This window comes from Salvia splendens, chromosome 11 (assembly GCF_004379255.2).
Source record: "Salvia splendens isolate huo1 chromosome 11, SspV2, whole genome shotgun sequence".
Classification (NCBI taxonomy): domain Eukaryota; kingdom Viridiplantae; phylum Streptophyta; class Magnoliopsida; order Lamiales; family Lamiaceae; genus Salvia; species Salvia splendens.
This window is the reverse complement of record NC_056042.1, coordinates 29,995,915-30,135,400: the sequence shown is the minus strand read 5'-3', so window position 1 is coordinate 30,135,400 and position 139,486 is coordinate 29,995,915. Positions and strand designations below refer to the sequence as shown.

The 139,486-nt window shown below is 38.1% G+C and overlaps 18 protein-coding genes, 2 long non-coding RNA genes and 1 pseudogene across 23 annotated transcripts; 13 read left to right on the top strand and 8 right to left on the bottom strand.

Moving 5' to 3' along the window:
* Positions 1 to 14,207: 14,207 nt before the first annotated feature.
* On the bottom strand, positions 14,208 to 16,182 carry LOC121753568 (floral homeotic protein DEFICIENS-like). Its single transcript, XM_042148779.1, has 7 exons — positions 15,927 to 16,182; positions 15,779 to 15,845; positions 15,639 to 15,700; positions 15,456 to 15,555; positions 14,893 to 14,934; positions 14,748 to 14,792; positions 14,208 to 14,664 (listed from the first exon to the last, which is right to left on the bottom strand). The coding sequence occupies exons 1-7, from the start codon at positions 16,112 to 16,114 to the stop codon at positions 14,440 to 14,442; spliced, it is 729 nt and encodes a 242-aa protein (XP_042004713.1). The 5' UTR covers positions 16,115 to 16,182; the 3' UTR covers positions 14,208 to 14,439.
* Positions 16,183 to 20,558: 4,376 nt separating this feature from the next.
* On the top strand, positions 20,559 to 26,005 carry LOC121755146 (coatomer subunit alpha-1-like). Its single transcript, XM_042150425.1, has 3 exons — positions 20,559 to 20,956; positions 21,547 to 22,041; positions 22,633 to 26,005. Exons 1-3 carry the CDS (start codon positions 20,749 to 20,751, stop codon positions 25,584 to 25,586), a joined length of 3,657 nt encoding a protein of 1,218 aa, XP_042006359.1. The 5' UTR covers positions 20,559 to 20,748; the 3' UTR covers positions 25,587 to 26,005.
* Positions 26,006 to 27,402: 1,397 nt separating this feature from the next.
* Positions 27,403 to 28,242, bottom strand: LOC121754976. The gene is made up of 3 exons (XR_006040594.1): positions 28,110 to 28,242; positions 27,892 to 28,003; positions 27,403 to 27,425 (listed from the first exon to the last, which is right to left on the bottom strand). It is a non-coding gene; the product is annotated as an uncharacterized LOC121754976 (long non-coding RNA).
* Positions 28,243 to 37,354: 9,112 nt separating this feature from the next.
* LOC121756278 (transcription initiation factor IIF subunit beta-like) lies at positions 37,355 to 40,495 on the top strand. Its single transcript, XM_042151778.1, has 6 exons — positions 37,355 to 37,791; positions 37,923 to 38,034; positions 38,941 to 39,071; positions 39,164 to 39,238; positions 39,869 to 40,018; positions 40,108 to 40,495. The coding sequence occupies exons 1-6, from the start codon at positions 37,591 to 37,593 to the stop codon at positions 40,228 to 40,230; spliced, it is 792 nt and encodes a 263-aa protein (XP_042007712.1). The 5' UTR covers positions 37,355 to 37,590; the 3' UTR covers positions 40,231 to 40,495.
* A 14,239-nt stretch (positions 40,496 to 54,734) lies between these two features.
* On the top strand, positions 54,735 to 57,850 carry LOC121753740 (protein WALLS ARE THIN 1-like). The gene is made up of 5 exons (XM_042148988.1): positions 54,735 to 55,063; positions 55,145 to 55,324; positions 55,550 to 55,964; positions 56,741 to 56,892; positions 57,341 to 57,850. Exons 1-5 carry the CDS (start codon positions 54,840 to 54,842, stop codon positions 57,516 to 57,518), a joined length of 1,149 nt encoding a protein of 382 aa, XP_042004922.1. The 5' UTR covers positions 54,735 to 54,839; the 3' UTR covers positions 57,519 to 57,850.
* Positions 57,851 to 62,564: 4,714 nt separating this feature from the next.
* LOC121756068 (zingipain-2-like) lies at positions 62,565 to 64,899 on the top strand. Its single transcript, XM_042151526.1, has 5 exons — positions 62,565 to 63,217; positions 63,538 to 63,773; positions 63,871 to 64,011; positions 64,084 to 64,515; positions 64,659 to 64,899. The coding sequence occupies exons 1-5, from the start codon at positions 62,770 to 62,772 to the stop codon at positions 64,698 to 64,700; spliced, it is 1,299 nt and encodes a 432-aa protein (XP_042007460.1). The 5' UTR covers positions 62,565 to 62,769; the 3' UTR covers positions 64,701 to 64,899.
* Positions 64,900 to 67,454: 2,555 nt separating this feature from the next.
* On the bottom strand, positions 67,455 to 68,393 carry LOC121753827 (lon protease 2-like). The gene has a single exon (XM_042149087.1). The coding sequence runs from the start codon at positions 68,313 to 68,315 to the stop codon at positions 67,533 to 67,535; it is 783 nt and encodes a 260-aa protein (XP_042005021.1). The 5' UTR covers positions 68,316 to 68,393; the 3' UTR covers positions 67,455 to 67,532.
* Positions 68,394 to 73,154: 4,761 nt separating this feature from the next.
* Positions 73,155 to 74,114, top strand: LOC121755673 (protein ALP1-like; the record flags this gene model as incomplete). Its single annotated transcript, XM_042151010.1, has 1 exon — positions 73,155 to 74,114. A coding segment is annotated over one exon (960 nt), but the record flags the coding sequence as incomplete, so codon positions are not given.
* Positions 74,115 to 74,881: 767 nt separating this feature from the next.
* Positions 74,882 to 76,080, top strand: LOC121753730 (thioredoxin H-type 1-like). Its single transcript, XM_042148982.1, has 3 exons — positions 74,882 to 75,038; positions 75,553 to 75,675; positions 75,760 to 76,080. The coding sequence occupies exons 1-3, from the start codon at positions 74,946 to 74,948 to the stop codon at positions 75,910 to 75,912; spliced, it is 369 nt and encodes a 122-aa protein (XP_042004916.1). The 5' UTR covers positions 74,882 to 74,945; the 3' UTR covers positions 75,913 to 76,080.
* A 497-nt stretch (positions 76,081 to 76,577) lies between these two features.
* LOC121755043 (protein ALP1-like) lies at positions 76,578 to 78,237 on the bottom strand. Its single transcript, XM_042150330.1, has one exon. It carries the CDS (start codon positions 78,036 to 78,038, stop codon positions 76,704 to 76,706), a length of 1,335 nt encoding a protein of 444 aa, XP_042006264.1. The 5' UTR covers positions 78,039 to 78,237; the 3' UTR covers positions 76,578 to 76,703.
* Positions 78,238 to 78,773: 536 nt separating this feature from the next.
* LOC121753584 lies at positions 78,774 to 80,811 on the top strand (annotated as a pseudogene).
* An 8,507-nt stretch (positions 80,812 to 89,318) lies between these two features.
* On the top strand, positions 89,319 to 91,595 carry LOC121756294 (probable ubiquitin-conjugating enzyme E2 18). Its single transcript, XM_042151800.1, has 6 exons — positions 89,319 to 89,458; positions 89,623 to 89,726; positions 89,827 to 89,929; positions 90,105 to 90,168; positions 91,126 to 91,214; positions 91,299 to 91,595. Exons 1-6 carry the CDS (start codon positions 89,429 to 89,431, stop codon positions 91,392 to 91,394), a joined length of 486 nt encoding a protein of 161 aa, XP_042007734.1. The 5' UTR covers positions 89,319 to 89,428; the 3' UTR covers positions 91,395 to 91,595.
* A 652-nt stretch (positions 91,596 to 92,247) lies between these two features.
* Positions 92,248 to 92,809, bottom strand: LOC121756295. Its single transcript, XR_006040912.1, has 2 exons — positions 92,617 to 92,809; positions 92,248 to 92,523 (listed from the first exon to the last, which is right to left on the bottom strand). It is a non-coding gene; the product is annotated as an uncharacterized LOC121756295 (long non-coding RNA).
* An 8,771-nt stretch (positions 92,810 to 101,580) lies between these two features.
* LOC121754902 (BEL1-like homeodomain protein 11) lies at positions 101,581 to 103,891 on the top strand. The gene is made up of 4 exons (XM_042150191.1): positions 101,581 to 102,600; positions 103,001 to 103,353; positions 103,448 to 103,508; positions 103,577 to 103,891. Exons 1-4 carry the CDS (start codon positions 101,977 to 101,979, stop codon positions 103,703 to 103,705), a joined length of 1,167 nt encoding a protein of 388 aa, XP_042006125.1. The 5' UTR covers positions 101,581 to 101,976; the 3' UTR covers positions 103,706 to 103,891.
* A 273-nt stretch (positions 103,892 to 104,164) lies between these two features.
* LOC121754132 (peroxidase 9-like) lies at positions 104,165 to 105,664 on the top strand. The gene is made up of 4 exons (XM_042149478.1): positions 104,165 to 104,455; positions 104,533 to 104,715; positions 104,798 to 104,963; positions 105,126 to 105,664. The coding sequence occupies exons 1-4, from the start codon at positions 104,210 to 104,212 to the stop codon at positions 105,518 to 105,520; spliced, it is 990 nt and encodes a 329-aa protein (XP_042005412.1). The 5' UTR covers positions 104,165 to 104,209; the 3' UTR covers positions 105,521 to 105,664.
* Positions 105,665 to 108,494: 2,830 nt separating this feature from the next.
* Positions 108,495 to 114,886, top strand: LOC121753874 (GTPase HflX-like). The gene is made up of 13 exons (XM_042149143.1): positions 108,495 to 109,050; positions 109,522 to 109,664; positions 109,779 to 109,895; positions 110,457 to 110,571; positions 110,645 to 110,782; positions 111,344 to 111,439; positions 111,741 to 111,854; positions 112,345 to 112,413; positions 112,937 to 113,007; positions 113,090 to 113,183; positions 113,607 to 113,735; positions 113,838 to 113,927; positions 114,367 to 114,886. Exons 1-13 carry the CDS (start codon positions 108,655 to 108,657, stop codon positions 114,457 to 114,459), a joined length of 1,665 nt encoding a protein of 554 aa, XP_042005077.1. The 5' UTR covers positions 108,495 to 108,654; the 3' UTR covers positions 114,460 to 114,886.
* Positions 114,887 to 114,960: 74 nt separating this feature from the next.
* LOC121754755 (bZIP transcription factor 11-like) lies at positions 114,961 to 115,329 on the bottom strand. The gene has a single exon (XM_042150064.1). It carries the CDS (start codon positions 115,327 to 115,329, stop codon positions 114,961 to 114,963), a length of 369 nt encoding a protein of 122 aa, XP_042005998.1.
* Positions 115,330 to 121,030: 5,701 nt separating this feature from the next.
* Positions 121,031 to 124,341, bottom strand: LOC121756401 (mitogen-activated protein kinase homolog NTF3-like). The gene is made up of 3 exons (XM_042151948.1): positions 124,034 to 124,341; positions 122,820 to 123,243; positions 121,031 to 122,115 (listed from the first exon to the last, which is right to left on the bottom strand). Exons 2-3 carry the CDS (start codon positions 123,240 to 123,242, stop codon positions 121,420 to 121,422), a joined length of 1,119 nt encoding a protein of 372 aa, XP_042007882.1. The 5' UTR covers position 123,243; positions 124,034 to 124,341; the 3' UTR covers positions 121,031 to 121,419.
* A 1,666-nt stretch (positions 124,342 to 126,007) lies between these two features.
* On the top strand, positions 126,008 to 129,628 carry LOC121753816 (bifunctional nuclease 1-like). 3 transcript variants are annotated; one of them, XM_042149075.1, is made up of 11 exons: positions 126,008 to 126,409; positions 126,895 to 127,191; positions 127,448 to 127,618; positions 127,717 to 127,766; positions 127,849 to 127,905; positions 127,980 to 128,045; positions 128,167 to 128,241; positions 128,551 to 128,669; positions 128,865 to 128,956; positions 129,207 to 129,293; positions 129,343 to 129,628. In XM_042149075.1, exons 1-10 carry the CDS (start codon positions 126,394 to 126,396, stop codon positions 129,257 to 129,259), a joined length of 996 nt encoding a protein of 331 aa, XP_042005009.1. In that variant the 5' UTR covers positions 126,008 to 126,393; the 3' UTR covers positions 129,260 to 129,293; positions 129,343 to 129,628. The 3 variants fall into 3 exon arrangements, with proteins under 3 accessions (XP_042005009.1, XP_042005008.1, XP_042005010.1); XM_042149074.1 differs by having other exon boundaries at positions 126,009 to 126,409; positions 129,361 to 129,628; XM_042149076.1 differs by having other exon boundaries at positions 126,011 to 126,333; positions 129,361 to 129,628.
* Positions 129,629 to 129,937: 309 nt separating this feature from the next.
* Positions 129,938 to 132,105, bottom strand: LOC121756490 (GDP-mannose transporter GONST3-like). The gene is made up of 2 exons (XM_042152047.1): positions 131,896 to 132,105; positions 129,938 to 131,422 (listed from the first exon to the last, which is right to left on the bottom strand). The coding sequence occupies exon 2, from the start codon at positions 131,403 to 131,405 to the stop codon at positions 130,293 to 130,295; it is 1,113 nt and encodes a 370-aa protein (XP_042007981.1). The 5' UTR covers positions 131,406 to 131,422; positions 131,896 to 132,105; the 3' UTR covers positions 129,938 to 130,292.
* A 1,046-nt stretch (positions 132,106 to 133,151) lies between these two features.
* LOC121753989 (bifunctional dihydrofolate reductase-thymidylate synthase 1-like) lies at positions 133,152 to 137,348 on the top strand. Of its 2 annotated transcripts, XM_042149307.1 has the most exons (12): positions 133,152 to 133,248; positions 133,687 to 133,740; positions 133,999 to 134,558; positions 134,656 to 135,061; positions 135,172 to 135,216; positions 135,344 to 135,409; positions 135,728 to 135,789; positions 136,138 to 136,212; positions 136,302 to 136,467; positions 136,648 to 136,771; positions 136,884 to 136,990; positions 137,120 to 137,348. In XM_042149307.1, the coding sequence occupies exons 1-12, from the start codon at positions 133,246 to 133,248 to the stop codon at positions 137,228 to 137,230; spliced, it is 1,779 nt and encodes a 592-aa protein (XP_042005241.1). In that variant the 5' UTR covers positions 133,152 to 133,245; the 3' UTR covers positions 137,231 to 137,348. The 2 variants fall into 2 exon arrangements, with proteins under 2 accessions (XP_042005241.1, XP_042005240.1); XM_042149306.1 differs by lacking the exon at positions 133,152 to 133,248 and having other exon boundaries at positions 133,608 to 133,745.
* Positions 137,349 to 139,486: the final 2,138 nt, after the last annotated feature.

Sequence of the window (139,486 nt, the reverse complement as noted above, 5' to 3'; positions counted from 1 at the left end):
GATTGAGTGAGGACATGGCTATTCTTTTCGTTGTTCGGGGTGACGCCGGAGGCAAACGGAGGGGGCGGACATGGTAATTTTACGTCCCGATAAGGGGAAAATAGTCGCACGGAGGGGGCGACCGCCCCCTCCTGCCCCCCCTAGATCCGCCACTGAATATGGGCTTTGTCAATTTAAATTATCGATTCAGTTCGTCATAAATATGACGATGTCTCGATCTTCACGTAAACTGAAAATTCATTTTCACCTTTAAATGTCCCAATATTTGTTGAGTTTAGTGCTAAGGTTTAGTTTCTCCTTTAATGATCTTAGTATATGTCGCATTTAATTTCTTGAAAACTGTTGACTAATGTAGATTTGAATTTTTGTTTACTTGTATCTTTCATAGATTTGTGTTTCTATTGTGGTTATATGTTCTTGCTTCTTTAAGTTTGCTCTTTCTTAGTTTTTGCTTTGTTGCTGCCCTAAATCAGTGACTCAGTTCACCTCAAATATGATGATGTCTCAATCTTAGTATCACTCTTTTAAATTGGCTGGTCAGTTCGCCTCAATTTGCTTTGAGTTTCTTAGGCCATCCACAACGCTGTTTCTATACCGTTCCTAAACCGTTACTTAAACTACTATTTGCTGGCCCCACTGTACTTTTTTACTCCATTCCTTAACTAAGGAACGGAACCTGCAACCCTCCGTTCCTTAACCGTTCCTTAAATTACTATTCATTCAATTTCATTTTTTATTTTTATTTTCAACTCAATTCAATTTAAAAAACACACTTTAATAAAAAACAAACACACTTTATTAAAAAACACACAACATTAAAACAAAGTTACAACTTAAACTTAAAAAAATAAAAAGCACACAATTAAAATCCTAAAAAAATAAAATTACACAATTTTAATAATTTCATCAGCCAAAGTTTGCCCAAATGTGCTCAATTAGATCCTGTTGGAGTTGGGTGTTGCCCAAACCGGGTTATCGCAGAAGTAGTCGCGTACTAACCTTGCGGCGGCTTCCTCCCGGTTACGATGGATGTACGTACGGGAGCGTCGTTGGGGCGGCGCGGCTTCTTCCGCCTCCCGTCGTCGATCTTCTTCAAGTGATTGTTCCAATATTTGACGCATTTGTTCAAAAGGATCCATTAATTTGATTAAATTTGGGAGAAGAAAAACAGAGTTGATTTGAGATGAAAATTGGGATGGAAATAGAGAGGATTTGAGAGGAATAGATGTGTGTTTGTGAGTGAAATGAATATGAAATAGGAGTATTTATAGAGTAAATAAATTATAAAAAATTTAAAAAAATTACAAAACGGCTAAAAAAACGGTAACAATACCGTTGCAATTTTTTTTTTAATTAAATTCGATTTTTTTTAAAAAAAATGAATTATTGCGTCACGTGACGAAACCCACTCGCGGAACAGCGAGTGGGCGTCACGCGTCGAATGGGAGGCCGCCACGTCGCCTCGGCGCGTGGCGGAACGTGTCGTGCCGCGGGCCGCGGCAACGACACCCGGCACGGCATGGGCACGGTTTGGCGACGACACGGCGGCTGCAACGCGTGCCGCCGCGGAACCGTTCCTCCGGAACGGCCTAGGCACCGCAACGACACAGCGTTGCGGGTGCTCTTAGTAGCTTGCCGATTGATGCAACACATGACTTATTCAAATTCTCGAAAACTATCGACTGATGCTTGTCAAGGTTATGGTTTAATTATTACTATCCTTAGTTTAGCAAGTGAAAATGAGACCATTAAACCAGCTGCACTACATGGATTTTATTGAAATATTATGTGATACTTAAATATTTATAGTTACAAATTTCCAGAAATTAAACAAAATTTAAAGAATCATCTAATTAAATACCCAAACAAAATTAATCAAAGTCCAACATTCAAAATAGAAATAATCACATATTAAGATCAAAACATTTCACCAAATTTTCATCCAATATTTTAAACTTAAACATAATATGCAAATCAATGCATGATGTTCATACTAAGAGCTAGATGGGCATAATCAAGTGCTTAAAAGTTTTAAAAAACAACAAATAATCAAGTGTTTGATTTTCATCCAACAAAACATAATTTTTCAAAAACAAAAAAAAAGGTTATCCAAGAGATGGGTATTCAACTGTGATCACTAGATGTTGCTGCCATACTTAAAAATGTTATGCATGTATGTTATTGAAAATTACATTTAAAATTAAAATCAAGTCTAATTGCGACGGATAACCGACTTCACTCAAAACACAAAAGCGTTACTATCCCGAACATTGCGAATCTCGATTATCGATTAATCGATAATTGATCGATTCCAAGCCTACTCTGTATCATGAATTATTTATTGACGTTTATAAGCCCAAGCAATCAAATCATTTTTTAATGAAAAAGTTAAACGAATGTGAAAGAAAAAAGTAAAACAGCTAAAGTATATAAAATACATGCTAATTGCAAACTAAGGAAAAAGGATTCACATTTATCTGCTTCTATTAACTTAGCATCGACACGTTCATACATTAATACCGTCCTACTTATGTTAGATTAATGATTTAACTGGACTACTTATTTTACTTTTTTACTGTTTATTTGCACTTCGAGCTAAAATGATTCATTTTCGTAGGGCAATTTGAGGAACATTCAGGTTGATTTGTTTTTAAAATACTATCTTTTTCAAAGACCTACATAATTAAATACTACATTCTTGGTTAGTTGTAAAGTTTATAGAAGTCCCCAGAAAAAAAACACCTCATATCCCTACTAAAACGAGCTTAAAATATTTAAGCTGTTTCCCCACTTTCTTTAGTTTATAGTATTAAATTATTATAATTATTCAATTCTGTCCAAAAAGGAAAGGGCCAATAAAATAATATCACATCATGGGATGTGGTTGGCCTTTGCTATACTTGATATATCTTCACGTCCCCCTCAGGTATCTGATTATTAGGATTATAGAATACTACAAATTTATTAATATTTCATTTTTGTCTTTTCATGAACATTCAAAATATTAGATTATTTTATACAGAAAGATCTGCTTTGGGCTCAATCCCACTATGTCTCTTCTTCGGACCAAAAATAATTATATACTGTATTTATAGATTATTAAACCCACATACAACGAATATGATATTTACTGAAATACAAATCTACTATAGTCCCTTTCAAACACTTTTAGACAAATAACTAAAATTGTTTTAGTATCATCACGAAATAAGACTTATAATTCCAATTTTAACTTTTTTATTCAATAAATGACAGATTATAGTAATTATATTGTGCTCAAAGTTGCCCAATTGTTACCTTGGTTTCAACATTTCCTAAATAAGGTGCAAGAAGATCAAAATTTGAAAATAAGTACTAGTATAAAAGAAAAACGAAAAAAAGTCCGTAGTACTATAAGGAATAAAACAATTTCTTGTGACCTGATTTTTATTTAAGCTTATATTTCAGAAACCAAATCTGATTTACTGACATTGGTGAACTCAATGAACTAATCAAATATAATTGATGATAGATTGTATTCATGAGTAAGAAAAATAATTGTCACGATGCATGTTCTCTCTCTGTCTCTTCCTCTCTCTCAACAAACTGATTGAGGCACTAGTTTACTGAAACATATATGCATATACAATAATACAATACAAGAGTACTTAAATAGGGAAAAATATAAATGAAATAAAATGGGGAAGAAACAAGGAATTTGTGGAGTGGGGTTTGATTTAAGGATGGGTCTAAAATTTTATTTGTTCGCTTATGGGTAACCATGTCACGTCTGCTAAGTTTTTATTGGATTACATTACATCTCATTTTCATCTTCTCCATAATTGGACCATCAATTTGAGGTACTTATCCTCAGAAAAATATATTGCAGTACTAAAATCACTTGTCACATGCCTATACGAAGGTACACGGTACACCTCATTCTCAATTTCATACAACTCAATTCTAGAAACGTCCCATGATTATTTTATCTAACAAATCGAACAACCATTAACATTACGAATTAATAGTAGCAGCACAATTTTATTCTAGAGTGTTAACAAATTTAGTTTTTTATTAGCATGAATTAAAGAACCATATGACAAATAACACCCTGAGTTTTGTATATATGGAGAGTAGGATTAGTGAGTCAAACGTTGTTATCGATTATGATGCCATGTGAGGTATATCGTACTACTAAAACATTAGTACTAATTATTTTACTAATCGCATCGTTAATGGACCGGATTAGTATAAAATTTGTTGTATTGCGTCACCCATGACATTATCTTGCCAAAGGACAACCTAGTATTAATTATTATGTTAATCTGGTTAAGAAATTTAAGGTATCTATGTTTATTATATATAACGTTGTTAGGGCAGGTCATAAATTGGGATCAAGCTTATACTAATACTTACCTCCATTCAATTCAACGTTACTGGCACTTTTCTGTTTCATCTCGTCTCAAACTATTTATACTATTTATATTTTAAATAAGAATTAGGATATTCAATTCAAATATTAGAGTTGATTAAATGTTCTCTTATTACACTTTAATAATAATCTAATGATACTAATTACCCGATCCTAAATTTACGACCTAAAATGAAAAATGTGAATAGCATGTAACGGAGAGAGTATTATATGTATAACTATCTGTTGTGACAGAATAGGGCAATTGTGTAATCGAGACAAATAGAAACGTAAAGAGACACCGAATTTACATGGTTCACCAACGTTGTGTTGGTACGTCCACGGACAGGAAACGGAAAACGGATTGTTTTCAGATTACAGAGTTGTGTGCCGTACTTTTATATAAATAGGCACACAGACGACGGGCTATACCCAAACGCCTGTTTGATTTGCGGCAAACTATACAGATTCAAGGTATACTAACATACTCCCTCCATCCCACTCGAGATGGCCACATTCTTGAGTGGCACGATATTTTATGAAGTGTTGTTAGGTGGGATAAAGTAGGGAGGAAAAAAGGTAGTTGAATATTTTAATGAGGAAAGAAGAGAGAGGAGGTCATTTCCAAAATTGGAAAGTGGTCATCTTGAATGAGACAAACAAAAATAGAAAGATGACCATCTTAAATGAGACGAAGGGAGTATTCATTATAAGAAATTAGGTTCATTAAAGCTCCTATCAATATTTTTTTCTACTTTGCACCTTAATCTCATACGACTACTTTTATGAAATATAGTGAGGATAGAATCGGACCTTATAAGAATTAATATGTAAATTTGGTAGGTGACGAACTATTTAAGATTTTCCTGAAATACTGCTGTTATTGTTAGCGAGAGGTGGTTAATGGTGTCAAATTCAAGCACTCAATATCTTGATAATAACAATACAATCAAAACCGACTAAACGATAATATAATTAATATACTACACCATAATTCATAAATATTTTGAATGAATTTTAAGACGTTGATCATACGCATTCTTGTTTAACTGGAGGCATCAATATTAAATAATCTCGACAGATTATTAATTACTAGATAATTAAACTTTGAAAGAATTTATAGGATTCAATAAGTCCAATAATCTTCACCCATAAAAAAGGACAATAATCTTTACCCACCAAATATTGATTTTTTGTGTGAAAAATATTTGAACTTTAAATTTGGAATTCGGCATCAGATCAATTTTGTTGACTAAAAACCCAAGAGTCAAAATCAAAAGTATCACTGAAAAGTTCTCGATAGTAAATTTTCTACCACATGGAGTACATGGATTTTGGAAACTGAGACTCAAGAGTGACAAAAAGAAAATAGCTCGAAAATTATGGTCATGAAACTTAACTTTTTTTCCCTTAGTTTGGTGTCTTCTTGCACATACATTATTTGTTTGAAATGTATAGTTGGAAACTTTTTAACGCTATCATCTCATTTTTAACTAATGCAAAATTTCAAAGAATTCGAAGTTGGTGAATATTTTGACGAAAGAAAATAGAATTGCTTAAAAAATAGTACTCCACCCGTCCCACATTAGGAGTCACTTTGACTTTTCTGCACGTTTTATAAAACGAGTGCAAACAAATCAAAGTGACTTCTAATGTGGGACAGAGAGAGTACTATATTTTGTATATCCAGACGTAATAAACAAAATTCATAGGATTCATATTATATTAGAATCTTGAACTTTGGGGTGGAGAGAGTACTATATTTTGTATTAAAATTCCTAGGATTCATATTATATTAGAATCTTGAACTTTGGGACGGAGAGAGTACTATATTTTGTATATCTATACGTCAGCAATGCGGTTGTTGTGTGCAATTTCCGGTGTTTGGTTGTGCCAATTTTGATAAATTTATTTGGGCTATGTAGTGTAATTATTTTTCTTGGGCAGGTGTTTTAATTTTAATTGGGCCCTTTTTAAATACTTTTTACATTTTTATTCTAATATGATTTTATTTAATTTTTATCTTAATTTTGATATTTTAATTTTATTATATGTTTCAATTTTTTTATTAGTATTTTGAAATTTATTATTAATATTTTATTTAATTCGGTTGTATTAATAATTCTTAAATTTTTGTAGTCGGTATTGGTGAATCTGTTGAAAATCTTGTTATTGCAAGTGATGTTGTTCGTGATCAACGTTATTCATCTAATGAGAGTGATTTCGGTTCATCAACTTTAAATCGATATAAAGGTATTTTTTATGACTCTTTCTGTGTAATTGAGAATGCATATAAAACTTGCTACCAATGCTCTAAATATGTTACTTTGTTGTTATAATGAACTATTTATTTTTTCAAATAATTTTATTTATTTACTTTGGTATTCAGTATTTCTCAATCTTTTGTTTGTATATCCTATTCTATTTTTATTTCTTTCCCTCATGTTCTTTCGTTATAGTGGATTGATAGATTGATAAATGCAGAAGTAGAAGTATGTTTTTTAAATCTTTATAATCTTATAAATACAACATTTAAATAGTTTCTATTCTTGATATGCAATAATTTTTACATTTTTTCTATATATTTTTATTTTGATTTAATTCATTTTAAATATATTTTCTTATTTTTTAAAAATTATCTGGCACGTGCATAGCACGGGTGTTAACACTAGTTATATTAGAATCTTGAACTTTGGATTTATTTTGTATGAAATCCCTTGTGATTAGCTAAAAATAGAAACTATCTATTTAAGAAACTTATTTATCACCATGAGGTGGGATATATATTTTACTAACACACTTTTTCTTTCTATTTCATTCTTATTTTACAAATTTTGTATTAAAATCCACACGGTTTAAAAAATTTATGTTTTTAAGAAATAGGGAGAGTATTCTTTTAAGTTTTAATTTAATATATATAGTTGGAATAAAGTTACTATTTAATGTGATATTTATATTAAAATAAAATTTAGTATAAATGGTTGGACTTGGGTGATGCTCTAATGCATTCATCAGATTCATATGCTTTATGGTGGTTATTAAAGAATTCGTATTTAAATGCGGACGGGACAATCATAAAGACTTTGTGAGAAATATTACTTCAACAATATTTTAGTCCAAAAGTGATTTTAAATATTATACATTTAGTTTTATTACTATATTTAGAGTAGACATCTTTTTTAGGGAGAACGGTAACACACCATCTATATCAGGCATAATAGCTAAGTGCTGTTAAGATTAGCACCGTTTATGTTTGTCGATGGTAAACTGGGCCTATATGCTTGTTGGGCTTTTCTAAAAAATAAAAGTACTATCACCACAATAAATAAAATTTTAGGCTTTCATAAATTTAAACATTGGATATATTAATATGTGTTAGGATTCGCACACACAAGGCTTTCACACACTCAATAAGATCACACACACACTCACTGTTGTATGAGATCACACAATGCAGAAAAACACACACACTCACACTTTGAGTATTGAAGATGATAATCTTGGAGAGAAAACTGGAAAACTCTTTATTGAATAAACTCTACTCTAAACTACATACACGGTGAGCTATTTAAAGCTCTACAATCAAGTAGCAACTGCTACTAACTAACTACAAGAAGAATCAAGAAAGCAAGAAGAATAACCGCTACATCTCAGCTAACTAACTGCTGCTCCAACGGCTAGTTCGGCTAGGTTGCTTCTTCCTTCTCGGTTTAAGACCGAACTCCTTCCTCGGTTCAAGACCGAACTCCTTCTCGGCTTACAACCGAACTCTTCCTTCTCGGCTCATTCCAGCTCAACGCCGAGCTTCCTTACCGAGCTTTCCTACCGCTGAGCTTACCGACTTCTGCCTTCTTCTTCTCGGCTAGTTCCAGGCTAGTTCCAGCTCGGTAAGCCGAGCTTACCGAACTCCTTTCTAGCCGAGCTTCTTCCAACTGAAATGAGCACTCCATTATTACAATTCTCCACCTGAGGGCTCATCTCAGTTCTTGCACAAACATTGATCAATTTCTTGCAATGATCAAACTTGTCTCTACCTAGAGACTTTGTTAGCATGTCAGCCGGATTGTGCAAGGTGTTAATCTTAATCATCTTCATTCTCCCCTTTTCAATCACATCTCTAATGAAATGCAACTTTATGTCTATGTGCTTGCTCCTTTCATGAAAACCCGGATGTTTAGCCAAGCACATAGCTGAGCTGCTGTCACAATGAATCACCATTGTCTTTTGGTCAAAACCAAAGTCAGAAATCACTCCCTGAATCCAAAAACTCTCCTGTACAGCTGCAGTGAGAGCTATATACTCTGATTCTGTTGTTGAGAGAGCAACAACACTTTGCAACCCTGACTTCCAGCTGATTACAGTTCCAAACATGGTGAAAAGATAACCTGTTTGGGACTTTCTGTTGTCCAGGTTTGCAGCATAGTCTGCATCACAATAGCCCTGCACAACCTCCTCAGATTCACCTTCCCAGCCATTGAACACAATCCCCCAGTCCTTAGTTGACTTCATGTACCTCAATATCCACTTAAGAGCATTCCAATGCTCCTTCCCCGGGTCTGCCATGTATCTGCTAGTCACTGAGATAGCATGAGCCAAATCTGGTCTTGTACAAATCATAGTGTACATAACACTTCCAACCACACTAGCATAAGGGATAGCCTTCATCTCATCAGCCTCTTGCTTAGTTTTAGGGGCCTGCTCCTTTGAAAGCTTAAAACTCTGGGACAGAGGAGTTGATGCAGCTTTTGCATTTTCCATTTTGAATCTCTGCAAAACTTTCTCAATATAGTCAGTTTGCAGCATCCACAGCTTCTTGCAGCCTCTATCTCTCTGAATATGTATGCCTAGGATCTTCCTTGACTCTCCTAGATCCTTCATTTCAAAGCTTGACTTCAGATCTTGTTTAACTTTCTGAATTTCTGTCATAGAAGGCCCTGCAAGTAGCATATCATCCACATAGAGTAATAGGTAGGCAATGGGAGTCCTGCCTGCCTTCTTGATGTAAATACAATCATCATATTCTGACTTGGAGAAGCCAATCTTCTTCATCTGTGCATCAAACTTCGTATTCCACTGTCTAGGACTTTGCTTAAGTCCATAAAGACTTTTCTGTAACAGGCACACCTTGCCTTCTTCTCCAATCTTCACATAGCCCTCTGGCTGTTCCATGAAGATAGTTTCCTCTAGATCTCCATTGAGGAAGGCTGTCTTCACATCAAGCTGTTGTAGCTCTCAGTCAAGCTGATTCACCACAGCCAATAGAATCCTAATCGAAGTGTGCTTCACAACAGGTGCAAACACTTCATTGAAATCGATTCCCTCCTGCTGTGTAAAGCCTCTAGCCACCAGCCTTGCCTTGAACCTGATTCTGTCTTTATCAGTGGTTTCTACCTTCTTTTTAAACAACCACTTGCAACTGATCAGCTTCCTCTCCTTTCCATCTGTATTCAGCTTGGATTTGTCCACCAAAATCTATGTTTTGTTCTTGAGTAAAGACTCTATTTCCTCATTCATGGCTTCAATCCATCTTTCTCTATCTTTACTCTGCATAGCTTCTTTATATGTGAGTGGATCTGCACCATCAATACCTTCAGCTGCACACAGAGCATAATACACAACATCAGAGAACTTTGTTGGTGGCCTTGTTTCTCTTCTAACTCTGTCCCTTGCAAGCTGATAGTCTCTGATAGAGTCTGATATAGACTCACCAGCCTGGTTGCCCTGAGTTGGAGCCTCTTCTTTATCTGAATCAGACTCACTCCCTGAGTCAATAACTCCACCTGCTCCTAGGCCAACCCCCACAGGCTCCACCTTGAAGAAATCACCCTCATCTTCATTGGAGTCCAGCTTATCTTTCAGGTATGGCATCTGATCCTCCAAGAACACCACATCCCTACTCACCAAGACCTTCTGCTTACCGGGCTCAATACACCAGAGCCTATACCCCTTAACACCCCTCTGATACCCCAGCAAGATACATTTCAGAGCCCTAGCTTCAAGCTTACTTTGCCTAGCATGAGCATAGGCTGCACACCCAAACACCTTGTATTTTGAGTAGTCACTATGAGCTCCATACCACATGTAATCAGGAGTTTCAGATTTCAGGGCAGTAGATGGGCATTTATTGATGAGATAGGCTGCTGTATACACAGCCTCACCCCAGAATCTGCTGCTCAAACCAGAACCAAGAAGTAGGCACCTCACCCTCTCTAGGATTGTCCTATTCATCCTCTCCACAACACCATTTTGCTGAGGATTACCAGGAACAGTCCGGTGCCTCTTCATACCCTTCTCTTTACAAAACAGATCAAACTCAGCAGACAAGAACTCTAGGCCATTGTCTGTCCTTAAGCATTTAACACTTCTACCCTTCTCTAGCTCAACCTCCTTACACCATATCTTGAACTTTGTGAGTGTTTCAGATTTTTCTTTAAGTATATATACCCACAACTTCCTTGTATAGTCATCAATGATAGCTAGATAATACTTTCCTCCACCAATTGAACACACCGGTGAAGGCCCCCAAAGATCACTATGTATGTAGTCTAAAGGGGCTGTAGAAGAGTGAATACCTGTAGGATAGGGTGCCTTCTTAGCCTTTCCAAGTATACACTGCTCACAGGGGTCCATCTTGTTGAAAACTCCAGAGATCAGACCCTTCTTGATGAGTTCTTTCAAGCTTCCTTCAGCTGGGTGGCCCAATCTCTTGTGCCATAGCATTATGGAATCATCTGACACTGCATTGCTTTCTCCATCAACAGCCTTAGCCTTCAGATAATAGAGAATATGCTCTCTGTCAGCCTCCATCATCACTGCATCTCCAGATTTCACAAACAATTTTCCTTGACTCATCAATATGGTGAACCCTTTCTGCTCCAGCATTCCCAATGAGATGAGGTTCCTCTTCACTTCTGGAATATACCTCACCCCAGTTAGGATCTTTATAGAGCCATCTTGTAGGCTTAGCTTTACCTTCCCTATTCCTTTGATCTGACAAATGTGATTATTACCAAGAACAACCGTACCCGATGCTTCTTGAAGATCATGAAACCAGCTTCTATTGGGGCACATATGGAAGCTGCACCCCGAGTCCATTATCCACCTATGACTGACCCCACTATCACTGATATTCATGAGTTGAGCCGGGGGATCAGCACTCTCCACACAATCAGATTGATTGTGTCCCTCAGAGGCCATCTTTCTCTTCCATGCATGACAATCTTTCTTCAAATGTCCAGGTTTCTTGCACCAATAGCAAGCTCTGGTTTCCTTCTGAGCATCAGAACTTGAGGGTTTAGAGCCCTCAAACTTCTTCTTGAAGTTCTGCTTCTTGAACTTCTTCACATTCAAGGCCTCTGCAGCTTGAACATTGGAGCTTGCAGAGCCTCTGTTGGCTGTCTTCTGGAGTTCTTTGGCCATCAAGGCTGAATAGACTTCTGCATAGGTGATAGGTTTATCTCTTCCATAGATAATTGCATCACTTAGCTGGTCATACGAGCTAGGCAAGGCATTCAATGTGAGAATGGCCTTATCCTCATCTGAGATCTTGACATCAACAGATCCCAGGTCATCAATGATCTTGTTGAACTCCTCTAGCTGCTCAATGATGGACCTATCTCCAGAAAAACTATAGGCATACAGCCTCTTCTTGAGATACAGCCGGTTAGCCAAGGATTTGGCCAAGTAAACTTCATCTAACTTGTCCAAGATCTCCACCGCAGTCTTGGCTTCTTGAACTTCCCTCAAGACCTTATCTCCAAGGCACAGAATCACTGCAGAATGTGCCTTGAGCTGCATCTCCTCCAACTTTGCCTGAGCTTTTTCATCAAGCACTGGAGCCTTTCCTTTCTCCTCTGGTTTTGCAAGAACTGCCGCCAAGCCTTGTTGAATTAAAACCGCCTTCATCTTCATCTTCCACAGGCCATAATCATTCTTGCCTGTGAACTTTTCTGCATCAAGCCTTGCTGCCATCTCTGAAACCGTTTGATCCTCTGCAAATCAGCTTCAATATCCCTTTTCCCACAGACGGCGCCACTTGTTAGGATTCGCACACACAAGGCTTTCACACACTCAATAAGATCACACACACACTCACTGTTGTATGAGATCACACAATGCAGAAAAACACACACACTCACACTTTGAGTATTGAAGATGATAATCTTGGATAGAAAACTGGAAAACTCTTTATTGAATAAACTCTACTCTAAACTACATACACGGTGAGCTATTTAAAGCTCTACAATCAAGTAGCAACTGCTACTAACTAACTACAAGAAGAATCAAGAAAGCAAGAAGAATAACCGCTACATCTCAGCTAACTAACTGCTGCTCCAACGGCTAGTTCGGCTAGGTTGCTTCTTCCTTCTCGGTTTAAGACCGAACTCCTTCCTCGGTTCAAGACCGAACTCCTTCTCGGCTTACAACCGAACTCTTCCTTCTCGGCTCATTCCAGCTCAACGCCGAGCTTCCTTACCGAGCTTCCCTACCGCTGAGCTTACCGACTTCTGCCTTCTTCTTCTCGGCTAGTTCCAGGCTAGTTCCAGCTCGGTAAGCCGAGCTTACCGAACTCCTTTCTAGCCGAGCTTCTTCCAACTGAAATGAGCACTCCATTATTACAATATGCATGGATCTTTCCCCACTACAATCCGAATTGAATATTTAACTTAAAAAAACTATTTAACTTATGTTAATAAAACAATTCATTTTTATTTATTAACACCATCGTTTTTTTTCAGAACACCGATTATTTTTGGTAGAAGTGCGCCACATATATCTGTGGCGGCCAAGATTCAAATATTGGGTACGGTTAGGATCCGGACCGCGGACGCACGGTAAGCCGGTACAGGCGAGTGTACACAATTTTTTGTCATGTTCAAAAACAAAAAAAAAACTATAGCACAAAGTTGATTTTTCTAGTTATCAATTATTTATATGTAATAATAAGCTTTATTAGTAGATCATTTATTTCCTTATTTTCATTTATCTAGAAGGATATAAAAATTGTTTCTATTTTATACTCAAACATGAAGAAATACTCTGTAGGTCTCAACTTAATTCAAACATTTGTTTTAGATATATAATAAAATAAGAGAAATAATAAAGTAGGTAAGTGAAAAAAATAAAATAGATAATTGAATATAGAATAAAGAGAGAAAGATTAAGTTATAGAATAAAGAGATAAAGAAAGATTAAGTTGAGTTGTATTCTTTTTCGAACCCAACTAAGTTGAGTTATTTTTTTTTTTGCAGAAAATAAAAATTTAATCACACTTGCCTTACTCTCTCTCCTACTTTACTCTTTTTTAACTCTTGCTTTATTTTTGCTCCTATTTTATTTTATCTTAACCTATTGAACATAATCTTTTAATCATGTGTCCAAAAGAAACATATCAATATAGTTGGGACAAAAGTAATTTGGGAGTACAACTCAAGTAAATTGGAACAAAACATACTCCCTCCGTCCCGCACTACTCGCACTTATTTCCTTTTTGGGCGTCCCAAGTTACTTGCACTCTTTCCATTTTTAGTAAAAAATTTCACCTACAGCCGTCATTTTTTACTTTCCTATACACTCATTCCTTAATCTCCGAGCCGAAAAGGAAATGAGCGAGTAGCCCGGGACGAAGGGAGTATAATCTATTGGGACGGAGGGAATATATATAAGTTGGGACGGAGGGAGTATGTGGTGTGCGTACACACATATGAATACCTATCTCACCAAGTTTGAAAGCCGTCCTCCACGTATAGTGATAAATAGCCTCTATGTATACTGCCTATGTCCTTTGTTAGTTAGACTCGAACAAAAAACATCAAAATCCATAAAGACGATTACCAAATAGCCATAATAAAATCGGATACAATATACTTCCACACACATAACCCTAGTAAACATAGATCCACAATAGTCAATAGTCATACACAATATAAAGACAACATAACAAACAAATGTAGATCTTCCCATCTTTTTTTTTTTCTCAAGACCTACGACGTTCATACACAATCAAACACATTATATATATATATATAGATAGACATATGAGAAAACATTCACTCAAGTAGAGCAAATGTAGTGAGGTCCGAGGCTCCGGTCCCACTGTGAAGGCTAGGATGGTGGTGGTGGTGGTGGTGATGATGGTGCGGGTGAGGGTGGTGGTTGTTAGGAGGAAGGCGAACCGCGATGATCCTTGGCCCGCCGTGTGGAAACCCCAACATAGAATTGTAATCGCCTTCGTTTTCAACTAGACCGTAGTGCGGATCCTCCTGCCGTGCATCCTACCATAACAATACTCCCACATAAATAAGACTATAGAAGTTTATTTGCAATGTAAATGAAATAATTGAAAAAAAAAACTTACAAACTGAAGCACAAGGCCTCTGTGTATCTCTTCAACATTCCTTAGCTGCAAAAGAAAAAACAAATAGGGAAAATGAAGTAATTTATGAACTAATACGTTGAAAGATGAACAAAGGAAATTAAAAGATTTTAGTAATTTATTTTACCTTTTTCCTGCTGGTGTCAATCCGGCTGCTGATGACTTTGTACTGTCATGGTTAAGATTATTGCAATAATTAGCAAAGCTTAATTGCTTAGGTAAAGTTTAAACAACTAAGATTAAGCTCATTATTCTAAGGATTATAACACTTTCCATTTATATATCAATATTATAAATGGAAAATGAAGATATGAAAATCACTATATATAATCCCTAATTTCTATAATTATTGATCATTATTTATAATATCTATCTCTATGAATTACTTCATGATTTTTAATTTTTATTTATATTTCCCCCAATCAACTTTATCGTGACATGTTTTGTTGCAGGCTTTCCTGCAAAAATTGTTGACAAGAATCCCAATTTCATCCATCAGTCTATCAAGAACTGAGCTTTTTTTCTTCAATTTATTCCCTCAATTTGGATATCCATTTTAGTAGATCTACAATACTGAAGATTTTGATAGGCTTTCTCCATCAAATAAATGACACCACCTTAATTTTAATCGCAATTGAAAAAGGAAACCCTAGAAATTTATTGAGGGAGCTAGAGAGAGAAATTTCAGACCTTTTTCTCTCGAATCACCTTCATAGAGTTGTCCATATCTTCGATGAGATTCACCATCTGCTCATACCCCAGATCGTTCAAGCTCTCTCCCCTCCTTTGTCTGAAAATTTCAATCGAAATAGATATTAATTAAATTAAAGGAAAAACTGAAAAAAGAGAGGGCTAAAATCAAATAGTTCATACCGAATCTCCATCATCAGATTCCTATTGATCTCCTTCAGCTTCTTCAAGTGCTCTTGCATTTTCTTCAAAATAAAAAGTTTGCATTTTTAATATATAAAAATAAATAAAATCAAGAAATAGATAAAGTGAAGTGGAAGAACCTCGTAGTGGGAGCTCCAAATATCTGTCCTAACAGTCTTCTGGTATTCATCAACAATCTGCTTTGTCCTAAAACACACACGCAAATTAACACAAAAACAAATCTGACAAATGAGAGAGAGAGAGAGAGGGAGAGATTTATTTAATTACGTGATAGTGGGGCTGATGTATTCATGAAGCTTCTGAGTGCTGGAAATCATGATAATGGAAATCTTGGCATCACAAAGCACAGTGAGCTCATGAGCTTTCTTGAAAAGCCCATTTCTCCTCTTGGAGTAAGTCACCTGCCTGTTTGTTTGGTTCTCTATTTTCTTGATCTGGATCTTCCCACGAGCCATCTCTCTCTCTAAACTCCGCAGATCTTGTGAAGAAATGGAGATAAGATTCTGAAGAGATGAAAGATAAAGAGGGAGAGAGGGGGGGTTGTATCATTAAAGAGGTTTGAGGGACCATGAGCTAACCAAAAATGGAAAGATTTACCAAATGGGTGAAAAAGGGTTTCAGAAGTTGATAAAGTAATTTAAGAAAGAGTCATTTCTTGTTATCAGTCACCACCACTCTACAGAGAAATTTATTTCTTTTTGTTATTTTTATTTCTCCACCTTCAAATTAAAGGTGGCCAAGGCCAACTACTACTATTGATGATGATGGGTGGATATGATTTGTGTTGCACAGTTTTTGTACTTCAAATTTCAGTCTTGATTGATGGATGGTGTTGGGTCCGGTTTGACCCTCCCTAGTGATGAAAATTGATTATGATTTGTACAAAATTATGTGACATGCGTTTTCTGAGGCTAAAGATTAGGTTTTGAGGTTAGGGTTTTAGGCTTTAAATTAGGCATTGATTCCCTGGAGCCACAGATAGAATTTTTAAAGAATCTAAGTAGGCATAAGTTTGAGTGATTTGTGAAGTTTTGGTTTAGCTTTAAGGAAAAGATTTTGGTTGTACAAGGATCGTTCTTGGTTGTAAGCACTAGGATGTAGACACGGACAAAAGGTGGAATGGAGTTGATTAGGACATCCACTACGCTGTTTTCCCACCGTTCCTTAAACTACTATTTGCGGGCCCACTGTACTTTTTAACTCCATTCCTTAACTAAGGAACGGAACCTGCAACCCTCCGTTCCTTATCTGTTTCTTAATCGTTCATTAAATTACTATTTATTCAATTTCATTTTTTATTTTTATTTCCAACTCAATTCAATTAAAACAAACACACTTCATTAAAAAACACACAACATAAAAAAAATTACAACTTAAAATTCTAAAAAATAAAAAACACATACTTAAAATCCTAAAAAATTAAGCGTTGCATAATTTAAAATACAAATTTAAAGAAAATAAAAAAACTACTCCGACGGCGCATCATCCCCCGAAGGCGGTCGAGGTGGAGGGGGAGTCGGAAGGCCAAGTTGTGCTACCATATGCACAATTCCGTTCCACCAGGCCGCGTATTGGGAGGGCGAGAAGCGGGAAGTGTCCGCCATTGTGGCGGTCATGTACACCGCCATAAGGGTGTTCGAGCCTCCCCCGAGCCCGCCTGGCTTGATTCACCTCGGCTCTTCCTCGCTCTAGCCGCCTTCGTCCCTTGCGGCCGACGGCGCCCATGGCTGGATCCCCCGTCATCGCCGACCGTACCCGCAAACTCATAAGGTGCATCCTCTTGTCCGCCGCTGCCCTCACCGGTGTCACCAGATGAGTATTGGTCACTCGCCGTGTACTTCGTGCGCTTCGAGGTTGAGCCCGAGCTGGAGCGGACACCGCCAACCCACCGTTCCTCGTCCTTGACAGCCTGCCAAACATCAACAAATCTGAATTGTTTGTCGGTGTCCTGGTTGTAGACGCGCAAAGCCGCCCTCAAAATGTCGGCTCCCAAAGCTCCGCTTGGGTAGTGCGCCGCTTCGATCGAGTAGATACCCAAGAATTTTTTGACCTGTTTGTCGACTCGGCCAAAGTGAGAGCGGAGCATTGTATATGTGCGCTTCCGGGAGCCTTTCGGCTTAATCTGGTGGTAGACCTCGGTGACCTTTTCCCAGAAGCGCTTGTGGGCTTGTTGATTCCCGACGATGGGATCATACGAGACGGTGATCTAGGCGTTGTACACCGCCATCGTCTCGTTGTTGCTGTACGGATGCCGGCCTAGATCCTCCTCTTCTTTCTCCTCCTCCTCCTCCTCGCCCGCCTCCGACTCCGCCCTGGAGCTTCCACCGCCTCGGCCTCCTCCCCCTCCTCCTCCTCGCCTGCCTCGGCCTCCTCCCAGACTGGGTTCAACCGGGAAATCCTCCCGAATCTGGGATAATCCATGCGAATACCGCGGGGCGGAGGGTCGAGCGTATGCATCCACGTCGAAAGTGGGTGGTTGGTACCCACCCGGCGTCGCCGAACCCGTCGTGCCCGGCGTCGACGTACTGGAACCACCAAGTGTTTTGTACATGGTCCCCCAATCGGTAAACGTGTTGAGATCCCACCCGCCGGAGCCGCCACTGCGGGAGTTGCCGTCGCCGGACATTTTTTGATGAGATGTTAGATGAAAATTGGAGAGGAAATGAAGGTGATTTAGGAAGAATAGATGTGTAGTTGTGTGTGAAATGAGGATGAATTAAGAGTATTTATAGAGTAAAAAAATAATAAAAATTTTTTTTTAAAAAAAAAGAAAAAATGGTAAAAATTAAACGGTCATATTACCGTTTTTTTTTATTTTATAAAATCAAATTTTTTTTAAAAAAAAAAATTATTGCGTCAGCACGTGACGACGCCCACTCGCGGGTTTTTTCTTAATTTGTGGTTTTGAGAGAACCGAATTCATCATCAACCAACAAATAGAGATAGTTTGATTTTGAATATTCTGATGCCGTGTGAAAATGAATGAAATAGAAACAAAGAAGTCAGTGGTTATTTTCCTATCCCGTTTTTCTGCCTAGTGTGAAGTGTTAATGTCATGGCCTAACCTTTATATTTATCAATAAAAAAGGAAGTTAATGGTTAATGTTCGAGCTTGAGGCCAAAATCTCAAATTCTTCAATGTAATATGACCTTTAAATTTTTATTCACTTACTTAAAAAAACTCGAAGGAATCATCATTAAATTTAAGAGCATCGGAAAATATAATAATCAATTTAAACATAAAGAAAATAGTCATCATTCGTGAATCGTGACTATATAATTATAACCCAGAAATTGGGCCTAAGAAATGGACCATTGAATTATTTTGGGCTCAAACTGAGTTAAAAGAACTCTTAAAATAGAGGGCCTGATGGATAAATCAATAAGGACTAATCTAACATGTCTTAAATAAATTAAATTATAAACTATAAGCAAAAATTGATATTTGTCATCTCTATAAAGAGAATTTAACTTCACCATATCTTATAAGGCGTTGATGCCATAATTCTACTTCCTAGTCTGAAGGTAGTCTCGAACACCATAATGATACGGTTCAACATCTATTCAGTCTATTACTAGATTTGAGTGAAGAGAATATGTATGAGATTTTTTCATAACGCATATAAACTAGGTGTGATGCTTTGGGTAAAGTAAGAGTATGATTGGTAATCATCTAATCGCAAGTACATGAGTTTTTGTATGTGGTCATTTCTTGAGGTTTGGTATCACCGTCAATGATTCTTCTGAGTCTAGTTTGAAAAATAACTGAGTAAGCTTGATTTGTGAGCCTGATATTACGGTGTAGTTATGAATAAAAATATATTTTGATTTTCCGTGGATGGATCTGTTGCTTTTACATCACATTTTTTTAATGACAAGGTGTGTTGGTGTTGTTGAAAACAATCATCACGCCAAACCAAAGTGTTAGTGATGCACGGGAGCACCGATCTAGACAAGCGTAACAGAAGTCTAACACATATGGACCTCATTGCTCGTTGGGAAATATAGGCATTGACGAGATGTGCAACTACTTGTTCATAGACTTGTGACACGTACGTCCTAGGTCATTGAGGTATTGGAACAACAACGCTCTAATGCATGCACCTTTCCATCATACGGTTGACTGTCAATATCAACTAAATAATGCTAATAGCTTAATCGCATTGGAAGTGTACTTTTTTTCTACTTTATTCTCTCTCTTACTTTACCCTCTTTTCATTGAGTATCATTTTTTTTATAAAACGAGTGCTTAAAAGAAGTGCCACATCACTTACATGGGACAAAGGGAGCATAAAATATAAAAAAAATTGAATTATAAAAGAGTTGTACCCGCGATTCCGCACGCCAACAATGCAACCATTTTCTAGCCCGACTGCACAACAATCTCAGTCTCTCACTATCATAGTGATCCCAAACATCGCCCAACCCTTTCTCCAGGCCCCATAATGCATCGGACCGGATCACAATACACATTCTCGCGATCCGGTTCCTGTCATTCTCTATTATCAATTCCCTAAAAAGATGCATGCTACGGCTTTAGGAATTGAGAGGAATGGTCATTGCTGCCCTACTATGTTCAACCCCCAATTGGCCAATTTTGTCCTGAAATAGTTTTTAACTTGTAAACGTAATTCATTAGTCAACTAATTTTGATTCGATCATTTTTCACTAATTTATATAGTACTAAAATGTCAATAATCCAATAAGCAGAAAGATTCCTGAAATCAGATTTAGCCCAAAACTTAGTTGTAGAACCGGTATTTTGACATTAATGTTTTATTGGTTATGACATTATTTACGTGCTTAATCATTTAATGCAGTATATTAATAGGCATAATAGTAAGCTGGAAGCATTGGTAAAACCGTTTTAAGATTCGAGATTTGGATCCAAACCCGATTACCGGTTGTTAGCAATAACTCAATTTCTCTAACCTACACCCCCTTTCTTATCCCACACCCATGTCGTTAACATTCCCCATTTTTTCACAGATCTAAATCTCGATCAGGGTTTCCGAATTCTGGCACCAACCTCAGATCTCTCCATTCCTTCACCGTCCCCGATCATCGGTGGACAGACGATTGGCTGAAAATGCTGACGAAATTCGAGACCAAGAGCAATCGAGTGAAAGGCTTGAGCTTTCACACCAAGCGCCCATGGATCCTCGCCAGTCTTCACAGCGGCGTCATCCAGCTCTGGGATTACCGCATGGGCACCCTCATCGATCGATTCGATGAGCACGACGGCCCCGTTCGCGGCGTCCATTTCCACAAATCGCAGCCGCTTTTCGTCTCCGGAGGTCCGAATTTTGTCGTCTGTTCAATTTTTTTTCCTTTGCTTGGACGTTGTTGTGGATTGTGTTATTGCAATGTGATCCATGCTTGCTCTGGTGTTTATTTGCGCTTTTCGGAGTTGCTTGAGTGTTTTTTGCGGATCTGTTGATTTACGTTATGTAAATCCAAAAGTTATGGTTTTTTTATCATTCTAACATAGGTCTGTTAAGGGAGTGAACCTATATATAGGTCTTAATGTCCTTTGCTGTTTCTCTCTGGTTTTCATTTATCTTGGTTGATTGTTAGTGGAATATTGTGTCTTTGGAGCTGAATTTGATTCTGGAAGATTTTTCTCATCATGTTAATTTCACCTTACCGGATCCTTTATATGATCTTTTGCGTAGTATAGACAAAAACTAGTGAGTTCAATCTGGTACATCCAGCAATCTAGTTAAGTAATCATGTTTGTGCATGCTAGTCAAGCTGACTCCTATAGGAAAGTTTGTGAATAAATTTGATGAAACTTAAGGTCCCATTAGATTATTTTGCAGAGTATGATTCTTGGATAGATACTAGAGCATATTTTAATTCATCCACCAATATTTTCTTTCTGCAGGTGATGATTACAAAATTAAGGTGTGGAATTATAAATTGCATAGATGCCTATTTACTCTTCTTGGCCATCTTGACTATATCCGGACTGTCCAATTCCATCATGAGTATCCTTGGATAGTAAGTGCAAGTGATGATCAGACAATCAGAATATGGAACTGGCAATCACGTACTTGCATTTCTGTGTTAACGGGGCACAACCACTATGTCATGTGTGCTTCATTTCACCCCAAAGAAGACTTGGTTGTTTCAGCCTCTTTGGATCAGACTGTTCGTGTTTGGGATATTGGTGCCTTGAGGAAGAAAACAGTATCTCCTGCTGATGACATTCTGCGATTATCTCAAATGAATGCAGACTTCTTTGGTGGTGTTGATGCTGTTGTGAAGTATGTCCTGGAAGGTCATGATCGAGGGGTCAACTGGGCTTCTTTTCATCCAACTCTCCCTCTGATTGTTTCTGGAGCTGATGACCGCCAAGTAAAGATCTGGCGCATGAATGGTATGTCAGCTTGATCACTGGTGTTTGAAGTGCTATTTGTTATATTCTGATATTTTATAAGAGTAATAGAATGAATATGCATTTATTTTCTGAATGTTTTTGACTTTGAGATTGAGAAAAGGTACTTCCCTATCAGTAAAAGGGAGATCTAAACATCTCAATCTTCAATGTTTATGTTGACATGGTTGTCCGGATTTGCTGTAAACCACACTTGATGTTTCTTAATATAGCAGAGACAACATGTTTCTTAAATATAACTTTTAGAAATTGTTTGCTTTAGTTTGCAAAGTAGCTGTAAATTGTTAAAGGTAAAATCAGATTTAGGCTTTCAATATTGAAGTGGTGAGTTTTTTTTGTGTGTGTGTGTGTTTTATTTTGGGGGTGGGGGTTTGCTATGGCGTTAGTTTAAGATTACAAGATGGTGTTTGCCGCCAGTTACGGCACTTCCAATCAGCTAATTTGTGAGTGTAGGAATTGAGTGATAGATCCTTGCTTTGTTATTCAGACATTTTAGGTTAAGTCCTACTTTGCTCTAGCCATGTATACATATATATTTCTCCAATAATATAAATATATGATATATTTTTTCAGATACAAAAGCATGGGAGGTGGACACATTGAGAGGTCACATGAATAATGTTTCCTGTGTCCTGTTCCATGCAAGGCAGGACATCATTGTATCAAATTCAGAAGATAAGAGCATCAGAGTTTGGGATGCTACTAAAAGAACTGGCTTGCAGACATTTCGCAGGGAGCATGACAGATTCTGGATCCTCTCTGCCCACCCCGATATGAATCTACTTGCTGCTGGTCATGATAGCGGCATGATTGTTTTTAAGCTAGAGAGAGAACGCCCAGCCTTTTCTGTGAGTGGTGACTCTGTGTTTTATGTCAAGGATCGGTTTCTGCGCACTTTTGAGTATTCCACTCAGAAAGATACACAACTGATTCCTATCCGTCGTCCTGGTTCTAATGGTTTGAATCAAGCGCCACGAACTCTCTCTTACAGTCCTACTGAGAATGCGGTTTTGGTTTGCTCAGATGTGGATGGTGGTTCATATGAGCTGTATGTTATACCCAAAGATAGCTACAGCAGAGGCGACACAGCTCAAGAAGCAAAAAGAGGTGCTGGGGGTTCGGCTGTTTTTGTGGCTCGAAATAGGTTTGCTGTGCTTGAGAAGAGCAGCAACCAAGTCCTGGTCAAGAACCTAAAAAACGAAGTAGTGAAAAAGAGTGTTCTGCCTATTGCTACTGATGCTATATATTATGCTGGTACTGGGAATCTACTCTGCCGGGCCGAGGACAAGGTTGTCATTTTTGATCTCCAACAAAGAATTGTTCTTGGAGATCTTCAAGCCTCTTTTGTTAGGTATGTGGTTTGGTCTCAGGATATGGAGAGTGTTGCTTTACTGAGCAAGCATTCAATTGTTATTGCTGATAAAAAGCTTGTGCACCGCTGCACTCTTCATGAGACCATTCGTGTCAAGAGTGGATCATGGGATGATAATGGTGTTTTCATCTACACTACACTGACGCACATTAAGTACTGCCTGCCTAATGGGGATAGTGGAATTATAAAGACCTTGGATGTTCCAGTGTATGTAACAAAAATATATGGGAATACAATCTTTTGCCTGGACCGAGATGGGAAAAACCGTCCTATCATTATTGATTCCACAGAATATATTTTTAAGCTGTCCCTGCTGAAGAAGAGATATGATCATGTAATGAGCATGATAAAGAATTCAGAACTATGTGGACAAGCCATGATTGCATATTTGCAACAGAAGGGCTTCCCACAAGTTGCTCTCTATTTTGTAAAGGATGAGAGAACTCGCTTCAACTTAGCCCTTGAAAGCGGTAACATTGAGAAAGCCCTTGAATCTGCTAAAAAAATTGACGAGAAGGATTACTGGTACAGGCTAGGAGTAGAGGCTCTTCGGCAGGGAAATGCAGGAATTGTTGAATATGCATACCAGAAGACAAAGAACTTTGAGAGGCTTTCTTTTCATTATCTCATAACTGGCAATCTGGACAAGCTGTCGAAAATGATGAAAATTGCTGAGGTAAAAAATGAAGTTATGGGCCAATTTCATAATGCGTTATATCTTGGTGATGTGCGAGAGCGTGTGAAAATTCTGGAGAATGCGGGTCACTTGCCCCTGGCTTGCATAACAGCTTCTATTCATGGGCTTCATGACGTAGTGGAGCGTCTATCTGCACAACTGGAAGATAATGTTCCTTCTCTTCCTGAAGGGAGAAAAGCTTCTCTGTTGATCCCCCCAAGTCCAGTGCTATGCGCTGGAGATTGGCCTTTATTAATGGTGAGTAAAGGGATATTTGAGGGTTCACTTGACGATGCAGGCAAAGGTGCAGAAGAAGAGTATGAAGAGGCTGCAGATGCTGATTGGGGTGAGTCTTTGGATATTGGTGATGTGGATAATCTGCAGAATGGAGACATTAATATGGGGCTGGATGTGGAAGATGTGCACAATGAGAATGATGAGGAGGGAGGATGGGATCTTGAGGATCTAGATCTGCCTCATGATGTCGATACACCAAAGGCAGCTTCCAATGCCCGTTCTTCTGTTTTTGTTTGCCCCACACCTGGTATGCCCGTAAGCCAAATTTGGGTCCAGAAGTCATCTCTTGCTGCTGAACATGCAGCTGCTGGAAACTTTGATACAGCACTGCGTTTATTGAGCCGTCAGTTAGGGATATGCAATTTCGCCCCTCTAAAGTCACAATTTATTGATCTCCAGTTGGGCAGTCACAGTTACCTGCGTGCCTGTACGTCAGCACCAGTAATATCTATTGCAGTAGAGAGAGGCTGGAGTGAATCAGCGAGCCCCAATGTGCGAGGCCCCCCTGCTCTTATCTTCAATTTCTCTCAACTAGACGAGAAGCTGAAGGCTGGTTACAAAGCAACGACCACTGGAAAGTTTTCCGAAGCTCTTCGACATTTCCTGTCAATTCTCCACACAATTCCACTGGTTGTGGTTGAAACAAGAAGAGAGGTGGATGAAGTGAAGGAATTGGTTATTGTAGTAAAGGAATATATCCTTGGCTTGCAAATGGAGCTTAGGAGGAGGGAATTGAGGGACGATCCAGTTCGTCAGCAGGAACTTGCAGCATATTTTACCCATTGCAAGCTCCAGCCCCCGCACTTGAGACTTGCGCTGACCAGTGCAATGACTGTTTGCTTCAAGGCAAGAAATCTGAGTACCGCAGCCAACTTTGCTAGGCGGCTTCTAGAGAGTAATCCAAGTAATGAGAATCAAGCAAGACAGGCTCGCCAGGTTCTCCAGGCTGCCGAAAGAAATATGACAGATGCCACACAGATCAACTATGACTTCAGAAATCCTTTTGTTGTATGTGGAGCGACTTATGTTCCAATCTATAGGGGTCAAAGAGATGTAACCTGCCCCTACTGCACCTCACATTTTGTTCCATCTCAGCAAGGCCAGCTGTGCACTGTTTGTGATCTTGCGGCAGTAGGAGCTGATGCATCTGGATTGTTTTGCTCTCCTTTGCAGATAAGATGATTTTATTGTACAACTGCTTGTTTCTGTTCTGACCATTTCACGGTTTCAGAAAGTGGCTATGCTTGTGATGACCCTGACGGGCACCTGGAGAGAGTAAGGTAGGAGCTTCAGATTGAGAGCACCTGGAGAGACTTAAGGGGTAGGAGCTTCAGCTTGATTGAGACGCTTCTCTCGGATTTACATATCTGCTTAATATTTTTTTTTCTTCTGCAATCCGTCTGCCTTCTTTTTATGGTAACAGTTTACATTTCCCTTGTAATAAACTTGTGTAAGATTTTTGACTTTGACCATTTTTATGCAGTGTGGATATTTAGTGTGCGTTACACGACGTGCATTTACCTAGTACCGATGGACTAAATGTTATTTTTGCAGATGTAATAGACATATACTTTCTTGGATTCAAATTGCTTGTTCACTTATTCTGGTTGCTCTTCGAGGCTGTTCTTTTTTTGTTTCAATTATTTTGAACATATAAAGTTAATGTTTTTAGATGACAGATGAATTTGTATAAGGATCAAATGCCCCGGTAGGCTTTCTTCCCCTCCGAACTAGCATCACTGCCTATTCTTCTTAAAGGGATCTATGTATGATCTCAGTTCGCCTCCGCTCAACATATATAGTAGTATTGCTTACATTTTCATGCTTGGGAGCCTTAATAGCTCAATGTCATCCCTTTTTAGCTACTATTAAGAGTATCAGACTGTCGAGGTTGGTGGAAGGTGTATAGAGGAGGGCGCTTGGCTTGGCTTCCCTTCCCATTTGAAAATTATGATTAGTAATCGTACAGTTTTGGCTTAAGTAAATGGTTAATTTGGTGATAGTATGATGGAAATGGCAGATGGGTTTGAATCAGTTGATGATTATTATTATCATTATTGTGAAAATGTGCAGAATAGTCTATAACTAAGAAATAAATTTCAAAATGAACTTGTTTAGCCTCCAAAACTTTGTATGCATCAATTCACATTCTCGTGACATGAACGATCTAAGTCATGGCCTTGGAACAACCCTCTAAGCAGTAAGGATTAGGTGATCCAAAATGCCCTCCTAAGAGCATCCACAGTAGCGGACGAGCCGACAGATGAGCGACCGGCGAGCCGCTCGTCCGTCGTGCTCGTCCACCATTGCGACCGGCGAGCGGGTCGCGGACGAGCTGGACGTACGACCCCTCGTCTGTGTGCTTGTCCGTCGTCTCGTCTGCTATTGTGGGTCCTCCACGGACGAGCGCACGGACGGGAGCAATTTTCATTTTTAAAAAAATTCTATATACGGCTCGTTTCGGTTCATTTTCATTTGCATCACTTGTATTAACGAGTTTATCTCTCTCTACTCTCATTTCTATTCAAGATAAATGGAGCACCACGACAGCGACTCCCCAGCCACTAGCGAATCGCATACTACCACGCGGTTGGAAGTGGAACGAGTGGGATGCCTAGATGGCGGGGATGATGCCACAGTACTATAACATGTACTCTTGGCCCCAGATGGCAAGGATGATGCCCACTGTCACGCCCGCATTTTCTAAGGATAGAAAACACGGTTGATCGCGACTAGGGGAGGATTAAAGAAGCGGGAAAGAAAGGGGAAAACAACGCAACTCGACCATAGCTCGAAACAAATGGGAATAACTCGAATAAAATCAGAGTATCTCAACAATCAACTTTCAACAACTCAAAAATGAATATTACCTCAACGATACGAGAACTCAAAAGAAAGACAACTACTTAGCGGAAGCATTTCGAGAGAAGGAATATGCCACGTGTGAAGACATGACACATTCTAAACACTTAATTTCTTCAACGGTCTTGCTCAACACCCACCGCACCCGTCACGCTCAACCTGCAATTTTTTAAAAGAAAAGCAGGGCTGAGTACTTGATGCACTCAGTGGACTCATGCCGAAATCATTTTATAAAAAGTATTTATCATGCCACCATTGAGTGACCTCGGGTTTAACTTTGAAAATGCCCGAGACACTAAAATCATTTCCATTGTAAAATTCGGTTGATCAACCATTTTCCCATAGCTATCTCCCATATCTGATCCATTGATGACAAGGAACGTGGCCACATTCCAAGTCACTAGACCGGCCGACCAAAAAGACGGCTCACGATCTCCATAGGTGTACACTAGCCTGAATAGGGACTCACTCCCTAGACAGACCCGAATTGGATTATCCATTGATGGCCAAAGCCACATCAGATAGGTTCCATAGAATAAAACAAAACTCGGCATGACAAATATTCATATCATTTTCACATAAAAATATACTTAGGGCATAGCCATTATTTAAAAAGAAAGCCCACCTCGTTTGTTTAAAGTTTTAACTTGCGCTTCATCCCATCCTCGAAAAATGTGCGTGGAAAGCCTTCGTCATCATGAGTGTTCCCCTTAGCCTATCTCTTTTTAATTTGTAATCTGGCCCAAATCAGTTAAATGGAGTATAAACCAAATAAATCATCCTACTTGCTTTATAAGGCCCGATTCCTTTTATAAAAAAACAAAAAAACAAAAGGCCCAATACCTTTCTAACTCTTGTCTCCAAATTGAGGCCTAAAACTTTCACCCATCTCCCAACGTCTCTCTCTCTCTGACCAAATCGACGCCAATTCCTCCAAATTTCCGTCGGCTTCTCCAATTCATCCCACGACGCCGGCCGCTGCTCGCCGGGAAGACGGAGTGTTGCCGCCACGGCGCTGTCGGCGCAGTCGCAGGGTCAGGCTTCCCCATCTCCGTCGCACGAAGCCACCGCTGCAGTCGGAGTGGAGGAAATCCTGCCGCCGATCCGCCGGGAGGGGCTGCTGCTGTCACGTCCACGCCGTCGCTGCCGAAGTCCAGCCGCCGCTGCTCCAGAGTCGCCGCTGCTGCTGCTGTCCGTTGATTGCGAGGCTGCTGATCGGTTTAGGAGTTGTCGCCGGCCAGATCTGAATCACGGTGAGTCTCCGTCAATGTCTTTCTCGCGCCGCTGCTGTCACTGCCTCGCTGTTCGGTCGTGCCACCACATCGATGTCGCGGTTCTAAAATCGCCGTTACCCTCCATCTCTTCCGTCTCAATTTCTGTCATAGCGCCTTCACGCTTGCTCTTCTCTAATTCAGTTATTCCATACTTCTCTTCGCAGGAGTCAGTTTTGAAAAGTAGAAAGGCATGTGATGATGAAAACTGATTTGCGAGGTAGAATGCATATATGTATGTAGGTAGTTGCCGATTCATTGCTATTTTTCAGATTTCATGGCTCATGGCAGATCATGTGGCCTGATTTATTGGTAACCGATTATTGAGAAGATTCTACAGCGGTTTTCATCTCCAATTGGGCTTCAAAATGTAATTTCAATAAAAAGAATTGGGCTTGGAAAATTAAAGAGAATTGGGTTAGGAAAGAATAATGGTTTAAGCCCAAAATGTAAAATTCTTCTCTCGACAAAAGAAATAGGATCGAAAAATTTTCAAGTGTACAAACAACGGTCCTTTAAAAAACACAATAAAAGGGTAGAAAAAGTCGGGGTGTTACACCCACGATGGCGGGCATGAGTGCCGGCATGACCTAGATGAGCGGGATGATGCCCCAAATGGCGGGCATGAGTGCAGGCACGACCCAAATGAGCGGGATGATGCCCCAGATGATGTCGGGGATGATAACCCTGATGAGCGGGATGAGTGCCGCTGCCGGGGGGAGTAGGGGAGGTCCCCGGGTCGCCCGGGGACAATGTCTATCGCCCCACTATTGATTTTTTTTACAGGGGCTTCCCAGACCTGTACTCCACTGGAGTCTCAATACACTTCTGCTGAGATTTTCTCACTGGAGGAGTTGGGTCTATCTCCGGTTAGGGTGCCTCCCACTCAGAGTCAACCGGTTGTAGGACGTTGGGGTGGTTCGAAGAAGAAGGGCAGGGGCAGGGGTAGGGGCCGCGGGAAGGGGGTGGCGGGTAAGTCTTCGCAGGCGGGGGCTGGGGCGGAGGACGATGAGGAGGAGGGACGGCGGACCGTCTGGAGTGAGGAGGAGTGTGTGGCTTTGTCGAAAGCTTGGATCAATGTTTGCGATGTTCCCATTTTTCTGGTTACAGGTTACATTTCCCTTGTAATAATCTAGTGTAAGATTTTTTAGTTTGACCATTTTTATGTAGTGTGGATATTTAGTGTGCGTATTCGACGTGCATTTACCTAGTACCGATGGGACCCTAAATGTACTGTTTTTGCAGATGTAAAGACATATATTTCCCTTCGATCTGGCAAGGCATCACTGACCCTTCTTCTTAAAGGGATCTATGTTTGCTCTCAAAACGAAATTAACCTGATTGATACTGATTTTCATCCAACAGCTTACCTCTTGGGGTCTAAGCTTTCGAAAAACCTTCCTTCTACTATTGATCTTGTCAGTCAGTGTATACCGTATTCCTGTTCAGAATTTATCAAAGTTCGATCTGATTTTGTTGTGTATTTGTTTATAGTATGATGGGAAAGGCGGATGTTTGAATCAATTGATGATTATTACTAGTATCATTTTTGTGAAAATGTGCAGAATAGTCTAAAAAGGTGATGATGGATCAAGCACCTGTCTTTTTGTTCTTCGAAGCTCAGCTTCAAATCAGATCCAGAATTAATTGCCTCTCAACCACATTTTGACATGTTTGGTTGCTTCTTGTATAAATAATGTTCTTTAAGTTTTACTCTAATCTGATTAAAAAATATTGAAAATTGAAATCCATGTGACTGAGCCGCCCCATCTTACGTGATTTATTTTTCTTGTTGGTTTATTGTTAAAGGAAGGGTAGGTGGGTGTGATTTTGATTCGTCGAGCCAACTTTTTCACACAAGAAATTGAAATTCTCTATTTCATTTTTATTTAAGCAAATGAAAATGTTTGCTAGGAGTATTTTATTTCTTAATCATTACTGAAAAATATTAAATATACAAATGAAATTCTACAAGAATAGCTATTTCACTCCTTCATCAAGAAAAAACTGATTCCTTTTTCAGCACAAAGATTATGAAAGCACTTTTAACTGTTTAGGAGCATACTATAATAATGGCCCATACTATAATAAACTGATTCTACGAAGTGATTCAAATTCATTTTGTTCACATGTTAGGAGTTGACAGTTGTAACTCCTAATTATTACTAAGATGTCTCGCGCTCTCTCGCTTAGTCTCAAACATCTTTGGTTATTGTTGATTTGATGTTGATAATCTACTCCCTTCGTCCCAAGGAAGATGACACATTCCTTGGGCGGCACGAAAATTTATGCAACTTTATTTTGTGTGTGAAGTTGAGAGAGTAAAATAAGAGAGAGAATAAAGTAAAGAGAAATGTGTTTCCGTTTTAGTAATGAGTCATCTTGATCGAGACAAACCAAAAGGAAAGTGGGTCATTTTTAATGGAACGGAGGGAGTATATGTTAATACACCAATACTCATATCTTTCATTTTAACCTACCATATATATGTGTTGGCCATAATATTTCGGTTGAACTTGTGGTTCCATTGATCGGATTGACTGAATCATGAACAAGCAGCTATGTCAATTTTCTTACTGGTTTGATTTTGAAAACATTGGTGGAGACAACCTTGAGGAGCTTTGAAGAGATAGATGAATTTAAAAGGGCGAAACTAGAAATCTCAAAAATACAATGTTCTATCGGACCAATTTGGTCAAATAGTTTGCCACATCCGACGTTATAAAACAATAAAAATTGGACATTGTTTGGTGCAAGCCTATATAGACTTTTCATGGCCACACTATCTTTGAGAGTGGTTAACATGGATCTAATCACAAGCAAAATATCAAATAAAAATCGATATTATGTCGTAGGAACCTAACAAGCAATGATTTGTTATTACAAGTTTTGAAATAATCCCAATATCATATTTATAAAAAATGCAGAACATCATTTGAACTACTTGTTCTAACTGATTAACATGTCACTTTCTAATATTAATCACGTATGTATGGATATAGAAAAAACAAACTTGGTAAAAAAAACCTCATTCTTCAATATCAGGGTAGAAGAACTTACTTATTGTGGATTGTTATTAAAATATCAATTAATTCTCTTGTTTGAGGTTTCCATACCAATAATTAAATAATCTAATAATTAAATAATCTAGGCCAATTCTTTTATTTGACTTTCTGGAAAATCGCAGGTCATATCATTGGCGTGCTACATCTTCCAACTATACGCTCAGAAGGATATTTCAGTAGTATTTTAGGTGCATAAACAGGAAAATTACCCCATGCAAAATGTTTCATCAATATTTCAAATTAACACAAAAAATTTTAAGTTTACGTAATTCAAAAAAATTTCATTAGTGTTTTAAATTAATACATTTTATTAAGTTTCTTTAACACCTTTAAAAACTGCTATTAGGGTTAGTTTTTTTCTTTAAAAACTAAGTTTGATGCCCTATTTTAAAAATAAAAAGTTTAAAAACACCGTTTAGATTTTTGCTATAGCAAAGAAACTGTTTAAAAGTTTGTTACGGACGTCCTCCGTAACGTGACCGGATGGCGATCTTCTCGGACGGATAGGATGATCAATCCTTCGACAAGCTCGAAGGAAGGCTCACGATTTGCCGGTTCTCGGACGTTCTCCGATGAGCAGCAAATAAGGAACGAAAATTATACTTGATACTCAAGCCAAGTTGGACGAAATACTGATTTCATTAATTGATTGAATGAATAAAGTGATAACAATAACTCATATTTATAATGCTACTAACTTAATGAACAAGAAACAAATATCTAAACAAATATGGAAAAGATATGGTAAATCAAATATGCAACTAAATAATTGGGATATGGATATGATCGTATCAACTCCCCCACGGTTGAAATCCACCTTGTCCTCAAGGTGAGAACCATGAACCATTGACGAGAGTTGAAAGCGAAAGCTTTGGCGAGGCGTCTCCTCCTGGATCAAACACATATCGAACAACTGAATATCTCCCTTTATCACCTTTGTCAAAAATCAACAAAGGAGACCCGATTTTTCCGGAAAAATTCCTTGCCAAATCGTAAAGCTTGTTCACGCCTCCAAGAACGTTCGAATCCAACACGTCATTGCGCGGAGGGATCAACCTTGCATCGGTATCGAGCGATGTTGATCGATGATTCATACTTGTAACATCACTGATACTCAAATCCACATAGACACCAACAATTATGCACAAACCGGTGTAAGCATTATCTCCTTTCTTGCCCCAACAATTCTCAACAATAGATTTGGATTGCACTTGAACAACAGGGAATGAAGCGATGACCTTCGGCACAATCAATTCTTCACTTCGGTCATTCACGCATTGCGTCGTGCTGCTCGGCTGCGTCGTGCTGCTCGGCTCCGGAAGCGCTGCGTCGTGCTGCTCGGCTGTTGTCGTGCTGCTCGGCTCCGGAAGCGCTGCGTCGTGCTGCTCGGCTGTTGTCGCCTCCAGCTCGGCATGCTCCAGCTCGGCATGCTCCAGCTCGGCATGCTCCAGCTCGGCATGATCCAGCTCGACATGCTGCTCTGCTGTTGTCGCCTCCAGCTCGGCATGCTCCAGCTCGGCATGATCCAGCTCGGCATGCTGCTCTGCTGTTGCGTCTGGTGTCGGGGGTCTCGTATCAACCCCCCCTCCGTTAAAAATCGCCTTGTCCACAAGGCGAACCTCCGGGAACTGCCTACCAATCGCCTCCATCGGCTCCCACGTTGGCGTGGGGCCATACAACAGTTCTGGTTCTGGTACTGGCTGTGGCGGTGGTTCCGGCAGCGGAGGAGCGCGAATCTCTCCCACACGACAACCGGATGTACGGGAGGGCGGATCCCAGCAAGATCGGCGACGCCTCGATCCGGAATAGAAGTCCACATAGTGTTGTTGTTCGGACTCTTCCATCCCCAGGTATCGATCCCGCGGCCTGTCCCAGCACGTGCGGTGGCAAGGCTCGGGGCGATCGCGGTACGGCGCCCGATGAACGTTCTGCTGCTGAAGACAGTCGTCGCGCCAATGTAATGCGCGGGCAGCGCCTCGTCGACGACGGATATCCCCACCACGGTCTCGTCGTCCGTGGATGAAAAGCTGGTGGACATCGTCGTCTGCCGCCCAAGCGTCGCGCGGGGAGTGATACCCTTCGTCATCAGGTTCGTCCGAGAAATAGGGGGGATCAGGTTCGGGAACGCGTTGCGCTTCCAACTTCTCCAGCCTGAGTTCCATTCTGTCAAATCGCGCCAAGATCTTCTCCAACCCGGCGGAGAAAATCGCGGCTGTTCCTGCCACATCGTGTGGCGCCTCGGCGGCAGCCTGGAAATTGCGGCGCGGACATCGCGGCTGGTCGTCGCCGCTGGCGCTAGAAGGAGGGGGCTGATATTGGTGGTAAGTAGCCATAACTAATACGGGAAAAACTGATGTTGGAGTGGAGGGTTCGGTGGTATTTTTTTTTTTTTTTTTTTTTTTTTTTTTTTTATGGAGGATGAGTACGGGATGAAAGCACCAGTTGTTACGGACGTCCTCCGTAACGTGACCGGATGGCGATCTTCTCGGACGGATAGGATGATCAATCCTTCGACAAGCTCGAAGGAAGGCTCACGATTTGCCGGTTCTCGGACGTTCTCCGATGAGCAGCAAATAAGGAACGAAAATTATACTTGATACTCAAGCCAAGTTGGACGAAATACTGATTTCATTAATTGATTGAATGAATAAAGTGATAACAATAACTCATATTTATAATGCTACTAACTTAATGAACAAGAAACAAATATCTAAACAAATATGGAAAAGATATGGTAAATCAAATATGCAACTAAATAATTGGGATATGGATATGATCGTATCAAAGTTCCCCATTGTATATAGTGATATAGTATTAGAGAGAAGGTTTGCTGTTTAAAAATTCCCCACAAAGAGTAATTACTATAGGAAAACACCTTTAAAAATTAATACCCTGAAGCTCCTTTTTTAAAAACAAACAACAAAAAAAAAGTTAAAACTTTTAGTTATTTAAAAGGCGTGTAGAGGCTTCATCTTCCTAAATTTTCATCAAGAACTAAAAAAATCTTAAGTGGCCATTCATCTTTCTAAATTTCCATATAAATAAAATAATTTGATTGAAAATACATTCAAAAGACTTTAGCAGAAGTGTGAAATATGGGAATTTTAAACAAAAATCATAAGCTTACTGAGACTTGAGAGAGAGAGAGAGAGAGAGAGAGAGAGAGGTTCTCCAGATTTTTTTGGAGAGGTCAGCTGTTGGAAATGATTGATAAGTTCATCTTCTAGAGTGTAAAATTCTATTTTTTTCTAATATTTTACTGATATGTTGGATGAAAAAGGTTAAAAAACTAACGGTGTTAAAGAATTCTAACAGGATGTATTAGTTTAAAACAAAAATTAAACTTTTTGTAAGATTAAAGTTGTCTTAAAACTTTTTTAACATTAATGAAACATTTTGTATGCATAGAATTATTCCCCTGCATAAACTGCTTGATATTAGGGTTTGGATTAATATCCAGATTAAAACTATCAACAAAAATAAAATTATAAACAGACAATCGAATGCATTTTTGGATCCAAATATATGTTCTTAAGAGATATTTTAATTGGATCCTTTTAAAAAAAAATTACATTTGAGATCTTTATATGGTCAGAATTTGATACAGAAATAGTATAACTTACTTTGTAAAATATTTTAATTCTATTTAGGATGCGATTGGTAGCATTGCTGAGGTTTTAATAAGTTCCCAGATAATAGTTTTTTCCAGTATTTTAAATAGCTAATCATACTTATAATGGTGTTTGGTAGAAATGTTTTGTGACTTAATACATCATTTGGTAGACATTAGTCATTATACTGGAAAATTATACTAAAGATTGTGATGACAAATATGCCCTCACTTTTCTCTCTTGTTAAGACCAAGCACCTTACACCCTCAATACAACCTCAGCACGCTCCGTGCAACAGAGCTCGAGCCGTTGGCCTTGATTTTACCAAGACCACCCGCACCTCCGCCCCCTCGCCTCCTCATAGGGGTTAAGTAGAAACGCAAGAGGCCATTATCCACATGCTAGGAGGCGAACTCCTAACACTCCGGTTCCTCTCAAACGAAAACCCGTCCCTGCCACTCCTTCCCAAAGGCTTCCTCATACTCGCACCAAGCGATCCACCATTCCTCATACTCACACTGCTATTGCTCCTAAACATGTTTATATTCAAACGGCCCCCGACATCTCTGTTCTCCATGCCCCTCAAGTCCTGCCACGACACAGACAACGACCTCTCAACCCCGTTAACCCTGCTATACTTGTCCTCCTCGTCCCCATCCTTGCTTGCGGATCACCACCACGCCTATGTATGAACCCCCAAATCCTCCAACTCCACCTCCTAGATGACGACTTCTTCGCTACCTTCCTCTCACCCCCTATCAAAGAATTGCTACAATCCCTATAGCCACTACCCAATTCACTACTCTCTACGCCATCAAAATGCTGCAAACTCGAGTCTTTTAGCAAGTCTCTCTCCCTCTCCACCACAACTTTGGCAGGATGAGAGCAATCTGCAGTTGTGGGTGAGACCTTGGCATAGGACATCATCTTAAGCTCATCAATCTCACAACAAAGGCTGCAGCCTTCCTAATCGAGCTCCACCTATCAAGACTCTTCCTCCTCCGAAAGGAAGTAATACTCCCTAGTCTGCACTGTCCCACCAGGAATAACCTCAGTACTCTCATTCACAGAATGCACCGGTGGAGGATCCACCGGAATCTGCATATCTTGCCGTGAAACAGGCACGGCCGGAGCATCCTCAATTAACGATTGCATACATCAAATTGGTGTGCAGAGGACGACTAATCGAAGCAAATTACAGCATGAACAACAGGTCACACGAAGACTAATTCAAGTAGAGAGGAAGTGTAATTGAAGTACATGCGATTCCGATAAAGTAGAATATGAGGAAAATGAATCGATACATAATTTCCATATAAGTGCACGACGCCATCGGTCAGGGGGTAACCGAATTTCACCATACAAATTTCCCAAAATTGTCGATTATCCACATCAAGTGAACCATGAATACGAATAAAACGAGCTCACCTGAATCGACAACAATTGAATTGGGGCTTCCAAATGGTTGCGTATTTTGGAGTCAATTTGAAATGACGCACATATAATTGGTCCTCAGTAAAGAATTCAACGCCATCGACATACCCGGATCGGAATTCGTTTACAACGGCGGTAGCAACTCGTATTGAAGCCTGGCGAAGCTGCCGTTCTATGAAATCAATGAGAGAGTTGAGAGGGTAAAATGGGTGAAGAATTTGTTTTCAAGGTTTCAGAGAAAAGGGAAAAGCCAATTTTCCCCAATAGTGTTTTGCTAGAAACGCGGATTGTAATCCAAATTTCAGACAGATCCAGCTATTTTCTTCCGGGTTCTCCGATAAAATGGAGGGAGAAGGAGGTAAACGAAGGCCTTTTATGGCTTTTTATGGGCTTTTAATCATGCCCTTAATAGTTAGTACAGTAGATGAGAAGTTTGAATCATTTTAATTTTTATATGAAACCAGTATATGTAAATATAAAACAAATTTGGCGTGAATCTTGCCATTTTCTTGAATTCAAATTCTGAATATTTTATTCGATGAGATTTTTATAGATATCTTTCAATAATGACCTAACCCCAATTCCTATCCGAAAACCTAGTCGACAACGACGGCATAAAATATCTTTTCATACGTGAATAAAAGGTACCCCTACCAATTGTATAAATAAATTAAAATAAATAGTAAGTAATCATATTCGTCGAATTAAACTTAGGTAAAAAAAAATAGGGAAAAAATAGTGCGATTGTAGATTTATAGATAAGGATTGAAGGCTGAAACATAAACTTGATGAGTTGAATCAACGAAGAAAAAGACCCGGCCACCGATATCCAGTTACCCGTTTTGATCCGACCCGTCACCGCAAAGTCCAATTTCAGTCGTTGCATAAATCTTATTTTGACGAATTCCGTTAACACTCCGTCAGAAACTCGAGGATTCCGTCAATGGAGGACGACTACAGTAATGGCGATATCAACGTCGAAACCTCCAAAGCCGACAGATCGGTGTGGCTCATGAAGTGCCCTCCCATCGTCTCCAAGGCCTGGCAGTCCTCCGCTGCCTCCGCTTCTGTCGACTCGCCGCCCGTTGCCAAAGTAGTCGTTTCTCTCGATCTCCTCCAGCCGGACGATTCCTCCGCCCTCCAAGTAACCATTACCATACTCTGCTTGTTTGCGTCTTTTTGTTTCTTATGCTTTCTGTTAATTTCTGAGCTAGTTTGAATTGGGGAAATTTTCTAGGGTTTTCAATTCTGAATTGATCGTATCTGGCTTTTTAGTTTACCATGGAGATGGCAGGGAGTGAGGTCGTGAATATGCCGAAAAGTTACTCTCTTAACATGTCCAAGGACTTTGTTCCCATGGGTGTTTTCTCCGAGTCGTCGACTCAAGGTGATTTTTTCGCCTAATCTAACTTATCGATATTGTTTTCATTTCCCCTCACTCGTTGCTGGATTATGGATGTTGTTGAGTCTTGAATCTTTTCTTTGAAGTAGTTTTATGACTTATGTCCCAGTAACTATTTTAGCTCTACGAGATTCGCTAAAAAGTTCATAAGCAATGACCATAAGTGTTATCGGTCACTACTATAATTATTGATCGACGCTATATATGTGCTACTTGTAGCATATGTCAAATGATTGTAAAGAACAATTCGTTGTAGAGCACTAGCTGTTTATTCTCAATTCTTGCACACACCCACCCTCAATTTTGAACGTGCTGGTGTATAAAAGGAAACCACATAGAATTACTATGAGTAGTAGACTAGGTGCCTTTTTTAAAGAAACAACTTTGGGGAATGTCTTCTTCTGGTTCACTTTGAAATTTGAGCAAAATGACGATTAAGGAAAGAACAACCAACAAGAAGGTCTCCCTACATATTTTCTAGTTTCTCTTTTCGAAGGCAGCTTTCTTGAAGCTGTAATATCTCATCAGGATGGATAAAAGAACAAACTTGTTACCTTTTAGAGAGTTTTATTGTAGGGATCTGATCTCTTTTGTGTGCATAGCTCGCCCAGAGATCGATTCTGTTGTAATAATATTATAGTATTGATTAAACTTTACCTTTTGTTATCTCTATCTGTACAGCCTAATGTTTTCATTTATTTGTATGAACATTTCAGTGTCATGTAATGTGCCACCCTCTGAAGTTAAATTTCATGGACCTTCTTTGATGATACTATTTTTTATCCTCTTCAATAAAATGTCTATGTTCACCAGAAAGGCTTGGATGTGCTTATTAGTCATTATTTTGTCTGCATATTGTGTGTAATAATAATACGAAGTTTTCTTTTAAAGGAAGATCTGCTATGGAAGGAAAGGTGGAACATAAATTTGATATGAAACCCCACCATGCAAACATTGAAGAGTACAGAAAAATGTGCCGGGAAAGGACAAATAAGTCCATGGTCAAGAATAGACAAATCCAGGTCAAGCTGTTATTAACTTATAGTTTCACCTCTTTTAATTCCTGCGTCGATTCATACTGAAGATAGTATACATTTGTTTTCATGCTTATCAGGTTATCAACAATGATCGTGGTGTACACATGAGGCCCATGCCGGGAATGATGGGATTGATTACGTCGACTTCTAAAGTACTTAGTTTGTTTATATACTTGTTAGATCTAATTCTGCATCTTGGATATGTGCTTCCGTATAGAGTATACTTTAAGTTGGTTCAAGGCCCTATAAAGTAGATATTGGTTTGTTAAGAGCTGGCCAACAACAGATTATGTCAACCCTTCATGAATGAACATAATGACATTAACATGTGCATTTTCTTCTTCCTTTGAAATGCTGGTATCAAAATGAGGCCCCAAATTTGCTAGATGTTCATAGTCATCTTTGATGTTTGTTATTAGTGTCAGGACATGGTTAGAGTTCATTTAAAATGCTTTTATATTGAGTTGTTATAGCACCATATAAGATCTGGAAATGAAGCATTTTAATGACCAACCCATACAATACTCCAGTTTCCATTTGCATAGAAATAAGATCTTTACATCCCAACTAATGCTCTTCATTTCAGTTTTCCTCCTGAAATTGGAGTGGAGTTATGTGAAATTTTGATGTGATTCCTTTTGGTCTCTAGTTCAATACTTATTCCTAATTCCATGTATCAATCATACGCATGAATGTTCTTATACAAACTTTTGAACTTCCATCTAATTGTTTACTGGTTAGCTACTGAAATATTAAATGCCAACTTATTCTAACTTGTGTAGGATAAGAAAAAACCAGCTCCAGTTAAGGGGACTGATATGAAAAGAACTAGAAGGGATCGCGGGGAACTGGAAGATATAATGTTTAAGCTATTTGAAAACCAACCTAACTGGACGCTCAAGCAGCTTGTTCAAGAGACTGATCAACCTGCCGTATGCATTTGCTCACAAGTCTATTTACACTTTTCTGTTTCTATGTTTTGTAGGCTTATCTGAATAATTTTCTGTAACTTCCTTTGCAGCAATTTTTGAAAGAGATATTAAATGAGCTCTGCATATACAATAAAAGAGGAACAAACCAAGGTACTTATGAGCTCAAGCCAGAGTATAAGAAATCTGTTGAGGATACAGGTGCTGAACCATGACTTCACATTGTCTGTACATTAGATTACATTGAAGAAATATTATGTTAGAGAAGCCTTACTCTTGAATGTCATACATCTCTTTTAGATATGGGATGTGCCTAGATCTACTGTCCTCATAGAACTTAGGAAGGGATTTGATGCTAAAATTTCCTGTTCCCAACACCAGTTTATTTCGGTTTGTGGATTAGGTTACTATGTATGTGTATTTGTGAATTCTCATGGGTCATTAGTAAAGTATGTCTGAGTGCTCTTTTCTCTTCCGCCAGTCTTGTGTTAATGTTTTCGTGAGTTATGATTTTGCTCAATCAGTTTCCTGTCTGTCATATTTGTATATTGTATATTGCATCATATTGTTGTCTTCCATGCATCTAGTAGGTGCAGGCATCATCTTGCTAATACTTCAAAGAAAAATCTTGAAAAAAGTAGCACTGGGCACCTTTATGAAGTGTGCATTTCTGAAAAGTTATGCACAAAATACACCAACAGAACCTTGTTCTGCAGTTTATTACTTTTTTCTCTTATTTCCTTTGTGTTTCATCTCGATGATCTCATAAAAGATGTTATATTCTGTTTAGTTACATTAATATGTTTGCAATAGATATTCTTGATTGCATTTTGCTGTTTCTCTTGAAATTCATTTTCTTCAATTCTGTTTATATTGGATGCTCTTTTTGGATCTGGAAATCCTTTCTTGTAACTCAGGATTTAAGGAGTTATCCCACTTTGACATTCATCTCCGTATTGACTATTGATGACATTCATCTCCTAGACCCATGATTTCTCGGACTATATTTTGATAAATGGATAGATCTTCTAAGGAATTCAAGTATTAACAGTTGCTGATGGTATTATCTCACTTATATTTAAGATCAAACTACAAGAGCTAAAAAAATATTTTTACAACTGGCTATTATTAACCTAACATTCCGAAGTATATTATATGGTCAAGAGAGCTCATGCTAACTTCCATTAGTATCATGTCAAACCCAATCACTCTTGTGTCCCTACCTAAATAATGTCCAAAAAATAGTTTTGTTGGAAATGACTCCACATTAAATGCACCTTTAACCACTGTAGATGAAGACAAGAAAGGATCTAGATTAGATAGCCACTACTAATGAGCTGATTTTTTGCATCTTGTTGTGGCTGTGGTTTCACGGTTTTCTCTATTCATATGATGAATTCTAGAAGTTCGGATTTCTTGATTCTTGCTGTGAATTTCCATTTGATTTAATTGTTGACTGGTAAACAATCATGTTGTTCCATGGATTCTAGCTTAGCTTCTAGTTAGCTTCTAGTATCCATATGACTGGAGAAAAAATCTTGTTGCCATGGAATCATGGATACAGATTACCTTCATGGTATCCACATGCCTAATTTCCTTGCTTTAATGATATGCAATGGAGTGGTGTCCATCAACAATAGACATAGTGAGTTTCTGAAAGCTGGATATGTATTAACATTTCTAAATCATGGTACATAAATGAACTTTGCTGAGGACTATATGCCTAGGTTGGAACATGGCTATAGGTTTTGTATTTTGTTTTGATATGTACTCAGAAGTATTGTTTGAAGAATTCGAGTCCTGGTCTTGGCCCTCAAATGTCTACACGTGTAATGTGTGTTATATACAGTCACTCCCACCATTTTCCAGCATCTAGGAATGGCCAATAAATCAACAAAAGTCATGCAATCTCACTCACTTTCTAATATCCATATACCTAACCTAATTTCACGTTGCCATGCAATCTGGAGAAAAATAATGGTGTTACATATATATGATTATGGTATCCATACACCTAATTTCCTTGCTTTAGTTATAGGCAATGGATTGGTGTCCATCACCAATGAGGACTTAGATTTTGTAAGCTGGATAGGTATGAAAATTTCTAAATTATGTTAAGTGTGTTACATTGATAAACTTCACTGTGGACTATATGCCTAGGTTGGAACATGTTTATTAGGGCATTTAGTTTCTAGGAGTATTTTGTTTTGAAACGTACTTAGAAATATTGTTTAAAGAGTACAGTCCTGTTCTTGGCCCTCAAAGGTCTACTCATGCATAAGTATTGCTATTTACAGTCACTCCCACCAGTTGCCAGCATCTAATGATGGCCAATAAAACCGACAAAAAACAATCTACTATTCTAAACCTCATGATGATTGATGCCACTCGATCTCTTGTATAACACTCTCTAGGCTCATTATCAATTTAGTGCTTGTTCATGTCAATTTGAATGTTTGATTCCATCGTTTTTGTTGTGTGTTTTCAAGTTCATAGATGAGCATCACATTGTCCTACTATATTACCTACTACTTCAAATAGACCTGTGACTTGTGTTTATAGCTACCATCTTATTCCTGATGTAGTAGAGTATAGTTGGTTGCCTTATGTTGTAACATAGCTTGCTAAAATTGTGAAGTTGATATTTTGCTGTGCCGAGTTAAACACAATTTGAAGCACAAATTGCTTCTCTAAAATTCTTGAGCGCTGCTCAAGTCCCTTTGGGTTGGTGATAAAGGTATATATATATTTGTTTGGCATGCCTTTTGCATGAGCTCATATAGGTCCAAATCCGCGTTAAAGTTAGTGCTTGTTAGTTATCCTGGTTACTTAATATGTTACTCAGCACATGTCTGTCAAGATGACGGAAAGTGAGTACCTAAAATGACCTCCTTTTGCATTGCGAAAGGACAAGAAAGTGTTGTCTCCCACTGGTTTAAGCTTTAGTGCGAGTGATGAGGATCATGAAAGTGACCAACTAGGAATCTTCGGTGTCCCCTTATCGAGATCTTAGAGCATCTTTGGACCAGAGATACTCGTTCTAGCTTGCCAAACTGTGCAATTGGGTAGTGATGGGATGACTTGACTATGTTTACATTATATTGGTAACAGTTGATGGACCCCCTTTTTCCTTATATCTGATTTCATTGATGATCTTACTTAGTGGTCCTTACCAATACCCATATATGGCTTCCTGATTTTTACTTATATCACAATTATGCTACTGTTATTTGTCACTTTGATTGCATAGTTGTCACTTTGATTGTATAGTTGTCTGTTTGTTTCGTGATTCTTTTCTTAATCTTTCTTGGTTGTGATCATGCAATATGTCGTCTTTTCTTCCTTTCTGCTCGGTTCAATGTAGTAGTAATATTTATTTATTTTAGCACTCTAGGGGGTATCTTGTGATCATATAATTATGGATATGTTGTTTGTTGGTATTCAGAATTTGGGCGATTTGTTTTACTCTATTCTTCTTTGGTTTGCATGTTTAAATAGTGTTGGTTTTTTTTATTTTAATGACAAAAAATATTATAAATTTCATTAGAACTAATGCTTTACTCATTTTTATTTAGCTTGTAGTAAAATTCATTGACTGTTATTTAGCTTGTAAAGTTTTTGAATGCCAATAATTTTTGACGTTTATAATTAATATAAATTCACAAAACACATAATAGTAATAATAATAATGTGATCGGTTTGGTCACAAAATATGCAAAGGAAAGGTGCTATTTTTCCTCTATTTGGGTTATACATATAATTAATTTGGATTTTAAAACTTTATAAAGGAAGATGCTCCTAAAAGCAAGTTGCAAACCTTGTACTATAAAGTATTAACTGATTAGGGCTTATCTCTCTATTTTTCTTATCAACTTAAATTCAGTGCACATGTGTTTGTGGGGTTTATCAACATGTCTTAGGAAGACGGCTTGAACATATCATCAAAACTTTAAGTTCATATAAAGTTTGTGAATGAAAGAATATATCTTTGCTTTTTCTTAGAACATGCTGCATTTCTTTGAGGCTGCACTTTACTACCAAACTAATGCTGTAAAGAATGGTGATTAATTGAATCTCCCTTTGATTGATATCAGAACCTTCTCAGTCGTGGGCTCTCATCATCTTCAAAATCCATTCCAAAACTTTTTTATATCACGTGATATATATGGCATTGGAAAAGTTCATGTTTAAATAATTCCAAAGAAATCATATATAATTTCCAAAAAATCAAACTCAGCTTATAGTTAATCAGGTAAAGTCCATGCCATAATATGCTATAGGCATGGAAATAGGTAAGACTATATCAAGCTTAATTTCCATTAAAAGGTACTACAACTATAATCTAGGGAGGGTAGCCAAATATTAATTTGTTAGATTCATAATTGAAAGGAATATTTGTCACAACTGGCACTTTGGTGGTGTTCAGTTTCTTAGATTAAATAGTATCAAGATATAATCCAGAATTGAGTTGTAAGATTATTTTAGTCATAGGGGGTTAGTCATGACCAATTATCCCATGACTATCCATCTAGGATTGAGTTGTGGGGTTGAATCTCATGAACCAAATACACTACATATTTAATCTTGAAATACAATCTTGCAAACCGAACACCCCGCTTTGGATATTAAATAGTGGATCAATAAGTTTACAACGTGCATTTGTTCCATCGGTTATGTAGTACGACATTGTGCTTTCCATTGGTAGTTCTTTGTTAAATGCTATTACTGGTGGTTTTTAAAGATTTACCAACAGTAAAACTGTTTTATTAAGTGTTATCAATCATTATAGTAAACCATGATGGTAAAAGTCTAAGTAATTTTGGATCGATCAAATTCAAACATGGCCGAATCTTCAATGGTGGAGTTGAACAAATCTTTGAATTGATGGAAGCTTGTGACATAAATCAAACATTCACTTTCATTATGTCGTTTTGTGCATGGGATTTTGGGGGCTCAAGCTCGAATTGTCAAAATCTTTCTTTACCGAATATAACATCCACCTATTTTTCATTCCAACTATTGATTACTGAAATTGATAATTGAAAATTGAAATGAACGTGTGATGGATGTATGGGGAACATAAGTGGTGTCGTGTTGATGGAATCGTTAATTGTAGTTAAGATTTAAAATATAAACTATATTAGCATATATACGTCTTGATTTTGTAATCTAGAGTATTAAATGACGAAAATAGAAAGGGAAATATAAGATTTGGGTAAATATAATTTATTTTCCAACGATTCCAAAACATGAATCTCATATACTGTACTAACTCCAAACTATGATTTGAGCAGTTTAAAAATATCAACAGATGACAAAATAGTAGCAACAGAAAATATCAATACAATGTCAACACAATATCAACACAGCATCAACCGTTGACACTGTGTTGACATTTCTGTTGCTACTATTGTATTATCTGTTGACATTTTCAATGGTCCAGATTATAGTTTGAAGTTTGTACAATATTTAGAGTTTGAATTTGATCACATTCCACCTGTGTCATATGTTTTCATTTCCAAGGAGTATTTCATAACATAAAAAATATTTAAATAATTATATTTGTGTTTCAAAATGGATTTTCTCGCACTTGAAATATGAAGTGGCTTTCCAATGCGCACTTGTGACAGTTTTTTCGCAAGTATGAATAAAAGCATAAATGATTCATGAGAAATATAATTGATAAAAAAAAATTGATTTGTATCCCGAAAATAAGTTTCAGCACTCAAAAGTGACGTCTCATCTAATCACTCATGCAATAGTCTGATTCATATTATTGATATATATATATATCGATATTGAGGTATACCGAAAATTCAATATACCGTATAAGTACTATACAAACCAAATTTTTAGTATATAGCTAGCGGTATAGCGTGCTTTGATGGTGGGCCTAAGCCCAGGCTGGGCCAACACAACCCATTTGAAAACTATACCCGCCATGTTTCTATAACTATAATAATCTCGCACCGGGCAAGGCCAACGCAACCCATTTGACAACTCTAGTCTCTAAGTCACGCCATGTATGTACTTCGTCCCCAGCTGTAGGGCAACAAAAACATTCTATTTAAGAGTGACAGGTTAATAATTACCACTATTACATTTCAATTTAAAATAGATTAAAATCTAACAGACTAAATACTGTGAAACACTAATCTCATGATGAAGAATTTAGTTTTTCTTCTTTGTTTGTTTGTTTGTTTGTTTCATAGTCTTATACTGTTATAGTACATGGTCAAAAAAACTATGATGAATTCAAGAATTAGTGTTTCAATGTTTTGTGCATGCGCGAATGAATGTAAAGCACTTTATAATTACTTGTGCAGGTGAGAATCATTTTAGTTTTTACTTTTTGGGGTCAGGCGTTACACACTGCTATTAAGTGGACATGTCTGTTGATAATGTTTCTAAATCAGACAACAATCCCACTCTCATCGTACTACATTATCACTCTCATTATTTCTTCTACGATTTATTTCGAATCATCTAAGTATATTCTTCAAGTGTATAAAATTATAAAACGACACATAAATGATTTAAATTACTATATCTATATGGAGTTGCATATCAAAACAGCACGTCATGATCAATTTAGATGTGTTGGACTCCATTTAATCAGTACTCGAAATTAGGTCAATTTGCTCAAACCCAAATGGTTGATATAGACTGCAATAAGGTAGCGATAAAATGCAAACGGTATATATTGTACAAACTTAAAAAATGTCGACAGATGACAAAATAACAATAAAAAATGCCAACACAGTGTCAACATAATGTCAACACAGCATCACTCGTTGACATTGTGTTGACATTTTTTGTTGCTATAATTTTGTCATATGTTGACATTTTCTAACGATCCAGATTATAATTTGAAATTTGTACAATATTTAGAGTTTGCATTAGATTACATCCCTACTGGGACATTATTTATAATATTTTATAAGTTGGATAAATAGAGAATTTGCGTTTCAAAATATAGAAAGTCATATTTTAATTGGTTAACAAATAGTCTCATTTAATTGGATAGTGAACATCAGTAAATACCCAGATTTGGAGGCATTTCTTGCCAAAACTAAGAAAGCGAACGTGTCCTTAAAATAGTCCACTACCTAAAATGGTAATATAATCTAACAAATAACAAATAACCTAACGTAACTCAGTATCTACACTATATGTTAACCTAAAGATTTCTTGAAGTTTCCAAATATATTAACTAATTACACAAATGAAATATATTGATCAACTACTTCAATGAGGAATGATATGCTACATACTTTATGTGAGCATCACTCTTGTTTGATATACGTTTAACGTTGTTCGTTTCGATTTATATATTTAGTTTCATTCGGATACATTAAAAAATGTTATTGAAGTTTTAAATTTCACAAAATTCATAAAAATCAAAGCTCGATTTGCTCGTTTAGTAATTTATAGAGAAAACGAGCAAATCGAGCTTTGATTTTTATGAATTTTGTGAAATTAAAAACTTCAATAACATTTTTTAATATATCCGAATGAAACTAAATATATAAATCGAAACGAACAACGTTAAACGTATATCAATCAAGAGTGGTGCTCACATAAGGTATGCGGCATATCATTCCTCCTACTTCAATTATGTGTAGCATTAATTTGGAAATGAGCATAGGAATTATGGAAATAGATAGGGGAAGACAAATTTGAAAGGTTTAGGTGGGAAAAAAAGAGTGAGTGTGACCCGGACAGTGCAAAACGGTCGGATACCAGCCTGACCAATACAGTTGTTATCTTGATTCTCTTACTTCACACCTATCTTTCATGATTAACACCTAATTTCCTATACAATCTTCCTTTGTCAATACATGTTTGTGTCTTCTAGTTCGTATATTTTACTCCATAAAATATAATTAATACATTCATTTTATGTTAATTAATTAACAAGATAGGAATAACTTCGGATTGACTCTGCCAAGATAGATTGTCCGAGTTTATCTAAGTTGTGAATTTTGATATTCTCAAGCAACTGGCTGGAAAAATCTTATATAATAATCAGAAGTCTATCATTAAATATACAAGGAAGTAAGACTTCTTTGATCACTTTGTAAATAATCAATAATAATAATAATAATAATAATAATAATAATAATAATAATAAAAGACAAATTATATGATAAAAATAACTTCTTCTCATTATTTTAAAAAAAAGATTTTACATTTATATAAAGTAGCTCAAAGCTTATATTTCAATATATCCCTAACAATGTATGTTTTGTGATTGTTGTTTAGAACTTCTCCTCAGTCTGGAGCTAGCATGAGATTACTACTCTCCAGTGGATGAGGTTGGAAGATCATAACTTCAGGATATGTTACTTTTATTTTCTTGTGTTCCGACCGTTATTTTTTATAGTAATTTTGGATTATATTTATACATTATTTTGTTGCTTTTGTTGTTGTTTTAGTTTAAACTATTTTTATACTTCCAATCTATGTTCGCCAACCTTTTGACTTCAGCAGTTCAACATTTATGAAACAAAAAAATGGATAGAGTAACAAGTAGGACGACGACGATCTGCCAATTACTAAAATATTTGAGCTCATAAAAAATGGTCATTGTTTAGTAAGTTGGGATATTTTATGTGCACTTCTTTTTATCTTTTATTAGGGAATGAAATATCTATTTCTTTTTGTGACAAAACCATTTAAACTATAGGAAGTTCAAATCTAACTACCTTAAACTTAGCGAACTATTTTCACTATAAATTTAAAACACAATGACGGCGGAATACTTGATTGGAAAACATATACAGCAGTAAAGATTGAAAATATGTATGGGTTTCATATTCCTAATTCAAACGCACCGAAAAAAGGGAAGTGAAAGAATGATTAACAATCGATTATATAGGTATCAACCGATGCACCATCTTTCTAAGAATTAAAGATGTTATCTTGAATTTGCAATTATGTTTTTACAAAATAATGCAAGTGTCTGAAAAACAATGAGATATATAACAAAATGCATAATTACCGATTCTTCTACAGTTACCATTACAATCTACTAGAAATCAATCGAATGGAACCCACATAATTAAAAGATCAAAAAGAAAAGGCTAAGAGACTCCCAAATACAATAGCATAAAAACAAAAATTAAAGTTAACATCATTGATTGATATGATTAATATTCAAATCAACCAAACACATTATTAAATTCATCACTACTTGGGCTAAGTAAAAATTATAAAGAAGTTGAGTTATAGAGATCAAGGATCCTGAAAATCTCATTTGTGCTTGGTAATTAGATAAACAAGTAAAGATTTAACTTGATAGCTTTCAAACACATAAAATCGTTATTTGATCTCTGAAATTGTTTTGCTTTAACTATCAATATTTATTAATATCAAATTAATCTTATCTGTTTCAAACTTTCAATACTAATTAATATTCTATACTTTAGGATCTAATATATTTTCTAAGGAATTGATGAATAATTCTATTTTCAATCTTTTTTAATAGACCTGATTTCACGAAATATCTAAAAAAAGTCCAATATAACTTGTTGTGCTAGTTTCTTTATACGAATGTAAATGAAAATCCCATGGGATCAATGGCTGTCGGAAAAAGAATTTGCTTTTCAACTTGGAAATAAAAAAGAAAAAAGAATTGTAGAGTGCATAATTAAAAATAAAAAATACTATATTGTGGTTTGGACAGACTTCAACTTTAGAGGATATTTGTAAGATTATAGAATGATGGTGGTCTCAAAAGAGAGGGGGCACAGTGTCGTTTAAAGTAAAGCAATTAATATTAGGCTACAGCCCATCTTTGGGAGGTGGGTTGATAGTGGAAGCTACATATTTATTACCTTAAATAATTCCTTTTAATTAATTAATTAATGTCCCTCACGCTACAAAAGTTTGATATAAAGTCGACTAAATTTCCATTCATTACTTTTCTTACAACCATCAGAAAAATAAGATTTTTTTTTGCCTGGAAAGTATCCATGTTTTGAGGATTAAAGAGATGTGTGTAGTTTGGTGTATGATGTTTATAAAGTACTAGGATCCTAGATTTTCTTTCAGTGTGGTCTCTATATACCTAAATTAGAAATTGTTAACTATGTTTCAGTGATAATATTACTTCCTTTGTCTCATAATAGATGACATACTTAAGTAATGACGTACGTGGAATTTTATTTTGTGTATTAAATGGAGAGAAAAAATAGTATATTTATATTAATGTAAGAGGAACTTTTACTATAAAGTATAAAGGAAATGTAATTTTATAGAACAAACTAGAAATAAAAGTGCGATAGAACTAAGGTAGTATTTTTTTCATGTTTCGATAGAGTAATTGAACCAAAGGTGGATTATTTAGCAGCAGTAAATATCAAATCAAGTTAATTGGATTCAATTACCTGATCACCCTCAACTGAAAAAAAAATTAGATTATCCAAAGTCAAACATTTACCCTTAACTAAATGCTGATTAATTGTGGTGATGCAATTTCTCTCTAAATTAACAAAAAAAAACCGTTCTCTCAAATTCATAAGCAGTAATTTAACAATTAGTGATATTTATTAGATAATATTGTCCATTCACAATTTAAACATAAACAAATTAATATATCAAACATAGTTAAAATAAAATGAAAGTTCATAAAAAAGTTATGATTCTAGATAACGAACTAAAATATAAATAATTCATATTTTTAAAGATGGAGCGAGTACTATCCGGTCAATAACTGATTTTAGTTGTGATGTAAACGCATTTTTATTTGTGGTACCATACTAGTATCATTTTTCAAAGTGCATGAATCGTTGGATTCGATGCGTTAATAATTGTTTTCTTGAAATATGGTTGTACAGAGAATATGCAACTTCTTTTAATTTAATGGATCTTTTACTTTTTATGACACTAATCATACGATTCTATGAGAAATTTTGTTAACACTCTCTTGTTGGGCTGACACTTTTTTATACGACACGATAACACGACATGAACCCGCACGAAATTAACACGAGACGAACACGCACGTATATGATTTGGGTCCTTATAGGGTCGACCCAATAAGAACTTGAAGATAACGGGTTGGGTTTGGGTCGAGTTTGGGTTATACGTTAAGAAAAAAAATAATTATTTGTATTAATTAAAAAATATTAAACTTTCATTTTAGTTATTTTTGTTGATTAAAAAATATTATACTTTAATTTGATTAATTAAAAAATACTATTATACTTTAATTTTAATTAATAAAAAATAGTTTACTTTAATTTTATTAATTAAAAAATATTAATTAATTTTTTATGAATTTTAAGAAAATTATGCTTAGATTTTATAAAAAATAATTTTTTAAATTATTTGATTTTGTTATATAGATATCATATTACTGTAGTTCAATTTTATTATTTTGATTAAGAAAATAATTATTTTAATTTGGTAATTTTTTATTTTATCGTATAATATCATGTTTAAATCGTATAATAACATCATATTTTAGTCGTTATCGTGTCGTGTTAAGCTAACTTAATATCATTAACAGGGTTGACTGTTTTATTGGGTACACGATAACATGCACGAATCCGACACGATAAGAACCCGATGATACCGGGTTGGGTTGGGTTTGACTTTATTGGGTTGGGTCGATAATGGGTTGACACGATAACGACCCAACCCGCACGATTTGATAGCCCTACTCTCCTGTTTAAGAAAGAGTTATTGTTGTCATACATAAAGATTGTTATTTTATGATTAAAACTATTTTGTTAAAAATAATTATTGTTATACGTTTTCTCTGCATTATTTTAACTATCTAATAAGCACACAAAACAAGAAATAATGCAAAATTCTAGTATTTTAGATTACATGGCTTTTATTTAAAAAACTATTTATCTACATGATCATACCTTAAAATTCCAAAAGTAGTGGTAGCCATAAAAATAGCATGATGAAAAAATACCTATTTACCTCCTTTATGATTGCACATGCAAAAATGCAATTCAAATGAAATAATTAGAGTCAACGGGACAAAATTCGAATCTAAATGATAATAATCGAGCCGTGACTCCCACTTCATACTCTAAAAACTAACTAATGGATATAAAAGAAAATAAAGTATTGTATTTCATTTTATTAATGTAAATATATATACATGCACATATAGATGTTATCAATAACACGACACACTAAAATTGCAATAACATGAGATTAATTGCACTGTTAACCTTTAGTTAGTTTTAATTATATAACATTTTTATTTATAATTAGTAGTAATAGTATTTTTTTTAATTGATGAACATATAGTTGGAAACCTGATATCTCCAGCTATCTCGTTGGCTTCCCCTTTTTGTAAATTTTAGTGTAATATGTATCGATCCCATATGAAGAATAATAATTATAAAAACTATAAACACTAAGAAAATAATAAATGCATTCGTTTGAAGAAGTCGGACTTAAGCTAGCAAGCTAGATTAAAAAGGTGAAGACTAAGAAATTATTCCCTCCGTGCAGAAAAATTTTCACTTATTTATATTTTCATCCGTTCCTAAAAGTTGGTCACTTTTCATTTTCACTATTTTTTATAGTAGACTTCACATTCTACTAACTCATTCTTACTCATATTTTATTATAAAATTAATATATAAAAGTAGGACCCACGTGCAACTAACTTTTTCAACCCGACCACTTTCTATTAATATTTCTTAAAACCCGTATCAGGTCAAATGGTAACAAATTATTAGGGAGTGGGAGTAATAAGAAAGAGGGAAGAGCTACTTTTAATTTGGTTCTGGTTGCTATTATTATGATTTATATTTCCTCAATGAGTTTATGTGTTCTAGGGATCCATTGATGTTTTAAGCTCTCCCATAGCTGATCACTTATTGAAGAAATTGTACACCTTGAATAAACTAATCACTTCAAAAAAGTTGATCATCAACTCTTCTAACCTATCACGCCTATTGATATAGTAGGCTTTAGATTAATTTCTAAATCGGGTCAACGATCCACACCTTAGACTATCACCCCTACAAATGCATAAAGTTAATTTCTAGCCCTTAGGGCTTCCAATTTATGCTATGCTCCTAAATCCGAGCTAAAGAGACATCAAGTATTAAGCAATTACTGTAATAATCGGTGAACATCCACGAACATAGATTAAGATTAACAGAACAGACAGGAACTCAATAACACAAGAAAACTCAATCATTCAATAATAGAAAAACATGTTTAAACAAACTCTACTACAAACTAGGAGTAAGGGGAAGATCTAGCCACTCATGGTGATCACAAAGATGAATTAAGTAACCATAAAACTATTGATCTACATGATCATACCTTAAAACTGAGTGTCGCGCGATTTCACCCGACCAAGTATGGGTTGTGGACTGTCAAAGTGGACCCGGTCAGGTGGTATTTGATGTCTATTCTATCCAGCCAGGTAGAACTCTTTGGAATGCTCCACCTTAATCACGTGGCTTGATCGGGGGGGGGGGGGAGGTTCTAAGAGCCTATTTCACCCGGCCACGTACAACTCTCAGCCGGCCGGTAGCTTAAGCGATAATCTTAACCGGCCGGGTCCATTTCTCTGGTACCAGGTGGCTCTGTGATCCAATCCCACGTATCTTCCCTAGTAGGACTCTCTAGGATGCTCATTTCTTCGTGCTTTAACCTTTGGCCATAAAATGATGTCAACACGACTTTTAAAATCTCAATGCAAAGCAAGACTATAGTGTGATTCATACCAATCCTCCCGACCAACCTCTAATATTACTGAGATTATTTATCATTAAACTCGATGATAAAGGAAAGTTTAGATACCATACTTTCACTCGATACTGACTTCGGTTCATAATCTTCAAAAGTTGTCTTGTTACGGATATGCCACATAAGATGACAAAATAGAAAAGTCCAAATCTTTTTATCAAACATAAAAGAAATAACGATTAATTTAGTACTTTTATTCATATTTATGAAGTTTAAGATTGACAAGAATAAATGAGAGGTTTTATGATTATATTATGAATATTGCGAAATAGTGGAAAAGTATATAGATGCATGTAGTCCATATTAAATGGGAATGGTGGGGTTTAGGTGGATGAGGACAGTCGCACGGTGATAGGGCAGCACCCCCTCGTGCGCGCTATCTTCGGTGGCGGCTCACCACCACACTTTCCCTACCCCACACTTTCAATTTCCATCATTAATGCCACCCTTCAAAATGTATCATACATTTCTTTTACTCTTTTTTCTCTTTCACTCTCTTATTTTAATTCTCCACCTAATACTAGGATTTATCTATGAGATAAGACAATTTAATTATGACTTTAATTTAAATAATACAAATTGGTGCTTATCGGGATCTTCAAGACTCATTAGCTAGTCAAATAGGGTCTCCCCTTCTACTTGGTAAAATAATAGTATGAACTATGAACTCGGCGTGTACATAAGTTTTTCAAGTAGGTGACATGAGTCACATGACTATATAATATAATTAACTTGGTATATACTTTAATTAATTAGTTATAATAAGTATATTCAATCTTTCCAATTAATCTTATTTATCACGGCTTTAGGTAGTGCGATGAGGGGTTGTCATGTCATGCAATAGGTAAAAGAGTAGTAGTAGTATAAGAGAACGAATGTGGGAGACAAGCATAAAACATTTCAAAGGGTTACGTTTCGAGTGTGGGGCCATACTCTCACTCACACTTCCTCTCCTTAACTATATTTATATCACCCTAAACTCTACCCTAAATCTCACCATCCCAATCACAAACACTCCTCTCTTCTCCTTCTCTTCTCTTCTCTTCTCTTCTCTTCCTACCACCACCACATCAATTCATCCACAGCAATGGCCGACGCCGGTGCCGGCTCATCCATGGGGCGGAGAATGTGCTCCATCCCTGAGAAATTCCAGCTCCACATAGCTATGCTTGCCTTGCAGTTCGGCTACGCCGGTTTCCACGTCGTCTCCCGCCTTGCCCTCAACATGGGCATCAGCAAGATTGTCTTCCCCGTTTATCGAAACATCCTCGCCTTCATCCTTCTCGTCCCCTTCGCCTATTTTCTTGAAAAGTACGTCTCTGAGTTATAAAACCAAAATTGACTTAAAATGTGTGTTTTTATCGTGTTTTGTTTATTTATCTTCCTTAACAGGAAGGAGAGGCCACCGATCACATGGAGCCTCATCCTCGAATTCTTCCTACTAGCAATAGTTGGGATAACAGCAAACCAAGGCTTCTACCTGGTCGGGCTCGATAACACTTCGCCAACTTTCGCCTCCGCCATACAAAACTCCGTTCCCGCCATCACATTCCTCATGGCCGCCCTTCTCAGGCAAGAATATTCTTCTTCAACAAAAACCAAAGTATCTATTGCTGGGTTGCAAACTCATCCCATATTAGAGAATGAGAGAAGTTGGAAGCAATATATAAGTTTTAAATCTTTTAGAAGTAATTCAAAAATAATTCCGTTACAGACTTGACTCAAAGCAGACAATATGAAACTAACGTGTAGTATAAATATTTGAAGAATGTAATTAATGAAAAATATGTTGTGCAGGATAGAGAAAGTGAGATTGGACCGGAAAGACGGGATCTCGAAGGTGGTGGGGCTGCTGATCTGCGTGGCGGGGGCGTCCGTGATCACGCTCTTCAAGGGGCCCACCATCTACTCGCCGCCGGCGACGCTGCAGAGGGCGGCGGCGGAGGCCATGGCGCCGGTGGTGCTGGGAGACGCGAACGGGAAGAGCTGGACGATGGGGTGCCTCTACTTGATCGGGCACTGCCTGTCGTGGGCTGGCTGGCTCGTGCTGCAGGCGCCCGTGCTCCAGAGGTACCCAGCCCGCCTCTCCTTCACGTCCTACCAGTGCTTCTTCGGAATCCTCCAGTTCCTCGTCATCGCCGCCTTCTTCGAGAGGAACGGCGAGGCCTGGCTCATCCGCACCGGCTCCGAAGTCTTCAGCGTCTTCTACGCCGTAAGTAATCTATTTTTATACGCAAATAATTCATCTATCTTGGAGATTTATCCGACCAATAGTAACCGTGTTTTTACCATATTTTTTGAAAATCTTCCCTACTAGACTGTCCTTTAGACATAAAGGTTATGTTAGGCTGACAACTATCTTAAAACTCGCATCGGAACTTAGTGTGCACACTAATTAATTAACAAATACATCATTAAGTACATAATGTGCGATATTAACATTAATAATGATTTGGTTGGTAGTTCGTTTGGATAAATTTTGGAAAAAATTAAAGGGAAGCCTTGAGTTGAAAAATAGTGTGCTATTCAACTTATTAGCTAGAGTACCATTTTTTTAAAAGAGGAAACATATAAATCAGGCTACAAATTATTGTAACAAAAAATCAACGCTATGATAGCAACATAAAAAAATTAGGACAGGGAATTATTTGCATTAAATGAATACATATGTCGATTGAAAAATGATGAAAATGAAATGGAATGAGAAAGCTAGCTTGGAAAAAATAATATATTCAAGTTAAGAGAAGGGTCAATATTAAATAAGTTGTCGAAACGATAGAGAACATTATGAGTTGAGCCATGTGATGTACCATATGTTAAGTCAACGTAATGTATCCTCCTACGATCTTACTTATGATCAAAATATACCTTATTAAATGTGAAAAATTCAGAAAGTCTTTTATGTATATGTCATGTACACACATCAAATTGGACGTGTGTGTTTTTTGGCAAGAAAAATGAGGATGACAGCCAAGTTCTATGATGCAGGGAGTTGTGGCATCAGGGATCGCCTTCGCTGTACAGATATGGTGCATCCAAAAAGGCGGGCCCGTCTTCGTCGCCGTCTACCAACCCGTCCAGACTCTCGTCGTCGCTATTACCTCATCTCTTCTCTTGGGAGAGGAATTCTACTTGGGAGGGTACGCGTTTCTTTACTATTTTAATATTATCAATCGGGTCAGTCCATTTAGTTATACTAATCGCATAGATGATTTGGACTAGCAACCTGTGCGCTCTATTATTACTGAAAAATAAAATATAATATGGCTAATGTGATAATGAAATGATATTTGCATTTAAGGGCATGATGGGGATATAGTGATCCATATCTATGGGGGTCAAGAATGTCACAGCCAAGTCTTTTCATTTGGTTAAACAATGCATCCCCATTTCCCCGACCAACTTGGGTTCGATCTATTGTGTTCTCTTCAATCTTGCTCCTCGTCCTAATATTGTGTCCTTTATTTCCATCAAAATTAAATTTTATTTATAAAATAGAAATAAATAGACAGGGTGTAGGTAGACCCCATGGAATACAAGTGCATGAATGTGTCATTAATTAATTGTGGGTGCGTGTGCGATGCACAGGATAATCGGCGCAGTACTGATCATATTCGGATTGTACTTGGTGCTTTGGGGGAAGAGCGAAGAAAAGAAGTTTGCTGCGATCCAGTCACACGCGGAGCACAGCACCGGAAGAGCAACCCCGCAGATCAAGGCGTCCATCACTCAGCCGCTGCTGACGCAATCAACAGAGAATGTTTGACTTTGACCTTATGCTTTTTTGGTGGAGAAATTATGATGAAGAAAAAAAAGGGAATGTTTTGGAGTCCAGTTCAGTTCAGTTAAGCTATGATTAATATATGAAAATGGCGTGCAGTGTGTATCAATTATCAAATCAAAACAAATCAAGGTTGCTTATTTTATTATTGCTAGGGTTTTTTGCTTTTCAACAAGAAGAAAAGGGCTGGAAAAAAAGAAGAAAGGAGGGTTTTAAAGGGAGTATTGATTGTAATGATTGCGCTCTTGTGATATGTGCATGGATATCCCTTGTGTTTTTTTTTTATAAAATATTAATTAATTACTACCAATTTTTAATGGGGGTTCATGTTCTTTTTGCCTTTTACCTTTTTAATTTAGTGTCAAAGTATTTGTAATACTTATTTAATTTAATCACGCATAAATCATACTAATTGAAAAATATGAATAAACACATGATATGATGTTGGTGAAATATAGAAAAGATAATTATGTATAAGCAAGTTGAGCCAAATATGTGTGAACAAAAACTACTGTGCATCGATTTATTGTTTTGGTGTTGCCATTTATCGATCAAGTATATATGACCACAGACAAATAATTACGAGTTCTGAAGATTCCAAAAGAAACTAGCTGGTAGATTTTTTGGAGCACCCACAACCGTGCTCTTGCCAGCGAGCATGGTTGTGGGCCCGACCCTACTTTTTCTGTCTGCTCTCTGGCAAGAGCACAACACCCACAGCTGTGCTCTTCCGCAAGGACGAGCACAATTCAATTTAAAATTCAATTAAACAAAAATATTTCCATAATATTAAAATTCATAAAAAACCACAATAAATATTACAAATTACAAATAAAATAAAAACATAATTAAAATCCTAAAAATTACATAATTAAAATACTAAAAATTTAAAATTACATAATAAAACTCCTAAAAATTAAAAATTACATAATTAAAGTTAAAAATACCCCCGTGGACGACTACTTATCCGGCGGCACTACCCCCAATTGTCTTTGGAGGCCCAATATCATGGTCTCGTGCGATCGAAGTTGCGAGGGGGTCATAGTGGACTTATCGGCCATATTGAGTTGGGCCAAAGCTGCCACAACGAGTTGGTGGGGGGTGGAGGTGGCCATATGGAACGGGAACGGGAACGGGAACGGGAGCGGGAACTGGAGCATTGGCGGTTGCAGCCGCGGCTCGACGGCGTTTGGCCGCCGCCTTCTTCCTTCCTTGCGGTCGGCGTTGGGAACCGCTCTGGCCGGCCTCGGGGCTACCTAACTTAGCTCCGACGAGTTGGCTAGCCACCTCTTCGAAGCCAGCGTCGGATAGGGATACCGACCTTGACCTTTTGGAGGAGCCGCTAGAGGAGGATGTTACGCCTCCCATATACTTCGGGTGCGTCCGCTTCTTCTGCCAAACGTTGAGGTACTTGAACGACTTGTAGTTCATGGATTGGTAGATGCTCAACGCGGCAGTGATGATGTCGACATCGCTCCGGCCGCTCCCCGCATTCCTCTCTTCCTGGAGGAAATAGCCATTGAACTTGCCAATTTCATTGTTGGCTCGATAGATGGCGTTGCGCACCATACTCTCGTTGCGCTCGATTGTTCCCGACGGCCGGTTTTCATTGTACCGCCGAGTGATGCGCCACCAAAAGTGATCGTCGGATTGGTTCGTACCAACCACCGGATCTTCGGAGATTTCCAAGTACGCCGTGAACAATTTATCCATCTCCGTCGGAGTATACGGTGTGCGGACACCGCGAGTATGAAGAGTCCTGAGTTTGGAAGGGGGCGGTCGGCCTAGGCTCCGGTGTCCACCCGTATCGCCCTTCGGGGGCACCTTGGTCGTCGATTTGGTATGGCCGGTAGCCACCCGGAACGCCCGAATTTTGGGTTTGAGGAGGGGCCGAATATTCCGTTTTCGGTTGTGAACCGAACCATTCGGGGTTCCAACCGTGGGAGGGCGGGGGGTTATCGTCTTGGCCGGACATTGTTATGTTGTAGGAGTAGAAGAAAGATTGAGAATGGATATAAGAGAATGAAGATGAGAATGAGAATGAGAATGAAAATTAGAGAGTGTAGATGAGAATTGTGTAGTGTGTGGTGAATTTTTGGGTGTGAAAGTGGGGTATTTTATAGATGAAAATGTGTATTTTTGGGGGAAAAAATTAAATAAAAAATAAAAAAAATGATGGAAAACGGTAAAAAACGGATATATTTTTTTGGGGAAGTGGAAAATTTTTTTTATATTTTTAATCGGTTTTTAAATTAAAAACCGATTTTTAATTAAAAATAATAATTCAAAGGCAACTGCTATGCCGTTGCCCAATCGCGTGCAGCCACGTCAGCTGCTCGCTGGCACGAACGTGCTCGATGCGTCGAGCAGCGTCGTGCCAACGACGCGAGCGCAGCGGCGGTGGAGCTCGTCCTTGCCAGCGACACGAACGGACGGACGTCGTCTGTCCACCGTTGCAGATACTCTTAACATCATCAATTTATTCTTTTGGGATATTGTTGATGGCATGTATTCATAATTGAGTTTGTCACTCCATCAATATGCATATAATATATAGATTTTTTTAAATAAAGGATTCTTGAACGGACTTTTTTTACTCCCTCAATCCTTCAAGAATATGCACTCTCTTATTTTTAGTCCGTCCCATAAGAATATACAATTTCTAATTTTGAAAAATCTTTTCTCTCTAATGAGGTGTGACTTATTCTCCAGTAACAAAACTTTATTTACTTTTTCTCTCTACCTCTCTCTTACTTTACCAATTTTACATTAAAACTCATATCGAACCCAAATTGCATATTCTTTGGGGACGGAGGGAGTATTATATATTAAGAAATATTCCGTACTAAAGTAAAAGAGTTCCATTTATTTATGATGCAAGAATTAAATATTTATACGTACAATTTATAGGAGCACTAAGAGTGTCCACAATAGTTAGCTCATGCCCAAGGTCAAGCCACAAATTCTTGTCCAGAGCCATAAAAAAACTTGTTCGGCTTAATAGTGGACAAGCCACAACCACAAATCTAATTATTTTTTCAATTGTTGGTACATTTTAATTTAATTAGAATAAAAATTATCGGACTATATATTTAAAAAAAGGCATAATTTAATAAAAAATTAAAATCAAATCTTCGTTGTATTATAGAAAGTGAATCATCATCTCCACCTTGTATATGGAGACTACAAAAATATAGAGAGTTAAAATTATGGTGAAAAATGTGTGTGAGGTGAAAATGTGTAAAATGTAGTATTTATAGAAAAATTTGGAAAAAAAAAATTTAAAAAAACTTGGGCAGCGTCGCGGCTCTCGACTGTTGCAATAGGGCGCCTCGGGTTGTGCCCATGCGCCGTGTCCGCGCCATCTAGGTGGCGCGCCCATGTCCTCCGACCCCGCCGTGGCCCTCCGTTTCCTCAGCTATAGGGAGTTACGGCTCTCTATTGTGGACACCCTAACAATCATGTATTGATAGATGCACGAATGTATAGTTTGTATAGTTATCTAGTTACATTGATGCATATGATATAGTCTAGAGATTAGTAAAAATAATTAGACATACACGAATTTATTTTATTTTAAAAAAAGTTTGCTTCTACACATGATTTTTATCTGTAAATTACATTTACTAATTAACAAATTTAATTCTTCGATATATTATTTCATGGTCCCAAGATTATTAATTAAAAAAAGTTTTTTCTGAAGCTGGGCAAAGCGTATATAGTGTTCAAAAAATGGATGGATGGTGCGGGCCCAATAGCCCATTGAAAACACTCGGGCCGGTCAAGGGGCCCAGCAGCTAGCAGGCCTGATTAAATTTAATAAACCCAACTAAGCTGGTCCAGTTACAGAAATTCCATTTCCTGCCTTCATCACCACCAAACGCAGGTCCTGTTTTCATTTCATGTTTTCTCAAGTTCATGACGTTATCGCGACGTGTCAACATGAATAAGATCGTGTGTTACTAACGGATTCGTGTAGTCGGAGTGAATATTAACTTATTATAAATACATAGATAAAATAATTAGTATTAGCACTTTAACATGTAAAGAAATAAAATGGTCATTTCCCACCAACAATTATTATTAACATTTCGGCAGTCTAAAAAGAGTGAGAGCTAAATGACATTTGGTAATTAGGTGGAAATAAAAGTTGAAAATCTGTTCTTTACTCTCAATTCCACCTCCTCGTCGTCTCTCGACTCTCTCAGCTTGTCTCTCCAATTTTTTAAACAAATACAAAACTCGCAAAGCTTGAATTTGGTTTGTATATCAACTTGGGCAGCTTGGGCTCTTCAATTCTGGACTTAAATTTTATATGGTTTGAGCTTGCAACAAATCGACCCAAGATAGCATTGAAAGCAAACGGAGGGGGAGAATTTACGTCCGAGTCCATGACGACTGGCCGCTGGGGAAGGGCTGCCCCCTCTCTGGATCCGCCATTTGTGTCGTGTACGGTTCATTTTCGGGTTTGAATGTAGTATGTCAGATTCATGTTTAGGTCGATGGTTTCTTTAACATGTCGTGTTTGGATTTGCCCTTAACAAATTACTCCATCCACCCACGATTTAAAAAAATCACTGCCATTTTGGAATATTCACGATTTAAAGAACCATTTACTTTTTTCCATCTTTTACATACAGACTCCATATCCTCCTACTTTTTTCCACTCACATTCCTTTATAAAATTAATACTTCTACTAAAAATGAGACTTACAATTTGCTAACCTTTTCTATTCACTTTTCTTCATTAAGTCAAATAATTTCTTAATACTCGTGTCGAGTCAAAATGACTTTTAAATAGTGGATCGAGGGAGTAGATCGTTATCAAGTAGGCCCAATTAAAATCCAATCCATCTAATTCACCAACCCTGTGATGGATTAGCATTCACAAAAAATCACACTTGCTAGGTTAGGTTGAACATTAAATTCCCAAAATAAAGAGAGTTTGGAATTATTCCAATTAAAAAAAACGAAACCGCCAAACCCCAACACCACGAGATTCAAGTGATGATATTCAAGAACACGTGGATAGTACCAACATCCAAATCCCATTTGACCCACTACCCTTCTTCCTGTTACTTCTCCATTGGTCTCTCCTCCCCCAAGAAAATCTCTCTCCTCCAATCCAAGATCCCCATGTTTCTCAATCCCCTTGGCTCACCACATTCTTAGGACAAAATAACAAGTCCAATTTCAACCCAAAGTTTTACGAAAGCAAGCAGAGAAATCGAGATCCATGTCAAGAATGAGTCGGTTGCTATGGCTATGGTCGCTCTCCAGTCTTTTCCTCTTCCTCTCCCAACTCCCCACATCCCAATCTTCTTCGATTTCCGATTTGTTTGACCATTGGTGCAAAGACAACGGAAAGACATACGCTTCCGACCAAGAGAAACACCATAGGCTCAAAGTGTTCGAACAAAACTATGCGATTGTTGTTGAGCACAACACTAGATCCAATTCTTCTCACACGCTCGCACTCAACGCATTTGCTGATCTTACTAATCAGGAATTTAAGGCCAAATATCTCGGCCTTTCGCCGTCGGCTAATGACTTGATCATTAGATTGAATAGTAGGGAATCTGCTAATGAAGGGGGGAATCTTGTCGAAGAGTCTGATCTCCCTGATTCTATTGATTGGCGGAAGAAAGGGGCCGTCACCCCGGTTAAAGATCAGGGGAGTTGCGGTATGCGCTCTTTTTACACTTCTTGATCTGTTTCAATGGATTGAATATTAGCTGTATGGATTCTAAGATTGTATGAGTCATGGTTTTGTTGTGTTTCTTGATTTGAAAAGATTTCACTTTGCAGTCTTGTTATGAAGTAAATTAAGGGAAATTGTACAATTGTCTCATGTCTTCTTTCATACAAGTTGGGAAAGATAGTATTTTTGAAATTCTAATGTCAATTAGGTGAGTGGAACAAGAAGTAGAATAGCTAGAACAAGTTTGCTTCTCTTAGAAACATGAAAGAATTTTGGTAATGAAAGTTTGTCTTGTCTATGAAGGTGCATGCTGGTCATTCTCAGCCACGGGTGCTATTGAAGGAATTAATCAGATTAAGACAGGGTCGCTTGTTAGCTTATCCGAACAAGAACTTATTGACTGCGACAAATCTTATAATGATGGGTGTGGTGGAGGGCTTATGGACTATGCATTTGAGTTCATTATAAAGAATAAAGGGATTGACACCGAGGATGATTATCCATATCGAGGCCGTGAAGGAACTTGTAACAAAGATAAAGTAAATATGCTTCGTATTTGATCGTTCTCTCCTATTCTCCTAGAATGCTATTAAATGTATCTTACTTCTAAAGTCCTTCTCGTATGGTTCGTTGCAGCTGAAAAGACGTGTTGTAACCATTGATAGCTATGTTGATGTGCCTGCTAAAAAGGAGAAGAAGCTACAACAGGCAGTTGCGACTCAGCCTGTTAGTGTCGGTATATGTGGAAGTGACTCGAAATTCCAGTTGTACTCGGGGGTTAGTGCTCGTGACCATTTTACTTTCTTATCTTAGTCATCTTTTTGACTAATATGTGGATGTGAAGTGCAGGGGATATTCAGTGGCCCGTGCTCGACCTCTTTGGATCATGCAGTTCTGATAGTGGGATATGATTCTAAAGATGGTGTGGATTATTGGATTGTGAAGAACACATGGGGAACACGGTGGGGAATGAATGGCTATATACATATGCTGCGGAATTCAGGGAGTGCCGAAGGGGTATGTGGGATCAACACGTTGGCATCTTACCCTGTCAAGACGAGTCCAAATCCTCCACCCTCCCCAGCTCCTGGTCCAACTAAATGCAATCTCTTCACTTACTGTGCTAGTGATGAAACATGTTGCTGTTCTTGGAGTCTTCTTGGGGTATGTTTCAGTTGGAAATGTTGCGAAGCTGAATCTGCTGTTTGCTGCGACGACCATAAGCACTGTTGCCCGCCTGATTATCCAACATGTGACACTACTAGGAATCTATGTCTCAAGGTTTGTTTTGAACCCCCTTATTGATACTTGATGCTGCAAGTATATCTTAGGTTACATTGGTCCATGTATATGATTTTTTAGTGTTTAGTGTATTATCCTCCTTGCTCTGATCACTTTTGACATGTTGATGAAAACTTTTGCAGAGAATGGGGAATTCTACGTTGTCGAAGCCATTTGGGAAGTAGAGCTTTTCCACCTTGAATGGATTTTTTTGTCCTGGGATGCTTAGTTGAGGTAGTATTTGTGTAGTATTCTTACACAGGATGACCACTACATTGGACTGTTATTTCTGCGTAAGTGATAGCAAGTCCCAAAACAGAATTGGCGGAACACATTTTGGTTGTGTCAGGTTCAAATTAAAGATGAAAATCATTTCGTCCATAACCAAAATGACTTGACTACCAATGGAAAACTTGGTGCTCAATAAATCATATAAGAAGTCAGCTAATCCTTATATATGAAGAGTATAACATAGTTTCAAGCAGTCAAGATTCGAACAAAAATGAACATTTGTATCCACATAGATTAGCAATAAGGCACACACTATCAGTGACATCATCTATTGTACCGTCCCTCCAATTAGAAAATCAACATAAAAGCATCGTCTCATGTGTGCTGATAAACGAACAAACAATTAACGCTTTCATTAGTGGGCAAGATGAAGCAATACACGAATTCAATGTTTAACAACCGAAATCGCAGATCAAGAAAGCAGTTGCAGAAAAGATGATCAGAATATCAGCATATATATACATGGGTGCAAAAGCAAACTGAAACATCTCTCTTCACATGTCACTCTCAACCAAGTGTGTTGCACAATCTTAGAGTGTCCACTATAAGGCGGACACCCCCAATAGCCGCGCCCCATTTTTTGTCCATAACCCTAGTTTTGTTGTCTATGGCCCTAAAATTTTATTTCCGCTACTATAGTGGACACCTCCAATAGCCCCCAAATTTTATAATCAATTTTCATTTTATAATGTTTCAAGTAGTTATGAATAAATTTATCGGGCTATACGTAATTAGAAGAAGACGACTATAAGAATTAAAATTAAATTTAAATTATAATTATAATTAAATTTAAAATTAAATTTACACACTAAATTAAATTTAAAATTAAAATTAAAATTACACACTAAATTTAATCTAGTACAAATCACTAAGATGTTTACACTGCGCCACCACCTCCCCTACGTGTCCACACTTCTTCAATCAAATCGGCCTGGAGTGTGTTATGTGATGTGGTCCTGCGCATATCAGCGAAGCGTTAGATCAAATATTCATTGCTCCATGGTACGCCCATCTGGATCGGCTCGGAGGCAACACCGTTACTTGTACTTGCGCCCTCTTCCGGCGCCCATCGCTCTGCCGCAAATCCTTCATCTTCTATTATCATATTATGCAATAGGACACCAAAAGCCCGCTCAACATCCTTCCTAGCACTCTCTTGTTTGCGCACAAAATATTGTTTATTCGGTCCAACCGGTTGGCGGACAGTCTTCACGAATACGGGCCACCGCAGATATATCCCATCTGCCAAATAGTAGCCCCTACTGTACTGCGTGCCGTTGGCTACGAAGCTGATTTCTGGACCCTCCCCCCGGCACTCCTCGTTGAAGAGCGGCGACGACTGAAGAACATTGATGTCGTTGTTCAAACCTGCCACACCGAAATACGCATGTCAGATCCGCAGACGGTAGTCCGCAACGGCTTCCAGAATCATCGTTGGATGTTTGCTTTTGAATCCAGTTGTGAACTGGCCTTTCCATGCCACGGGGCAGTTCCTCCACTCCCAATGCATGCAATCGATGCTTCCTAACATTCTTGGGAACCGTGCATCGAACCGTGCATATCCAGTAGGCGCTGACACTCATCCGGGGTGGGCTTCCGTAGAAACTCCCCACCGAAAATTTCCCGGATCCCCTTACGGAACTGCCTAAGCACCGTGAGGCCAGTCGTCTCACCCATCTGTAGGTATTCATCGAACATGTCCGCTGGTCCGGTGTAGGCAAGCTGCCGGATTGCAGCGCTGCACTTCTGTTGCGTAGACAGCCCGATCTGGCCAGCCGCATCACGCCGGAGGGTGAAGCACCGGTAACGCTCCGCCAAATTCGTCGCTATATAGTTGAACAGCCCATCCTGAATCTCCGGCGGAATATCTCGGGTGGATAACCCCCGTTATCCACAAAGTAATCATCCATTAGACGCTGGTGCGCACCGACGTGGTCTCGTGGGATTGTCCGCCGATGAGTAATGGCACGATGGATCGCATCCTCCGCATCCTCCTCTGCCAAACGGGCCGCATCCTCCTGGGCGGCCTGGTGTTGCACCTGTTGAATCAGAGCATTCCATCTATCTCTCCACAAATTGTTCATTTCCGACCACAAATTGTAGTGAGAGCAATTTTTAGTGATGTCGAGTTGGAATGGTGTGAAAATAATGAATGGAGTGGGGTGTATTTATAGGTGAATTAAAATGGAAAAAAAATTGAAAATCGTCAACCGGCGCGGCGGACAGTGCCGCCACTATAGGCGCCGCGCCTATCGCTGCTTCCGCCCCGGAGGAGCCGCGTCCTCACCCCGGAGTCGGCTGAAGCCCGTCAGCCACCTACCGCCCCCATTTCGATGTCCGCCCCGCGGGCGGACACCAACTCCACTATAACCGCCCCCGCTTCCGCCCCCAACCGCGGCTATCCATAGTGGATACCTTATGTTAACACTACACACTCTCTCCACTAGTTATATTGCAATATACACAAATCATTTTTCCTAATCACTGATGCAACAACAAAACCAAATGCCACACTGTTAAGTCCTCGACCATCAATCCAAAACGGTTCAAACAACAAGAGCATTGTCTTAAATCTTGATCAAGTCCTAATTCATAAAAAATGATAGTAGCAAGTAGTATAAGATGAATGATTTGAGAAACACAAGCAATTGAAGAAGTGAAGTTATGCATTGGATATGAAAAGTTGAGACATTTGGCATCAAAATAATTACTACTACTAGTATGTGCTATGTGGTGGGAAAGACATCCTTGACGGCGGATGCGGCCGTCAAGTAATTGAGTGTATTCTTGAGCGTATCCTTCTCTCTGTTAAGCCTCATGGCGGTGTCCTCGAGCTCCAGCAGCGCCTGCTGCTCCCGGGGCGCCCCCTCGAAGGTGCTGGCGACGAAGAAGGAGAAAGGGGTGGGGAAGAGGTTCCGCCTCAGATCCTGCACGTCCTTGTCAGGCTTGCCGTTGAGGCGATTGGAGAGGCGGATGACGTCCTTCATGTATGCCTCGACGTCGTCGGCGAGAGCGTCGAGGTCTTGGAGTTGGTCGGAGGAAGGGCGGTCCTCGAGCCAGGAGACCTGGGCGACGAAGTAGGGTTTGGTGCGGAGCAATTTGGTGACGCGGAAGCGCTCCTGGCCTTTGCAGATGAGGAAGAAGCGTTCGTCGACGAGGCGCTCGTGCTTGACGACCTCGCCGACGCAGCCGACGTCGGCGGTGCCGGTGGAGGGGTCGGTGTAGATGACGCCGAAGCGGAGGTCGGTGTGGAGGAGGGTGTGCATCATCATGCGGTACCGGAATTCGAAGATTTGGAGGGGGAGGATTGCGCCGGGGAAGAGGACTAACGGGAGGGGGAAGAGAGGGAGCTCGTCGGATTTGGAGGCGGAGCACGAGAGGGAGGGGTGGTGGCGGCGATGCGGCGGGGAGAGGAAGTTGGGGGCGGGGCGTAGGTGGGGTTTAGGGGAGATTAAGGAGGTGGATGGCGATGAGGATTGAGGAGAATGCAGGAGTTGAGGCAGCGCCATTTGCAGAGAGAGAGGAATTGTTGATTGGCTTGTGGGGATGGAATTGTGGAGGAGTGGATAATTTGGGGATGAAGTGGTTGGAGATCATTTTATTTCTTTTTGTAATTTTCTTTTGTGGATGGAATTTGATTCTCTACTTAACAGCGAATTTGAGGTTTATTCCAAATTGTGATTTTTAAGATTGTTATATATCATCATGTAATTTAGACGCTGATTTATACCAAAGTAAATCTCAATTCAACTGTTCCACAAGATGTATGATTTGTCAGTATGTTTACCATTTTTCTTGAAAGTAGCCGAGTAACATGGAGTGGGCATTCCTTATGTCAAGTTTAAATTATACCATCAAATTAAGAGCTGTTTATTGGAGTACTTACTTTTGGACAGAGAAACTGTATTGAACTATTAATTCAATTTCAGGTAAATGAAGATTTTACTTGGATCCATATTGAGAAACTGTACTCCACTTATTAGTTGGCTATTAATTAGAGTTGTAAATTTATGGGATAAAATGGTGAACGGCGCTTAATGGCTGGGCAATCCATTTCATGTTAATGTTGTTTGGTAGCGGAAAATATGTAGGGAATTATTAGTACCCTTGATTAAGACTAATACTATAGTTTGTGGTTGGACAAAAAATTATGGTGCTTTCAACTTTGAAACATCGAACCGATTCTATGCATATTGTGATTATTTCATTTAAGTTTAGGAACTTTAATGTTGGAAAAATGGAGAATCTCTTCAGAAAAATGGCAATAAGGCCCCACATTCATCTAACTCATTCCACTCATATTTCATTTAAGAGCATCCACAATGGGGCGCCCTATAGTCCGCCCTATAGGGCGCCCTATGCTCCGCCACATCAGCATTTTATCCTCATACCCATTCACCTGCAGTGGGATGCCCTATAGGCCGCCCTATAGTCCGCCCTAAGCATTTTATTTATTTAAATATTTAAAACACTACAAAAATTGAAAAAAAAAACTTCATTTCATTGAAAGTTCAAACATTACAGTACGAAATAAAAAAAAAAACTACAAATTCTCAACGGCGGTTACGGTCCCAAACTTCTTCAATCATGTCGTTCACGAGCTGAGTATGGTCTTGTTGGTTGCGCATTGAGGCCTGTCTAGATAGAACCTCATTATAGCCCATTGGTAATCCTCGAATATGGGGCGGGGTCGTTGTGCTGGAGCTAGATCCACCTTCATCATCGCCCCAATCGGTGACTCTTCCACCTTCGTGTTCGACTATCATGTTATGCAAGATGATGCACGCATACATGACATCGGCGATGACTTCCTTATACCACAAACGCGCCGGACCTTTCACTATTGCCCACCGCGCTTGGAGCACACCAAATGCCTGCTTCACATCCTTCCGCGCAGCCTCTTGATTTTGCGCAAATAAAACTCTCTTGTCACTCATTGGACAGTTGATCGTCTTCACAAAAACAGGCCACCTTGGGTATATGCCATCGGCCAAGTAGTACCCCATATGATATTGGCGTCCGTTGGCAGTGAACTCGATGGCCGGGTCGTTGCCATTGCATTGCTCGGTGAAGAGGTTAGATGAGTTGATGACGTTGATGTCGTTGTTCGACCTCACTACACCGAAGTAAGTATGCCAGATCCATAGCCGATGGTCAGCGACGGCTTCGAGGATCATCGTAGGGTGGCTGCCCTTGTATCCACTAGTAAATTGGCCTCTCGACGCCGTCGGAAAATTCTTCCACTCCCAGTGCATACAATCTATGCTCCCTAGCATTCCAGGAAAGTCGTGCGCCGTCTCGTGCATCTTGATCAGGGTCTGGCAATCCACATCAGTCGGCTTTCGCAAATATGTGCTGCTATAAGCCTCCACAACTCCCCTACAAAAATTCTTCAGGCACTCGCTGCCAGTTGTCTCACCGACGTGAAGGTACTCGTCAAACATGTCCGTCGTGGTGCCGTAGGTCAACTGCCGGAGCGCAACCGTGCACTTCTGCAACGGCGTAAGTCCCGGTCTGCCTATGCCATATTCCCGATACTGGAAGTATTTATCACGTGCCTCCAACGTTTGGACAACGCTGAGAAAAAGATCTCTCCGCATTCTAAAACGGCGGTGAAAAACCGTCGGGCCCCACCTTGGTTGCTCGGCAAAATAGTTTGCGAACATACATTGGTGAGCTACGTCGTGCTCGCGGCGAACAACGTCCGACTTCGAATCGGCCTCGGGATCTGCACCGCCGCTTCCCGCTCGCGCTCCATTTCGGCCAAGCATTCCGCCGCAGCCTCATGAACGCAATCGAATAAGGCCCGAGTAATGCCCTCTGAGGTACTCCAGTCGTTGTCGGGTCTCATTTTTTTTAGTGAGAAAGATTGGGAGAGAAATATTGGTGTATGGGGAAAGTGAGAGATGGGAGAGAAAATTTGTTGTGGCAAATGGAATGAGAAATGAGGTTTAAATAGATAAAATTTGGAAAAAAAGTAAAAAAAGAAAATGCGTTGCATCGTCTGCGGTACCCACAGTGGAGCGGACGATACCGCAGATGATGCATCGGGCATCGTCCGCATGGCTACAGTGGCGGACGATAGCCCGCCCGATGCATCGGGCGAACTATCATCAACCCCACTGTGGATGCTTTAAAACTAATATATACAACTGGAACTCATATTCCACTAATTTTTTTCCACCCATTTTTCTTAATATTTCTTAAAACCCGTGCCGCCAAGAAATGAGATTCCTAATGGCGGACGGATTGAGTAATAAAGTAGGAAAGAGAGAAAAGTAAAGAGAATAAAATAAGAGAGAGAATAAAGTAAGTTAAAAAGTGCTACTTTTTATTAAATAGGAAAATGACTTTACTATGATGGAACTTCCTGAAATGGAAAAATAATTCTACTATTATAGAATAGAGGAAGTATAAGTTTGTAGTACTCCCTCCGTCCACAAAAATAGTACTATCATTTTGCTATCAGCAAGTATTTTAGAGTGTTCACGAAAAATAGTCTCATTTCAAAAAATAAAAACTTTCCATCTACTTTATCCACCTTTCCTTGCTCTCTCTTAATTACCCTTCTATTATACTTCATACACTTTTTTTTCTTTCAATTTGTCTTATTTCACTAAATTATTATTAAAATTTGTGTCATTCAAAAGTGAGACTATTTTTTGTAGACGAAGTGAGTATAATTTTTTAACTATATTATACTCCCTTCGTCCCCAAAGAATATGCACTTTGAGGTCGGCACGGGTTTTAATGTAAAATTGGTGAAGTAAGAGCATTGGCAATGGGAGCCGATCGCAAGGGCCGAGCGATCAGCTCCCCCATCGACGCCCAGCGGTCGCCATTGCAGGGGGAGGGCCGATTCTCCCTCCCCATCGCCTCCGCCCCATGACCGATACATCGGCTGGGCCGATCTTCTCCTTGTTTTTTTATTCATTTTTTATCCATATATATACCATATTCCCTACCAATTATTCACATTTATCCCACTTCCTTTTATCTTACTCTACATTTTACTTCTCTTTAGTCACAATATTTACAATATTTTTATCAATGTTTTAGTTTGTTTTTTTCAATATTTTTTTAAAATGGAGAATGTTTTCTTTTTTAATGAATTTTTTTATTGAGTTGTCTTTATTTCTTGTTATTTTATCATTTTATTTAACATTAACCGTTTAAAGTGAAAATATAAAATAGTGATGATGTGGAAATGAGATATGTTCTAAGATAGGCTCTGAGATGAGCTCTCATTGCATGAAGATAGGCTCTGGGATAGGCATGCTGACGTGACATGAAAAAATAGAGATAGACTCTGAGGTGGGCTCTGGATATAGGCTCTAGGATGAGCCTGCTGACATGACATGAAAATATGGAGATAGACTCTGAGATGGGCTCCGTAGATAGGCTCTTATTTTGAATGTCTTAAGAAAGAGGTAGAGAGAAAAAGTAAATAAAATATTGTTAGTGGAGAATGAGTCTCACCTCATTAGAGAGAAAAGACTTTCCAAAATTAAAAAGTGCATATTCTTGTTGGACGGATTAAAAAGGAAAGAGTGCATATTCTTGAGGGATGGAAGAGTACGTATGTTGTGGTAAAACTAAAGATGTTAAAGAGCTGGACTCAAAAAATTTATTATTGCGTTATAAATTATCTAACCAAACATATTCCTTGTGATTAATAATTTTTTCCGATGTAAGATGATACTGTTATAACCATATCGAAAACCCCCAAGTCTCCAATTTTGTTCTACATATGTTGAAGAAATAGAAAGATTCATCAACATCAAAATAGTCAAACCTTAGACCATCCACAACGCGTCTCGCGCCGGGCTCGCGTCTCGTCTCGGAGAGACGAGACCCCCGCGAGACGCATTGCAGCGCCCATCTCGTCTCCAGCTCGCGACCGTCTCGTCGCGTAGCTCGTCTCGGAGAGACACGAGACGAGCTGTCTCGCCACGCGCCAGGGACACGTGGCACGTCCCCATGCGTGCGTGACGCCCACTCGCTGGCCCGCGAGTGGGCGTCGTCACTGATGACGCAATAATTCATTTTTTTTAAAAAAAAATCGATTTTTAATAAAATTTTTTTTTTTTCAAACGGTAATATTACCGTTAAATATTTATTTTCATTTTTTAAATTTTTAATTTTTTTACTCTATAAATAATTCTATTCCATACTCATTTCAAACACAAACACACATCTATTCCTCTCAAATCCTCTCTATCACTCCAATTTCCATCTTCAATCAACTCAAACAAATGGATCCTTTTGAGCAAATGCGCCAATTAATGGAACAATCACTCGAAGAAGATCGACGACGAGAGGCGGAGGAAGCCGCACCACCCCCACGACGCTCCCGGAAGTACATCAATCGGAACCGGGAGGAAGCCGCCGCACGGTTAGTACGCGACTACTTCTGCGATAACCCGATTTGGGGAGATACCTATTTCCGTCGCCGTTTCCGCATGCGGAAACCGCTATTTCTCCACATAGCGAATACTTTGGCGGCCAGGGAGGAGTTCTTCCGAGAAGGGTTCGACGCGGTCGGTCGTCCCAGCCACACGACGCTGCAGAAATGTACTGCAGCCATCCGGCAGCTTGCGACTGGACAAACGGCCGACATATTCGACGAATACCTGCACATCGGAGACAGCACTGGGCGCTTGTGCTTGCTCAACTTCTGCAGAGGCGTCCGGGCAGCCTTCAGTGACGAATTTCTCCGGAGGCCAACCACGGAGGATTGTCAGTTCCTCCTCAACCTGCACGAACAAGTGCACGGATTCCCCGGGATGCTTGGCAGTGTCGATTGCATGCACTGGCAATGGAAGAATTGCCCGGTGGCTTGGAGGGGTTCCTACACGAGCGGCCACAAAGGCACCCACCCAACCGTTGTACTCGAGGCCGTTGCCGACTACCGACTTTGGATCTGGCACGCGTACTTCGGGGTCCCTGGCTCGAACAACGACGTAAACGTGCTCCAACAGTCCGACCTCTTTACCGAAGTTTTGGATGGTAAAGCGCCGGCCATCAACTTCGTCGCCAACAACCGGCGGTATAAAATGGGGTACTATCTCGCCGACGGCATCTACCCGAAGTGGCCGACCTTCGTGAAGACGTGCGGCAGGCCAGCGAACCCAAAGCAGGCTCTTTTTGCGCAGAAGCAGGAGGCTGCGCGCAAGGATGTGGAGAGGGCGTTCGGGGTTCTCCAAGCGCGCTTCAACATCATCAAAGCCCCGGCTCGTTCGTGGTTCATGGAGAGCATGGTCGACATCATGTATACGTGCATAATCTTGCACAACATGATTGTCCGAGACGAAGGACCCGATGCCGGAAATTGGTTCGACCCCGAATCCCCCGGAAGCTCAACCGCAAGTAGTCCGCCGCGAAGTGGAGCGCATCCATCTATACAAGAACGGTTGGCTATTCGGGCAAGGACACGCGACTCTAGCGCCCACACCCAACTCCAAGAGGATCTAATTGAGCACATTTGGGAAAACTTTGGCGGAGAAGATTAAATTATGTCATTTTTATTTTTTTAGAATTTTAATTATGTCTTCGTTTTTTTTAATGTTAAGTTGTAATATTGTTTTAATTTTAATAAAGTGTGTTTGTTTAAATTGAATTGGGTTTTAAAAAAAATTATAAATTAAATTGAATGAATAGTAATTAAGAGACGGTATATCGACGGTTAAGAGACGGAGCGTTGCAGGTTCCGTCTCTTAGTTAAGAGATGGAGGAAAAAAGGACAGTGGGGCCCTCAAATAGTGCTCAAATAGTAGTTAAGAGACGGTTTAAGAGACGGTATAGAGACAGCGTTGTGGATGGCCTTAGGCTCGGTGGAGAGAGAACAAAAATATCCACGTTATAGATTCCTTGCAGGATAAGAGTCGCGTTTGGGAATGTTCGAGAAGTCGTTGATGACGACACGATAATGCTGTCTCGGCCGAAAGACCTCATCCATACGATCGTTACATATCCTCTGCGTGGCAATACACGTAATAATGTCAAACATAAGACCCTTTTCCGTCATTTCGGTCTAGATTTGGGCATATATAAACGACCGCTTTGGCTTATTCCCTGCTTACACCAAACGCATTGTTTTTACTTTTACCATTACATTTGAGAAAGAATTCTGAGAGAAAATGGCTTCCGTTGAAGAGGGACAGGTGATTGGCTGCCACTCCGTCGACGAGTGGAAGGACCTTTTCCAGAAGGGCGTCGAATCCAAGAAACTGGTAATTATATTATTACTTATTTCCTTTCTATTCTCTGTTCCTTGGTTTAATTTGTTTGATTTCTTGTTCTGTGCTTCTTTATTGTTCATGTTTATAGGGTTACAACAATATGCGATTTCCTAAATTTGTTTGTTGTAGTCATGGTTTGTATGGTTAACAGATAATTAATTACCGTGAATTATCTGCTTGCTACTTCGCATTTTAGAATTTGTTCTAGTATGTAGAAGAATCTTATTGCGTTCGAAAGAAAGGCACTTGTTTTCTAGTAAAGAACAGATTTTTATCATTATTAGCTAATTTATGTCAATATTTTGGACCACGGAAGTGTTTGCTGTTAGGGACTGATCAATAGCCTTACCATGATTTTCGATTAGTGTGTGTGATTGAATGTGTTTTGCTAGGGATTGATCAATTTGATTACTGCAGTCTTCTTCTTAATTCGAATTGGACAGAATGTGAAACCTTGTGTGTGGCTTAAGTTTGTTGAGGTGATCAATTATATTTGTGTAATTAGGTGGTGGTGGATTTCACGGCTTCATGGTGTGGGCCGTGTCGCTTCATTGCTCCGATTCTGGCCGAGATAGCCAAGAAGACACCCCATGTTTTATTCTTGAAGGTGGATGTTGATGAGCTGAAGGTATGTAGTTATACCTCCATTTGTGTTGTTACTAGTGAGGTGGTGAATTGGGATTAAAACTCAAGTTCGTTGCATTGGACGCAGAGTGTTTCACAGGAGCACAACATCGAGGCGATGCCATCGTTTTTGTTCTTCAAGGAGGGGAAGGAGATTGACAGGGTTGTGGGTGCTAGGAAGGAGGATCTTGCAGCTAAGATTGCCCAACATGGTGCTGCTCCTCTTACTGCCTCTGCTTGATCACCATCATTATACTATGTGGTTTTATGTTGTGCTCAAGGCTTGTAATAATTGACTCTTGTGTCATGGATGTATGCTCTGCTTTTTATGAATCTTTCATGATAATGTAACAGACTATTTAGTTTGTATGTGCTTTCATGATAATATAACAAGATTGTCTAATCTTTAGATGGAGTACTATTTATTCCTTCTCAGTTATGTGTTGATTTGCTGGAAGTGTTGCTGTTTGTGTTGATGGAAAGTAGTTAGGAAGTTATTGAATTGCATTTAGTGTACAGTACATTATTGAAAGTAGGGGCAAAGTGTAAAGTCAAACCTAATATCTGTTTTTTCTTACAGACCTGAACCGGATTGAATTGTTTGAAAAAATCTGAATTGAATCACAATGGATACATGTAACGTGGATAAGTAAATTTTTAACAAAGTAAAGTACTTGTATACGTAGTGGAGTATAAACATAAGATAATAATTTGGAAGTCTCATGTCAGGATCTTGAAATTCTAACTGAACACATGTATTTTAAAAAGAGAGCACTTAGGGCATTAGCAATGGGGCGCCCTAAGGCGCGCCACGTCAGCAGTTTTATCCTCCTACCTCCTCACCTGCAGTGGGGCGCCCTAAGACGCGCCCTAAGGCGCGCCCTATGGCGCGCCACATCATCATTTTTTTAATATTTATTACAAAACTCATACGAATTTAACAAAATTAATACATTAAAATACGAATTTCAAAAACTTCATTTCATTGAATAAAAATTAATACATTACAATGCGAATTAAAAAAACGCGAACTCAACAACGGCGGTTGCGAGCCCACACTTCTTCGATCATGTCGTTCATGAGCTGCGCATGATCCTGTTGGTTGCGCATTGAGGCCTGTCTAGATAGAACCTCGTTGAAGCCTAACGGTAACCCTCTATCGGGTGGCTCGGTCGACGCGCCGGCCAAACTAGATGCACGATCATCTTCATTCCAATCGGTGATGCTTCCGCCTTCATTCTCGACTATCATGTTGTGCATGATTATGCACGCATATATGACATCGGCGATGACATCCTTGAACCAGAAACGAGCCGGCCCTTTCACAATTGCCCACCGTGATTGGAGCACGCCGAATGTCCGCTCGACATCCTTCCTCGCCGACTCCTGCTTTTGCGCAAATAAAACCCTCTTCTCACCAATTGGGCAGCTAACCGTCTTCACAAAAACAGGCCACCGTGGATAGATGCCATCGGCCAAGTAGTACCCCATATGGTATTGGCGTCTGTTGGCAGTGAACTCGATGGCCGGGCCGTTGCCATTACATTGATCGGTGAAGAGGGTGGACGAGTTGAGGACGTTAATGTCGTTGTTCGACCCGGCTACGCCGAAGTAAGCATGCCAGATCCATAGCCGATGGTCAGCGACGGCTTCGAGGACCATCGTCGGGTGGCTGCCCTTGTATCCACTTGTGAACTGGCCTCTCCACGCCGTCGGACAATTCTTCCACTGCCAGTGCATACAGTCGATGCTCCCGAGCATCCCAGGAAACCCGTGCGCCGTCTCGTGCATCTGCATCAGACCCTGGCAATCAGTGGCAGTCGGCTTGCGCAAATATGTGTCGCCATAAGCCTCTACTATCCCCCGGCAAAAGCGCTTCAGACAATCGCGGCCTGTAGAATCCCCGCAGTGGAGGTACTCGTCGAAAAGGTCCGCCGTGGTGCCATAGGCCAACTGACGGAGTGCAACCGTGCACTTTTGCAATGGTGTAAGGCCGGGTTTGCCGATGCCGTCCTCCCGAAACGTGAAGAATTCATCACGTGAAGACAATGTCCGAACAATGCTGAGAAACAGGTACCGCGACATTCTAAATCGGCGCCGAAAAACAGCCGGGCCCCATCGCGGTTGATCGGCAAAGTAGTCTTCAACCAGACGTGTGTGAGCTTCCGCGTGGTCGCGTCGGATATACGACCTATGTCGAATAGGTCTATGGACTTGCTCAGAGGCCGCTGCCGCTGCCGCCTGGCGCTGCATCAACGCATAGCAATGCGTCATCGCCGTTTCAACGACTGCATTTAATGCTATATCTATGCTATTACTGGACTCATCAGAGGAACTAGAACTATTGGTGTCGTCGCCGGGATTCATATTGGTTGGATTTGTGAGAGAGAATATGTAGAGGTATGCACAAATGAATGACAAACGCTCTTTAAATAGAAAACCAAACCGCGTGCCATCGTCCGCGACCTATCGTCCGTGTACGCCACAATGGGGAGGACGATGGCGCGGACGATGCCTATCGTCCGCGGCCATCGTCCGTGTACGCCACAATGGGGAGGACGATGGCGCGGACGATAGGCATCGGGCGCGCCATCCTCCGCGCCCTTAGTATCGGCCTCGACGATCGTCCGCGACCTATCGTCCGTATCCGCAATGGGCGCGGACGATCGATGGCGCGGACGATGCGCGCCATCGGGCGTGCCATCGTCCGCCCATTGCGGATGGCCTTATGACCTATCAATTCTCATACTTATAGAAAGATTTCAACGTATTAGGATCATATAATAATAATAATAATAATAATAGTACTATATGAAAACATGACATGAAAATGAAAAATAGGGCATCATGGTTTGGATTTGGATAATGGGCTCATCAAGGACTCCAGAATCGTAACTTCAATTGGGCCAACGATTCGCACATCCATCAATCAAATTTGAAAAAGTAAAAATTAAGGAAAAAAAATTTGTTCCATCAAAAATTGTAGCTAGGGGCATCAACCCCAACAAGTTTTACTATGCAGTGCTGGAGCCAGGGTAACATGAAATGACTTATTCTTAAATTACTTTATCAACTTGTGCAACCCTTTTTTCATCCATTTGGAAAACTTTCTATTTTTGGTTACCTCTTTAATGGTTCTCACCTTCACCCTCCTCTCTCTTTATCATTCATCTCTTCAGAATCTTATCTCCAATTTCTCACAAGATCTGCAGAGTTTAGAGAGAGAGAGAGAGAGACATGGCTCGTGGGAAGATCCAGATCAAGAAAATAGAGAACCAAACAAACAGGCAGGTGACTTACTCCAAGAGGAGAAATGGGCTTTTCAAGAAAGCTCATGAGCTCACTGTGCTTTGTGATGCCAAGATTTCCATTATCATGATCTCCAGCACTCAGAAGCTTCATGAATACATCAGTCCCACTATCACGTAATTAAATCTCTTCCTCTCTCTCTATGCTTGTTAGATTTGTTTTTTTTTGTTAATTTTTGTGTGTGTGTGTTTTAGGACAAAGCAGATTGTTGATGAATACCAGAAGACTGTTAGGACAGATATTTGGAGCTCCCACTACAAGGTTTTCATTTCTCTTTATTCGTTTGCAAAAATCGAAATCATGTTTACTTTTTAAAAAATGTGACCTTTTTTATTTTGAAGAAAATGCAAGAGCACTTAAAGAAGCTGAAGGAGATGAACATGAATCTGCTGAAAGACATTAGGTATATATGCAGACTACACAATTAATTATTTTCAACTGCTGTTTTCATAACAATTTTTCATTATTTTGTTCAAGGCAAAGGAGTGGAGAGAGCTTGAACGATCTGGGGTACGAGCAGGTGGTTAGTCTCATTGAAGATATCGACAACTCTTTGGGGTTCATTCGCGAAAGAAAGGTCTTTAATTCCCCCCTCTCTCTCTATCTACCCTTTTATCTGTGTTTTCAGCAACAATAAATTTCTAGGGTTTACCTTTTCTTTTTTTCAAAATTAAGCCAGTGTCATTTATTTAATGGATAAAGAATATCAACATATAGTGACTGACTTTAGATATGTCGTTAATTTTTTAAGTGAAATGCTATCTTGTTGTAACATGGTATGGACTGCCATAATATGGTCAAATAGCACTACTCATTTTATAAATGAATATCGAATATATTTAGAAAAGAATATTCCCAATGTGATTGGGAATAGAAAAACAACATTCATTTCTTATTAGAGATATACTCCTATATTAGTGACATGAATTTCGATCAGTAATTATAGAACTTTGGTATATTATGAATTTATATTGATTTTCGAACTTTATATGGTACTGATCTCTTCATTTTCCACTAACTAGCTAATTGATTGAAGGATACTGCTAAAGGAGATGACAGAATATTTGAATATTGATATGTTTGTCATGAAGTGAGTTATGGAATTTATATAGTACGCTTTTATATTTAGTATTCAGCATTTTAGTTATAATATCCTTGCATTGGTAAGTAAAATCAGTTTGGTTCTTCCTATGTTAATTTACACATAGCAATTAAGCTACACTATATTAAATCTCTTCAACCATAACAGTATAAAGCCCTCGGCAACAAGATCGAGAACACCAAGAAAAAGGTAATTTTAAATTGCTGAAGTCTTTCAGTTTTCCTGATCTTTCTAAGCATTTGATTTGAAACTTGATAATTCATTTCTTCTGCAATTTCATTTCATACTTATTTTGCAGCTAAGGAATGTTGAGGATATACATAAGAGCCTTGTGTTTGGATTTGTAAGGGTTTTTTGTTTCTAATTATATCTTCATGCATATGTAAGTATAATAAGTTCTATTTGTGTGAGATTTGAACCCATGATCTGTTATTTTGGTATAGGATGTGAGACATGATGATCCACAATACAGTCTAGTTGAAAATGAAAGTGACTACAACTCTATGTTGGGGTTTCGACATGGCGGGCCTGGGATCATCGCGCTTCACATGCCACCGTCTACACCACCACCACCACCCTAGCCATCACAGTGGAACAGGAGCCTTGGACCTCACTACATTCGCTTTACTTGAGTAAATGTTCTCCCATATATGTAATGTTTTTTTTATATCGAATATGAACGTTACTGGTAATGTGAGAAAGAAAGAAAAGATACATTTGTTTGCTTTACTATCTTTATGTTGGTTCTACTGATTACAAGATAATAAGACCGGGCGTAATATAACCCAAAAGAAAGAAAAGGAGCAACTGAACTAAATGAAATTACAACGTAAGAATTCGAAACAAAGAACCGTGAACTAAGTTTAGCCGAGTCGAGGAGGCCTCTTCCCGCAAGACGAGATACGCCCCAGTAGTGCTCTTCGGTTTGGCGTGTCGTCCCCAAAGGTAAAACGGCTACGTCTCTATTGATGCAGCACCGCAATGAGTAGAGCTCCGGCGAACTGGATGGAGGAGAGGGCAGAGCTTCGACAGAAGGACAATGCAGAGAGAGGGAGAGAGCTTATGATGCAGAGAATGCTTGGAATTGTGTGTCCTAATACAGTGGTATGGCTAGCCTATTTATAGGCCAAGCCACCATGCAGGGTCAACCGAGCCATGAAGGCTCATCATGGCAGATTCGTAACCGACGTCGGTTACGAGCGTGTGGCAGGCGTGTGCCTTTCGCATGTGGAGCGTGTGGATTTCTCACGTGGCAGCCGTGACTGTGCCTCGCTTGACGACGTGTCAAGCCACTTGGATTGCTGACTCGGCGGTGGTCCAAAAAGAATAGTTTGGGCCAAGCCCCAAGCCCAAAGACCAATTGCCAAGATCCAAGTCCAAGTCCAAGTCCAAGTTCAAGATCAAGATCGAGATCGAGATCGAGATCGAGATCGGGATCGGGATCGGGATCGGGATCGGGATCGGGATCGGGATCGGGCCCGGGCCCGCGGCCGCGAACGCGAGCACGACCGCGTGCACGAGCACGGGCTCGGGCTCGGACTCGGGCGGGCGGGCGGCGGCGGCGCGCGCGTGTGCGCGCGTGTGGGCTCTTTCACCCATCTTGGTTCACTATAATTATTAAGTAACATAAAGTCACTTAATTTATACACATTAAAAGATGTGTTAATCCTCCAATGTGGGATAATTAACACTACTTAATTATTCCCTAAGCTCCAACTCCAAGCTTTAATTAAAAGCTAATTATGCCCAACTTTAATCCACTATTTCTCACTCACCGAAAATCGGATTTGAGAAAGTGAATATACTACATTTATCTACGTAAAATGTAGATCGACGCTATGTCATTTAATTTTACAAAATTAAATGTCTCGTCACATTTATTATTTGGTCAAAATCCATTGACCGGGCATATTTAATACCATGATTTCTACAATCCCCCACATGAGTGGAAATAGCCGAATGCATATGCATGCAGACACAAGCTCAACCCTCGAGAGGTATATAAGCATAAGGATAGGTAGTTGTTGACTTTGAACCCTCCATAGTCGACACCATCGGATACACAGGCGGCTTAGTAGCGCGATGCTTTGAACTAATCCCCCACGGCGTGCACCGAGACAATGGTGTTAACGCTTAAACACCTCAACCTCATCCGTTCTCACGTTTTGTGTCCATTGCGGTCTTGGACACCACTTTGGATTCATAAGTACATTTTTTATGAAGCGATCACACTTCGCACTTACATAGGTGATTCTTAGTCAAGTACCTTGCCATACTTGGTCTCTTTGAGAATTCCATCTCTTTGAGATCCTTAAGAACCATTAAAAGTCATAGACTTAGCCTTTACCACTAGGCAAGCTCTCCAACACTCTATTGCTCTCTAGGGAATAGATATAGTTGAGTGTTTCTCATGAACTCTCATAGCTTAGTTGTCCCTTTTAACCAAGTTCTTGGGATCTCCAGTCATCATGGTTGGGTTACCACTATGATAGTTCTTTAGTTTGTGGATTTCAAACCCATTCCCTCTAGCAACTTATTCATTTGATCACGGTTTAACCCTTTGGTTAGGGGATCCGCTAGATTATCTATTGACTTCACATAGTCAATTGTAATCACCCCTGTTGTGATCAAATGTCTCACGGTGTTATGTCGTCGACGTATATGTCGAGACTTACCGTTATAGAAGCCATTGTTTGCCCTTCCAATAGCTGCTTGGCTATCGCAGTGGATCAGCACTGGTGGCACTGGCTTAGACCAACATGGAATGTCTTCAAGGAAGTTCTTAAGCCACTCGGCTTCCTCACCAGCCTTATCCAAGGCAATGAACTCCGATTCCATTGTTGATCGGGCTATACAGGTCTGTTTTGTGGATTTCCACGATACAGCACCACCCCCAATAGTAAAGACATATCCACTTGTTGAAAGTGAGTCTCTATTATCGGATATCCAATTGGCATCACAGTACCCTTCAAGTACCGGGGGTATCTCGAGAAGTGTAGCCCAAGATTTTGAGTGTGTTTTAAATATCTCAAAACCCTCACAAGAGCTCTCCAATGCTCTTTGCTTGGATTGCTCGTGTAACGACTTAACTTGTTCACGGCACAAGCAATGTCAGGTCGAGTGCAATTAGTCAAGTACATAATGCACCCGATGACCCGTGCATACTCTTCTTGTGCAACGGGCTCGCCTTTGTTTTTGCTCAAGTGAACGTTGAGTTCAATTGGAGTCTTAACCGGCGTGCCATCATAGGCTTTGAATTTATTCAATATCTTCTCAACATAATGTGATTGTGTTAAGATGATTCCATCATTCGTTCTTAGAATCTTCATTCCAAGAATTACATCGGCTAGACTCATGTCTTTCATGTCAAAGTTTCTCTTTAACATGGCCTTTGTATCGTTAATTACTTGAGTGTTACTACCCAAGATTAACATATCATCAACGTAGAGACACACTATAACATGACCGTTATTAGTGCTCTTGATGTAGACACATTTGTCGCACTCGTTGATTTTAAACCCATTTGATAACATCACATTATCAAACTTCAAGTGCCATTGCAATGGCGCTTGTTTCAATCCATATAGGGACTTTACGAGCTTGCATACCTTTTTCTCTTGTCCAGGTACTACAAACCCTTCGGGTTGTTCCATATAGATTTCATCTTCTAGTTCACCATTTAGAAACGCGGTCTTTACATCCATTTGATGAATCTCAAGATTGTGCAATGCAGCAATAGCGAGAAGCACTCGTATAGATGTAATCCTTGTTACAGGTGAATAGGTATCGAAGAAGTCATGTCCTTCCTTTTGTTTAAAACCCTTTACTACTAATCGGGCTTTATACTTATCAACTGTTCCATCGGCCTTAAACTTTCTTTTAAGAACTCATTTGCATCCTAAAGGTTTAGCACCTTCGGGCAAATCAACCAACACCCATGTGTGGTTTAGCAAAATTGAATCAATTTCGCTTTGAACAGCTTCTCTCCAATGCAGCCCGTCTGGGCCAGAAAAGGCTACTTTTATCGATGTTGGTTCTTCATCCAACATGAAAGCAATGTAGTCAGGACCAAAAGTTTTTGGTGTTCTGACTCTATTACCACGTCTTAGTATTGTATCTTTTGGATCGGGCCTTGCACGCTTGCGCGATTCAGGTTCCGCATCTGCTGATTTAGAACTAGTGGCTTCTTCTTCCACTTGTTTAGAACTAGTGGCTTCTTCAATTCTTGTCTCAGAATTGGTTGAGACTTTTTCCTTGTCTTTGCAAGGAAATGTATTTTCGAGAAATACAGCATTCCTCGACTCAATTGTTGTTCCTACTGTGATAGTCGATATTTCAGACTTGTGAACAACAAATCGATATGCACTATTGTTAAGTGCATATCCAATGAAGATGCAATCAACCGTCTTAGGTCCGATTGTAACTTCTTTGGGCGGAGGAACCATCACCTTTGCCAAACACCCCCACACTTTGAGGTATTTGTAGGATGGCTTCCTTCCCTTCCACAACTCATAAGGAGTGACATCTTTTCCTTTGAGATAGATCTTATTCAAGATATAGTTGGCTGTCAAAACAGCTTCCCCCCACATGTTATGTGGTAATCCTGAAGTTAGAAGCAGTGCATTCATCATCTCTTTTAGAGTTCGATTTTTGCGTTCTGCAACACCATTAGATTGTGGTGAATATGGAGCAGTTGTTTGATGAATTATACCACTTGCGTTGCATAACTCCTCAAACGGGGCTACATATTCGCCTCCTCTATCGCTTCGAATCGATTTGATTTTACAACCAAGTTGATTCTCAACTTCGTTCTTATAATTTTTGAACGCTTCTATTGCTTCATCTCTTAAAAGATAAATGTAGCAATACCTTGTGCAATCATCTATGAAAGTGATAAAGTACTTTTTACCACCTCTTGTTTGCACCATCTTTAAATCACATACGTCCGTGTGAATTAATTCAAGGGGTTTTGTGCTTCGTTCAACCGAGTGAAACGGCAACTTAGTCATTTTTGCTTCAAGACAAATTTCACATTTATCTTGGATATCCAATTCATTAGCCTTTAGTAAATCCAAATTTACTAATCTTTTAATGGCTTTTGAATTTACATGTCCCAATCTACAATGCCACAAATTTGAAGACTCGGTCAAATAAGAGGAAATAGATGCTTTATTATTATTCGCCAATGGCTTTGCAACACTACGAGTTGCTACACTAAGCTTGAAAAGCCCATCGGTTACATAACCTTTTCCGAGGGATTTTCCAAACTTATACAAGACAAACCTATCGGACTCAAATACAAGTTTAAACCCCTTATTAACTAGTATTGATCCTGACACTAGGTTCTTGCGGATGTCCGGGACATGCAGCACATCCTTCAAGGTGATAGTTAGGCCAGACGTCATCATGAGAATCACGTTGCCAACGCCGAGGACTTCGGACGATGCTTGATTCCCCATGTTGATTTTCCTCCCTTCAACAGCAGTGTAGGAGGCAAACTTGCTCCTGTCGGAGCAAACATGAGCAGTAGCGCCGGTGTCGATGTACCAGCCTCCCTTGTTATCAACAAGGTTAACCTCTTCAGTGACCACAGCAATGAGGTCGTTCTCATCCCAGTCTTTGAATTCCTTCTCAATGCACTTAAAATAAAATTTTTACATAGATAATCCCCTTTTCTCCAAGCTTCATAGTCCGCCATGACTTCGAGCCTAGTCTCTTGGTCGCTTGGCGCGGGCGGCTCGTTCTCCGTGAGGAAGTTGGCGACGCCCAATGTTGTCAAGTAGAACAACATCTTTTGATACCACCGCTTGAAGTCAGATCCTCCAAACTTTGGTGGCTTCTCGGCGGGTGGCATCATTCTTGGTGCCATAGGTGCCGTACTTGGTCCATTGAAGGAACCAATTCCGTTGCCCCCGAAGGAGCCAACAACTTGGTTGGGCATAGAGCCCCCCATGTTCGTGTTGGGCATAGTGCCCCCCACATTCGTGTTGGGCATAGTGCCCCCCACATTCGTGTTGATCCCGGAAGATCCAACACCAGTATAGAGCCCAAAGGCACCAACACTCGATCCATTAAAGGATCCGAAGGAACCACTAAAAGTGGAACCAACCGAACCACCAAAGGTGGAACCAGTGGACGCCCCGAAGGGGTTGTCCCAAACCCAAGGGACGGTGGATGAGGCAGCTGGGAAGCCGGGGGTTGGCATCATCGAGGGAATCGATGAGGTGTTGACCGGTCCAGTGGTCGCCATGGTGGAGGGAATGGCGGCGGTGGTGGTGGCAGCAGCGTTGTTGGATTCAGTCGACATCTCCAGCAAAGGTGTATTAAGTTTCGAAATTTTAAGTTCAGTTTAGAGGTCAAAAACCCTTCAGAAGCAAGTTATCTCGTCTTGCGATTGTTGGTTCTACTGATTACAAGATAACAAGACCGGGCGTAATATAACCCAAAAGAAAGAAAAGGAGCAACTGAACTAAATGAAATTACAACGTAAGAATTCGAAACAAAGAACCGTGAACTAAGTTTAGCCGAGTCGAGGAGGCCTCTTCCTGCAAGACGAGATACGCCCCGGTAGTGCTCTTCGGTTTGGCGTGTCGTCCCCAATGGTAAAACGGCTACGTCTCTATTGATGCAGCACCGCAATCAGTAGAGCTCCGGCGAACTGGATGGAGGAGAGGGCAGAGCTTCGACAGAAGGACAATGCAGAGAGAGGGAGAGAGCTTATGATGCAGAGAATGCTTGGAATTGTGTGTCCTAATGCAGTGGTATCAAGCCACCATGCAGGGTCAACCGAGCCATGAAGGCTAATCATGGCAGATTCGTAACCGACGTCGGTTACGAGCGTGTGGCAGGCGTGTGCCTTTCGCATGTGGAGCGTGTGGATTTCTCACGTGGCAGCCGTGACTGTGCCTCGTTTGACGATGTGTCAAGCCACTTGGATTGCTGACTCGGCGGTGGTCCAAAAAGAATAGTTTGGGCCAAGCCCCAAGCCCAAAGACCACCCAAAGACCAATTGCCAAGATCCAAGATCGGGATCGGGCCCGCGAGCGCGAGCACGAGCACGGGCTCGGGCGGGCGGGCGGCGGCGGCGGCGCGCGCGTGTGGGCTCTTTCACCCATCTTGGTCCACTATAATTATTAAGTAACATAAAGTCACTTAATTTATACACATTAAAAGATGTGTTAATCCTCCAATGTGGGATAATTAACACTAGTTAATTATTCCCTAAGCTACAACTCCAAGCTTTAATTAAAAGCTAATTATTCCCAACTTTAATCCACTATTTCTCACTCACCGGAAATCGGATTTGAGAAAGTGAATATACTACATTTATCTACGTAAAATGTAGATCGACGCTATGTCATTTAATTTCACAAAATTAAATGTTTCGTCACATTTATTATTTGGTCAAAATCCATTGACCGGACATATTTAATACCATGATTTCTACACTTTATTTCGGTGTATGACTATTGAAGAATTCAGTCGACCAGGACTATGCATGAGGAAGTATGATATTGTAATGTGTGTCCAACTTTTTGTAGAATCTTGTAAGTGATTTTTACGGAGATGTTTCTACTCTCTAGCCAATATTTTAAACTCGAGTACACATAAAGGAGCCATTTTTTGGCGTGGGGGGATATTTAAATAAGAGCGGTTAAACAAAATACTCTACAAATAAATGGATCACATTGACTTAGAACACGAAATGATTGAACTATTGGACAATGGCAAGTAGATTTAAAACGACTTTCTCATAGCATGCAGAAACACCTCAAATTAGTTAGACACATATGAATTTAACGAACTGGCATTTATGATATTATGTGAAAGGAGTTGATAGGTCTAGATGATATAGCCAAATACCTTAGCCGTATGAAAAGCCAATGACCTTGCTTTAATCCTTATATTTCCAATAATTCCCAACATTATAGTTAGAGCGTCCACAATCGGAAGCCGCGGCTCTCGCCCGAGGACACGGCTGGGCCGCGGCTCCCTATAGAGGTGGACAAGGTAGGGCGCGGCCCGGGGGCGTGGACATGGGTGGCCCGCCGAGTTGGGGCGGACACGGCGCATGGAGGGAAGCTGCGGCGCCGAATTTCCCTTTTTTTTTTAATTTTTGAGTGTCCACAATAGTTAGCCCAAGCCCAACGCCAATCCATAAACTCTTATCTACAACCACAAAAACTTATCCACAGCAACAAAAAAACTTGTCCAGCCCAATAGTGGATAGCCACAGCCACAAATCTAATTATTTTTTCAATTGTTGGTATATTTTAATTTAATTAGAATAAAAATTATCGGACTATAAAAATATAGAGTGAAAATCAGGGTGTAAAATGTGTGTGAGGTGAAAATGTGTAAAATGTACTCCCTCCGTCCCGCTTTAGCAGTCCCAGTCACTTTTAAGTACTCATTTTGTAAAAATGATAATAAATAGTTAAAGTGGAGAAATGGTAAAGTAAGAGAGAGAATAATGTAGAGAAGAGTCTTATCTACGCTATTCTCTCTCATACTTTACCACTTTAACTATTTATTATCATTTTTACAAAATGAGTGCTCAAAAGTGACTAGGACTGCTTAAACGGGACGGAGGGAGTAGTATTTGTAGAAAAAATTTGAAAATTAAAAAAAAAAGTTGGGCAGAGCCGCGGCTCTCGACTGCCACAATAGGGCGCCGCGGCCTGCGCCCAAGCGCCGAGTTCGCGCCAACTAGTTGGTGCGCCCATGTCCTCCCCCGCGCCGCGGCCCTCCGTGTCCTCAGCTATAGGGAGCCGTGGCCCGGCCAAACCCCTGCCCGGGAGCCGCGGCTCCCTATTGTGGACACTCTTAGCGCTCTACGAGCTCAAGCCCACGTAATAAAGTTGTAGGCCAAATAAAGCACCGCACTGCACCTCTCTGAGCAGTGCGACATCTCCCATTTTGTTCTGTTAGACCATGTTTATCGGTCAATAGATTCGACCACCATGTCATATTCTCATTCTACAAAAAGCAAATAAAGGTTATTATTCCACAAATTTATAGTAGTAGGTTATTATTTCATTAATATATTTTAATTAACTTTTTTATATTTCTCTTACTTTACCAATATGATATTACTATTTTTATAAAATACTCCTATTAAAAATTGGCGACATGGAATAAAAGACAGATTAGAGAATAGGTTTATTACACATATGTTAAAGATAAAAAAAAATAATCAGTTAAAGGCTAATTATTTTATAAAAATACTAATGAAACGGCTGCGTTTAAGAAACAGCACCGCTAGGCCTACTGTTGCTGCAAGAATTCCTTTCCCAACCTTTAACTCTTCCACTCAAAAATTCTCTCTCTCAATTTCTCGTGCGCGATGACCTCCGGCTCCGCTTCATCACACAAGGTCACTTTTCGAATTCAATTTGTTTCGATTTTCGTGATTATTCGTGTATATATATATAAATTTGTATATATTTTGGGATAGAGGTGTTTTTAAGGGATTCTGGGATACAAATATTGATTGATTGTTTTTTGTTTTATTTTCTGTAACTGGAATATGGGGAAAAGGCATTAAGCAAGATTGCGTGCAATCGGCTGCAGAAAGAGCTCGTGGAGTGGCAGGTGAATCCGCCCACCGGTTTTAAGCATAAACCTACTGATAATCTGCAGAGGTTTTTATTTTGCTCGATTAACTTATTTTCGCTTTTAATCAACAACAAATTGAAAGCTAGATATCTTTGGTAGCGATTGATTGAGTTTTGGAATGATTAGATGGGTAATTGAAGTCAATGGGGCGCCGGAGACACTTTATGCCGGTGAGATGTACCAGCTTCAGGTTGATTTCCCGGAGCATTACCCAATGGAAGCGCCACAGGTATATGTTATTGGTAGATTCAGTTCCCTTTTCTCTGATTCTTCGAGATAAAATGGGAAATTTTGCATCCCTCGACTGTTACTTCTTAATTGGTTCAGGGCTTTACTGCTTGCTTCAAATTGGGTCTGTGGAATGTGTCAATTTAGTCAATTGATATTGTTCATTGTGTCGGCAGGTTATATTTGTTCCTCCGGCGCCTCTTCATCCTCACATTTATAGTAATGGCCATATATGTTTAGGTTTGTGTCTACTCGGACTCAATTCCACCCCTGCTCCTCAAAACCAAGAAATTGGTTCAACATTTATATGCTTGATGATTTGTGCATTCTTTATTCTTGAAACATTTTTTTGTTGTTGTTTTCCTGTTTTGGTCTTGTTCATGTGCAGTCTTTTTTGGTTTTGTTACCTGGTGCAACAAAGGTCTTTCTGATTCAGTTTCCTGAAGTGAGGTTTAAGGGGAAAGATCATTTGCTTTGTGGGGTGTTTTTTTTTTACTTAAAGGAGGAATTTGAAAAGAACTTTCATTTGTTGAGTTTTAATAACTCTGCTCTCTGCTCCATAGCCAATGTGATTAAACATCAAGCAATGAAATGTTTACTGTTATAAACTGAATAATCATCATCAATTTAATATTTTGGTAGTAGTAATTTTTCTGGTAAACCTGGTCAAGAGTATATGGCTTGTGACTACTATTGGGATCTAGGATCTTAAACCATGTTACTGGACACTGTTTAGTTGGATATTATGATAGTGGGAGAAATGCTTTTTACCTTTAGGCATATTAGGCAGTCAAGAATGATTTTTGGTACACAGTCTTAAGCTGATGTGTTCGGGTTTTTTGCTCATTTAATTGATTGGATCCTCCAAGCATCGATCATTTCATTTCTTAGTTATTCATGTTACAGTAAAAGATTATTTTCCATTATCCTTCTTCCTACTTTTCAAGTCACCTTCTTCCTTCTTTTCCATCAATTTCTATCTATTTCCACACTATAAGTATCAGCAATTCAGCATTTCCAAAGTTGAAAATATTTACACTAACTGTGTAAAAAAAATTAAGATCATATTTGATTTTAAACTATAAATGTACTAGGGATAAAGATGGAGATAGAGGTTGTTCTTATTCGTTTATCAGATAACTATACTTGACATGCAAATTTCTTCTCTTTTGTTAATATCCATTGTGCACTGTGCAGACATTCTATACGACTCTTGGTCGCCAGCAATGACTGTAAGTTCAATTTGCATTAGCATTCTGTCCATGCTGTCAAGCTCCACCATAAAGGTTTGTCCAATATTCAGTTGTTGGCTTCATCTCGGATTTGAAAGTGTTCTCGAACATTGATCTCTTGAGTTTTGTTGTACGCAGCAACGTCCAACCGACAATGACCGGTACGTGAAGAACTGTAAGAATGGTAGATCCCCAAAGGAGACGAGATGGTGGTTCCATGATGATAAAGTATAAATACAGATAAACCTGTAATCAGCCTTAAACCTATATAGGGCTGTAAATGTACCAAGCCGCTCACAAGCTATTTGGAACTCGGCTCGAAAAAACTAGTTTGAGCTCATTTAGCATGATACTATTGGCCTCGTTAGCTCTTGGCAAGCTTGTAAAGTAATTTAAAAATAAAAATAAAGCTTGTCAAGTTATTCACCTGGAAAATAAGAATTATTATCACATGCAATTGTAGTTCCTTTATAATTAGTAAATACTTGACCAATGAATGTATAGTGTCATTGTGGATAAAATAATTTACTTGTAATAGAAAATAATTGGTACTTTTAAAACGTAGTACTAAACATAAAAAGTTCGTTTGGGCTTGAATAGGTTCATCAACTTGGGAGGCATGTGAAATAAATTTCAGTATTAGCTCAGTGTTTAACAAAACAAGCTTGCACATAGTGGTATGTTAGCAAATGTTGGTGTATTGGTGACATGTTTGTGTCATCCTCTCCAAATTCGAGTTTGACTAGTTTATTATCATTGAATTTGTAATATTGATGGCATAGTAGGGAGTGATGTTGATGCACAGACAAGGAGCAATTCTTACTTTATTTGAAGTCGATGGGATATGAATGAACTGAAACATACTTTTTTCTTTTTTTTTCTTCTCTTTTGGCGTCCATTCTATGAGAATTCCAAGATTAAATGTGCTTAGCTTGTGACAAATGAGATGAATGACCCTATGTGAAGTTTTTCAGGAAACAAATCGTCACGGCCGCCCTTACTAAGGATAGCAAGGACTGGGAAATCGCGACCAAGGGGAAGGACTAAGAAGCGGGGAAGAAATGGGGGACACAATAAAAGTTGACACTTAATGCAAAAATCTAATTAACTCCCAAAAGAACATTTGTTTTAGTCTACAAAAACATTTTAGTTTAACGAAATAAGCAGCGGATTAAAGTCTCAAAGTATTTGACATAATAAAAACCGTACGAAGTAAAGTAAACTCTTGTGACATCAGTTTCAAAAGTAGCAGCGGAAATAAGTTATCAAAAGAGAGTCATAGGATGACGCCCATGTATGAAGACACGATGCATCCGGGAATTCCTAAAGCTCACTCAACATCCGCTGCAACATCCCGCTCAACCTGCACATAAAGAAAACATATGCAGGGCTGAGTACTTGTTGTACTCAATGGGCCCATGCCGAAAACATTTTATAACAGTTATGTCATCCATACCAGTGAACTCGAGTTTTACATGTAGTTAAGAAATATCATCGAGAACACTAAAACATTTCATAGTCTGGTCAGACAATCAATCTCCCCACTTTCTCAACAATCCAACAATCACATCATCATTCCACAGTGCGATGAAAGTGTGGCCACACTATTCGCCCACGAGACCGGCCAACTAGCAAGGACGGCTCCCGATCCCACCAGTGTACACAGCCTGATAGGCTTTGCGGCCCTACTCAGACCCGAATTCGTTTCACAAATAGCCATATAGCCTAACGGAGTAAACTCAGACGAACTAGGCATCAGACACACAATCTCAATCAAAACAATCCATGGCATGACATAACACTTTAAACCACCCTTATAGCTCCACAATCATACTTTGGAAGAATAAAAGAGTTTAGTTAAAGAAAGCCCACCTCGCTTGCTTAGACAACACAATACACAACTCAAAAGCAACCCTCGTTCCTTGTGCTCACGTACGCACAACAACCCTTGTCAACACCACAACACAATCAGCCTTCCATCAATACAATTTATCATGCATGTCCTATCGTTCTTTTCATCGTTTTCTTAAATTACCCATCCCAAACGTTCACCAACATAAGGAAATACACCATTGTATACCTCAACGTATAACACATAACCACGCCATAAGATACGTTCCTTAATCACACATGCATCATGTAATTCATTCAAACTTGACAACAAGTATTATTTTAATATGACAGAAATCTGGCAGAACTGCGCAGTCATTTTGTAAAAATCATTAAATATCCATCCGACCTCCGTTGGGGCTGAAATTTTACCATAACACATTAGACATATCAAAGATCATCCAGTTAAAATTTCATATCAAAATCACATCTTTAGGTCGGTCAAATCAAAAACAAAACTCACTGGACGAGAATACAAATTCTGACAGAACTGCGCAGTTAACTTCAAAAATACATTAAACATTCATCTTTCGTCAAAAGAGGCTGAAATTTATACAAAACACAGAATACATCTCAAATTTTACTCAGTTAAAAATTCGTGCCAAAATAAGATCGTTTGGTCGGTCAAACACAAGTCGGAATCTACTGTCCGAACACCACAGTTTTCATGCTTCACAAATTCGAATTAGGGTCTATCTATCATTCATCCAAACACATATATTCATGCTTCCAACACATAATCATGCTTCAAAAAGATCTCACAACCCATTCACATATCATTCACCAACAAATCATCCACAAGTTCATTCATCCACATCAACAAACGCATACACATATATTTTCCCATGTAACCCTCAATCCCAACCGATTAACTTTGAGATCTATGATCTCTACACTCACTATATGCATGAGGGAATCAAGAACAAGGATTCAATGGAAAGGATGAGGAAAAGAATTCAATTATACCTTTCTTGATCAAAACAAACGGTAGAAATGATAATTGATGCGATTCTTCGGTGAATCTTGAAGTTCCAACTCCAAATTGATGCAAGAACAAAGGATTGATGAAGATTTTTGGAGATGATGAAGAGAGGGAGAAGGAGCGTGTGGTATGAAGAGAAGAGAAGAGAAGGGAGGCGTGAGTTTTTGGTGGCTAGGGTTAGGTTATTTTAAATTTATAGTCTAGGTTTAATCCTACACTCAAATAAAATAATTAAATTGTAGGGGAAATAAAATAAAATCCCACAATTAAAATGAAAGTAGGCGTGTGTTTTGAGGGGAGGGAATTTCGAAAATTGCTATTTATTAGCAAAGAATTGATTTGGTATTTACTTGGAGAGAAAAATATTCACAACTTAGGTAATAAAACAATGAGTATTTCATAAGCAATGGAACAAAATAAATTAAATCTCCAAGTAGGAAATAAAAAGGGGGCGTGTATTTTTGAAGCATGGAAGGAAAAATATTTAAATCCTCAATTAAATGGGAATATGATTTAAATTTGGTAATTTTGTTTTTGTTTTATAGGAAAAGACTCCCATAAAATAGGTAACAAATAAATTAATTTCCACAAGGCAAATAAAGGAATATGGGCGTGTAGGATGGAGAACAAAATAAAAGGAAAATATTCACGTCCCCAATGGATTAGACATATATATTAATTTGACACTTATTTGAATAGAAGGAATTCCACAAAATAGGAAACAAATATATTTTCCTCCACAATAAGGGAGGGCCGAAAAATGGCTTTAATTTCCACAAGGAAATAATTCAAATCTTAATTTAATTAGGGCGAGAAACAAAATGTGGCATGATTTAATTGGATTTGAAATAAAAGAATGGAATCAACAAGGCACCAATTAAATCAAAGAAAAGAATTCATCCCCCTAATTAGAATAGGGGATTTTCGAAAACTCACAAGATTAGGCTATGATTCGAATTTCAGGTAGCACAAATTAGGGATAATTCGATTTGAATTTAATTTGGATAAATATACCAAAATAATTAATTAAATCCAGGAAGAAAATATTTATTCCAATAATTGAAGGGGCCGAAAATTCTCAATGAATTTGGCTAGAACAAAATGCATGATCTCATTTAATTATTTCCCCACATTGGAAAATATAAAGTATATAACATTTCATTCCACATCACTCAAGACAATTTATTTCACATAATCAACTCAACCACATAGGAACAAATAAATTCCATAAAGAAAAAATTTCCACTTGACATCCATATTAAAACAAAAGTCGCAAGAATTTTTGGGATGCTACACAAACTATGTGAGTAAAGACAAAGCACAAAGCACCCTAAAAAGACTTATGAGCCTATAATGACTAGAATGAATTCTCATTTTTCCATGGATGATGGGTTAATGATGTTGTTTCTTAAGTAATAAGGTTAAAAGTGTTGTATGCCTCATAAATAGTGAATAGAGAGACAATTAAGAAACGTGAGTTGTGGATGACCTTATATTTATGCTATTTCTGTCTTTGAAAAAATAGAAACTTTTGAATTAACACGAATTTTAATGCACAATTGGTAAAATAAGAGAGGAAAAGAAAAATACGTAAAGTAAGAGAAAAGAAGAGAAAAAGTGGTAAAAATAGTTTTAGTGGATTGTGTGGTCCACATCCTAAAATAAAAAAAAATAAAAATTCTATTTTTAAGGACAACCCATAATGAAAATAGTTTCTGTTTTTTAGAGACGGGATAGTATATATCAACAACAAAATTTCTCACATCAGTTTTGGTTTGTCCAGAAGTTGACATCTTGGGACATTCGCACAAACAATAAAGTTGATGGTATTTAAGATAAAGTTTAAAGTTTATAGGAAGTACTAGATTTTGCCGTGTTTATTATATTTTTTACCAATTCTACCCATTTTAGAATAAGAAAAATTTCCAGCGGCCAGTTTAATAAAGGAGAGATGGCAAAATTATGAAATCATTCAGAAAACTTATCCCAAATTCTTACCAGAGATAGTTCTATTTATTCAAAAAATATAGTACTATTAGTTAAAATTGACTGATAGCGTGTGAATGAAATAAGAGTCTAATTTTAAATGAGGGGTGGATGTGGTGAGTTGTGTGGGTCATTCTAGTATACATGGAAAGATAATTCTAGATGGATAAAAAAGGTGGCAAATTTTTATGGACGGAAAAAGATAATTCTAGATGGATAAAAAAGGTGGCAAATTTTTATGGACGGAAAAAGTAATTGGACGGAAAAAGCAATTGTATAGTACTGTAATAAGTAATTTATCTATTACTTTCGTTGTTTTATTGAAAATGACCCATTTTTCTTTTTAGTTTATCTCAACTAAAATGACTCATTACGAAAAATAAAAATATTTTTATCTCTACTTTATTTTCTCTCTTACTTTATTCACTCCATTTAACACATAAAATAAAGTTGCAAATTATTCCGTACCGCCCAAGGAAGGGGTCATCTTCTCTGGGATGGATTGATGGAGGGAGTAATAAGTTATACTTCCTTCGTCCTTAAAAAATAGACAAACTTGTAAATGACACGGATTTTAATTTGAAATTGGTAAAATATCTGAGAAAAAATAAGAGAGAGAAAAGGTAATAGAAGTGGTGTTAGTGGATTGTGACATCTATATTATTAGAGGTGTATAATTAATTAAAAACTTTAAATATTTAGACTTGATCTAATTTTATGGCATGACCTAAAATAGTAAAATCAGTCTATTTTCTTTAGGACGGATGGATTATATTGTCAAATTTTCAATGAATATTTTGGTAGAAAATTCGGCATGAGTTTAACTTTTACATATACATTGATTTTCTTTAGCATGTATAAATCCATATGTTAACATCATTTATTCCGAAATTTAGTTTGACTGCATAAATAATATGCATTAAAAATCTAAGTTTAGATTTGTAAGAGCATCCGCAGCGGTGGACAATAGCCAGTCCGATGCATCGTTCGCCCCATCGTCCGCCACTATAGCAAGGCGGACGATGCAATTCCCTTCGTCCGCGCCCTATGCGTCATCCGCGGACGATAGCCTCGGATTACGCATCGTCTGTTGTATCGTCTGCCCCATTGCGGGCGACGCAGACGATGCGACGCGTTATATATATATTTTTTAATTTTTATTTCTTCTATATCTATATATGTATCACACTTTTCCAACTTCTATTTCACTCTACTCCATTATCTTCCTCTATTTCTCTTTAAATAATGAATCCAGGTGATTTCCCAAATTCGAATAGTCCCGACGGATCGCCGATGTTCGGTGGTGGTGCCCGGTGCCTGGGTACATACACTGTCGAAAACCGGCCTTTCGATACACCAGGTTCCATCGAGTTCAACTGGGAGCCCAACACCTAGTACGATCTGGATTTCACCACGGATTCCTACGGGTTGTCTAACATGCAACCGTCCCCCGTCCGCGCCTCTGCCTCTGCCCCCAAGGAAAGGAAGGATGAGAACCAAAAGTAGAGCCCAGAAGTTGCCGCCTCCGGAGAACAACGAAGAATTTGCCCAGGGAGGACGAACTACAGCCCTGAAGAGTCCGTTCTTCTGACGAGGTGTTGGGTTGATATTTAAGAGGACGCCCAGGGAAGACGAACTACAGCCCTGAAGAATTTGCCCAGTGTTTGCCAACAGTCAACGACAAATCGCGTACTGGGAGTGCATCACTGAGCGCTACAACGCAACCAAGCCGGCGGCCGCGTACAAGCGCAGGAGGGAGCAGCTCTGCAAGCACTAAGGTCAGGTGAAGAAGCAGCTCAACAGGTTCTCGGCGAAGTATATGAAATGCTTGAGAGAGCAGGGCAACAGCGAGAGTTTGTCCGATGTACGCGATAAAGCGTTGGCGTCGTACTTATCAATGCACGTAAGTTCAAGCACTACTCCGTCTGGCTCATCGTGAAGGACGCACAGAAGTTCCAAAGAGGGATTATGCCCATATCGTCTGCGTCGAAGAGGACGAAGAACACCGCTACTCGTGATTACACGAGCAGCGACAGCGGTGCACTTCCTATGAACCTCAACCAGCCGATGTACGAGGATGAGAGCTCTAGCACACCGATGTCCATCTGCGTCCCATTGGCAACAAAGCTTCCAAGAATAAGGGGTAGGGGAAGGTGACGACCTCACAGAACCCGGCCCCGACCCCAGCCCCGGCTTCGGCTGCGGCGCATGCCAACGGGGACTTGGTGATGGTCGCCACCCAGAGGACGTTGTTGGACACGCACAATGCCCTCAGGCAGACCGATGACCCGGGAAAAGCCCAATACCTCAAGCAGATGATCAGCGATCTCCAACGCCAGTTGGGAATGAACTAGACTAGTAGTGCATTTATTTTTATTTCCACTCTTCCCACCTTCATATCGTTGTAACTTTTTTTTTAAATTAAGTAAATGTACGTTTAATTTGTGTTGCTTTATATTTATTTTGCTTGATATATTTGCAAACATAAAAAATAACAACAAAATAGTAGTTAAAACTATAGATCCACCTATAGGGTCGGCTATAGATAAAAAAAAAGTTACAAGAATGGAGATAAAAACCAAGTGCACTACAGATAAAAAGCACATACTCTACATCATTCCCAACTTGCGGCGCAGATCATCGATCATCCACTTGAGGTATTCTGCTTTACCCGGGTCCTCGCACTGCCTGAGGGCATTGTGCATGTCCAACAACGTCCTCCGGTTGGCGGCCGCCACCAACTCCCCGTAGGCATGAGCCGTAGCTGAAGTCGGGGCCGGGGTCGGGGTCTAGATCGGGGTCGCGTCGGGGCCGGGTTCTGTGAGGACATCACCTTCGCCTTGCCCTTGTTCTTGGCAGCCTTGTTGCCAATGGGACGCCGGGAGGACATCGGTGTGCTCGAACTCTCATTCTCGTACATCAGCTGGTTGAGGTCCATCGGAGGGGCGCCGCCGTCGCTGCTCGTATAATCACCGGCGGCGGTATTCTTCGTCCTCTTCGACGCAGCCGATATAGGCAAAATCCCTCCTTGGAACTTCTGCTTGTCCTTCACGATCAGCCAGGAGGAGTAGTGTTTGAACTCGTCGTACAATGAAATGTACGACGCAAGCGCTCTATCGCGAACATCAGTCAAACTCTCGCCGCTGCCCTGCTCCCTCAAGCACTTCTCGTACTCCGGCGAGAACAAATTGAGCTGCTTCTTCATCTGATCTCAGTGCTTGCGGAGCTGCTCCCTATGGCGCTTGGCGGCCGCCGGCTTGGCCTCGTTTTAGCGCTCAGTGATGCAGTCCCAGTACGCGATTTGATTTTGGTTGTTGGCAAACATCGGGTCCTCTGAAATATCAATCCAACACTTCGTTGAGGAGAATGTTTTCATCCTGGCTGTAGTTCGTCCTCCCTAGGGTGAATTCTTCATTCTTCTCCGGAGGCGGCAACTTCTGGGCTCTTTGCCTGTTCCTCTTCTTCTTAGGGCGGAGCCCGAGGCGGAGGCAGAGGCGCGGCCACGGGGGGTGGGAGACGGCTCCATGTTTGACAACCTGTACGAATCCGTGCTGAAATCCGGATCGTACTGGGTGTTGGAGTCGATGGGCCGATATTCGTCAGGGTCTGTACCCGGCCACCGTGCACCACCACCGAACATCGGAAATCCGTCAGGACTATTCGGATTTGGGAAATCACCGAGATTCATTATAAATTGAAATAGAGAGAATGAGATGAAAGAGTGAATGGAAGAGTGAAAGGAAGAAATAGAAGTGTGGTGTATATATATAAATTTTGAAGAATTAAAAAAAAGGAAAACGCGTTGCCTCGTCCGCGTGACCTGCAATGGGGCGGACGATGCATCGGGCATCGTCCGCAAGGCTACAGTGGCGGACGATAGCCCGCCCGATGCATCGGGCGAACTATCGTCCGCCCCACTGTGGATGCTCTTAGGAGTATAAAACAAGATACTTTATAGTAATGTATAGATATAGATTTAAACTTCTTTTCATTCTCTCCAACAGTGCTGACGTGTGTACCTAAATTTTTTGAATAGAAATAAATGAAAATTATATTTCAACTTCCAACTTCTAATTGTATGTATGTTGAAAATATTGAAGACCAAAACTAGATGAAAAAGATCATATTTCAATTCTAACTTTTTGTAGAATATGGCAAAGTTTGTAGATGATAATTCAATGTAAAAAGTAATTCTAACTTATTGATTAGTAGTATGTGATGAGTTCTCTATTAATGTGTTTGTACGAAACATGAAATTTGATGAATGTGTGTGGGCCTTGACTTCATATATTGACGAACAAGCCTACAAAATTAGGGTGTGACAAGTGGAAGTGGTAAAAATAAATCTACAGAAAATTTGAAATGATTACAACAGTGAACCAAGGCAGTCTTGCCCAGAATCTATCATCAATCTCATCACTAAACGGTCCAAACCTACAACTATAGTCTATAGCACTTCATATTCATTACCAACCTATATATCAATATAAATATACATATTTTTTGCTAAATGCTAATGTTTTTTTCTACCCAATTGTGATTTTGCAGTATCGTTTCAACATCTTAATGGATGAAACTAGTAGAAATAATAATGCACAAAAAAAAAAAACAGTTTTGCTTTTCATTTAGCTTTTTGACACCTTATCTCATTCTAATTAAGTTAGTCTCGACGCTACAAAATAAATATAGGACATTACCGAGCACATTATGCTCGGAAATTTCCGACCATATTGAAATTGATTTTAATTAATTATGTTCAATATTAAGTGAAAATGACGACACTTTGATATTAGTTGATAAGGCCACCTCTGATTCTCAAGTGGCCATATCAACATTTGATCAATTAAGATTGTATCCAATTTGTTAGGAAACTAAGTTGAAAAATTTAGTAATTATCGAATAAATTTTTAAGTAGAATTTGATCAAAATTCAGTATTTTAATACTTTTATTAACTCCAGACGACGTCCACGAGTAAAATGAACTAATGTGTTCTTTTTTTTTAAGTAAATCCTCTAATTTAATTAAAACCATACATAGAGATGGCATAGTTTCCATCTACATAGATTTGCGTAGTTTCTTTTTTATTCCAAATTTTCAGCCTTCATTTTTATAGACTCTAAATTAATGTGTTACATTATTTAACCACCCAAAATTCAAATAAACTAATCATATTTCCAACTTGAATTTGTTACAGGATCTCATCTACAAAACAAGAATCCTTTAAAAATCTGAATCTGTAAATAGTGTTGCCATATTAAGCAACATGCAGCATGCACGAACCTCCATAAATCGATGGTCTCTGAATAGTTAAAGGAGATGGAAAAATTATGGGAATTGGCTATTCATTGATTGAGTGCAAATATCGAGGAAGCCTCAAGAATTTGTGAAAATCAGGCTGAAATGTGCTTTTTTGAGTGCCCCAAAGAAATGCCGCAGCAGGAAAGTAAAGCTGCAGATTGCTGCTTTTAGCTTGGTTTGTAGTCAGTGAAGAAGAAGCGTGACAAATTTTTCCCCTTGTCATTTTAAGCATTTTACTTCATTTTTTCTCTATGCTTCTTTAAGCCTTCTTCCTAGCTTTTATAGCTCTCAGCTTTCTGCCTTATGGTACCATAGACTTCAGAAAAAAGAAAAAACAGACAGCCAATGTAAAAGAAAAGAATCTCTTTCTCTCTTTTTCTTTTTTGTTTTTCTGCATGAATTATTACATGGTTTGTGTGTAGGTATGTTTGTCCCAATACTTGTAATAAACTGCCATTTCAGCACCTCACATTTCTTCTTCATCATTTCTTGCTATTGGTTTCTGTGAAGCAATCAAAGAGTGATTATATAATACTAGTATATCTCTCCATCATTGTTCTTGTACTTGCATTTATATCAGGAGGTTTTGTTTCTGCTTTTCTCATCAAGTTGGAACCTTTTCCTCTTCTTGATACCAAAGATTGAATCTTTTTAGCACCATGGTTTCAGAAGATTCATCATCTCATCCTTTTCCACATTTTGATGCTTACTCAAGCTCACTGCCTCAGAGCATCCACTCTCTCTCGGAGAGAATGCCCCGGTCCATCGACATCGGCCCGGATCGCCATCTGATTGATCTGCTCGGGAAGTCTAATGAAGCATCTCGCCTTTCTCTCTCATTAGGCTCCGAGCCATGTGGTGGAGAGAGAGCCTTGAACCCATCTGTCATGAATCCTGCAGCTTATCTAATTGCCATGAAGGAAGGTTGTGAGATGGGATTTGATGACTTCGGTTGTGATGGGTCTGTCGGCTATGCTGCTCCATCTGTGAACCAGTCATGGTGTGGGAATGGGAATCAGAATCATAATCAGAATCAGTCGTTTGTTGCTTCGATTATGAGCTCGAAGTACCTGCAGCCGGCTCAGTCCCTTCTTCAAGAAATGCTAAGTGTTGGCGGCGAGGGCGTTGATACGAGTAATCGGAGATATATGGATAGGTTGAGCAGGCGAGGCGCCTTTCGCCTCTCTTCGAAGCTCAAGGCAGAGCTCTCTAGCTGTGAGCTGGCGTGTGAGAAGCATGATGACTATGTTAACCTGCTTGAGCTCATTGCCTTGCTAGAGGAGGTAGTTCTGCATTTGCATTTGCATTTGCATTGGTGTGCAGTTTAAATGTGCTATTTATTGGTCTTAGTTGTTGATCAACAATGAGTAATGGTGTTGAATTTGAATGTTCTATTGAATGATGTTAGTTCTTGATCAAGATTGATTATTGATGTTGGATTTGAATGTGCTATTGATTGATGTTATGTTCATGATCAAGAATGGCTATTGATGTTGGATTTGAATGTGCTATTGATTGATGTTATATTCTTGATCAAGAATGATTATTGATGTTAGATTTGAATGTGCTATTGATTGATATTATGTTCATGATCAAGAATAGTTATTGATGTTGAATTTAAATGTGCTATTGATTGATCTTAGTTGTTGATCAAGAATGATGAAGGTGCTGAATTTGGTGCAGGTTGAGAGGAGATATGATGAGTATTCTCATCACATGGATGATCTGGTCCATTCGTTTGAGGCCATCGCTGGCATGGGATCAGGGAAGTCTTACACGGCCCTCGCCCTCTTAGCCATGTCCAAGCATTTCTGTCGTCTGAGGAACGCGATTCTCGCTCAAATTCACATCACCAAGCACAAACTCGTCAAGGACATGCCTAAGATAAGCTCCAGGTTGTCTCAGCTAAGCCTATTCGATCAAGAGTCAAGACACAACCGCGCAGCCTCAGTTCATGCTTGGAGGCCGCTCAGAGGGCTGCCCGAGACTTCTGTCACCATCCTCCGTGCTTGGCTCTTCGAACACTTCCTGCATCCGTATTCCCTTCACCAGCAACTTGTTCTAAAAGTTCAAGAAACTGTGCTGCCCTCTGTACTGATGTTCTCATGTTTTATCTTCGACTTTTTTCAGGTATCCTAGTGACTCAGAGAAGCTGATGTTAGCATCACAGACAGGCTTGTCCAAGAATCAGGTAGATTCCCCAAGAGATGATTCATGTTTAAACGATTTTTGATAGGACTGAATGATTGTTTGTTGCAGGTTTCGAATTGGTTCATCAATGCTCGCGTCCGGCTATGGAAGCCGATGATTGAAGAAATGTACAAAGAGGAGTTTGAAGATTCCTCCACGGAATCTGATCAACTGTTGACAACTGACTTGGGTGATTAGCCATTTTTATCTTGCATCAGATACGAGGAGGATTTGTCGTCGTCCTCGTATCTGTAGCTGTTGCAGGATCACCAAATTTCATGTTATCTTTTTTCCAACTTCACTAGATCAAAATGGTATCTTGTAGTGAAGGAATGATTTCTGTACCTTTTCTAAGATATATATATGTATATATTCTAGATTTCCTATCAATTAGGTAACTCAAACAATATGGCAAAATTCCAAATTGTGAGACTAATTAATCAAATGTTACACAACATGGGTGACATATAGATGCAGTTTGAGCAGGTGAAACTAAAACCAGAAACACTACCCCCAAATTCCAACATGACATAATATATAAAAACACAATTGACATAGTCAACCACAACATATCACACAAGAGGATTTGGTACATACATAACATGAAAGGGAGCAGTTGACACTTGATCAACTTGTATATAAACCTACAAACCAATGAGTTAATTCTTCATCAAAAAAACAACGCATATCTAAATCGCAAAAATGGCCTCTTTTCGTTTGTTGCTCGCCCTCATGGCCGTGGCTTCCCTCTCTTGCTCCCATCTTGAGGCCTTTCCGGCATCCGGGCATGGTGGCTACGTATACACGAGCCTCATCCCCGGATTCTACGACTTCTCATGCCCACAAGCCAATGAGATCATAATGTCAGTGCTAGGAAAGGCCATTGCTGAGGATTCAAGAACTGCTGCCTCTTTGCTCAGGCTCCACTTCCATGACTGCTTTGTCCAGGTATATAATTACCAAGAATTTGTGGTAATATGTGAGAATCTATGCATGAATAATCTGTTATGTGGTTGTGTATACAGGGATGCGATGCATCGGTGTTGCTAGATGGTGGGGCGAGTGAGAAGAACGCGCGGCCAAACAAGAACTCACTGAGGGGATTCCAAGTGATTGATGAGATTAAAGCAGAACTGGAGCAAGTCTGCCCTCACACAGTGTCATGTGCAGACATTCTTGCTCTTGCTGCAAGGGATTCTGTTATCCTAGTAAGTCAAGATTCCTTAAATGGAAATATTGTAGTAACTTAAAACACCTTATATATATTAATTGTGGTTGTGTTGATTGTAGAGCGGGGGGCCACACTGGGAAGTGGCATTGGGGCGGAGGGACTCAACAACGATGAGCCTCACCAAGTCCAACTCGGACATCCCTGCTCCCAACTCCACCATCCATACACTCCTGGCCAAGTTCAAGCAACAGGGCCTCAACGAGCAAGATCTCGTTGCTCTTTCCGGTTAGTTGTCCAAATCAACTCACTCGTTGTTACAGACTTCAGTGCTGTGTGTAAAGAAACAGATATGTTGTTTTTATAGGCCAAATGAGTTATTCTGATAGACCAGTCTGCTGGGATGAGTTGTTCTGTTTGGTCTTAATTGATTTTGTCTGTGGGGTGCAGGTGGGCACACCATAGGAATGGCGAGGTGCACGACGTTCAGGCAGAGGCTGTACAGCCAACCGGATGTGACTCTGTTCAACAACGGCCTCAGGGCGGTATGTCCTAAGGTGGGAGGCGACGACAACTTATCGCCTCTGGACATCTCGTCCCCACGGAGATTCGACAACACCTACTTCAACCTGTTGTTGGAAGGGAGAGAGCTGCTGACTTCGGATCAAGTTTTGCTGAGTGGAAATGTGAGGAAGACCATAGATTTGGTGAAGAAGTATGCTGAAGATGAAGCTCTTTTCTTCCACCATTTTGCCAAATCTATGGTGAAGATGGGAAGCATTAGTCCTCTTCTTGGTGTGCATGGTGAAATCAGGAAGAATTGCCGCAGAATCAACTCAAATTAATTAACTTAATGTATCTCTTCTTTTTTTTTATCATAATGTATGGTTAATTATTCCTTAGTTGTGTGAGGATGTGATTGTGATTCATGCATGCAATTTGTCAAGAACTATTGTACTGTATTAAATTAATCTATAGTTTATCTATAATCTATATCTCCCTTCGCCCATGTTTTCATGTCATCGAGTAAATTAATCCATAATTACGGTATACTTTTAAAAATATCATTTTTAGTGCTAAACTTCTACATAATTATCTTTATAAAATAGTGAAATTAATGACGTGACATAGTGAAATACAAATTTTTATGGAACAAATGATCCTACCTGACTGAGTAGTACACATCCTTTTCGTTAAAATGTTTTGAGATTAAATATATGGTTATTCCTTAGTTGTGTGAGGATGTGATTGTGATTCATGCAATTTGTCAAGAACTATTGTATTAAATAAATCTAGTTTATCTATCTACTTTCGCCCATGTTTTCATGTCATAAAATAAATTATTCTATAGGGTAATAAATTTTAAAACATCAATTTTAGTGCAAATATTAAATTTAATTTAGTACTACTATTTTTTTACATAATTAATCTTTATAAAATAGTGGAACACAAATTTTCATGGAACAAATGATCCTAGTGTAGTACATATCCTTTTCGTTAAAATGTTTTGAGATTAAATCCAAACCCATCATATATCTACTAATTATTGGGTTTGTTTTCTGTCACATGGCCTGAGAAAAAAGTAAGCCATCCATGTTCGAAAATTAAAAAATGTGGGTAATTTGGAAAAAGTCGACAACTTTGGGATTCATCTTTTCATAGCAAACCAACAAGATGGAACATCTAATGGTAATTCATGATAATTGCCACTTCTTTTTTTAGTTTACGTTTAACAACGCTATTTGCAACATTGTTCGAACTTTTCATGGAGTATAATGAAACTATTATACTATACATGTAGATGATGTAGGACCGAAAAAAGTCAAATGACAACAGTTGCACGGCTCGATTAAACTCTATATTCATGACACAAAAAAATAATAATAATTTGGCATATAGCGTAACGCTTCTATTCTAAAGTTACTTCTCGGATATAAATTTTACTAATAGGCGTCGTATATTAAAGTTGACAGTGATTACTTGTCAACTCAACAAACCTAATTTAATTCAATTAAATATTTTCTTTTTTCGCATATTTTTAACCAATATAAAATTTATAATTTATTCAAATATATTAAAAATGTATAAAAATTATACAAAATCATTTTATAAAAATTACTCCATTAGACATTCATATAATAATCAAAGTACAATAATAAAATACACAAATAAAAAATGCAATACGTACTCCTTCCATTCCCTTATAGTTGACTCATTTTTCTATTTCGGGAAGTTCCCTCGTAGTGGAGTCATTTCCATATACTCCCTCCGTCCACGAAAATTAGGATACGTTGTGAATGACACATGTTTTAATGTAGAATTGGTAAAGTAAGAGAGAATGAAAAAAAGTAAGAGAGAAGTATGGTTAGTGGAATGTGGGGTTCATATTATTAGTAAGAGAGAATGGAAAAAGTAAGAGAGAAGTTGTTGAAAACTTTCCATTTTTAAATGTGATCTATTTTTCGTGGACAACCAAAAATGGCAAATGTGCTCTATTTTTCGTGGACGGGGGAGTATAACATTTTTTCTCTTTGTAACTTTACTCTCTTTGACATTATTCTATTTACTTTATTCACTTTTCATTTTATTCTCTCTACTTTTTTTCTCTCTAACTTTTTTATCTATTTATTGTATTATTTAACACATTCAACATCTCTTTCTTAAATTTTGTGCTGAAAAATTTCACCTCAATTATGAGTTGAAATGAAGTTAGTACCTTTTTTGCCTCACCTCAATTGTGTCCAGTGGCGGAGGGAGATGGGGTCGCGTGGGGTCGGCTGACCCCACCGCCGTCCCCGGAGAACCGCCTGAAAACGTCTCCCAACAGCCTCCCGACCCCACTGCGTCCAGACGTCTGTCCCAAGATTTCTCAAAGCAGCGCAGCTTTTCCCGACAATGCGACGACTCCATTGATATCTAGTTGGGCTTAGGTTTTGGAATTGGGAGTATTTAAATGACAACTGATAATTTCTTTATAAATTTGAGTTTCAAATCTACCTTTTGTTTAAACAAAATTTTATAGCTAGACTCTAAACTTAAGTACTATTTGGAGGCGCAGAAGGCAGAGGCTTTGCACAAAAATTTGGTAATCATAGATCATCGTTTAATTATGTTTATCATTTTCTTTTTTGACTTGTATTTTGCAGTAGCTAATACTCCAATGTTTTTGCCCTAATTTTAATAGATACTATAATAGTTATCTTTTTGAAATCAATTGATAAATGATTTTTCAGAAGACCTTAGTTCTTATAGTGGTAATGTTGACCGAGAACCAAAACAATTGGAAAATCATGGAATGGATACTAACAATTCCAAATTGAAATTGATGAAAATGAAATCGATGTCGATACTAGAGTGTTAGCTTAGCATATGACAGAGGTATTTAAATTGTAATATATTTTTTATTAGAAATATATTTTAATATCACTCCCATTGTGACTCAAATTTATACTTACACAAACTTATACAAATAAATAACAATAGCAAGCAAAAATCACACAAAACTAAGCAAACTACAATCACACAAAACTAGCATCGCATGTTCAAAAACGTTACTTGAGATCACATATGTTATTTCCTACTCTATCTCCTGCTACATGCACATAAATACAGGAGAAACACAGGAAATGGAGTAGGTCATTTATGTTTGTGTGTATGTAGCAGGAAATGGAGCAGGAAATGACACAGATGATCCTCGTTGGTACTAAAGTTACTCAAATTTCCATTACATAAATTATTGTCATTCCACTATTTAAAAATATAACTCCACAATTAAGTGAGAGAGAAAAGACAAAAACAAAATGATCAAAAGATAAAATTGCAGAAACAAATCCAAATAATTTCCTCAACGGTTAATAACCACCAATCCAAATAAAATTGCAGAGAAACTCAATCGTTACACAACAACACTGCTTCCAGCAATTGAATCGACTGTTGATTAAGGAATTTGAGCTCCTAAAGTTCGAAAGCAATTATTATCATGAGCTTATGCTTTTGCTCAATCTTGAAGCCCTCGTTTCTGAATCGGGAACTCGATTCCGTTTCCCGACATCGATTGGCGCCTAACCCTAACTTCAAGCCCTATCAATTGTGCAATCTTCGAATTGATGATAATGATTTCTGTTCCATCAAGGCTGTTCACACTGACGGAGTCGGAGTGCTCTACCCTGACGACACCGTTTCCGACCGGACCACCCCGGTTGATGCTCAACCTCAGGATCAGGTTGATGCGACGGCGGATGGAATCATCGGAACTGCGATGGAAGAATCTCATGAACCACCACTTCGGACTCGGGCGAAGAAGATGGAAGGCAAGAAGGCTAATTTAAAGGACAGTGATAAGGAAAATCGGTTCAAATTGCGAAATGGACGGGAGGTATCGTTTTTCTTGTTCAATCTATAGAGTTGCTTTATGTGTTGTGTATTTCACAATTTTCATTTGATATAGTATGGACTTGTGATTCTTATTCATACGCTTCATTTTAAGTACTAATATGAGATTCTAAAGCTAGGTGTTAGAAGAAATAGCTTGTTATTCAGTGTTCTGTAATTGAGGATTTTCACTTGATGTTGTAGGCTTGTAGTATGGACTTGTGATTCATTAAAGGCTGAAAATGAATTGATATGTGCTCGATATTCATATGCAACGCTTTGATTACTATTTGAGGTTTCAAATCTAGGTGGTTGAAGGTCAAGCTAGTTAATCTAACTTCTTTTATAATGTTTTGTAATTGAGAATTTTCACTTTATTTAGCATGTGCATGTAATTCAGCTGAAAATGAGGAGATATGTGTCTGATTATCATATATGCATCATTTTGACTACTAATATGAGATTCTAAAGCTAGGTGTTTGAAGAGAAAGCTTATCTTGTTGGTGTGGCGAGGAAAGGGGACAATGATATTTCATTTGGTATAGAGGATTCACTTAGTGAACTAGCACAGCTTGCTGATACTGCTGGATTGTTTGTTGCTGGCTCTACTTACCAAAAGTAAGCTACTAGTTTATTTCATTTCCAGTTTAAATTTGGTGACAAATTTTGTATTTCTTGAGAATATTGGGAGATACTAGTTCACTAATGAGCAGATTTTTGTTTTTGGTGCAGCCTTGTGGCACCCAACCCCAGGACATACATAGGGTCTGGAAAAGTGGCAGAGATTAAGAGTGCCATCCAGGCATTTGATATCGAGACAGTTATTTTTGATGACGAACTGTCACCAGGGTTAGTTCTTAATGACTTCACCAGTGATGCTTATACTCTCCTGCATTTTCAATTCTTTCAACTATGGAAATTTTGTTATAGCTTAGGGTATTGTCATGTAATTTCACATATAGAGTGGTTTTTTAAGTTTTCTTAGTTTCAAGTAGGCTTGATTACAATTTTTTCCCGTCTGTTCTGGAAATGTATAAAATACCAAGCTCTTTGGGAAATAGCAATTTAATACCCGACCTTTACAAGTTTTATCAACTCTAGCATCAAAGCTAATTCTAGGCACCAGACATGTGATATGGCTTAGTTGGATATTAGGTCTAATGATAGAATTGGTCAAATCTATAAAGGCCAGTCACTATATTCTTATTTCTCATTGATTAGGGTTTTGATAAAAGCAGAATTTATGCCTGTATAGAGCTTTATTAGCCCATTCTATTTAACTATGTGTGCAATATGGCCATGCTATTGGATTGAGGAACTACTCTGCCTTTCTTGTTTCCTATATAGTATGAGGATTTCTATGTTCAAACGAGTTCTTCTCCCAACTTATATTTCATTTTTTGAAGAAAGGCAATTGCGGAATTTGGAGAAGACCTTTGGTGGTGATGTTAGGGTATGCGACCGCACTGCACTTATCCTTGATATCTTCAACCAGCGAGCAGCTACTCGTGAAGCTGCTTTACAGGTAGTTTATGCTGATTTGTGCCTTCAGAAGTAGTACTTCTTCGGATATTAACAAGAATAGCTTTCACTTTCAGGTTTCATTGGCTCAGATGGAATACCAACTTCCACGATTAACAAAAATGTGGAGCCATCTTGAACGCCAAGCTGGAGGACAAGTGAAGGGTATGGGTGAGAAACAAATTGAAGTTGATAAGCGTATCTTGCGTGACCAGGTTGGTTTTTTCTTAGTTCTTGGACATAGGTCAATTTCAGGCGGATCCGTAACTTCCGATATCACATGCCTTTTAGCCATGGCCTTTATTGATGTAGTAGTTGAGGATCTGAACTATTATTTTGTTGTCTTGTATTGTTATTACTGACTGTTGATTATTTTTATTTTTTCTTTTGTAAGATTCTCAATGATTTCAGAGTTACAGTGTCTGATGAAGTACCTCTTATTACAATCTACCAGTTCGTTATCATTTAAGTGATGCAGTATCACCTTTACAATTTATTTCAGTAAAATTTTCCACATGCTATGACTTTATGAGGACAGTGGACTGCTTTTTTATAACAAACTATACGAGTTAATAGTAATTGGACTGAACACTTTAGAACTCAAATTACCTAAAAGAGTTTTCTCAAAGATTCCGGTCAAAGCAATATTGCTTTGAGCAACTGCAATTGTTAGTACCATGTTTCTGTGAACGGATCTTTGTTCCCACCCTGTTTGGCTTCCATGCCTTTTTTGTTTTTTCATGTCAGTAACTTGCCATTTTTTCTTGGCTTTTCAGATTGGTGCTCTCAAGAAGGAAATAGAATCTGTCCGCAAACATCGAAAGCAGTACAGAAACCGTCGATTTGCCATACCTGTCCCTGTTGTATCATTGGTATGAAATTTTATTTCGGCATGGTTAGTGGATAAAAAATCTCAGTGATATTAGTCAGCTGATAAGGATTTATTTTGGCCACATATTCCACTTAACCTATGCTTAAGAGAGCTGCAATATGATGCTCTATTTTATGCATACATGGTCCTTGTTTCTGAATCATAACTCTACTACTTGTCATTCATTATGTATACAAGTAGTTGAATCATGAATGTGCAATGGCATGCACGGTTATTTTCTGTATACAAATGATTATTTGTTCAGCCTATGAAGGAGAGCGAATGTCACATTTATGTTTCAGGTTGGGTATACAAATGCTGGGAAAAGTACCCTTCTAAACCGGTTGACTGGAGCTGATGTTCTTGCTGAGGACAAGCTATTTGCAACACTTGATCCTACTACAAGAAGGGTCCAGGCTAGTATTATGTCCCAAAAAACACTTACTTCTTGAATTCGATTTGGGACAAGTGAAATTCGATTTGGGACAATTAACCTCACAGTCACAGCTAATTATGATCTTAGTAGAATATTTCTAAACACAAACAATGGTTGTTTAGGTACAACTTCAAAATTTTCTTAGTAATTATTTCTTAGATAATTTTAATTTTTTAAATCTATTTAGTATTTTATGTCCCTTCAAATCATTCTATTGATGACTGTTTTCTGCTAAAAAGAAATACAATCAGATTTTAGTATTTGTTTTTGAACTTTTTTGTTTCCTTGTTTCCTTGTTTCCTTTTACTTTATTCTGCTAAATCTAATATCAGACATGAGAACTAATCAATGATATTCATGATTTGGAATGGATAAGATAGCAATACTTTACTATTAATTGATTCTGCAGTATAAAATGTCATTTTTGCACATCCTAAATGTGAGATACTGTCTTATTATCTTTTGTATAGACAAAGAACGGGAAGGAGTTTCTTTTGACTGACACTGTTGGCTTCATCCAGAAGTTGCCAACAACATTGGTAAGTACATTTCCAAGTCCTGACGATTCATTTTTGTTATCCATTTTTTCTTGTGATATGGTTCATATGTTTTCTGATTTACTGGATCCCCACTTTGTCTCTCTGTTAGAGCATACACAAGGGATTATTCGGGGGTTATGATCCTAACGTAGTGCATCGAACACACAAAACTAGATGTAGTTACATTAAATTTATGATTAAGAAATAAAGTTTTACATTCTATTCCCCTAGTATGCGTAGATGTGCTAAAATATAGTAATAAAATTAAAGATAATAAGGAGAGTAAATTATACCATATATAAAGATCTTAAGTGAAATAGTAGTAGTTTAAAGGTATTTGCTTGTACCAAATGGATGTTGTATGGTATTATTGGATTGTGTTTGTAGAGGTAGAGGTGTCTGTTGAGGATTGAGATTTTATTGCTGTGCCATGTGAGACCCACCAAATACTGGAATGACTCCTGCTTGTGACTTGTGAGGATTATTATTATGATGTTCTTATCTCTGATCTTTCTTCCACCAGATTGCTGCTTTTAGAGCTACTCTTGAAGAGATATCTGAATCGTCACTTCTGGTACATGTGGTGGATATTAGGTAAAAGTGATTTCTATTTTCCAATAGCAGCTGCGAATCACAAGTTATGCAGTTTCTGATAACATTGTCCAATTTGAATCAGCCATCCATTGGCAGAGTTGCAGATTGATGCGGTGGACAAAGTTCTTGAAGAACTTGATACATCCTCCATCCCAAAGTTAATTGTGTGGAACAAGGTATCATGGATAATCTAGTCTATAGTGTTTGTTGGTTGACAGCTTGCTGAATCACCTAGATTTTGTATTACTCTTCATTGTTTAATGAAAATTTTAGAACAATCGGCCCTCTTGCTCCTTATGCCAAATTTTTTTTGGATAAGGCAATGCACATTGATTTCGCTGAATGATAATTTTCTTAAATTACATCTCTAATACATGAACGTGTATGACCGCATGGCGCAAGCCTCAGTGGTTATTGATTTCTTCTACAGCATTGGCACAGTTTGGTAGTCCAATTCATAACAATAACTTAATTTTTTTGTTATTTGTTCTTAATTATGAAGGTGCCGTGATTTCGCTGATCTGTTCAGATTACCTGCTTTGACAGATTGTTCCAAAAAACATAAGGAAAACGTTATGTATTAATGCATATTTTTGCAGGTCGATAATGCCAAAGATCCTGATAAAATAAGATCTGAAGCCAAGAAAAACCCTGATATTGTATGCTTATCTGCTTTAACTGGTGAAGGACTTGATGAATTCTGCAATGCAGTTCAAGAAAAACTGAAGGTACTAACCACTTCCACTATTCAAATTGGAAGTTGGTTGTTTACGTGATTCAGAATCTTTTTTGTGTACTCAATATGCTTGCTTGATCCTGTTTTTTTATAGGATACGATGGTATGGGTGGAAGCTCTGATTCCGTTTGACAAAGGAGAGCTCCTAAGCACCATTCATCATGTTGGCATGGTTGAAAAGATTGTAAGTTTTTTTCTTCGTATTTCTATTTTACCCGCCCTTTCTTCGTGAAGTTGAAGCTTGAAAAAAATTAACAGATGTAGTTGCCAAGTATATAAAAAATAGAACAGAAAACTGGAAATTTTGCCATCCTGCCTTCGGAAAATTATCTAATCCTACAAAACATGTGGAAATTGTAGAAAAAGAATAATAAGTATATGTATTCCTCTGTTTTCCATCAAATAGAACACACCCAAGGAGTATAATTGCTCTTCTATTCAGAAGACATCTGATCCTTAAATCTTATTGAGATAAAAAAAATAGGGGTTATGCCTAGAAAATTCTCAATTCAGTATCCATTTCATAGGAATTTTTGGCAACATTAATATAGGAGCTCGACTCGTTGTGACCATTAAATGTGCTTCGTAATGAAAAGTAAGAGATAATGATAATGATTTGATAGGAATATGTTGAAAATGGAGCTCTGGTGAGAGCTCATGTTCCACTCCGCTTTGCTAGACTTCTCACTCCAATGAGACAAACCTGCGTGTCATAGATCGTGACCATTAATATGTTGGAGTTTGAGATGAAGATGCGGTTGCAGCTCGTGTGATCATGATCAGTCCATGTAGCTACTAAAGCAGTGATGCCTATTTCTCCAAACTCTCCTCTGTATATAGAAACCGTGAGTTGCTTATTCACTTCATTTCGAAGCTTCTTGCTCATATATCAGGAAACCTCAAGCAAGGTGGAAATGAAATATGTTTGTAAATCATACTGTTGTATGATGATGAACTTCTACGGCCACTTTTACTAGCTAAGGATGTTTAGAATCACAAATTTCTAGCTAAGGAAATTGTTTCTTGTATTGCAATTTCCTCGTGAGAGGGCAAGAAAATCACAAAACACGTAAATGACAAGGTGTGGTAAAAGTATGATGGAGCACCAAATATGAAAGCTTAAAAGAAAATCCATTAGCATAATAAATCTTCTACTATTTGCAAAAATTATATCTCTTGTATTGCCTCATTGTTACATTACGTTTACGTGGATAATATTATTGGTGTGGGGCCTCCAACAAATTCCATGAATTGTTCAACAAACCCTGGCCAAAGTTTAAGTGATCAGGCTCAAAGACGGCGTGATGAGTCAATATTTGTTTGAAGGAATGGAGTCTGTGTGAGAGCTCCATGATCTGAGCCCTCAGCACCGAGTTGTGCACCTCAATTTTCACACACTGCTGCATGGTGGCATTCATGCTGTTCGATATCTGGTTATTTAGTTCGGAGAGATGAGCAGCCTCAGCCGTCAGATCGTCCACATACTTCTGCTTCTTCACCCGCGCTGATTCGCGGTTTGATTCCATTCTCCTCTGCTTCCGCTGTTGCACATCCGTGGAAGAGCACGGCGGCGCCAAGGAATCCATTTTCATTTATTTTATTATGAAAAAAAGTAGAACCAGTAGAGAAAAACAAGAGAGAGAGAGTGAAGGAGATAAGCTCTGCGCCGCAAACCAGAATAGTATATCATAAAACCACAAACAACAATCTCACAAACCACATGCATCACACATCACACTAGCTATATGCATTAGATTCTAGCTAATTATCTTCCTTGCGAGAGAGAGAGGGGAAAGGGAAGAAGTGAGGGAAGGGTGATGACTTATTTATAGTACAAGAGTGGAGACAACTGAAAATATATGAATATATTCTAAGTTAAGGGGAAAAGGCGAATGAGAGAGAGGGTCATATCATATAGATTCCTCCTCTACATAAAAGCAATACTACGAATTAAGTACTTTCCATCCTCTAACTAAAAACAAAATCAAATTTAAAAGGCTTAGCATTACTTGAACATACTAATTCTAGCCATTTTAGGGCGCCCAAGTAGAAAAAAAAAAAGTGAAAACAAACATCTACCACGTGCGAATTTGATTATACTAGTACTATGTTACTTTTCAAGTTTAACAAAAATGATTTTCAATTCTTAAGTACAAAATAAAAGTGTCCGAGCCGGTCAGTAGGCCTTTAAGAGCATTCACATTCATGCTCTTTGGCAATAGCACAACATCCACGTCCATGCTCTTCCGCAAGAGTACGTTCAAGGGTCCCACCATTCTATTATTTAATTTAAATACTTCAATTACTAAAAAACATTTCTACAATATTAAATGCATTAATAATACACGAAATACTATTACAAATTACTAAAAAAATAAAAATGACATAATTAAAATCTTTAAAAAAATTACATAATTAAAATCCTAAAAATAAAAAAATATAATATCTAAAATAATATTTTTTAAAATTTAAAATAAAAAAATTAATATTTTTTTAATTATTTTTAAAATAAAAAAGAAAAGAAAATTGCCAACGGCAATAATAAGCGATCGCCACGTCAGCCTACTCGTCGGCATGGCGGTGCTCGATGCTAAGAGCAGGGTCGTGCCGACGGCAAGAGCACAGCAGCGAGCAACTGCATGCTGCGCTGTCGGCACGACGGGCCCGCCTTAGCAACCGTTGTAGGTGCTCTAAGGCTTACCACGAACAATTTTCAGCAATTTTATATCACAATTACGTGGAATTTTCTCGTGTAAATTCAGCTTATAATCAACATGATGTTGTTATTGTGCTCAATTTTATCTTTTTTTTTCAACGTTAAGCACTTTGGCAGTAATGAATATTATGTTCTGTAAAATTAAAAAATTCAAATTGTTGCCTTTGGGATGAAGGCAAGTAAAAAGTCTAAAGCGCCAATTGTAAGTACAATTTTTTATCAAATCAAGTAAGGTATAGTGTCTATGGCCTCTACTACTTTGCTAGTTGCTACCGTTATCATTCACTTTGTACAAATAGTTCAATAAAGAAAAGCATCATCATATACCAAGAAATAGTGAATTACTACACTATAAACGTTCTAACATAAAATACTAAAATGAAATATTTTATTAAAAAGTGTAGAAAGTCCATGTTTTGTAGGTAAGCTCGACATAACCTAAGTTTAAACTCATGCACTTTCGACAGCGTTTAAAGACATGACCAAAATCCTTTTCTTGTTAACCTTTTATATTGATAGCTATGTTTTTACTTAATCAAATACTCCCTCCGTTTCACCATAGTTGAGTCATTTTACCATTTCGGGAAGTTTCTTCATAGTTGAGTCATTTCCATAAATGGTAACTTTTCTCTCTCTCTTACTTTACTCTCTCTTACTTTATTCTCTCTACTTTATTCACTTTATACTTTATTCTCTCCACTTTTTCCTCTCTCTTACTTTTTTTATTATTTATTTAACACACCCAACATTTCTTCCTAAAACTCCGTGCCGAAAAGTTCCGCCTCAACTATGGCGAAACGGAGGGAGTACATATTTTACATGAAAAAAGTTGCACAACTTGATTCTAAAACAAAATCAATTCTCAGCCATAGCTTGATAATAAATTAAAGTACTTTTATACTTAGTCAAAAGTGGTCATTCTCATAATTGAGGCCCTACATAACCGACCCAAGGACTTTTTGTTTTTGCCTACCTATGAATTTGGAACACAACACAAAAGTGTAGCACCTTAAATCAAATTTAAATGTTGGTGCAAATATTGTTTAAACATGATAAGGCTGCAGTCTTTATGGACCCTAATTAACTTTCTACTATATTGAGATACTAGAAAGAACTAGATAGGAGGAAAATAGAATTGAAAATAAATTATGCGGAATACTATATATAAAATCGAAAAGATTGTCAAACACTAAGAAAAATAAGTTGGACAGTGGAAAAGAAAACTAGGAAGAGGAACGAGGCAAACTTACAACCGAAAGGAAATAAATAAACAATCCAAAAGTTCAATATTTTGGTTGTGTAACTGTAATATTTTCATAGAACATAATATATCACACCTAATTAAGAGTTTAACCAATCCAGAAGTAGATAATTTCATTTATGTGATGGAGTAGGAACCTTTTTGTCTCAATTGATTGTGCAATCGAAACAAATTTCGTGTTAGCTATGTATGGTGTTATTTGTTAGGATAATTATTGATGTTTATGGTTTGCAATTATGCTTGTAGGCTAAGAAATTCAGGATGCTAAAGATAACAAGTGTTTGGAAGTGCACCCTACCAAATTACTAGTATTACTAGTCTGTTTAAATTTAGGGTAATGTTATATGACCACATTATGGTCAGTCATAAAATGATATTTAGGTCAATATATAGCATAAAAGTAATAACTACTTAATTATGTTATTTAATGATGAAGTTTGTTTACACTATTACCCTTTGCTATTTGTTTTAAAGATGGGTGTATTAAATTTAAGTTTGACTTAAATTCATACATTTATAAAAATTGAAAACATGAAATTAAATAAAATTAAAGAAAAAAAAGGAATATACCCAGATCCATGCCTTCACACCGTCTCAATCTCGTCGATTTTGATATCGTGATTTTCGAGTCATATATTTTTATATTTATGTACACTATAATATGTTTCATTAATAGTAATATTCAACTTATTTTTATGTACACTATATAATGAATATTTAATAATTTTTCAATTTTCAATTATAATCTTATAGTAATTGAATTTATTAGCACACTAGCTTTTATACTAATAACAAAATACGTTATGACATGCCGATTTATCTTACATTAATTAATTAGAAATAGTAAAACAAAATACGTTGTGACATGCCGATTTATCTTACATTAATTAATTAGAAATTTTAATTGATTATAGATTTAATTCAATAATTAGAGTTATCCATTGATATTATAGTTGATTAAAATATTGGAATTCAATACAAATTTTTTATTATAACTAATTATAAATTTTGATTGAGATTCAGTATAATAGTTAGAATTCTCAATTAATTTACATTCAAATTTGATTGATAAATTGAAAATGAATTGTTTACGTTTATCTTATATTCAGTATTTAATCAAATTGACCAATTGATTGAATATATTAACTGATTTTAGATATAACTTTGACGGTTTAGGTCTTATTTCTTAAGTTGCTAACTACAACTCAATAATAGGTATTAGATCTTCAAATTAAGGGTCAATATCATTCAGCCCCGAGTATCAATACAATATACTCCCACCGTCCACGAAAAATAGAACACATTTGCCATTTTTTGTTTTCCACGAAAAATAGAGCACATTTAAAAAATGAAAGTTTTCAACAACTTCTCTCTTAAGAGCATCCGCAATGGGGCGGACGATGCCCGATGCATTGTCCGCGCCCTATAGATCGTCCGCGGACGATACGCGGACGATAGGGCATCGTCCGCGCCATCGTCCGCCCACTGTGGGCGACGCGGACGATGCAACGCGTTTTTATTTTTTTTCTTCGAATTTTTGTCTATTTAAACCTAGTTTGTCATTCTATTTTTCATACGAACATTTCTCTCATCTCTCACATTCCAACTATAAGACCATGCTCATCTCATGAACGACATAGTTGAAGAAGTTTGGGCTCGTAACCGCCGTAGTTGGGAATGCGTATTTTTTTTAATTCGTATTGTAATGTATAAATTTTAAATGAAATGAAGGTTTTTTTTCTAATTTTTGTAGTTATTTAAATATTCAAATAAAGAAAATGCTTAGGGCGGCTTATAGGGCGCCCCACTACAGGTGGAAGGGTAGGAGGATAAAATGCTGACGTGGCGGTGCATAGGGCGGGCTTTAGGGCGTCCCTTAGGGCGCCCCATTGCTAATGCTCTAATAATATGGACCTCACATTCCCTTAACACTACTTCTCTTTTATTTTTTTTTCCTTCTTTCTTACTTTAACAATTCCACATTAAAAACCGTGTCATTCACAATGTGTTCTATTTTTTGTGGACGGAGGGAGTAAAAAAAAATTTATAATAATAATAATAATAATAGTAATGATAAAATATTTCTTAAGATTATAGTAGATGTCGAGTAATATTATTTTAAATAAAAATCTGAATAAAAAGCAAAAGGATAGAAAGTAATCTAATAAAACGTAAATATCTTCTAAAAATAATAAAAACACGGTTGGATGGATGAATATAAAATACATACTTTATAAACTAAGGTAGATGGTAGAGTTGTCTTCAGAGTTTTGATATTTTAAGGGGAGTTAATTATTAAGTGAACTCATTTAATTTTCAGCTAAAAGACAAATTATAGCTGACCATAATATGACCACTTAGCATCACTCTTAAATTTATCCTTGAATAGTTATTAGCTATAACCATACATATATATTTATCCTTGAATAGTTATTAGCTAAAACCATACATATATAAAGGTGAAATAGGGCCACATGAGTTCATGTTTTGGTTGCTATATACAACCTATATACTATCACTTAAAAAAACTTTTTTTTCCTTTTCGAGGGGATCAGTTAAGTCAGTTTCAGTAAGTTGTGAGTAATTTCAAGGGGGTGTTCGGTTTACAAGATGGTATCCATAATTAAATTTATAGTGTGTTTGATTCATAAAATTCAATCTCACAACTCAATTCTGGATGAATAATCATGTGATAATTAGTTATAGCTAACCCCCTTATAACTAAAATAATCTCACAACTCAATCATAGATTATATGTTGGTATTATTTTATCTTGGCAACCGAACACCACCCAAGGAGATTGAAAAGGGGACTCATTTCATTAGTTTATAATTTACTTTTCCACTGTTAGAGTTTTTATTCATTTTCGATAATTATAGTATATTTTTTCAAATTTCTGTCCATTATTTTAATTTTACTCCCACTACTAGTTTGAAATTAAAAAAATATGATGTGAACATCAACATAGCATAAGTTTGACTAGATTTGTGGCCGCAACTTACGATCGATCATCGATCCATTAGTCATAACGTCATAGCAGAATTTGTGGTGATTATTATTGATTATGTCCAAGTAGACTATTAATGAGTATTTATGATCAAGTACACCTTTTCGACTGCTTTTAACTCCCCTAATCTGTAAAAAAATCAGACTTTCTTCATCAATTTAATTATGGATTTTAGAAGTTGCAAATAATTGCTATTTATTTTAATCATTATTTAGTACTCGCATTCTCTACCCTACACTCAAGTTAAAATCTACTACTAGTACTATTGTTTTTTAAATCCATCTCTAATTCTCTGCAATGGTGTACCCAGAAAATCAATAATCATGCTTATGCCTTATCATGCAAGTGTCTCAACTACTATAAAAAGTGTATAATTTCTACAACACCTACAATATTATTTTGAAGAAAAAAAAATATTCATGGAGGGATAAGTAATGTACAGGAAATGTTGATGGCATACAACACCAGACCTATGTACAGATTACAAGGCAATTGCGCTCTTGAAAAGAGGCCAAGCCCGTGAACCGCATTCCAAATGCCGATATTAGCAGAACATTAGCAGCTCAAACTGTTAATGCCATTGCTCTCATGATTATTGAAATAAGAGGCTAAATAAGGAAAAGAAAAAAAGGAACCCAAATGATCAAGGTTCTTATAACTTAAACAGAACACAGACTTACAACGTCGAATCTTCAAATGGCGATTTCAGTGGTTGCAGGAGCACCTTCTGGGTGGTAGTGCAGTATCTCAGTCCACATCATTTCTCTAATCATCCCCTCCTCTAAATCCTCATCTATGTCGAGATTGATTGGGACCTGAGCTGGAGGATCACATCTCGGGTCGTACAGGGGAGACATGTACGGGTGTTGGAGTGCATCAGTAACGCTTATTCTCTTTGAAGGGTCAAAGACAAGCATCTTCTGCAATAGATCGATTGCCAGAGGATGGGCGTGGGGGTAAAGATGGGTGAAGGGAGTCCCAAGGGAGTATGGAAGAGTTCTGATGTATTTCTTTGCCTTTGGATTGTCAATGAAATCAAGATCATCTTCCTTTTGGCTGCCAAGGATGTTGACGATTAACTTTAGCTGGTTAAGACACTCTGTACCGGGAAATATAGGCTTTCGGCCAAGGAGTTCTGCAAAGATGCAACCAACAGACCATACATCTATTGAAGTCCCATAGTTGTCACAGCAGAGAAGGAGCTCTGGGGCCCGATACCAGCGAGTAACCACATACTCAGTCATGAACTGGCCTTGACTGCTGCTGGTACGAGCAAGGCCGAAATCACATATTTTAAGATCACAGTTAGCATTGATGAGCAGGTTGCCAGGCTTTAAATCGCGATGAAGAATATTTGCAGAGTGAAGATATTTCAGACCTCTAAGTAACTGCATTAGTTTTTAGAAATAGTAACAAAAAAAGGTAAAACAACTGATTGTGCAAGATCAATATATTAGAATTGTGTATATATGTATAGATAATCATAAAATAAACCAGTAAACGAAAAAGAAATCAAATCAGGCATTCATATCAGATGATCATGGAAATCTCAAAATACTCATCTGAAGAACAATGTTAGGTCATATCCTGATTCTTAGCATCACGAATATACCAAAGAATGGTATATGCACAATCCCTTAAGGCACAAGCAAACAAAAAAATTTCCTTCCTACAAATAAACTAAAGCAATTACAAATGTCATGATTTGTCCCTGTATTCCATAGCCACAGTAGAGTACAAGCTATTAGCAAGACTTTAATGACAAAAATCCTAGGATCTCAAACAAGCAATTAAAGTTTCAAATAAATAGGAAATAGATGTCAGAATTTAGCCGACAGGAATGCATATAATAAGCGTAACATGATTTTTAAAAGTAGGTATCTATTTTTTCCCTTTTCTTTATTGCCCCAATGGTAGGGGAGAGGGATGGTATGATACGGTAGATGTTCTGGTGTAAGAAGAATGAATACATAAGAGCATCTGTAAGACACTGAGCGACTGACCAAATCCATCATTGTAATACAACTTCGTTGCAAAGAGTCAAGCAAGCTGCTACTGCACTATCTACAACTCAACTACTCGTGGAAAATACCTGGAAAAGGAAGTACTGGCAATGGTCATTTGAAAGTGCTTGAGATGACTTGATGATCTGATGCAAATCTGTATCCATAAGCTCGTATACCAAGTACACGTCTTTGAAGCTTCCCTTGTGAATAGGGAGCATGACATCTTTCAGAGCTATCACATTTTCATGTCTGAGATGCCGGAGAAGCTTCAGCTCCCGTAAAGTTCTTAGTGCATCAACACGATTTTCAAAGGCATTGTGAATTTTCTTGATAGCAAGCTTTTCATTAGTTTCTCTGTTAACTGAAGAACACACTATGCCATAGGCACCTCGACCGATGGGCTTGATTGGGACATATTTTGTATCAATCTCAAAAAGCGTCTGCCACATGGAGTAGTAATGTTTTCCTTCATTTCTGACCCCATTTGGAGGTTCCACCGGAGTTGCCATACTACAAAAGCCATTGCCAAATATTAGAGAATGAAAAAAATTGGTTGGCATCTCTACAACATATACTTTCCTAAATTAGTGTCATAACAAGTAATCGTTATCATTCAAACTTCTGCCCAAATCCTTACGTAGATTATCATTGGTGTTTGATTCTAATTGTAAATTGTACATGATATCATTACACAAATAATACTACAAAAGATATAGCAGACTAGCAGTTGACAAGCAGAACATTGCATCATTTCCTTTAGCAAATTATTCAACTTTATGAGAAAAGAAAATCTATCCACCTATCAGCAAGATAATCTGCAGCCTATCCAAATCACACGAGCAATAAAATACCAATATAAACTAGTTGAGAATGGCAAATGATATTCTCACAACAAGTATACAACAAGAATCATTCGCCATTTCCTCATCTAGCTAAAAGAGCACCTATACTCTTTGGAGGCTGGCCGAGTACTGAGATAAAATAGAAAATTATAAACTCGGCTTATATTTGTTGCATATTTGTTCCATATTTCAATCCGACTGGTAAGACACAAAAAGACTTGTAAATTATAGTCAGATAAACAGAAGCAAGCCCAATATAAAGACCCAATTTTTATATTTTTTATTTTGTTCTATTATTTTCTAAATTTTGAAGGAGGCAGCCAAGTACAATCTAAACAAAGTACTATCAATTTTTGCATAAAGCAAACAACAAGTAAACATAAATGAGAGTACTTCAACAACGGAAACGAAAAACAATGAATTCACAAAAAAAGGAGAAAGAAGAAAACTCTTTTTACCCCAAAATTGACCTCAAATGTCTTCAAATCGCCCCTCAGACCTAAAGATTATTCATTTTCCCATCCGAATTCCGACTTAAAGCTCAAATCAACCCTAAACCCTGCCGTAGATCCCCATCTTAAGCTCCGATTCGGTGCTAAATTCACTCAAATATCGATTTTTTTCTGGAGGAATTTCACTCGGTCAAAAGGTACCTGAAACTTGCTTCAAATTCACAGAATTGTAGCAGAGTTACCTCACATTCCTATTGATGTTTTTCACTGCAACGGACAATTTGTGGATAATAATATCTTGTTATTTTCAAGGAAAAAATAATTGCAAGTAAATGTTGGGATTCGTTATATGGTAGTAGCTCTCTAATGAAGTAAACATGGGCCCACTTGCTGACAATCTTTTTTATTAACATAATTATACTACTATTAATGCATTTTATTACTATATTTTATTATTATTATTAATCTAATTTAACAGTCTCGCATGTTAAGTATGCATTATAAAACACTTTCCTCCTAGGGGCCAGTTTGGTTAGTCGTAAAACGAATTAAACTGTCCATTTTCTCTTTTATTTATTCTTGTTTGGTTAAATTGCTTTAATGGTGTCAAAACGGATAGCGGATGTCAAAACTTACCTGACCTTGTGCCCAACAAATATCAAGTACCGGCCATCTGTTTTTTTAGGGTTGGGTACGGTTGCGAGGAGTGAAGGTGTTAGAAATTATATATTATGATTTTTTTAACTTCGGATTTTGTCTAGGCTCCCTCCGTTTATAAAAGTTTCTCCCATTTTTCTATTTATATTTATCCCATAAAATTTGTAAAATTTCACTTTTGATCATTTTTAGTAATTGACCTCATATTCTACTAACTCATTCTTACTCACATTTTATTATAAAACTTATAAAAATAATATATAAAAGTATGACTCACATTCCACTAACTTTTTCAACTCACTTTTCATTGTATTTTTTAAAACTTGTGCCGGGTCAAAGTGGGATAATATTTGGGGACGGAGGGAGTAATATATAATTTCTATATTTAATACTCCCTCTGTCCCATAAAAATATGGGCAGATGAGATGGCACGAGAATTAAGATAAAATTGGTAAAGTAAGAGAGATGAGGAGAATAGTATGGTAAAGTAAGATAGAGGAGGGGAATGATAGTTAAAGTAGAGTTAGTAAATAGTGAGACCTACATTATTAAATTGATATTACTTTTCAAAAATGGAATGTACATATTTTTGTGGGATAGATGAAAATGGAAAGTGCACATATTTTTATGGGACAGAGGGATTATAAAATTGAAAGATATTTTTTAGTTATCTATATTATAAAAATAATCAATGAAACATCAGAGAACATGCAATTAATCAAACAAACCCTGAGCCACGTAGGCCCGACTCCAAACCAGGGCTCTGATACCACCACTGAGAGGGTTTGGTGGTGAACACCTGAATCCACATTAGTATGAATGATATTATCCACTTTAAGCAAAGTCCTTACAATTTTACTATAAGGAAACTTCCCAAAATACTACCTCTTACTAATAAAGTTGGGATAGTCTATATATATTATTTGCAACTCTACTCATTATCTGGGATGTAGTTTACACTCCCAATATCAAATTTTCGAAATATAGTTGAGGTTTAAATTGATTCCGTATATAGTTCAAATTTAAATTGATTTTATCTGAAATAAAGTAATATCGTTATGTCGAGTTATATATAATAAAAATTCTAAAAATTGCATATAACTTTTTTTGCGACAGAATTTATCACCCAATCCATTTTGTAAGGACCTCAATAATTTGAATATTTAATCAGTATTATCGCTAGTTGATGACAATTTTTAGAAAATAAAGTATTCAAAATCGGAGAAGGAAATTACCAAAAAATCAGTGGGAGAGTTACAAAAATGTCACTCTCGAAAATGTCTATCCAAACTGCAAAATATCGCACACTCCACTAATCGTTAACACTATAGTATACTCTCTCTCTCTCTCTCTCTCTCTCTCTCTCTCTCTCTCTCTCTAAATGTGTATACATTTATGAAAAGGCAGAATCCCTTATCTCCTTCTCCTTCTCCTTCTCCTTCTTCTCTTCTCTCTCACACAATTTGATCCTTTTCGTTTATCCAGACTTCTTGTCGGTTGTTACCTATCCGTTACTCTCCACTTCCCTCTCATCTCTTCCATTATTGCTCCTCAAATCAATATGTTTCTCCAATTCTGATTCATTATTGGAAATTTACGGGGATTCAGCACTATTCCTGTTTTCTAAGAAGAATCGGTGGTTTTTTCAGGTGTGATCATAGGGAATTTCGCTATTTCATCGAATAATTGATTTCTGGGTCAACAATTTTATGAGAGTGCGAGAAAGTGAGCACTAAAAAGTTGCCTTATGATTGATTTATATATTTAATATTGAGAAATATTTGTGTCTTTTGACTTGATAAAACTTTCTGGGCTTAATTCGGTATTGGATGACGTTTTTTATTTAATGATAGTGAAAAAGGGAAGATTTTGCTATTGTTGTTTGTTCTGAATTTTTGTAGTTTGTGCTGCTGATATTTTGTCATTAGCGATTTGAGGTAAAATTGTTAAGTCATCATATATGATCCCGTAGTACTTAATTGTGTATGGTTTGTATTTGTTTTTCAGCATATCAGGCGCAAATGATTATTCTCCCTGAAATGTGCTTATTTGGGGAATTAATAAAACAATTCTATAATGTAGTAAAAATTGTCTAGAATCACTGGAAGTTGTTTATGGAGTACTTATATAGCTTTGATTCTCATTAGATTCACACGTTATGCTTATATTTTAAATTTTAATTCAGTTATTATTTCTTATGCTTTGTGAAGAAATTACGATGGCTTCTCTACAAGGCCCGGTTGTTAGCCCTGTAGTCTGTGCAAGGCAAACAGGACCTTCTGTGGCTGTTAATTCACCCTTACTGAAAGCTAAACTAATTAAAAGTGGATTCTTGGGGCTTAGAGGGCTTGGCTACAGCAGGGGTAATGCGGGTTACTGGAAGCATTCCAGGAAGTGCAGAACAACACAGTGTAGCTTCAGTTCATCATCAAATGGGAATGGTAGCATGGCAGGGAATTCCAGTGAGAACGACGCTGATTATGTGAATTCAAGTGTGGTTGAAGCTGGTAAGTAGTATTGTCATGCTATGTTTTCTGGTGCATGAGGCATGAGTGGACTGGTTGGTGATGTTGCACATGAAACTGTAAGCTAGCAGTAATGCTTTTGTTAACATTGATTCAACTTTCTTAATATCGAATTTTATAATGATGATCATTCTTATGATATGAACTTGTGGTGGGCTTTGTTTCTCATAAGGAACCTATAACTTATTGCACACATGAAAGATTATAACTCATTGTGTATGTTAATTGTTTGATATAGTTGAGGTGCGAAGTGGCCGAGATGGCTTCATGATCAAGATGAGAGATGGTAGGCAGCTGAAATGTGTCCATAACAATCCTCTGGGAGGTCATCTGCCAGATTATGCTCCACATCCTGCAATTGTATTGAAGATGGAGGATGGGACAGGGCTTCTTCTTCCAATAATTGTTTGTATGTGAATGATATTATCTCAATTTTCTGATAGACCAGAACTTGGTTCATCTTTTATATCCTTATTCTTGCTCTTCTGTCCTTCTCCTTCCTTACAGTGGAGATGCCAAGCGTGCTTCTTATGGCAGCTGTGCGCAATGTCCAAATAGTAAGCCATTTTTCCTATTCCAATTCATTTATTGTGTTAATGAATTTTTTGTTCAAATATTTTATTCTTTCAATGTATTCAGGCTAGGCCTACCATGTACCAAGTGGTGAATGATATGATCGAGAAGATGGGCTACACAGTGAGTTTTCTGATACACACTTTCTTCTATACCAATGCTTCAGTTTTTCAAATAATTTGTCTATTTATTTGTAGGTGAAACTTGTTCGTGTCACCAAAAGGGTGCATGAGGCATATTTTGCTGAGCTACACCTTGTCAAGGTAAGTGCATGCTGTTTTTGTAAGACTTAAGCAAATGTATAACATGGGTGAACTCGTTGATGAAATAGAGATCATTGTCATTCATGATTGTCCACTGACAACTTTTCTCTGTCAATTGAAGTTGGGTGGTGAAGCAGAATCTATTAGCTTTGACCTGCGCCCATCTGATGCCATTAACATCGCAGTAAGATGCAAGGTAATAATCCAGAGCCCACTGCCAAGATCAGAGCTGATGTCACAGCATATGACCTTCTTATGATATACAGATTATACACCATTTCAAGTTTGTGACTTGTAAATGAGCCATTTCCACATTATAAAGTCTGCCAGTTTCAAGTAAAACATGTTAAGTCTAGACACTATTGCTTTTGTGTATTTGTTTTCTGATTATAATGTAATGATTTCGACTGAACATATGCGAAAAATTTAATTACACTAAGAGATATGGATTATGCAATGAGTTATGCCATCAAGGTTTTGAAATTCAAAATGATGTGGTCCTCAGGTGCCTATACAAGTAAACAAGTTTCTGGCGTACAGTGATGGCATGAGGGTTATTGAGTCTGCAAAGTTGATGGTGCAGAGTCCCTCTTCGGATGGCCCTCTGTTTACTGAACTGGACAGGTAATGGATATCCTGTAAGATTTTTATCCTGCAAAATTTGATGACCGGCAATAACAAATTTTATTTCTTCTGAATAACTGTTGATATTTGGAGTGTGAAATGGGTAGACATGCATAAGATCTGATGTAATCATATAGGAGTCATCGATGTAGAGAAAAAACAATTTTAAAGATCCGAATTTGTTCATTGATCCAGACCTACTGGCCAAGCATGCATGGAAACAAAGGAGTTCGACTTGGTAAGGAACATGCTGATTGCTGCAGTGGAGGAACGTTATAGAGATGCAGGTATTATTTTCAGTATCACAAGTGTTAAATTTGGTGACTGTTATTATGTAGTTAGTCTTTCGCCCGAAAACTTGATGAGTGGTGACTAGAGCACACTTTTCTACATGCACTGTGGGAACGAACATTTCATTGGGCACTTGGGTAGCATCACTGGAAATGATGTATTATAGTCGTGGGCATATTATATCACGTATTTCACATACATTTTTTGTTAATGATCAACTTCTTGGCCCAACTCTTTGTGACGCAGCTTTATGGAGGGACAAGCTCACACAGCTTCGTTCCAAGAGGAATTGGACATAACATCTGAGTTGTGCTGCATTGTGGTCGACTTTGGGTATGTGTTTGTGGATTGATTTAGTGTTTTCTATGTTAATGGGACGAAGTAATTCTTGGTTCTTCAGGTTTGAGGCGCTGCATGGAGATGGATGCATTTGTACATAAGAATCGGTATCAGTCATTTTAGTAAATAATCTGTAAAATGGCGGCCATGCCATGCTAAAGCTTGTATATATATATGTGATATGTATAGATGAACTATATGTATTTAAATGCTGAATCTTTCAACAGATCTTGTATTTGATGAATGGTGATATGACTAAGGTACAAGATTGGAATTGTATCACGACTTTTTTAGTTGCAAATTATAGTACTATCAGTTATCATTTTTAATTCGTATCAAAACAAAAGCATCATAGAACAAAAAAATTATACGTATGTAAATGTGAAGCGTTTTCGAGACTTGTTTTTGATTTGTTAATGATTTGTTGGGGAGGAAGTGTATTACCAATAAATTCTGCTTCATTGTCTTCTTGAGCATCGTTGTCTTGGAGCCTTCCGGGGCAACGACTGGTTTCGTCCTATCAGGGCTCATTACTCTTTAGCACCAAACCAACTTGTCCGATGCTTTCGGACTCATTTGAATTTTAATGAAAGCTCAAATTTTGAACATTGAAGATCAATTCCAGTGTTCATTTCCAATGCTGTAACAGAAACCCCATTTAGGAAAATGTTCTCAAACAACTTGATGTTTCTTTTAGAATGAAGAGAAAATGAGAAAAATACACGAACTTGTTGTCATGTAACATTTCCGTACGACTATTTTGTAATCAGAATACAGCAAGATAATACTACAATACAAAAAAATGGAATATCTAAAAAAATGGAATGTAGCTTCCTCTTTCCTTGGAGCCGTGGGCTTTGCTTTGTGCAGAGCTCCTATTTTAACAGCTATATTTCTCCAATAAGCAGTATCCCCAAAGTCTCCCGGACCAACATAAAATAGGAAAATAGGAAAATAGGAAGACAATACTTGTAATGAGTAAAATGGGCTGGTCTATGATTTCCCACCTCCTCCTTGTGTAACTGCTCCTCCACCCTCACCATTCTCAGCAATATTTTGCAATTCAAGTAGCTCCTGCTGTTCCTCATCAATCTGCTGAGCTCCTTCTTCTGTTGCAGGTTTAGGTTTACCACTAGTCGAGCGTTGGTACATTATGCCGCCACCCATGCAAATCAAGAGGCCGATAGTTCCCACAAGAGTTGAGTGCTTATCCCAGATGATGAGATTTATCACCACTGTCAGCAGTTTGTTGACAATGCCAAGAACAGTGAATCCTGTAGCTGAGATTGCTTTGCGGCAGGAGAAGCCAAAGAAGGAGATCGCCAACCCAAATAGGCACGAAAGCCATACAGGCAAAACCACCCCAAACGAATACCAATCAGACTCATCTGTGATCTCATGCTCTATCTTCTTCAGTTCTCCCATTATGAGCAGCTCCACGGGAAACAGCATTAAAGCCTCAAGATTGTTGTACAGAACAAGCCCCCATGTGTTGAGGCCAATCGTCATAACTACGTGCTTGATGTAAACAAAATCTATGGACATGCTCACCAAGTAAGCCAGAGCCCAGCTATAAGCTTTGACAGAGAACTGATAGTCGGTTGTGACATAGAGCACACTCCCAGCAAAGATAGTGGTGAGGGAAAACCATGTCTTGAGCGCTGGCCACGGCTGGTGCAAGAAGAGGGTCTCACCAATGGCAACGAATATGGGCACAACCGAGCGAAACACAATGAATGTATCAACATTGGCATGAAGCAGGAGCTCACTGTTGGTAAACAAAGACAGATAGAATATAAATGCAGCAGGCAGAAACCGCCACATGGTAACAAGATCGAGCTTGTCGTGCTCCAGCAACTTAAGCTGCCCGAAGATTAAAACTCCAGCAGCACTTGTCAAATACTGCAATGCAGTTAGAGCTCCCGGGTATGGGAACTTCATAACTGCCCATTTATTGATGATCGATAGTAATGAAGCAGAGAGACAATAACCCCCTGCAATTCCATAAACTGATGCCTGCTGGAGTAAGCTGCTATACCAACCCCGACTTGATTTAGTATTAGATGAAGCATCTCCTTCTTTAGAATTTTCCACATTACCAGTCATCGCATCTCAATGTACTACTGAAAAAATAAAGAAAACAAAAAAAATTAGTAATTGCAAGCCAAGCTGTATCTATATGCTGTATTAACACAGTTTGGCAGCATTTGTGATTTTTCAACTGCATTGAACTCACATTAGATAAAGCATTGGAGCTTAAGATTTGGGCTCTAAGAGACCATTTTGTCATATAAATACATGTATAATTTACAATTTCTATCAGTTCACCAGTTTCTTTTATATACATGTATAGATTGATTCCTAGTCCGTAACAAAGCTTCCACTTATATACATTACTCAATGAAAACAAAAATCAAAACAGTTTAAAATCAGATTTCAATATCTCGCGAATCTTATTATTCCAATTCTCAGATCCATAAATTCAAATTCAGATCTCACTAAAATATCCAACAACACGTTGACTGAGATAGGATGAATAAGAATAATAAAATGAGCAGCGGAGAAGAAGATGCAAAATCGGTGAAGAAAAATTGACCTTATGAACAAATAGAATTAAGGCTTCTGGATGTTGCTGAGAAGAATACGGCGAGCAACAATCCACGGATGAGGCGGGAGAGCTGAGGTGCTGGTCGGTCGGCCGAGAATATGGAAGAAAAGGGGGATGACGCGTCGGCGGTGGTAGATTGCTGGGTAAGAGTTGCTAAAAGAGAGTAAAAGAAGAGTGTGAGATTTCCTTTGAGGTCTGGTGTTTTATTTATTGTGTCAGTTTTATTATTGAAAAATTATGTTGAGCGAATACTTATTTATTTTTTATTCTAAGCGAAAAGAAATTTTTTATTGTTCAGATAAAACTGTAGTAGCATGTTAATTTAGCTGTAAAATGGTATAATTCACATTTCACACCAATGAATTTGTACGTTTTGGCGTAATTTGAAGTGCATATCCTCAATTCATCGCTATTATCTTCTCTATTTATCCTCTCTCTTATTTTATTTTATTCATTCTTATACTTTACTCTTTCCATCTCAAAAAAAGTACATACACTTTTCATTATCATCCGTCCACAAAAATATGTGTATTACATTTTTATAAAGTTATCTCAATTTATTATCCATATACATCAACTTATTTATAATTTATATCATCATTAAACAATATTAATAATTGTGGGTTTCATTATTCACTAACACTACTTTAACTACTCCTCTTACTTTATCAATTTTATCTTAATTCATGTGTCATATTAATTGTCTGTATTTTTATAGGACAGAGGAAGTATTATTTCATCAACTAAATTTACATGCCAAAATAAAAATACCTCACGTAGCCTAAGCCAGAGTAATACTCCCTCCAAAAGAGTATGAACTTTGGGTTTATCACGAGTTTTAATGCATTATTGTTAAATTAATAGAGAGATGGATAGAGAAATCTTTTTAAATATTGTTAGTGGAGAATGCATACCACCTCATTAAATAGAAGATAGTTTCTAAAATTGAAATGTTTATACTTTTTGGAGACGGACGAAAAAAGAAAATAGCGTATACTCTTAAGGGACGGGGAAGGGGTGGGGGAGTGAAACATTTTTTAAAGAGCCGACCGAACTAATTAGGAGTATTTGTTAGAAAATGAATTTAACTATAAATTTGTAGTACTCAAACACCATCTTCAGTTGGAATCCTCCGGCGGCGGCTGGTTCAAGTCCGGCACCCTAAAGTTCCCCTCCTCCTCTCCTCCCTCCTCATCGCCCGCCACGTGGAGGTCCGTGAACTCCTCCTCCGCCCTAAAATAACGTGAGACTTCGTCTTCTTCATCTATCTTTTTCGTTTTTCTTTCTCTGCGTCGGCAAATTTCTTCCTTCACTGGTTTCGCCAAATTCTACATAAATATGGTAACTCTCTTTGCTTTATTCGAAAATAGATGAACAAGAAAGGATTATAAATTCGCAATTTTCAGAAATTGGAAAAGTGAACTTGCGATTGCTACAGTGCTACTCCATCTTTGTGGTAGCACACTTCAAAAACGCAAAAAAAGGACGATTTGGGATGGGTTTTGGGGTATGATTGGAGGTGTACAATACCCCAAAATTGCATTTTGGGGTATTGTTGGAGATGCCCTTATCAACTTACAGTAAGAGTAAAAATTTTATCAGAAAGTATAGAAAAGATTAGACATACAACAGTATAACTTTTTCGGTGGATAGTGTGATAGGGATTGTTTTTGGCGGGAAAGTGTCAAAATTGCAATTTCTTCCATCTTTTTCCCGCCTTTAAACATCATTTCGCCCCATATCCGTGTTCGCCTACTGAAATGCAACCCTAATTTTCAGAAAATGATTTCCTGTTGCTGCACCAGAATTCCAATTGCGTTGTTCTGCAAAAAGGAAAGGTCATTGCTGCTCGATTTCCGTTACTTTGTTACTTGTTTTTTGTTCTATTTCTCATCTGCTTGTTGATGTACTATTTCGAATGTTCGATGTGACAAATTCAGCAATCAAATACTAGTAGTTTTGTTTTGATTGTTAGAATATATTACTAGTCCTACAACTCGGATAAAACTAATTTTACTTTACTATCTATCTATGTTATTCATCCGTGAATTTGGGTCTATTTGAAAGATGTTTCTTTTAATGAATTTGCAGGCTGCAGTTGACTACACTTTTCCGAGTAGTATATTTACTTTGGCATCACATTCATTGATCTTGCGGCCTCTTGAAGCTCGTAAACTGTTTACTGGGAAAAGATTCTGTTCGGCATATTTAGTAATGGGTGGGGATACAAATTCAAAAGAATGCTCCGCTAGCGGTGAGGTGAATGCTACTCCAGTTTCCCATAGGACTTATCAGGTTGTGGTGGCTGCAACTCAAGATATGGGTATCGGGAAAGATGGTAACTTGCCATGGCGATTGCCTGGTGATCTTAAACTTTTCAAAGATATCACCATGAATACATCAGATTCCACTAAGAAAAATGCTGTGATTATGGGGAGGAAAACTTGGGAAAGTATTCCTCAAAAATTCCGACCCTTGCCTGGTCGTCTCAATGTTGTGCTGACGCGTTCTGGAAATTTTGATATTGCCGCTGGTTCTGATAATGTTATTTTATGTGGAAGTGTTTCATCTGCTTTGAAACTGTTGGGAGAGCCCCCCTATGGTTCGTCCATAGAGAAGGTTTTCCTGATAGGAGGTGGCCAGATTTTGAGGTATAATATCACTGTCTTACTTTTTTCTTTTTTAATTTTCAATTGTTGTATATCTGTATGCAATGGAAGGGAAAATTTTATATGAGTACTGGTGCAGGGAAACCCTTAATGCTGAGGATTGTGATGCTATCCACATAACTGAAATCAAGAGTCATTTTGAATGTGACACATTTATACCTCCTATTGATACATCAGTTTACCAGCCATGGTACTCATCCTTCCCCATTGAGGAGAATGGGATCAATTACTGTTTTGCGACATATGTGCGACTAAAAACTTCGAATAGGAAACCTGCCGAGTGTGGACATGATATGAATTGCAATGGAAATAGTTTATCACATTCCATAAAGCCCAAACTTTCAGATTTCTCTTTGCTTCCGAAGATTATTTTTGAGAAGCATGAAGAGTTTCTCTATTTGAGACTGGTTCAAGATATTCTTTCTAATGGGAACAAAAAGGATGACCGCACAGGGACTGGCACTCTTTCAAAATTTGGCTGCCAGGTATGTTGTAAAGCGAAAACTTAAATGAAATATATTTAGAAATTAATTCGTCGCTTCATTTTTTTTTGCTTAATGCAGCCCTTCCTAACATTTGTGTTGTAAATTTTCAGATGCGCTTTAACCTGAGGAAATCTTTCCCTCTTCTTACAACAAAGGTATAATTGTGAAATGATGCAGTGGTTCCACACCCTAGTATAAAATTTTGTATATGTTCTGCAAATCAACAATTAACATTTCCTACCTGTTCCTGTGGTGGTAAATGACTGTAATCTTGGTGTAAAGAGGGTTTTCTGGCGTGGAGTTGTTGAAGAGCTTTTGTGGTTTATCAGTGGATCAACAAATGCTAAGGTAATATTCAACTAGTTTATGTATTCCTTGCACCAAATTTATCAAGTTGAAATTGTAAGGTTAGTATTATTAGAAGTAATAGTTGTATGCTTACAAATTTAACTACCAAAATTCTTTCTGACAAGTTCAAGTTCTTGTCTCTTGTACTTTCCTTGAACAGAATATGTGTGGCACTTATGTACCTTTCTTTTCAAATTGTGTTGTGTGTAGTATTACAAATTCTTATAGTAGTATGTGTTTTTCATCCTTACTATATTCTTATTTGTATTGTATATATGCATTTTTTATTTGATGCTAACTTAATGCCCTTTTATATAGATTCTACAAGAAAAAGGGATACATATATGGGATGGCAATGCATCTAGAGAATACCTCGACAGGTACTTACAGCTCTGAAATTCAGATTTAGAGGCTAAATAGCCAATCATTCCAAAAGTATGCTACGAATTTACAATCTTAAAAGAGAATTGTCAATTTAACCATGATATTGTACTGTTGCAATCTTGGCCGATTGGTTTGCTCACTTTTAACTCCCCAGAAAATAAATAAATAAATTATGGCATTTATGTCTCCTAGTTTTGACCAAAATCACAAATTGGCCACCTACGACTGCCATTGCTAAGTAAATGATTTGTAAGAATTAATAAAAAAGCAAATTCATGTGAAGGTTTGAAATCCATGTTGGATGTGCTCAATCTGATGAAATAATATTTGATTGTATTCTCCAGTATTGCTTTGACAGACAGGGAAGACGGAGATTTGGGACCGGTATACGGTTTCCAGTGGAGACATTTTGGTGCTAGGTTAGTACATAACCGGGCTCTCCTGTATAATAAGCGAAGAAACAAAATATAATTGCCTTCCCTACAAGTAAGGATTTTTCGTATTGCAGGTACACCAATATGCATGCAGACTATACAGGGCAAGGGTTTGATCAGTTGCTAGATGTGATTAATAAGATTAAGAATAAACCAGATGACAGGCGTATTATTCTTTCTGCATGGAATCCCTCTGATCTTAAGTTAATGGCCTTACCCCCTTGTCACATGTTTAGTCAGGTATCACCCCTTCATCTCTTGTCTTCCATATCTAAATTGATCTTTTAGAAAAGTTAATAGAAAATTTTCCAGTGTCATGAATAGAGGAGTTCAAAAAATACTAATAAAACAAGGAACAATTTTATCAAGTTGTGTGCTAATAGCCTTCCATTTGATGCTTCTAACATGACTTACTTGCAGTTTTATGTAGCCAATGGTGAGCTATCATGTCAGATGTATCAACGCTCTGCTGACATGGGTCTTGGGGTGCCATTTAACATCGCATCCTATGCTCTGCTGACATGCATGCTCGCTCACGTTTGTGGTATTGATTTACTTTTAAATATTATTAGAATTCTAATCTTTTACTACTTACTAAATATGAGATCATCGTACTCTAACATGTTATTTTCTTATGTTATGTATCCTATCCACAGATCTTGTTCCCGGTGATTTTGTTCATGTCATTGGAGATGCTCATGTTTATAAGACTCATATCAGCCCTCTGCAGGACCAGCTTAAAAAACTTCCGAGGCCTTTCCCTGTAAGTATCACATCACTTCTGCTACAGTCACAGCAGCTCCGATTTATTTGATGAAATCCTTGGCATATGCAATAACTATTTATTTACTACTGCTCTGTAACTTAGTATTGTGTTTCCATATGAAAACAGATACTGAAGATCAACCCAGAGAAAAAGGAGATTGATTCATTTGTTGCAGCTGATTTTGAGCTTAGAAATTATGAGCCTCACCAGAAGATAGAAATGAAAATGGCAGTGTAAAGAAATTATTAAAGTTGACTGGATTGATGTCTTGTCCACACACCTTGTTATGTGCTTCATTGTAATAGCATAAAGTATTGACTACCCACCTATCTATGTTTTACATATGCTGTGATCACTCACTTCCTCCATTCATCCAAATGTGTGAACAATTCTAGCTGCACTTGCAAACCTGAATTGGATACAATCATAATCAAAAGCAATTTTAATGAATTGAAACACAGAAAAATACTAGGAAATCAAATAAGTGAGCTAAATCATATAGGACAAAAAAAAACTAGACAGTCAAATTAAAACTTATGTAGCAATTGAAATGATGATACTGCTGAGTTTAGTAATTAAGAAAATTTTAAAATAAAATTCTACTTCTTCTCAACAAATTATGGAACTAAAAACGAATTTGATTTGCCTAACAAAATGCCAAATCAAGGAGCCACATTTTTAATCTCTCATGCTCCTATACAAATTAAAAGGAATAAAATACATTTTTAAACTCAATGAAAAACGACTGCAATAAAAAGGTTTTATGAGCCATATTATAATTAAGAATTGGATAGCAACAACAATCATATTGACCCATGTAGTTGAATTTTAAGGTCCATTTCCGTTTGTTTCGAGAAAATGAAATAAAATTTTAATCAGCTTTCAAAATCGAACAATTATACTGTATGATTCTGTTTATATATTTGACAAGATATTTAGTTTCAGTGAAAGTGATGTGTTAACGTCAATTTCATTGGAAACAAGACCCACTGGATTAAACTATCAGTAGCTAGATTAAATAATGGATATATTAAAACAAATATTTTGAAAAGAAATAATTAGCACATAAAAAAGACCAGGTAACAACAAAGCTATAGAATATTACATGAAGTTATTCAACAACGCCGGCTTCATTACTTCAAAGATGCTTTTCCAGAGTCCGGTGCATCTAACTTAATTATGATTACTTAATTTCAAAAATTCTTAATTATGGATTACTGAATATAATTAGGGATTGATGAATAATTAGAGTAACGGAAGTGTATGCAAGGTATATATATCTTCCTTATTTGTAGTTGTAAATCCCTAATATTTTTCTTCCGTTTTTAGGTAAAATATATCTACCATTCATTGGATACAAATACTAATAATAAGCTAAAACATTACAGAAAAACAAAAATTCCTATTATTGCAATCAATGTTAGTAAGGTGCAATTTACATCATTTCAAAATTAAAAAATGCAGACTCTATAACGCTTGAAATTAAATTCCTTGAGTAACTTCTCAATGGTATTGCCATTAAAATTTCACCTCCATCTTAAATGGCAAATTGCTTAGAACTTAACTTACCCACTACCCCTACAATTTATGAAACATCATGACCACGTCAAAAACTATAATAATAACAGCCATACCCCATAATAAATAAATATAACAATTTCCCTTTCATAAAAGTTAATGATATTGTGGATATTAATTTGTAGTAATTTACTTACAATATTATGAAATAAAATATACTGTTGTGGGTTAAAAATACTTATAATATTTTTTACATTAACAATTAAGTCATAGTTACTATATATAAGCAATATTTTTGAATGAATGAAAGATATAACTGGTTGTCGAACATATAAATGCTCATACATATCAAAAGTCTCAGGTCGTTGAAATAATAATTTCTTATAATATATAGTAGTAGTTTTTTTTGTTGTTGTAACATTTATTTATAATTTTGATGGTAAGTTGAAGCGTGTGACAATAAATATAGTAATAATATTAGGGGCTTCCATTAAATTTATTAGTTATTATAATAAAGTTTCTTTCAGTTTCGACACCAGCAATTTTAATTCAATTTTGAAGCTGGACACACTCAATGTCCCTAAATGAATTGAGCTATTTTAAATCTATGGGATTTTTATAACTTGTAAATATATTTTTGCGCAGCTCTAGAAAATAAATAAATACTCCATTCGTCCCATAAAGATTGTCTCATTTTTCCATTTTCGTCTATCCCACAAAATTTATCTCATTTCGGTTTTTAACATTTTTGGTAGTGGATCTCATATTCCACTAACTCATTCATACTCACATTTTATTATAAAACTAATATATAAAAGCAGGACTCACAATTCACTAACTTTTTCAACTCACTTTTAATTATATTTCTTAAAACTTGTGTCCGGTCAAAGTGAGACAATCTTTGTGGGTGGAGGGAGTATTATCTTTGCTTATAAAATGGAACTTTAATTGCTTCATTATAAGAAAACAAATTAA

Bases quoted from the DNA above. Each gene is read 5' to 3' on its own strand.
- LOC121753827 (XM_042149087.1), bottom strand. From the start codon at position 68,315: ATGGCGCTGCCTCAACTCCTGCATTCTCCTCAATCCTCATCGCCATCC.
- LOC121753568 (XM_042148779.1), bottom strand. From the start codon at position 16,114: ATGGCTCGTGGGAAGATCCAGATCAAGAAAATAGAGAACCAAACAAAC. The intron at 15,846-15,926 runs GTAATTAAATAA...TGTGTGTTTTAG, and splicing joins TACATCAGCCCCACTATCAC to GACAAAGCAGATTGTTGATG. The intron at 14,665-14,747 runs GTAAGTTTTTTT...TTGTTATGGTAG, and splicing joins GAGGCCTTGTGCTTCAGTTT to GATGCACGGCAGGAGGATCC.
- LOC121756490 (XM_042152047.1), bottom strand. From the start codon at position 131,405: ATGACTGGTAATGTGGAAAATTCTAAAGAAGGAGATGCTTCATCTAAT.
- LOC121754755 (XM_042150064.1), bottom strand. From the start codon at position 115,329: ATGGATTCCTTGGCGCCGCCGTGCTCTTCCACGGATGTGCAACAGCGG.
- LOC121753730 (XM_042148982.1), top strand. From the start codon at position 74,946: ATGGCTTCCGTTGAAGAGGGACAGGTGATTGGCTGCCACTCCGTCGAC. The intron at 75,039-75,552 runs GTAATTATATTA...TTGTGTAATTAG, and splicing joins GCGTCGAATCCAAGAAACTG to GTGGTGGTGGATTTCACGGC. The intron at 75,676-75,759 runs GTATGTAGTTAT...CATTGGACGCAG, and splicing joins TGGATGTTGATGAGCTGAAG to AGTGTTTCACAGGAGCACAA.
- LOC121755146 (XM_042150425.1), top strand. From the start codon at position 20,749: ATGCTGACGAAATTCGAGACCAAGAGCAATCGAGTGAAAGGCTTGAGC. The intron at 20,957-21,546 runs GTCCGAATTTTG...TTCTTTCTGCAG, and splicing joins GCCGCTTTTCGTCTCCGGAG to GTGATGATTACAAAATTAAG. The intron at 22,042-22,632 runs GTATGTCAGCTT...ATATTTTTTCAG, and splicing joins AAAGATCTGGCGCATGAATG to ATACAAAAGCATGGGAGGTG.
- LOC121753989 (XM_042149307.1), top strand. The intron at 136,468-136,647 runs GTATCACCCCTT...ACTTACTTGCAG, and splicing joins CTTGTCACATGTTTAGTCAG to TTTTATGTAGCCAATGGTGA. The intron at 136,772-136,883 runs GTATTGATTTAC...TCCTATCCACAG, and splicing joins CATGCTCGCTCACGTTTGTG to ATCTTGTTCCCGGTGATTTT.
- LOC121754902 (XM_042150191.1), top strand. From the start codon at position 101,977: ATGGTTTCAGAAGATTCATCATCTCATCCTTTTCCACATTTTGATGCT. The intron at 103,354-103,447 runs GTATTCCCTTCA...GACTTTTTTCAG, and splicing joins TTCGAACACTTCCTGCATCC to GTATCCTAGTGACTCAGAGA. The intron at 103,509-103,576 runs GTAGATTCCCCA...TGTTTGTTGCAG, and splicing joins CAGGCTTGTCCAAGAATCAG to GTTTCGAATTGGTTCATCAA.
- LOC121756294 (XM_042151800.1), top strand. From the start codon at position 89,429: ATGACCTCCGGCTCCGCTTCATCACACAAG. The intron at 89,459-89,622 runs GTCACTTTTCGA...TATGGGGAAAAG, and splicing joins GCTCCGCTTCATCACACAAG to GCATTAAGCAAGATTGCGTG. The intron at 89,727-89,826 runs GTTTTTATTTTG...TGGAATGATTAG, and splicing joins CCTACTGATAATCTGCAGAG to ATGGGTAATTGAAGTCAATG.
- LOC121754132 (XM_042149478.1), top strand. From the start codon at position 104,210: ATGGCCTCTTTTCGTTTGTTGCTCGCCCTCATGGCCGTGGCTTCCCTC. The intron at 104,716-104,797 runs GTAAGTCAAGAT...TGTTGATTGTAG, and splicing joins CAAGGGATTCTGTTATCCTA to AGCGGGGGGCCACACTGGGA. The intron at 104,964-105,125 runs GTTAGTTGTCCA...TGTGGGGTGCAG, and splicing joins AGATCTCGTTGCTCTTTCCG to GTGGGCACACCATAGGAATG.
- LOC121753816 (XM_042149075.1), top strand. The intron at 128,046-128,166 runs GTAAGTGCATGC...TGTCAATTGAAG, and splicing joins CTGAGCTACACCTTGTCAAG to TTGGGTGGTGAAGCAGAATC. The intron at 128,957-129,206 runs GTATTATTTTCA...TTTGTGACGCAG, and splicing joins GGAACGTTATAGAGATGCAG to CTTTATGGAGGGACAAGCTC.
- LOC121756068 (XM_042151526.1), top strand. From the start codon at position 62,770: ATGTCAAGAATGAGTCGGTTGCTATGGCTATGGTCGCTCTCCAGTCTT. The intron at 63,218-63,537 runs GTATGCGCTCTT...TTGTCTATGAAG, and splicing joins TAAAGATCAGGGGAGTTGCG to GTGCATGCTGGTCATTCTCA. The intron at 64,516-64,658 runs GTTTGTTTTGAA...AAACTTTTGCAG, and splicing joins CTAGGAATCTATGTCTCAAG to AGAATGGGGAATTCTACGTT.
- LOC121756278 (XM_042151778.1), top strand. From the start codon at position 37,591: ATGGAGGACGACTACAGTAATGGCGATATCAACGTCGAAACCTCCAAA. The intron at 37,792-37,922 runs GTAACCATTACC...CTGGCTTTTTAG, and splicing joins ACGATTCCTCCGCCCTCCAA to TTTACCATGGAGATGGCAGG. The intron at 39,239-39,868 runs GTACTTAGTTTG...TAACTTGTGTAG, and splicing joins TGATTACGTCGACTTCTAAA to GATAAGAAAAAACCAGCTCC.
- LOC121755043 (XM_042150330.1), bottom strand. From the start codon at position 78,038: ATGAATCCCGGCGACGACACCAATAGTTCTAGTTCCTCTGATGAGTCC.
- LOC121756401 (XM_042151948.1), bottom strand. From the start codon at position 123,242: ATGGCAACTCCGGTGGAACCTCCAAATGGGGTCAGAAATGAAGGAAAA. The intron at 122,116-122,819 runs GTATTTTCCACG...AAACTAATGCAG, and splicing joins GCCAGTACTTCCTTTTCCAG to TTACTTAGAGGTCTGAAATA.
- LOC121753740 (XM_042148988.1), top strand. From the start codon at position 54,840: ATGGCCGACGCCGGTGCCGGCTCATCCATGGGGCGGAGAATGTGCTCC. The intron at 55,325-55,549 runs GCAAGAATATTC...TATGTTGTGCAG, and splicing joins CTCATGGCCGCCCTTCTCAG to GATAGAGAAAGTGAGATTGG. The intron at 56,893-57,340 runs GTACGCGTTTCT...TGCGATGCACAG, and splicing joins GAGGAATTCTACTTGGGAGG to GATAATCGGCGCAGTACTGA.
- LOC121753874 (XM_042149143.1), top strand. From the start codon at position 108,655: ATGAGCTTATGCTTTTGCTCAATCTTGAAGCCCTCGTTTCTGAATCGG. The intron at 112,414-112,936 runs GTAAGTACATTT...TTCTTCCACCAG, and splicing joins AGAAGTTGCCAACAACATTG to ATTGCTGCTTTTAGAGCTAC. The intron at 113,008-113,089 runs GTAAAAGTGATT...AATTTGAATCAG, and splicing joins GTACATGTGGTGGATATTAG to CCATCCATTGGCAGAGTTGC.